This window comes from Arvicola amphibius, chromosome 6 (genome assembly GCF_903992535.2).
Source record: "Arvicola amphibius chromosome 6, mArvAmp1.2, whole genome shotgun sequence".
NCBI classification, from domain to species: Eukaryota; Metazoa; Chordata; class Mammalia; order Rodentia; family Cricetidae; genus Arvicola; species Arvicola amphibius.
Genome location: NC_052052.2, coordinates 65129065 through 65273243, shown reverse-complemented (window position 1 = coordinate 65273243; position 144179 = coordinate 65129065). Strand labels below are relative to the sequence as shown.

The 144179-nt window shown below is 39.5% G+C and overlaps 1 protein-coding gene across 2 annotated transcripts; it reads left to right on the top strand.

Annotated features, from left to right (window-relative positions):
- The first annotated feature begins 28860 nt into the window (after nt 1–28860).
- On the top strand, nt 28861–91209 carry Lurap1l (leucine rich adaptor protein 1 like). 2 transcript variants are annotated; one of them, XM_038334679.1, is made up of 3 exons: nt 28861–29815; nt 82791–83205; nt 90772–91209. In XM_038334679.1, exons 1-2 carry the CDS (start codon nt 29525–29527, stop codon nt 83163–83165), a joined length of 666 nt encoding a protein of 221 aa, XP_038190607.1. In that variant the 5' UTR covers nt 28861–29524; the 3' UTR covers nt 83166–83205; nt 90772–91209. The 2 variants fall into 2 exon arrangements, with proteins under 2 accessions (XP_038190607.1, XP_038190606.1); XM_038334678.1 differs by lacking the exon at nt 90772–91209 and having other exon boundaries at nt 82791–83529.
- The last annotated feature ends 52970 nt before the right edge of the window (nt 91210–144179 follow it).

Here is a 144179-nt window from a genome sequence, read left to right as displayed (position 1 = left end):
TTTTGACTGAGGTCAGGTGACTTCACTGCCATCTTAACTGAGGGCCAGATCAGGTGACCAAGTTCTGCCATATTTACTGAGTTATTCCCTGTCTGGTCCCCTGGTGCTGACTCTGTTACATGTGTGTTTTGTGCATTGGCATGCCTTTGGTAGGGCCCACCAAAAGCATCCACTTCACCCAATTCCTGTTCAGTGTGTGTGTGTGTGTGTGTGTGTGTGTGTGTGTGTGTGTATGTGTGTGTGCGCGCGCACGCGCATACATGTAACTTATGTACACCTATGTTTACTGTTAAATGTTATAATTGTCTGTTCATTGTATCTCTTTTCAGACTACAAACCAATAAGTCTCATGTTTTAAATTGGTATGTATTTTTAAGCCTCTTACAAAAAATACTGTATATGTAATCCAATCCTATTTTAAAATATATTAAGCTATTCTCGACTATTATCAGTTCTGCCATTAACCTTCTATTGCAAGCAGTTTTTTCTTCTTTCTGTCTTTTTTTTTCTCGAGACAGGGTTTCTCTGTAGCTTTTGGAGTTCTGTCTTTTACAAGTGCAAATCTTACCTGATAAATTGAGAGTCAGTACAGTGAAGCTTGGACACAACTCTCCAGGCAGATTCTATAAGTTATCTATACCCGATTAACAGTCCTCAACTGCTCAAAGATTTGGAAAATAAATTTTATTCTTCTCAAAAATCTCTGATGCTTTTTGACAGCTGAGAGGTTTTGTCATTTAAAAGGACAGCCTCATCAAACAAATTTCATTAATATATTCTCTCTCACACCGCCTTTCATAGTCTTAAAGGTACTTTATACTATGAAAAAATATCTGTCACCATCATTCTGGTGCTGTTTAAAACTTATGTTTTCAAACACCAAAAAAATTCTTGTGAGTTCCAAGCAGCTGAATTAAAGGATCCACCTTAAACAGGTTAGATACACCTTTCTCAATTCCCTGGTCCTAATTTTTTTCCCCTAAACTTAACTTTGTCCTCTGTTCTGCCAATACCTTAAACAGGTGTAAGAGACACCAGATATCCCCATACCACAAACACCAGACAAGAGCAAAGAAACCAGCTACCTCAAGATGTGACCAGCACCCAGCTTTCTCAGGTTTCCACCAAGATGTCACCCACAAATAATCAGTAAGCAGTCTTGAGAATCTGCCATCCCAGTTCCTGTTGTGCCTAACCTCCAGCTTTTTTATTATAAAAACGAGATGGGAATGTAATGGTCTGTCCTGTCCCTTTAAGAGACAAGCCTCTCCCGCTTCTTCCCCGGTCTGCTGAGGCAAACAGATCTTCCTTCCACTTCTAGCCTGAGCTGGCGCTCTCTCTCTCTCTCTCTCTCTCTCTCTCTCTCTCTCTCTCTCTCTCTCTCTCTCTCTCTCTCTCTCTCTCTCTCTCTCTCTCTCTCTGAGGTAGCTTCTCCTCTCCCTCCACTGCCATTTCTCTTTCTCTCTCTCAGTCTTTCTGCCTCTCTCTGCTCTTTCCCCTTCTCCCCTTCCCCCTTTCCCTTTCCCCTCCATAACCACTGTATAAACTATACCCAAACCCTCTCTCTGCATGGCTTGTCTATCCATTTCTGTCTCTCACCCGCTGCAGCAACTCATGGGACCAGCTGACCCTCCAAGGTCTCTTACCTGCCGCCTCCCACCTGCCTGGGACCCACGGAGGCCTCGGGTCCTGGGATCCAGCTGTGGCCCACAGGGTCTGCCACCCGCAGCTAAGCTAAACCACCTGAAGTGGCCAGCTGCTGTACCTCAGGGAACTGCAGCATTTAACATTACAATGTGGATGTTGGAAATTCACCCTGGGACCATGGGAAAGCATCTAGTAGTGTCTGGCTGAGCCCACTGCGCTATCTCCCTTTCTGGGCCCTTTTTATTTTATTTTATTCTTAGGAGTTTCAAAGAAATATATAGTGAAACATATGGTATCTCCCCTTCCCATCCTCCCCAACATGACCCCTCCTAACTGCATGTCCTATTTTCTTTTGTTTTATCCCATAATATCCCAAATCTTTGGGAACAAAGGGTGTAGACTCAAATCTGGCTACTTCCTGTGGGCACTGGGTGGCATGGGGAAGGGGGGAGCCAGGTGTTCACATTTAGCGAGCGGTGTGGCTGGAAAGGCATCCCATGAACTGTCATCCCGGAGAAGGCAGGCATCTGTTCCTTGGGGGAGATGAGAAGGCAGGGGTCGTATGAGGTCCTGTCCATCGAGGCTCAAGAGACATAGGAGTTAACTGTTTGAGGAGTACTCTGTCCTCTGGGGAGAGCCGGGCAGGTTTAGGGGCATTAACGTCCACTGGTGTGGTGGCAGGAAAACAACTGTCAGCTTTCAACTGTAGATAAAATCTCAGTAGGCTATGGTGCCTGGTGAGCTCATCCTCCATCTCTGTCAGTGTTGTGTCTGGGTGGATCCTCTTTCAAAAAATCCTTTCATTTCTAAGTGTCTCATTCTAACTACAAATACCAAAACAAAAACAACCCAACCAGCAAAAAACTATTCAAGTTAGTCCAAAAATGAAATGTTTTTATTTTTATTACTTAATTTATTTTTAACATATCTGTCATAATTGTGTAGTAGTGCTTCGAACTTTTCATGGATATAAGGTCTCTTGTTAAACAGAGCAACAAAAATATCACATAAGAGCATTTTATTCTTATGATCTTCTATGAAAAAGAAATACAAATATCTCCTAGAAATTAAGAAATAATATTAAGATTTTCAAATCATAGTAGCAACCACATACTCTTTAAAAAGAGACTGTATGAAAATAAAGTGGAATTGGTTCAGTGTGAAGGTAAGTTTCAATTTATACAAAAGACTTTTGGTGTTTCAAACATAGATCCTGAGAAAATAAACTGGAGGATCCAACAAGGAAAGCCTGCATTTGTTCATCTAGAGAAGACACTGAAACACAGAGAGCAGCTTATCTGTTGTGGCCAGGCAAATCTTCTAGACACGTGATAGTTTATATCTGAACAACTCCCAAACCAGAAAGAGAGTTAGAAGCTGGGGGAAGAGCATTCCAGAGAGGGTGGGTCATGTAAAACTCGCCAGGTATGTGGTCTTTTCAGAGACACACAGGTGGAGTGGAACATCTGGAGAGACAAAGTAGCCTGTCCAGCAGTCTTAGAATTTATACAGTGGAAAGTATAGCAAAGCACGGGGCGGGGGTAATGAAAGATTTCAAACAAACTACACAGTACAGATGTATTTTGAGAAAAATTACCTAGCTTTTATATAGGGAAGAGTGGGAATGAGGAAAGTGAATATGGCAAAGACGCTTGGGGAGTAACCCACGGCAAAGATGATAACTTTAGGGAAAGACAGCAACATTAAAAGGAAAAGAGGATTGTGTTCTGGAACATTCAGAATTAATCAGACTTGATGATGGCTGAAGGCCTAAAGAAATTGGGTAATCGGAAATTACCCTCCGTTTTCAGGATTGTTCAACTGGGTGGTTGACAGTGTTCCCAAGATACATGACACTGTGTATGAGGAAACAAGAGGGAATGGAGAAATACAGTAATTATACTTTTAAATTTCCTAATCAGTCATCTGTGCAAATATTATTGGGGTCATAAACAGAACAATGTATAGATAATACTAGCAGCTAAAGGGAGAATTTAGCTGACTGGTTTTGTTCCAAAGCATTTGGAAAGTTTTTTTTTGTTTTGTTTTGTTTTGTTTTGTTTTGTTTTGTTTTGTTTTTTTGGTTTTTTTTTGTTTGTTTGTTTGTTTTAGCTTGAACATGTCAGTCATTTAATAGAGGTGTGTTCCCACAGTTAGAACCTTCAGCATTAACTGTCTGCCCCTAATGACCTGATTGTGGTCCTACTCACAACTCCCATTCCCAGTAGGGACTTGTGCTTTGCTAATTATCAGCCCTAAACCCTGAAGCAGTGTACTAGAGTAGGGAGTGTCAGAAGAAGACCCTTATTAACTAGTTATGACAACATCTATCTACCCTGTGACTTCATTTGGTTCTAATGGAAGGGAGGGTAAATGGGTGGATGTCACTTTAGGGCTGTCTGCCTAAAAAACAAATGAGTCTAAACATTTGTTTTACATGTAAAGGATGTACAAGAAAACTATCAAAAATGAATTTGTCTACATGTTAATTATGTAAAATTTCAACATAGAGCAAAATTGAAAAAAGCCAGCATATTTTCTGTCTCTCCCATCTAAATTCACTAATTAACATTACTGCAAAAGTGGTTTGTGCCAATTCATTTAGCCACTCTTCCATCCATGAATTTAGGTCAGTGTTTAGTGCGTTTCAAAGTAACTATGAATAACAGCACAGTGCCTACCAGATACTTTGGGGTGCTTAAAGTTAAGTGGAACTCATTATTTTTTCTGATTTCTGGTAAAGTTATATACAGAAAATGTGTGTGCCTCTGTGTAAGCAAAGCCTTATCAAAAATAAATCCCAGCTACACTCCCAAAATAGTCTCACATTCTCTTCAACTCAACCTCTACCTTTCCACAGGAAAAGACTCACCCGCATCTTTTAATTCTCAAATTTCATCCACATGAATTCAGATATTAAGCTTAACTTTTTGCTTAACTTTTTAATTTGTTGTTTTCTGTGTTTATCAAGCAACATGAGTCTTCCATTTCCCCCTAAAATTTGTAAATACTTTTAGCAGTTGAGTTATAGGTAAATGAATGCACTTTGGAATTTGGAATAAGGCAATGGTCAAGGGCCCTTTAATTTTCATTTTCAATATGAATGTCCAGAATTCCAGCACCATTTGTTGAAATATTTCCCTTCGCCAGCCTCATTCCCAAGGAGTTGTCGTTTACCTGGGGTGACCCTACTTGAATACGCTCTAGTTTTGCTTAGCTGCCCGCATGTTTTCAAGAAGAATATAAAATGAATTTTACATTTTGTCCCTGCTGTAACACCTGCCTCATCTTCTGCAACGCAAGCCACAGCAGAGCAGTTCAGTCTGGCCCAGGCCACCCTTCCCCTCGCCCAGACAAAGGTTGTTTATGTACAGGGCAGAGGAGCTGCTCTTCCCACTCTGATGATTCAGAGATGCGGGCAATGATTGTGCCTGGTTCTCACAGCACTCTCAGAGCCACTTTTGTGGCTCAGTTCCCCGCCAGGCAAACTGCCTCACCAGTTCTGAGAAAAGTGTTTCCAGAGAAATCTGTTTCGTCTACTCTTCTCACTTGCACACGCTATCATGCTTCCCCGTGAAGCCTATATCCTAAAGTCTGAGGGGTTCTATTGTTATCGAATGAAGCTTTTCTTCTGCCCCCACCAGTGGTAGGTGCCCCCTTGCAGGCACACCCACGGCATTTTGCGTATTGCTTATTCTTATTTCTTACCTTACTCATTCTATGCTCCTCTTTCCTTCCTACCTGTGTCTTTGGTGAGATCAAACTGTTCATCTTTCTTTACACTCTGGCTGGCATATTAAAACAATTTCCACAGTGAATTTGCTGGATGAAAGAATTGTAATTTTCTGGGGAAGATTTTTTTTTAATTTTTACGGTTTCTAAAATTTTATTTGTTAGCATTGGGTTAGATGCATCTAACTGGGGTTAGATGCATGTCACCGTGTACATGTGGAATTCAGGGGACAATTCTGTGTAGTTGTTTCTCTTCACTGTTGTGTAGGTTCTGGGGACCGAACTCAGATTGCCAGGTTTGTACAGTGGCAAGCACTTTCACCCAGTCTATCTTGGGCAATCCGTATTGCTGGACCATGAGATAGTTAAATTTTGTATCTCTTCCATCATCTCTATACCTATATGTATACTTACACTTAAGAGAACTCACTTCTTGGTGTCTTGGCTTGAGCAGCTTAGTCATATTCTGAATATCACAGAATAGAGAAAAGCAATTCTTTTGAAGGAATAATAAACATTGGTAATTTCACCTTGTGCTTACTCTAATTATATACAGAAGTCTAATTTTTATATATAGAAATCAGAATAATGATTGCAATACAGCATTTAAAGAATATACTCTTGAGAAGCAAATTGATTAAGCCTAACCTATAGTTTTCCAAACAGCCTATTTGAGATTCTGAGAGATAGCCCACCGAGCAGATAGGCTCCTAATTCTGTATTTCTTAGCTGTTTTGAGGTGTCAGGGAGGACAGGCTGGGTTATTTTTGCAGGAATAGACACTAAAAATCACAATGATAACAATCAGACCAAGGGATTAATCTTGAGTCTACCAAGACATTTCATGCTACTAACACTATCAAATAGGTTGGTACAGAAGATAAACACACCCACTCACTAAGGAAAAGAAGGAAAAGGAAAAAACAGCAAAGAGAGTCATATTCTGATCCAGAAACTTCTTCCCTGAAATGTCACATCATAGACCTACGCATATTTGTTTTATGCTTTTAATAAATTTTAATTTATTCTTTGACTATTGCATATACACATATAACATATTTTTATCACATTCTCTCTCTCTCTTACACACACACACACACACACACACACACACACACACAGAGTGTATCCCTCTATGATCCCCACTCCATCTGGAGTCCTTCTTCTTTGGCTCATACTTTCATGAACTTATCTGAAATAGCTGAGTTTCATTAGGGTTGCTTACATGTGTATGGGTGAGGGCTTACTTACTCAAGATTGACAGCTTACTAGTGGCTATACCCTTGAAGAAACAACTCCCGAGTGTCCAGCAGCCATTAATTGTCAATAGTTGCTCAGTTAGGGGTGAGATCTCATGTGTGCCTCCATCGTTTATGCTGGAATGTTCAAGGTCCTCATAATGTACAGGTGACAGCAGTTGCTTTGGGTTCCTAAGTATATGGCTACGGCATATTCAGAAGATAATGTTTCCCAGCACAACTGGCCTTCCTCTGGCCCTTTCTTGTCCACTGTCTCCTGAGATATTCCCTGAGCTTCGGATAAAAAAGGGTGTTGTGGTGATAAAGTTGTCCACAATTGGGCTGATTTCTAGTTATATTATGTTATTATGTGAGGAGGTATCTCATATGAATCAACTCTTGTACATTTGTTATAGGATTTTATTTCCAGTTTAGGATCTAGTTTTCTTGCTGAGCATTCATTAGGCGCCAGAATGAGCTTCTTTCACTAGGGAATGGAGTGTCCTATGGATGTTATTGAAGTTTCTTGGCTGGATATGGTGATGTCTGTTTCTTTCATGTTCTCGCTTTCTCTGCATTATCCTTTTTGCTTTTCTTTCTGATTTGATTCAGTCTCGTTAATCCCATGGATGCAAAGAGAAAGACCACAAACCCAAATCATTGCCATATTAACTAAAACAAGCTTTAGTCACAAGCATGGCTGTCGCCCCTAAGGCAAAGTTTGAGAGCTCAGCCCTGGATGTGGGGAAGATAAAGCATTTATAGCTGAGGAGTAGGGGTTTCCCAATGGAGGATCTGGCTCTTGAATAAGTGGTACTACAGAAGCAGAGTGTAAGCATAACAAGCTAGTGACAACAGTCTCCTGAAACAAAGGCCTGGTTCCAAGGTGGTCACAGCAAGATGGTCCTATAATCCTCTTGAAATAAAACCATGGTTACCATTTTCTGTAACAAGCAGTACGGAGCGATTTGTGGTTAAGGTTACAGGTAGGGTATAGCCCAATCCATAAGAAACAGATTTAACCATAAATAGAAATGAATCTAATTTATCTTTTCTATAAGATGTCTTTCAAGCATAAGATGGAGACAGACTGGTTTATCAGTCTCTCTCTATAAACCTTGCTATCCTGGAGCTTGCTCTGTAGACCATTCTGGCCTCACACCCACAGAGATCCACCTGCCTCTGCCTTCCGAGCGCTGGGATTAAAGGCACGTAGCACCACCTGACTCTCTCAGTGTCATCTTGCTTTATCAATTACTAAGAGGCAAATATTGGAGACTTCACAGATGTAATTGTAGATTTACCTATTTTTTAAGCTCTAGCAGTTATTTTTTATTTATTTTGAATTTCTGTTGTTAAATTATATACATGTTTCCAGGTCCTCTTGGTGAATTTACCTATTCATTATTATGTGAGTCTCCTCTCTCCCCACCTCGGACAATGTTCCTTGATCTAAGTCCTGCTGTGATGTGAATGATTCTCTTCCAGCATCCCTTTGTTTCTCATTTGAATTATACATCTTCCTTTGTACTTTCCTTTTAATTTATATAATCTTCTTAACTCCTACAGTGAAAGTTGATTTGCTATTTTATGAATTTGGTCAGGTTCTCTCACATTATACTCACATTGTCTACCTACAGTCTCAATATCTAATAGCTTCCATTGCTAAATGCCTTTGGAGTGCTAACATTGACTCTGTGTTATGGTTCTGTCATCAAAGACTCTGCTCTGTGCTCTTGACCATCAGATCCAAACCTGGAGTTAAAGGTTCATGCACATACTGATATCATTGGTAACCTAGTCATCATCAGAGAGGTTTCCTCCAGAAGTTGCTAGGAGCATATGCAGAGACCTACGGCCAAACATTAAGTGGAGCATGGGAACCATGCAGAAGAGGGAGAGGAAGAATGATAGGAGTCAAATGGATCAAGGACACTAGGAGAACTTGGCCCACAGTATCAACTAAGCAGGTCTCATAGGGGCTCACAGAAACTGAAGGGCAATCACAGAGCCTACATGGTTCTGCAGTAGGACGTCTGTATACACACGGGTGTTGTTTAACTTGGATTTTTTGTGGGATCCTTTTCCTGCTACTGTGTTGCATCATCCAGTCTAGGTATGAGGGCTTGTGCCTAGTTTTATTGCATTTTGCTAGGCCATGTCTGCTTGTTATCCCTGGGAGGCCTGGTATGTTTAAGGGGAAATGGAGGCAAGGTGTGTGTGGGGAAACTAAGAAGAGGGCAAGAAGGGGGGGAGGGAATAAAAAATAAAATAAAATAAAATAAAATAAAAGGTTCATGCACATTTTGGAGAATCACTTTCCCATGCTGCTCCTATTAGTTTCATCCAGGGTTTCCAGTTCTCAATCCTCCTTCTGATCTTGAGCTAGAGAGACATGGTCTTAGCTTGAATTGGACACTTCTTCTCAGTGACTTAGCCATTAAGATTAAAACAGAGAACGGAGCCATGGAGCATCTCTCCACTATGTCTCCTTCACTGCTCATGAAGTGCACAAGTGTTGATTGCGCCCCATCAAAACAGGCACCGACACCGACACCGACATAGAATTGGATGAATTGTGTTTCCCTGATCTTGTGAGGACCTGGACAGAGGAATCCCTTTCTTTGAGCAAGTGTGTGTTTGGAGCTGACAGCATCATCACCTTGCCTGAATCTAATGCTTCAAAACAGCAGAATAGGTACAGTCTTAGAAAGAACCGTGGAAAGAATTGAAGGAAACTACAAATGAAAAGGAAGCAGAAAACACAAGAGTGTTTCACAGAAAACACAAGAGTTTTTCACAGTCTTCCTGCCCCAGGGGCTGATTTAGTTATATTTTATACAATACAGAGAAAAGTTATTTTCAAATTACATTTATTTGTGTACTTAATGTATGTATGGTTCTTTCCTTTATGTCCACTCTTGTGTATATGTTAAGAGTATGTGTGCAAATACACACACTCCTACCTATATCAAAGCTCTGTGTGGACATTAGAGAGTAACTTACAGGTTATTTCCTGGAAGTCTGGGTAATCAAGCTGAGACTTCTGGCTTGGCAGCAACCACCTTTCACAGTGAGCTACCTTGCCAGGTCAAGGGAAATATTTATTTGGAGTTCTCACTGTTTTTACCTAGGGTACAGATGTATATTTAGGCTTCATTGTAGTCTAATCAGGAACTCAGCATGGGATCATCTGTGTTCTTATTTCCTCTTTTTAAAATGCTGTTATTATTAATTTCTGTTTATTTTTGAGAAAAGGTCTCACTGTGTAGCTCTGGCTGTCCTGGAACTTGATGGGTAGACCAGGTTAGCCTTGAACTGAATAGGAATTCTCCTACTTCTGCTTCCAAAGTTCTGGGATTAAGACATGTCTAACTTTTATTTATTTATTTATTTTTCCTTTCTTAATGCATCTACTGCTATCTCTAGTTGCTCAGAAAATTATTTCACCAATTAATGTGAATCTGGGTTCTATTCAGAGGGATTTGGTTCTATTCAGGTTAGGAATGCTCACTAAACCTTTATCCTGACACACAAAATACAACTTTCTAAGTAATTTACGTATACAATCGTGTTGCCTCTTATAAATTGTGCCTTCTGCCTTACGCAGCATTAATCCTTCATATAAGCTGTTCGGGTTATGTACTTCCAACATAACTCTTTTATTTTCATAAAATGCCTCTCAAATTTTATTTAAGGAGTACCATTCCTGCTCAGAATCCACTTTTTTTATTAGCTTTTAAAATACACACATAAAGGAGTACCATTCCTGCTCAGAATCCACTTTTTTTATTAGCTTTTAAAATACACACATGTCGATGGGGAGATGGGAAAGCTAAGTTCATAGCAAGATTCTGATTGCTTGCCGGGCAGTGGTGGCGCACGCCTTTAATCCCAGCACTCGGGAGGCAGAGGCAGGCGGATCTCTGTGAGTTCAAGACCAGCCTGGTCTACAAGAGCTAGTTCCAGGATAGGCTTCAAAGCTACAGAGAAACCCTGTCTCAAAAAAAAAAAAAAAAAAAACCAAAAAAAAAAAGATTCTGATTGCTTGGTATACTGTGAAGACTATATTTATATAGCTAGAATTAGATTTTCCTGAGTTTTAATGGCAGTTACTGTCAGCTTGCATTCCTAACACAGCTGAAGAGGCCCAGACTGACTCAGTTACACATTTGTAGGCCCTAAGAAAGCAGAGAACTATTGGTCTACACACAGCGTGAATGGATGTTCAGGAAGATTACCCTCTTCATCAGAGATAAAGTATAATTAATGAGGGTAAATGGGTCATCGAAAGCTCAATTCATCTTATCCAGAGTATTGATACACTCAGTGAGTATAAACAAATTTAAATTGATTCAAAATGCAGAGGAAATTACTCCATGAACTCCAGAGCATTTTGGGGAAAGTGTTAAATGCCCCCTTTACAGACTGAAATTCAAATGATCTTTGATATATAGAAAAATTTTATTAGCTTTTCTTCAAGATATCCCATGTATCCCAGCAGACTTCAAACACTAGCAACCAAGGATGATGCTGAGCTGCCGATCCCTCCTGTCTGTTCCTCCTGAAAACTGGGATCACAGGGGTGTTATGTTGTGCCTACTTTTTCCAAGAACATCTTCCTTCTGTGTTTAGAAGACTATCTAAGCCCTTGACACTCCCTGGTGAAATGGATAAACTAGACTTTCTATACTTTACTTGGCTTTCTTCCCCCCCCCACCCTCCCCCCCCCCCACCCCCCCCCAGAGACAGGGTTTCTCTTATAGCCCTGGCTCTCCTGGAACTAGCTCTGTAGATCAGGCTGGTGTGGAACTCACAAAGATCTCCCTGCCTCTGCTTCTGCTGGGATTAAAAGTGTGTGCCACCATGGCCTGGCTTACTTGGCTTTCTCCACTTTCAAGTGCAGAATCTTTTTCTTTAAACTTGTTCCCTGCCGGGCGGTGGTGGCCCACACCTTTAATCCCAGCACTCCGGAGGCAGAGGCAGGCGGATCTCTGTGAGTTCGAGACCAGCCTAGTCTACAAGAGCTAGTTCCAGGACAGGCTCCAAAGCCACAGAGAAACCCTGTCTCGAAAAACCAAAAAAAAAAAAAAAAAAAAAAACTTGTTCCCTGACAAACCAGAACATTGGTTCTCAAACTTCCAAATGCTGTGACCCTTTAATACAGTGCCTCATGTTGTGGGGACCACCTACCATAAAATGATTTCATTTCCATTTTATAACTATAACTTTGCCAGTGTTGTGAGTTGTAATGTAAGTATCTGATATGCAGGAATCTGATATGCAACCCCCCTTTCTGATATGCAACCCCCAAAGGGGTCAGGACGCACACGTTGAGAACCACTGTGGTAGAGGGATTCCTGATGAGCTTCAAAGGTGATTTGTTGTTGAGGCAAGTTTTTCTACCCACCCACCCAAGCGTCTGATCCTGCAGTTCTGGACCTTGACCAGTTTTCAGTGTGTTTCATTTCCTTTGTGTAAGCTCTAACCCTGTCTTTCAGCTTCAAGCTGGTCCATACCCTCAGCTTCCTTCCTTCTCCTTTTCCCCTTTAATCCTATCAAATTAGTCCAGCATCAAAGAGCCTGGCTCTTTGCCTACACGTTAGCTCTGTGGGGGGCTGTTGGAAAACATAGCTCAACTGTTTATACTTTCAGGAGAGCATTTGCATTTTTAAATGAGCTTGCCTCGGCAGGCAGGTTAGTTCTTTATCTTAAGAACCAGTCCCACTTTTGTTTATTCCAGTATTCTAACAAAAGAGCCTAGGGACCAGTATGAGGCAGAGGCCCCTGAAAAGTAAAAGGTACACCTCCTGCTAAGAAGGTGATCTGAACGGGATGGAGATCCCTGGAAGTGTGGAGGACACTGTGTATAATATTGTAAGGGAAATACTTCTAAAATTAGAGAAGTGGGTAACAGAGAAATAATCATGTTTCCTTAAAATGCATCTTCAGTTTGTTCCTGAATCTGAGTAGGTTAAAAATGTCACTGCTGGACAGCAGAAATCACAGCGATATGACAAGGGACTTTAAGGGTTTAGAAAGAGGTCTTTTTTTTGTCCTGAGCTACAGTGTCAGCCCAGTCCCACAACCAAACATTGCAGTTGAGTATAGATGTGCAGCATTGCACTTTTTTTTTTTTTTTTGGAACTGTAGAAATGCATTCCGCAACAACAGTTTATGCAAAACGAACGTTACAGAGATTTTATGAAAAAAAATAGATTCTGTGGTTATGCAAATTTAAGAAATGCATATGATGTAAAAGGAGAGGGACTTTGGAGGGCAAAGAAGCCTTGTGGTGGGTGGAGAGCCCACGGAGGGTGAGGGACAGACATGCCATGCAGGCAGAGCTTACGTGGGAGTTTTATTGAATACAAGGAGTGGGGGAGGGAAGAGAAAGACAAATACAGAGAGAAAGAAGAGGCAAGGACCAGCCTGCCACTTCAGAAAAGCAGCCAGAAAAAGAGCAGTTTGTCTTTTAAAGAAATGAGTTTGTCTCTTAAAGGGAACTTTTGCACCTGCATACTGACTAAGTAGCAGCCAAGGACCCTTGGTGCATCCTGCCAGGTAAAAAGGGCCAACATAAGGCCTGAATCCTAGCACCATAAACTCTCTTCGCCAAGATTTAGGATGTCCTTAACCAATGAAAGTACTAATTTGCTCTATGGTTTAAAAAAAGTTAATTTTCTTTAGTCAAATATTTCCAAGTTGATTTCACACATGCTTTTAAAAACAGTGAGCCACTCTACCCTAGAAAATAAATGAAAATCATTTTGGTCACTCCTACCTACTTATTGGGAGAGAAGCATTCAGGAGCTTTTACAAATGCCCATACTCATCGTGGTAGTTTGAGTGAAAATGGTCTTTATAGGCACATAGAGACTGGAACTATTAGGAGACATTCTTGATATAGGTGTAGCTTTATTGGAGGAAGTGTGTCACAGGGGGTGGGCTTTGAGGTTTTGAATGCTCAACCAGGACCAATGTCACTCTCTTTTTCAGCTGCCTGCCAACTTAGATGTAGAGGTCATATTAACACTCCAGCACCATGTCTGCCATGTGCTGCCATGCTTCCCATCATGATGATAATGCACTGAACCTGTAAGTGAACCACTTAAATGAACAGTTAAATGTTTTCCTTTATAAGAGTCTCCATGGTATTTCTTCACAACAATAAAACCCAAACTAAGACACTCATGAACACATGATATCATAGAATTTCTTTCATAATGTGCACAAGTGTTAATTGAGCCCCATAAAAACAGGCACCAAAATACTTTTGGTTGAAGTGGTTTCCTGCGCTTGTGAGGACCTAGTAGATCCAACCATGAATCTCCCATGCCCTCACCAAATTAAACACTAAACATTTAATCTCCAACTTTCTTTGGTTTCAAGCATTGTTTTATTGCTTTATTGCTTTATTTCACTATCGGAAAAGGGTTGTGAGATCAGTTCCTCTCTTCGCCCCTGTGTTTCTCCTGATCTCTAAATCATTATCTCTGTCCCCATCCTGTTCCATCCTGTCCTGTCCCCCACTTCTCCCACTCCACTCTGAGTTCCAGGGTTCTTGTTTTATCTTTTCCAGAGCAGTGAAGTTAATTGAAGCTTAAGTTCTTGAGGTACTATGTGTATCTCTGAGGGGAACTATGTGGACAAACACATATCATCAGTCTTATTATTTAACTGTTAATAACTGCCAGTGCTGTAGTTCTTGGGGAACTGTAGATAGCCTATGAGAAATGTATTTGAAGTCAGATACAAATAGTTTGCTTCGAAATGACCTTGGACAAGCTGATTTACATTTCTAGGATGTACGTCTGTCTTCCTCATTTGCTGAGTAGGAGAATGACAGTTTGAAGCCACTGAAATAAGAAGCGCAAAAGTTCTACAGCTTAGCAAGTAGCCAAAGCAGTTATAAACACAGACAGAATAGCTTCATGGCTGAAACAGCAATGAAATCTGTTATTGCAAATGCCTCTTGTGCTCACCCATACAGGCAACAAGGCTAGGGCATGATTTATTTCAGCAACATCTTCTGTACCAAATTCAGATTGTGCTGCATAAAACATTCAATAAACGTCGACTGGGCCTTCTTCTTGAGCACTGACCAAATTCTGGAAGCAAGCAGAGAATAGAATAGACCCCTCTGGTAGGAGGAAGAGGACACTCATTTCCACACTTTGTCACACTTCTAATAGTAACAAGCTTCTCTTTCAAAAAGCTATCCGAATGTCAACTTTCTACATCTTCCTAGTTAGGTCAGTACCCTGACCTAGGGGAAAAAACAAGTTATTTTTTGCTTTTGCTGTACTTTAGGAAAGAAATAAACATATTGCTAGTCTGAAGAGAGGAGTTGATGCAAATGACTGCCTGAAGCAAGTGTGTGCATGGGTTTCACACACCCATTTTCTTAAATGCAAGTACTGACAGCAGCCAGTGTGCGTGGGGTGTCACACACCCATTTCCTTAAATGCTGGCCAGCCTCCTTTTCTCCTGGTATCCTCTGGGTGACCTCCCAGGGGCTGACTGTCTGGTCTGAAACAATACAAGCTGCAAATAAAGCATAGTGGTAGAAACCTTCATGTTTAATCCACCCTGGCTCAACTTCCCTGTTTTGTGGCAGGGGAGATGGGACGTAATCTCTACAACAAAATATGTCCCAAGTGGCAGAAACACAATACTTAGTACACTGTCATCACTTTCTGCCAGAGCAGAGGGAGAGGGAGAGGAAGAGAGAAGGAAAGGCAGTGGGGGAGGGAGAAAGAAAGACTGATTCTGCAAAGTAGATGGTGCTTTTGTGACCGAAATCAAACAAAATACAAACAATGGCTGGATCGCTATGACAACAGAGTCCATGCCTTGGTTTCGGGGAAACTTAGGCAGCTGACTGTAATCTAAAGTGTTTGTTTTGCTACCTTATATCACGTGAGTAGCACTGAGGGCCTCAAAATGTGTGCCTTGGCCATTTAAGAGTTTACTCATCTTGTGTTTCCCACACACATGAATATCAGGCCACAGAGCATGAGTAGCGCACAGAGCTGAAGCTCTCGCAAACGTTGTCAGAGGAGTCTTGAGGCTCTTCTCCTGCCTGTGAGCCACGAAAACCTTGCGAGGACAACCCCTTTCCCTTCCTTGCTTCCTTTCCTCTGTCTGTCCACCCTTCCCTCTCTCCCTTTGTCTCATTTCCTCTAATCCATTCTTCTTGTCGTGAGAGACGGGTGCTCTGGGTAGCCTATGCTCAAACTCAGGATTCTAATTTGGCCTTCTGAAAGCTGTAATTACAGACATGCTCCAGCACCTTACCAGCTCCAGACAGTTCAACTTTCTCAAGCAAGGTACTAGCCGGAGTTAACTTAAGCATCTAATTAGTCCTATGATATCTATGTAATTAACTTTATAGTAGAGATGACAAAACTCAAATGCAGAGAGGTTAAGCAACATGTATCAAAGTCATAGGAGAACTTGAAGCATGGATGCTCTGAAATCCAATTATATTCTTCCAAGTTGAGCCTTTCGGTGACTTTCATTGTTTTTTTCATTCAAGAGCGTGGTTTAGAAAAATGATAATTAGGAAACATCATTGTCTAAGAAATATTTTATGAGGGCAAACAATAACATTAAGAATAGTACTATTGTTGGTAACCTCCACCTGTATGTACAGCATTTGAACATAAATTAATTCTCTGAACGCTTCTGAAAGCTGATAGTTGTATTTGTAAAGCAAATAATGTCTCGCATAGATAGCTCCAAGGAATTTTAATGGAAAGTGGGAAGTAAAGTGTTGTGATATCAGGTCACATTGAAACTCCTAACACCCTTTAAGAAGACTTGATTGGTTACTTATTCTATAATATGTATTAGCTTTCCCTACAGTAAAACCCCAAATTGTAAAGTTTAAAGGTGAGTTATAAAAGAACGAGTGATTCATTAGTGCTCGTTACAATATGGTTATCTGCAGTAAGTTTGGTGTGAATATGCAATCATGCAACAGTCTTCATTTGTTGAGATCAGTTCTTATAAATGGAGATTAAAACAAACAAGACTGCTGGAGAGTTATTGAAGCTCAATTTATAGACAAAAATTGCATTAAAATATAGAATTAGATTCTGGGAAACATCATTCCCCCGCTTAACCACTATTATGAGCTATATTTCTCCCCATAAGTCCTGTTTATCTGTGAGGCCTTCTCTATGTTTTCTAGCACATACGTTGGCCACTTTCTGAGCTGTATCTTTCTGAATTAGCATATATGTCAGAATATACGATCTACATTTTTAAAAACACACAATCTACTTTCTCAACTTGATTATAAGCCTTTCGATGAGGAGTCATATCCGATTCCTTCCTTCATTTCCAAGTCAGATGTTTTGCTTTGCACGTTGAAAAGTCATACTGACCCCTCTGATCCAGTTCTATGAATGCTGAATACTGTGAGAGAAATGTAGACTCAGAGCCCTTGACTGAGGCTGTTACGCAGCAGGCTGAATTCACTTGACTGAATTCTCGAAACACAGGAGTCAGATCTTCTTTATGTTTTCTTTCTCTTATTGTTATCATTCTACCATAACACATGACACCTACAGGCCACAGGGATGGGAGGAAAGGAAAGAAGAAATGGAAGTAAAGTAGGAAGAAAGGGGAAAATAGGAGAGAGGAAGAGAGAGTAGAAAAGAGGGAAAATGAGCCTTGGATGTTGAAGAATGAATTAGATATGAGTAAGAAGTGACAAATATGGGCAAGAGGAGATTATCAGCAAGGCCCTAGACCATTCTCCTAGAACAAAAAACTGACTTAGGGTTCCCTTGACTATTTTGTTGAAGAAGTAAAATACATTTCATGGTCTGAAAGTCAAGCTGCAACCAGAAAAGCAGTGTTGTATGTAGGAGTAATTTTGTATTAAGTTTAGAGGCAATGGAGACCCTTACATCTCTTTAAAGCCATACAAATAAATTTTTAAAATAAAGTAATTACAGAAGCCTGGAAATCACAGCACACACCTTTAATTTCAGTACTTGGAAGGCACAGGCAGGTGTATCTCTATAAGGGTAAGGCCAGCCTGGTCTACAAAGTAAGTTCTAAGACAGCCAGGGCTACATAGAGAGACCCTGTTTCTAAAAACAAAAAAACAACAACAAAAGGTATTTAGAGACAATATATTGTAAATTAGAATAGAAAAACACTTCATGTTTCTCAAAGAAAGAGCAGTTAGGATCCTGATGTAATCACAGGCTGATGAGCCTATGCTACAGTAGACTCTTCAGGATACAAAACATCAGTGCAATGGAGTAACTCCTGAATACAGTGGTAAGGGTGAGAGACAAAGTGAAGACAGTGAGATGCTGAGGTCACAGATCACAGAGCCAGCAATTAAAGGAGGAAGTACAGGATATAGCCTGAGAAAAGCGAGAAATTCAATTTTGCAGAAGATGGTTTTGTTTTTTTGTTTTTTTTTGTTTTTGTTTTTTTTTTTTTTTGGTTTTTCGAGACAGGGTTTCCCTGTGGTTTCTAGAGCCTATCCTGGATCTAGCTCTTGTATAAAATAATAGATAATGCAGATGATGTTATGGATTCCAGAGACCAAGAGAATAACCAAAGCCAGGTGCCTGGGAACAGCATGGAGACAGCTCCTAATAGGGTCAAAAACAGCGCCACAGCCAGCCCACAGCAATGGAGATGGTAACAAGGCTGAATTATCACCTTCATTAAGTCGCTTACATCTCTGGGTGGTTTTGTATCCTAAAATATTAATGAGACACATTTATTTCTGTTATACATCATGATATAAGGTTGAAACTAAATGATGATAATTAGAATTTGGGACATTGTTAAATCTTACGCAAGTGGAATTCAGAAATCACAGAAGGAGCTACACATATTTGCCTAACTCAGGTAGAGATGGTATATGTCTTTCAGCAGATAGACATATAGGCAAAGGAATAATACTTACTCATATCTACTTTCCAAGAAGGCTGGAGGTACGACTTGGTGTTAGAGGATGGACATTCAGCAGGACTCCTAACATGGCATGAAAATGATGGGGAAGAAGTAGAACAAAGAACACACAACACAGGACTTGTTCGTTGATAAAGAAACAAATTCTAGAATTAGTTGAGCTTTTTTCTGTCAACTAAACACTTCCACTTTCTTTTTTAACTTTTTTGTATTTAATATGCATCTATGTGAGTTTCTCTGTCACATATGCACAGGCACCCACTGAGGCCTGAGAGGGTATAAGATCCCCTAAAGTTGGAGTAACAGGCCGTTGTGAGTTATCTGACAAGGATGCTAGAACAATACTCAGGATCTCTTTAAGGGCAGCAAACACTCTCAGTCACTAGGCGTCTAGCTCTCTAGCCCAAAGTTCGATGATTCTCTGTGATTTTTTATTTGAGGTGTGGCATTGGGGGTGTGTGTGGTGGAGTGTGTGTCTCACCGTGCAATTCTAGATGGCCTGAAACTTAGTGTGTAGACTGGGTTAGCCTGGCATTCACAGAGCCCTGCCTGCCTCTGTCTCCTGAGTTCCTGGCCCTCATATTCATTACTATAAGATCATAAGATATTCTCTCTACCCACTGGACGAATGTGTTTTGCAAGATTTAATAAACACAAGAACAGAGACTCCAAGTTGGTGAAGAAGGAAGAAAAGGCTCTGGGTGACAGGACAGGTGGTATTCTCAGTCACTGCACTCAGGTGGAGGACGGGAGCTGAGCCCTGGCAATTTTGACCAACAGAAGTGCGAGAGCATTTCCTACTGCTTAAGCACACAATCTCTGGATTCAGAGAGAGGTGTTTACCTTTAGATAAAGCTTCTCCTAAATGTGCACCTGCGTGAACTTGGTCAAAGTTTACTGAGCACAGGTGTGTCTGTGACATGGTAAAGGAACCTACTTTCTTCTTAGAATTTACTTACTACTTAATTTATGTGGCCATTTGTTGTTTTTGTTCCTGCTTTACATGCAGCATGAATGTCCATGCAACATGTGCATGTCTAGTGCCCATAAATGCCAGAAAAAAGGCCTTGGGTTCCCCTAGGACTGGAGTGACAGATGGTGGGAGCCACCACGTGGGTGCTGGGAAGTGAGCTCCATTCCTCTGGAAGGGCAGCAAGTGCATTCAAATGCTGAGCCACCTCTCCAGCCCCTACTTAATTTATAATCATTATTTTAGAGGATTTACTTTCTATAGCAGCTGTGAAGGCATGATGAGATGCAGAATAATCAACTATAGTGAACTGTTAAATCTGCTTTAACCAATATGAGGACACCTCACATTTCTAGTCAAAAACTTGAAAGAGAAGAACAGAAAGAGAGATAGAGACAGACTGACAGACAGACAGAATACAGGTAGCAAGAATGGCTAAAATAAAAGGAAAGAGAGAAAGAAGTTAAAAATAAGGCTAAAAATAATGAGAATGAAGTTTAGTTGTAGGGAACTGGAATGGCATGCCCAACAACCAGGGCTCAGTCCACAACACTGAAGGAAGCAGAATGTGATGAGGGAAAATACCAAGAGAAACTTACAGAGACACGAGAGGAGAAAGTGGTACACACATACAGCTTGCAAGTTCTTCAGAGTTGCTCATTCCTCCTCATAAGAGCACAGTGAAGCATTGCCATGATGGGAGCAGAAAAGAATGCTTAAAGAAACACCACTGAGAGCAAATGGAAAAGGGAGAAAGGGCCTTGGCATTGGACATAGACAAATAAATGACAGTGGACGTAGGACTTCAAAACTCTGTTATTGCTTATTGAGTTTTGTGTTATTTGCTTGTTTCCTGAGCCAGGGTCGTACTCTTTAGCCTTTGCTGGCCTCAAACTCTGCTATTCTCCTATCTCAAGCTCCACGTGCTGACATCTACTAATTTCTTTATTCTTTGTCTTTTCCTTATATGCCTGTCTCTGGATTGAAATGCTAGTTTAAATAATGTGAAATGCTACTACCAAAAGAGGAAAGTAAATACCAATTTACATACAAACCCTTCGATCTACAAAGGTGTCCTGTCTGCAAGTTATGCTTATACAAAAGTAGCACAAAACTTGTAGGAGTAACCAACCAAGATCTGATTGGATTTCAGGCCCACTCCACAACAAGGAACCATACCCAACAGTGCTGGAGTGACCAAGAGCCTGAGACTTGATAGTCTAGGGGCATAGAGGAAAATCAAATACTACTCTTCTACTAAAGGAACATAGCAATAAAAAGGCTCCTAATGCTGAGTGCATTCTGCTATATTCATAGATCAATGACTTGCTCAACCATCACCAGAGAAGCTTTTCCTGTAACATATAGGAACACATATAAAGACGTACAGCCAGACATGCAGAGAGTGAGAGACCTTGGAACATTCATCCCTAAGCAGTATGTCCACATCAAAACTCTCCCTTTTCTGGCTCAGGGACCTCTGCAGAAGAGGAGACGGAAAGACTGTCAAAGACAAAGGGGAGCAGAGCCTAAGGAAACAAGGCCTTCTACTCACAACAGAGCCTGAGGCAGCATGCACAGAGCTTGCACAGGTCTTTACCAGATTGCGTTCTAGAGCTGAAAAGAGAAGCTACCATCTGCCCCCAGCCACGAACCCAGAATCTTTCTGCAATTGATAAACACTTGCAAAAAAGTTAGTTTTCTCTGAGAGAGTCTCAGTGAGGAAACAAACTATTCTTAAGGATAGGTTGCATGTCCAGCAAACAGATGGACAACAGAAAAGGAACTCAGTGGCATATTTGGAGGTTCCTTGTCCCATAATGCTGGGTCAGGACTTCTTCTTCTTTTTTGTTTTGTTTCTTTTTTATTTTTTTAATTCTTCTTTTTTTAATTCCACCATTTTATTTATTTATTTGTTTGTTTGTTTGTTCATTTATTTATTTATTTATTTATTGGTTTTTCGAGACAGGGTTTCCCTGTAGTTTCTAGAGCCTGTCCTGGAAATAGCTCTTGTAGACCAGGCTGGCCTCGAACTCAGAGATCCGCCTGCTTCTGCCTCCCGAGTGCTGGGATTAAAGGCATGTGCCACCACCGTCCGGCCCACCATTTTATTTTTAAAATCTTTGCCCTACAGGGTTTTTTTGCATTTATAATATAGTTGTTGGTTTTATGCTTTTATAGAATTTTTGAGTGTGCAAAAGGGTGGGTCTCTGTATCCATGTTTCTTGTGCCTTTTCTAGGCCTCTTTTCCTTCTGTTTGCTTTGTCATATACCAATGTGTTAGGTTTTGGTTTATCTTTTTATTTTATTTTCTTCATTTTATTATTATCCTTTAGACGCCTGTTTGTTTCTAATGAAAGAAAGGAAAGGATGGATCTGGATGGGAGGTGGGAAGGAACTCAAAGAAGTGGAGGAAAGGGAAGATTTAATCAGAAATATATTGTATTAAAATATATTTCCAATCAAAGAAAACATATGAAATGCAAGCCTTCTCAGCCAAATATGGTTTGATCTATAAGTACTGTTTTAACCAAAGTGGACTTACGTAAGTAGGAAAGGTGCTACAACCCAAAGCAAAGGCTTCAAATTTCACCAGGAAACCTAAGTTCTATAAAACAGAAGCTACATTCCAGTAAACTAGTAAGTCCTCCCTTCACCACTAATCCCCATTCACTCAATTCTGAGTGATGTAATGTCAGGTTATATGTCAACGGAACCATTCCTGTAATGGATCCACGACCCAAATACTTATGGAATCTGTCTGGAATTGACAGCAGGTGAAAGAAGTGAATAATTCTAAAATCTGTTTTTGTTAGCTAGAGGTCTCACAGAAGAGCACAGTCATTCCATTTAAGATGCTCATATACATCCCTGACCACGATCCAGTTTTGAGATCAAATCTAGGTTCTGGCTTCACAGATATTTCTGATCATTTATCTTCTCCATTGGCCCCTTAAGAAACAACAGCGAGTTACGAATTCAAACTGAAGATGAAACGCTTTCTGGTACTGCATGATGGCATGATGTAATTTAAACAGAATTTAGCGTGTTTTTAAAATAAACTTTGAAGAGTTTGAACTACCAAAGACAAAGGTTATTATGGAGTTAAGGGTCAGCCACCACGAAGTCAGCTGCCATAGGTGGCTGGGATCTGGAGAGATCACAGGAACCAAGGAGGAGTTGAGCAACTGCCCCTGCAGTTCTTTTTCATCTTTCTGGAATGTCAGGGTGCCTTGACTTTTTTCTTGAGAAGTTGCCATGCCCTTGGCCTTTGCTTCATCAGACAGAGAGGAGCAGTCTCCCTGGCCCGAAGGTCACAATCCCATTACCCAACATGGACTAAGTTCACAAGTTTCCATTGGGTATTTTTTCACAAGTGCTTTCACACCTCCTCATTTCCCGTGGGGCCATCAGTTGTGAGTCAAATCACTAATTTCCTACTATCCAGACCTAAGTTCTCCCAAATGATGATCTGGCCTCAAGTGCTGACCTTGTCCTTCCCAAGGATGTGAGAGTTCATAGGAAGTGGGAGGTGAGAATGGGAGCTGCCCTCCCATGTCCCTTACCTTTTACTGATGATGACTCTTATGCAAGAGCCTCAATTAGTTTTTCCTTCTTTTCTTCTTTCTGTCTCTTATATTTTTGAACTCTGGTTCAGCTGCTGTATAAAGTCGCCTAATTCATCAGAAAAAAATAACTTAAGATGTTTTTATATTTTTATTTATTAAAAGTGTATGTTGAGCTGGATGTGGTGATACAATCATTTAATTCCAGCAATTTGGAGGCAGAGGCAGGTGAATCTCTTCCCTTAAATATTTTGAACAGGACTAATGTTTATTTGGAGGTAAAGAAAACTGTAGGGGGCTACAGAGATAGCTCAGTGGTTAAGAACACTGGTTACTTTTCCAGAGGACCTGGGTTCGATTCCCAGCACCCACATGGTAGCTCTCAACTGATTGTGACTCCAGTTCCAGGGAATTCAATGCCCTCTGACCTCTGAGGGCAGCAAGCACACAAGTGATACCCAGACACACATGTAGGCAAAGTACTCTTATACAAAACAAAACAAAAAACCCAGAATCAGAGAAACAAACCAAAACCAGAAAGACAACAAAATGAAGTTGGTGGTAGAGTACAATTTAGGAGTAGTCCCAGCCTCCTTACTTGCCATGAGTAGAACACTGAGGTTTTCATCTGTTGGACTTTAAAATGTGTCTTCACAGAGGAGGGTTAATGGTATTCTTCTCTGTTTTGTTTGGAGCATTACACAGTAAAAACCTACAGGGGTTGGTCATCAGTCTCCTTCAGGTTGTAACAGCTTCCACCTAGAACCTTTCTACTTTTTCCCAAATTATCAAAACAATTTATGATTTTCTGAGTTAAAATACTTTTCTGGTACAAAAAGTTTCTTGCAGCCAGGTGTGGTGGTGCATACCTTTAATCCCAGCATTCGGGAGGCAGAGGTAGGTGGATCTCTACGAGGTCAGCCTGGACTAAAGAGCAAGTTCCAGGACAGCTAGGGCTATTACACAGAGAAACCCTGTCTCGAAAAACCAAAAAAAGGAAAAAGAAAAAAAAAAAAAAAGAAAGACAGGAAGCTTCTTGCTGATGATCCATCATATAGATATGAATATGATGGACACAATGACCAGTAGCCATTGCTTTATTATTCTGAGTACATAATTATGGTGCTTATCTTTTATATAAGATACAAATGCATGGCTTACTATGATAACAAAAATAGTCTCACTGAATCACAAACTGCTTTTAAAAGCACACACACACACACACACACACACACACACACACGAACACAGCAAGCCTCGTCAGTAGCTTTTGAAAGCTAATTTTCAGTTGTGCTGTCCAGAGTGTGAGATTACTGTGGAAGAAGATCACTGCAGTTGTAATTTGCTAACATAAGATACACTGGGATATGATGGATGGGCCTGTGAGCCAATAAGATGTCCTTAAAAGAAACAATTTCAGATACAGTCATGGAGCAAAGAACCAGCAAATATGGAAGCAGTAGTTGGAGCTGTGCTACCATGAAACACCTTGGTCACTCGTGGCTGGAGACCTTTAGCCTAAAAAACTGAAAATAAGAAATTGTTATTGTTTTAAGCTGCCCTCTCCCCCATGAAACTTCTCTATAGCAATCCAAGGAAACAAATACAAGCGATTTCACTAGCTTTGTGAACTGTCTAGCGTCCTGGGCATTCACTTCTTCTGCCACAGTATTAGAAACTTCCAAGTAGAGGTGTCTAGAAACCAGCCCATACCATTTAGAAAAAGACTGTTGTGAAATTTTCAGGAATTTCTGCAATCCCACTACTAACCATACCAGTTATTTAGAAATTACATTGTATAAGCTTTTGGCTAAATAAATGAAAACAAATACAACAAACCCTCAAATTTTGTTATTACCTCCTGATTTTTGACATTTGACTGCTCTATGTTCTCAAATGTATTTATTTTCATAAATAATTTGCTATTATTTATTTCCATCAATAGTGTAGTTCCTTCCATCTATCTGACCTGCAGAGGAGAAGCACTATACTGAACTGGGCCACTGCACATCTTTCCCCAGCTCAGGCTGACTCCTCCATGACAGATATGGATACGATGGAGGCCTTTATATCACTGTAGAGAGTGATAAATCAATTCTTTTCATATTTGCATGGAGCATATTGTAAACATTTACCAATACAAAGTCAAAGTTATCGTCCTGTAAAGCACACTGGGATGGCTACAGAGCAAAGCACCAAGATTTCTCCGGCTGCGTCCAGTTTGGAAAAGCTGAGTTAAAGCATGAAAGAGAAAATCAGGCACGAGTACAAGTAATAAAGGCAAAGTGAGATTTGACGAGGATGATAAAGAGGGGATAAGGGAGGCTTAGATGCCAGTGACCTACTTTTAGTATTATGTACTAAATCTCTTCAGGAAGTGGTTGGCTCTGATTATAAATATTAATTAGATTTCAAAGAGGGCTGTTTAAAGGCTCTGTGCTTTTTAGACAGAAACATTTCAGATACACAAAAGGTTAAGCATAGATAGGGTGGTAGACAGACGGATGGATGGTAGGCAGATGAGAATAGTTATGGCATTCACCTGTACAACTTGCTCAAGTTCACTGTGAACTAAATGATGTTAATAGGTAAACAGCTCCAAGCCATCAACAAAATCATAGGCGAATTAAATGATGTTATAAATATGGCTTTAGTAGCTATATAATTCTCCTATATGTGGGTAAGGTCATGACATCTTCCTTGTTCCACCTAGAAGGTGAACAAAAATATTTACGGATACAGCAGCTCTATTCATTTAAATCAAAGATCCAAAGAACCTGAAATAGTTACTTCCTAAAACTCTTAAAGGTAATTTGATCCTGCTGGCAACTTCATTTTCTTTTGCGCTGTGGGGAGTGGAGTCTCAGGAAAAGACTGTTCGAGTCCTTGAACTCTGTGCCAGCAGGAGCTCGGCCGACTCTCAGTCAGTGCCAGAGCAAAGGTAGTAGGCTGTTCTTGTTTGACCGCTGTGGCTGCAGCAGACTAGGGAGTGGTGCTAGTCCCACAGTCAAGTCCTGCTGAGTCTGCTTGGGCTGTGAGGCCTGGGCTCTGACCAGGAAGTGCTCTCAGTGAGGAATGTGTGAAGCATGCCTCACCTCCGTCTGGTGTGACCGTAGCATTCTTTGAGAACGTGTCATCCGAGTCCAAAAATACTCCTATTTAATTAACCTACAGGGATTTTCTAGAACAAATAAGAGGCCTCTGTTCTCTGTGAACACAATCCAACAGGAGAGGAAGTTTGTTATCTCTGTGTTTTCTGTGGATTAACATCCATTCTTAGTTTCCTTATGCATTTCAATAAAGCAGAAAGGCCAGTGGAGCTCAGACCTGAGACAGTCCCCGAACCTACTAATGTGTCGAAACTGCCCACCTTCAATGGTTGTACAGCTCGGCTTTTTAGTGCTTTAGGCTTCGGGTAAATACCTTGAGTTTTGGATAGCACTGAGGTGAGGTGGATAAGCAGTGTGTTTTGTACTTGTCTGTTTCTTCTCCTTGCCCCCCCCCCCCCTCCGCACTGTTCCTGTTGGCACTCCCAGCCCACAGCCCATCTAGCGCCCACTGCTCTGCTTATGACTAATTTCCGACATCATGGCAAGACCTACTGGCCAAATCTCTCATGCATTTTCTCATAGATACATTTCTAAAATTAACCAAAAATGTGCTCAAGACCAAATGCTAAAAAGAAATCCAATTTTCAGAAATTTAGAGAGAGTATTATCTTTTTTTTTTTTTTTTAAATATTTATTAGTTTATATTTTACGTACATTGGTGCTTTGCCATGAGTGTTGGGCCTCCTGCAACTAGAATTACAGACAGTTGTAAGCTGCCATGTGGTTGCTGGGACTTGAACCCGGGTCCTCTGGAAGAGCAATCAGTGCTCTAAACCACTGAGCCATCTCCCCAGCCCGAGAAGTATTATCTTATCAGACCAAAGTGAAGATAAATTTACCATATTCTCCTTAGGCCTAGTAAGGATTTTGATTCTAAGTTCTTCCCCAAATTAGAAAACTGGGCCTTCAAAACATTTATATTTTATTTTTTTAATATCTATCTATCTATCTATTTATTTGTTTGTTTATTTATTTTTGTTTTTCTCTGTAGCTTTGGAGTCTGTCCTGGAACTAGCTCTTGTAGACCAGGCTGGCCTCGAACTCACAGAGATCTGCCTGCCTTTGCCTCCCAAGTGCTGGGATTAAAGGTGTAGGCCACCATCTCCCAGCAACATTTATATTTTAAACAAAAATATCATAAGGGATCATACAGAACCTTTCAAAGTTTAACATAATTAACCTTTTCCTCAACAGCTGAAATTTGTTTTATATTTTGACAGAATGAAGTGTTAACAATATACAACAGACTTTGTTTTATAAGGTTCTCCTTTAGACTTTCTTAAAAAGCCAGAATAACATGTCTTTTTAAAGCTATTGTTATTGTCGGCTACTGTCTGAGTTATGCACAGGGACTGTGCTGATGATAATTTAAGGGTGGCTTTTTGAACCAAGTTCAAGTTAGATATTGAAGACATGAGGTTTGAGTTCTGAGCTGGACTTTGAGTTTATAATGAAAAGCTGTCCGTGACTCAAATGAGAGGCGTCCATAATTACATGGCACAGTACAATCCTCATGCAATGAGCTCGTGGTTTGCCAGCTTTAAGACAATAATGCAGTTTTATGGGAGAGTTGAGGCTTAATTTTGTTCTCCTTTGATTCCATAAATGGTGGTTTTGACTTTGAATTGAGCCACCTAACTTATGACTTTTTTTCTTCTGACTATTTTTTTTTCAAGAAGAAGAGTTAACACATGCAAAGTTCTGGCTTGCTGACAAGACAATTTCAGCAGCATTCTCCCTGACATGAGATATTTCATTCAGAAGGTCTATGTTTTCTCTCCTTTTACGGTTTCTTAGATGAGAAAATGATATAAACAAACTCTGAACTCATTTATCTATGTTTTTTTTTTTCTAATGCAAAAGCTGAATGGGAAGGGGGGCCAGAAGAAACAAGGACACAACTATCTAGTTGTTCCAGAAAAAAAAGTCAACTTTGAAATACTTTAACAGAAACCAAAAATTATAGTTTAATGGATTGAAAATGGTATTCTCAGCTCTCATTGACACAAATACAATGCTCAAGCAATCTTATAACCTATGGACTTTATACTAATTTACTCCGTAGAAGTATTGCAGATCAGTGGTTTACAAAGTTTTGTGTTTTCCTAAATAGATGAAAAATATAGGTAAATGCTCAAAGGAGACAACAATGATTTCACTAGTTACTCTCAGTGTTTTTCTTCCACAATTAAAGAGAAAGGATCCAGCGACTTCTCTGTTTCCTGCTGCCACCTCTAATTTTCATTTTGGCGTGCGGTAGTAGTATACTGGATATATTATATTGCTAGGGCGATTATATTTTATTGTACATTTTCATTGAGCTATTGATTGATTAACTCTTTTCGGTCTTCCTTGGGAATTATTGGGCAAGTTTTCTAATGCTAAGCTCATTGGCTGTTAGGAAGACGGGGGACGGAAAACGACATAAAATATAGCCATTTTTTTCTACCTCTAATTTTAAAAATATGTTTAACAGGTTGTAGCTGTCAGCGGGACAACTTTTAACTTAGTAACCTAATATGGGTATGCTCAGCTGAAGTAGGACTCAAAAGTCAGTTCAGGATTGGGAAGATTTTGCTGCTCTTCTTGTCTGTGATATACGGTACAAGGGTTGGCCCTGGTTTGGTCCACCTGCCAGCCGAGTTTAAAGTTTCTGAGGCTCCGAGGAACACAATGACTTGGATGAGACAGCCTAAATGGAAAGGATACTGCTGCCACAACCAGAGAGCTCTTAAACCCCAGCTAAGCTAACCATCTTTATCTTAAATGCATCCATACCGCATAGAAACACGACGAGCCCACTTCTTTCATTGACTAGAGATTTTTGTGTTTTCTGACGATCCTTGGAGACATATGGCTGGAAAATGAAACGACCCGGGAGTGTGGCCACATCGTTATTCTGTGTGGTGTAATACCAGATGGGCACTGTGAACGGCGCAGGGATGTGAATGGACAGTTTGAAATGGGAATTTTTCTCCCCTCGAGCAGGTTCCGTTGCTCTCTCCTGCCTCTTGGTATAACGTACTAGCTTTTGCCCTTCTCTGCAGTATCAATTAACTCAACTTGGAGGTGAAGTGGCCAGAGAAGAAGGAATGAAGCGATCTGACTAATCTTGCTAGCTGCGGAACGGCAGAGCCTGGAACGCGGGCCGGGTGCAGATCTGCCGACTGCGCCCGCGGCATGGAGCGCACGGGCGCCCGCGGGAACCCAGGCCCGGCCAGGAGAACCGGCTGCTGAGCTCCGGAGTCCGCCAGGCCGCCGCCTCCTTGTGCCCTCTGCCTTTACTGTCAGTGTCGCCCCTCTCAAAGAGTCATGGAAGACGGCCCGCTGCCAGACCTCAGAGACATTGAGCTGAAGCTAGGGCGCAAAGTGCCCGAGAGCCTAGCGCGCTCGCTACGCGGGGAGGAGCCGGCGCCCCGAGAAGGGGCTGCGGACCCCAGCGGGGTTGGCGGGAGCTGCAGCAGCAGCAGCAGCTGCAGCAGCTTTGCACCGTCTGTGTCGTCTTCCTCTTCATCCTCCCCTGCCTCTGGCTCTCCACGACGCGGCCACCCCAGCGCCCTGGAAAGGCTGGAGACCAAACTGCACGTCCTCAGGCAGGAGATGGTGAGTGTGATGCGTCAGCGGTGACCTGGGGACCGGGGTGCCTGAGACCCGGGAGCAGGGGAGAGGCTGGGAGGAGAGCGGGAACTCGCCTCTGGACTAGACTACAGCTAAGCTTGAACCCTGAGGACTTTGCTCGGTCACCGGGTGCTCTTGAAGCTCAGTCGGCCCCACTTTCTACTAGCGTCACTCACTGCGCACCATCGTGCAGCTGCCAGCAGATTATCTCGCACCAGCCTACCGAAGGCCCGCAATTGCTGCGCGGGTCTGGGCCTACTGTGAGCTCTTTATGCTTTGCCTCGGTTCCAAGGGTGGTTTAGTTCAATGCACTGAACGCAGAAATGCCTTCCAGTTGTCCGAGAGGGGGCGCGGCGGGGTCCTTGCAGCCCGCCTTGGTAGTTTGCTTTCCTCTGCCCTCCCCTTGCTGCAGCAGCTGCAGCTGTCCCAAGGCCACTGTGGAGTAGATTCTCCACAGCTGGTTCGGAAAACAATGGCTACTAGCCCTTGATGTGCCTATGAATGGCTTGTGTCACTGTTTGGATCCTGGAGAGCAGGTGACTAGAGCCCAGGGATTTGCTAATGATTGCCTCTTACCCTTTCCTCTAGTCCTCAATCAGCACTTGTTTTCTCTGCCATTTCTGTTAACCTCGGATTAGGATAATGGGTCAAGTAGATCTAAGACTCGTTATTCCGGATGTATTTAGACGAAGGCATTCATTCATTGGCCTTGCGAGTCTTAGCCTCTCTAGGTCTCAGTTTGTCTTTGCCGTGGTGAGCTGATTGGAGGAAATTCTTTTTAAACCTTCTGAAGAAAATGGCCACAAACCAACAGCACTTTCTGCCACCCAGCAGAGGCCCTCAGTCCCCAGGAGGTGAGAAGGGCTTCTTACACAAGCAACCTCCTGTCTGGGTTCACGTCTAAGCTTCCTTCCATTCTCACTCTCTGTGATTGGAAGATACTAGTAATAAATTCCAAGCAAAAAGACAGTCTTCAGAGGTCATGACCTATCAAAAATACTGTAGAATTTCATTCCAAAGACCCTCACTAGATCTCCAAATCTTGTCTAATTAAGGACTTCACGTCTTACGTACTCACTTGACATTTGAGAATGTTTCCAATATTGAAATATATGTATTTTCCCATGTATATATGTCTTTGCATTGCAGATTATTTTTGTTACTCTTCATATTTCACTAAATATGCCTAAATACACATATACACATTATGCATATTAATCCCTCCAAATATTTATTAAGTCGTTACCGTATCTTGGTAAACAATGAGTTCTGAAATATAAAATAGAAAAGTAAAAGAAAGTGAGATTGCTTACACTCTGAGCACTCCAAACATCCACCAAATTCAGAGTCACTCCTGCAAACGGTTACATTTAGATCTAGGCAGTGGTTCTCAACATGTGACTCGCGACCCATTTCAGGGCCACATATCATATTTATAATGGTAGCAAAATTACAGTTATGACGTGACAAAGAAATAATTTAGGTTCGGGTCATCACAGCATTAGGAAAATGACTGTATTAAGGGTCACAGCATTAGGAAAGTTGGGAACCATTGGGCATTAAAGGGTGTAAAGGTTCTTGCCCCAGCCTGATGGCCTGAGTTTGCTACCCGGGACTCACATGGAGACTCAGCTCCTGCAAGCTGCTCTCTGACCTCCACACAAGCACCATGGTGTCACGTGCACGTGTATAGAAACCCTCACAAAGTCCCTAACTGTAAAAACAATTTTTTAAATCAATGAGTTTGTCTACTAAGGGCTTTCCAATCTCTTGTGCTTCTTTGCCTTTTATTTGTAGTACTGTAGGATGAAGAAAACTGATCATTTTCAACCAAAAATATCTGGACGACATCTATTTTTCCTAGTGGGAATTTCCAAGTTGATAAAAATTCCTTTCTTTCAACTATATCTTTCTATTTAGGATGACCATGGCATATCAGTTTTTTTTAAAGATTTAATTTGTTGTGTGTATGAATGTTTGGCCTGCGTGAATGTATGCACTGCTTTCATACCTGGTGTTCTCAAAGGCCAGAGAATGGTGTTTGATATTTGATACCCCATAACTGGAGTTACAGATGATTGTGAGCCACCATACGGGTACTGGGAACTGAGCATGGATCCTCTGAAGGAACCACAGTGCTCATAACTGGAGCCATCTCTCCAGCACTCTAGTATTAATTTGTAAAAAGGCAAGTGGACAACAACAGCAAATTAATGAAACTTCTTTATATTTCCTCTGTGGTGCCTCAATGCCTGTAGACTGAGAAAAAAATTGTGTCAGGATGGATGCTTGTTGATAAACTTGGTGTTCTAACCAAGATCTCCACCGAGTAAATCTTTCAAACACTGGTTTCAGACATTTAGAAGGCAGTGAGGCTATATATCTTTGTGAAGAAGGCCATCATTCCCCTCTATCTCCATGTTATTCTTGTTGGTATTCAAATTCCTTGCTTAGGTATAATTGCAAGGTAACTGACTTGTCTTATGTAGAGTTGGCGGTTTTGTTGTGAAGATGGGATGGATAAGGCTCTGCAGTTCCTTTTGTCTCCTCCTAAAGACATTCCAGAGTCGAGTGGGTAGACAGTCAGCATGGACTTAACTGACCTTCCAGACCTATCGCCTGAGTCAACCTCCTTAGTAGTAGGCTCAGTCCGACATCTTATTTTATTATTCGTAGATTAGATGGTCTAGAATTATCTTTGTGTGTGTGTGTGTGTGTGTGTGTGTGTGTGTGTGTGTGTATGCGCGTGCGCGTGTGTGCTTGTCCTCACCATTTTGTCCTTAAAAGCATTCTAACTGTCTATGCACAATCCTTTCTAGGGAACTCCCAAAATTAGTCATTTTTTCTTTTCCTATTAGAATGGATGAGTGCCCTAAGAACACAGTGCTGCAGACACTTGCAATTAGTTTCAACACCTAAGAGATTTTTCTGTTTTTTGTTTTGTTTTGTTTTGTTTTCAAGACAGGGTTTCTCTGTGTATCTTTGGCTGTCCTGGAACTCACTCTGTAGACCAGACTGGCCTCGGACTCACAGAGATCTGCCTGCCTCTGCCTCCCGAGTGCTGGGATTAAAAGCATGCACCACCATGCCCAGCTTTAAGGTTTTATATATGTATGATTCCACCACGATCTCTGTTCTCTTCTTTAAAACTTCCCCCCTGAATGTATATGTATATGTTGTATGTATGTATGTATAATATGTGTGTATGTGTGTGTGTGTGTGTGTGTGTGTGTATACAAGTGCATGTGTAGGCTGACATATGTGTTCCTCAACTGGTCTCCACCATATTTAAGTACAGATGCAGTGCTTGCACATCTGGATAGTCTAGCTAGCCAGCTTGATTGCTGCATTACATGAATGCACCTGGTGTTTGTGGGCCCAGAAGCTGGTCCTCATGCTTGTGCATGCGACAAGCACATTTCCCATTGACTGCCTCTGAACCATCCTTTACTTCTGTCGTCTCCTCTTATGCTTCTATGGGCATCATCTTTCATTCTCATCTGTAAATGCTGTAGCCGCTGCTCTTAGAGATCACGGAGGTAGTTCGTGAAGCAGAAAGGTGAGTGAAGAGACTGAAGAGGGGTAAAAAGCTGTTTCTGGCCCAACTCCTTAAAGTTGAAGCCATTCTTAACAATACAAATAGTGCCACATGTAAGGAAAATATCGGTAAAGACATCTGCAAGCGCAATTGGATACAATAAGCCAACTGTAAGTAATTTCAGGATTTTGGGGGGGAAAGGAACAAAAATTTCAATGTGAATACTTTTCATTTTGATTTTTGAGATTAGGAGATTTGTTAATACAGGAAAGAAATGTAGCATTACACATAAAATTTATGAAACTGGAAGTAGGCGTGAGGCCTCTGATGTAAAATCTACCCAATAATCCTGTGCATGGTGCAACACTTGGGAGGCTGAAGAATGTAACGAGCTTTCTCTTTTGGCCACCAAGTCAAAATAATGTTCTACAATAGAGGCAGACAGATCTCTGTCAGGTCCAGGCCAGCCATTGGGTAGCAGTGAGGCCTTGTCATACCAAACAAAACCAAAACACCACAAAATAAACAGATGAATAAACACAATCTACACAATAGTATTTGTTCCCTACTTTTCAGTTCATTTTAGTGCGTGTCATATCATTTGTACCTAAGGCTAGACTACAACAAAGGAGGTATTCTCATCCACAGTTTGAAAAATAATTTTTCATAGACGTAGGTTGAGAAAGCAGACTAAGGCCACACAGTTAGCCAGAGACCAATATCATCACTCGGACTCATGGCACCTGACTCTATGTGCTGTGTTTTTTTACCACACTAGTCTGTATTCCAGAAATTTCTTTTAAAAAATGGTTTAGCTCTTATAAATGTATGATATCTCAAGAGGGTACCTCATAAAATGGTCGAAACCCACAGAACAAACCCTCAGGATATGTGATAGGGAATGTTGCGAGTATGGATTCATTTAATAGTCAATAATTATGTCTCTGTGTCACTCCTGCCTTTGACCTTAGGGATCTAGAACACAATGTCAACCTTAAAACTCATTCTTGGGGTCATTGAGATGGCTTGATATTTAAAGGCATTTCTCCTGAATTCAAGTTTGGAACCCACATGTGGAAGGAGCTGGCTATCTCTTACTGCTGTCTTCTGATCTATACACCACACACACACACACACATACACACACACACACACACACACACACACATTGTGGTATATGCCACCCCCATATACATAATACACATATACAGAAATAGGTTTTGCTTTTGTCTGTCTGTCTGTCTGCTTGTTTTTAAAGTAAGTTTTGAGAGACTCTCTTTGCTTCAACATTGTTTCTTTGGAGCTTTCCACAGTATATACAAAGATTCATTTTCAAGAATTTTCTTAAGATGAGGACTTCATTGGTTATTAAATATGACTACATTTTATAATCTCAAATTATCTTAAACCTTCTTCCAGTACGTATAAGTAATGCCTATCAATTATTTTCAGTGTTTAATAAGCTAGTGTATACCATACTCTTTCTTTATGAGTTATTCAAAAGATCGTCGAACTAGTTCAAACTGTCTGTACCAAAATGAGAATAAAAATCATTTTCATTGATTTACTCTGTAACAAGTTTGAAATGCAGAGGACGATGGTGGCAATCAGCAAATTGCAGGAAATATTAGTCACAAGGGATCTAATGAATACTCCTGACTTTACCTTTTTAGACCACCATTAGTTGGAAAATCGAAGTATTTTGTGGGCTAGGACATGCACTGACCAGGAGTGACAATCTGGATCCCAGTCAGGGCTGTCCAAAGTGGGGACACTGCAGTCTTCAGGTAGGGTGGTGCCATGTGAAAGCTGATGTGAGAATACCATGTCCTGATTTCCATATTTGGGGCCAGAGTTTGGAAATTTCAATATCTCTGAGTATAGAAATCTGAAAGTAGTGCCTTAAACTTTCTTACTATAACACAGTCACATACAGCAACTGATTGTCAACTTTTGTTTCAATAAAGTTTTTGGAACCATTCCACGGACTAGACCCAAATATCCATATGGGGAAAAAAATGAGGCTCAAGAATTGCCTCAGAGGTGAAGAGTACTTGCTGCTTCTGCAGAGGACCGAGTTTGGGTTCCTAGCACTCACATACATACATGCAGGCAAAGCATTCAAACACATAAAATAAAATAAATAAATCTAGAAGTATTTTTTGAAAGAAAAGTTCATAAATGGTGCTAGAACACAATTTAAAATGTTTGAAAAATCTTGAAAACAGATTTATACTCAACTTTTAAGGCTACTTTTCTTCCTGTTTTTACTATGCCCCTGCCATTTTAACTGGTTTCTTTACTTTTGTAACTTAAAAAACAAAACAAAAGGCTTTAAAATTCCACAAGAAGCAGATTTTAATTTCACTAAATTAACATCACACTTACTTTGGGCACCTGTCAGGGCAGGCAAGGAGATTTTTATCACTTAGACCCCTCTAGGTAGAAGCTGGGAAATGGAAGGCATTTTCCTTAATGAGTTTTCAAGATGGTTCAAAAGATAAAATGGGAAGATAATTTGGCCTGAAAAAGATCACAAACCAATGTGTCAGCAGGTGCCAGGTGCCACACTGGAGAGTGAGGGGGCTGGCTGTGGTGAGGCAGGAGAAGGAGCCCTGGGTGACCCTGGCAACCATACAAATTAAGGGTTTAACCTAGGGATAAAGACAGTAACTGCTCCTAGGTATCAAACCTGGCGAATAGCTAAGGTGTCAGTTTACCATATCAGAGCGGACCAGGTTCCAGGTTCTCTCTACACCCCTCAGCCCCTGTGTGTAACAGGGTATGTCTGGAATACCCATCACCCCATCCTAACCTTCTCCAGTCCAGGGACCGGGGCTGGCTTTCCCCAGTTGCCTTTTCCTGTGTAATTCAACCATTCTGTTTACATGATCTACCCTTCAACCTGCTGGGCTCTTGATCTGGCTCTCCTCTCCCCACCTCTCCTCACGTGACTCAGGGTCACATTCACTCTGGACACTCCCAGATGTCTCTGCCTCTGGCTATGCTCTCCCTTTTATCTGCAATAAACTTTTTCTTCCACCATACTTAGGAGCAGTAATGTCCTTTTATTTCTTTACTGAAGTCAGCTGCTTCTCTGTCATTTTGCCTCAGAATGTTAGCGTTCTTAATGTAATAAGTATATCCTCTGAGCTATGCTTCCTTAAGGAGTGGCACTAAGATTGGCAGCCCTAATGCCATTTTCTAGAAGCTAGTAGAAAGTAAATATATATCCATCAAATATCCACAAACTACTGTCCCATCCCATACCCAAGATTGTGCTTTGGAATTATTGACACATATATAAAGAACATTTTCTTCAATTTTAAAAAAGAAAACACCTGCAGTATGTGTATGTGTTTTGTGTGTGAGAGAAAGGGAAAGAGGGGGAGAGTGAGAGAGAGGGTGAGATGAGAGAGGGGGGCGGAGAGAGAGAGAGAGAGAGAGAGAGAGAGAGAGAGAGAGAGAGAGAGAGAGAGAGCAGAGGACAACTTGTAGGAATCTGTTTTCTACTATGTAGGTAGGTAGGTCCTGGGAATTTAACTCAGGTTACCAAAGTGGCTAAGCCATTTTGCTGGCCAAATAACCTTACTCTTCCTTCCTTTCTTTCTTCTTTCTTTCCTTTCTTCCTCTCTTCCTTCTTCCTTTTTCTTTCCTTCCTTCCTTCTTTCTCTCCTTTCCTCCCTCTCTCCCTCCCTCCCTCCCTCTCTCCTTCCTTCCTTCCTTCCTTCCTTCCTTCTTTCCTTCCTTCCTTCCTTCCTTCCTTCCTTCCTTCCTTCCTTCCTTCCTTCCTTCCTTTTTCTTTTCTTGAGACAGTGTTTTACTGTGTAACTGTGACTGGTCTCAAACTCCCAGAGTCAACTAACCATGCCTCTCAAGTGCTCAAGTTAAAGTAATACACCATCACACCTATCGTAAGAACATTTTCTGGAAGAAAAGAATTTCTTTCCACTCAGGTTGCAAAATAGAAGCATGCTGCATTGTTTTATAGATTAAACCCATAACAACCATCCTGTGCTGACAGAAAAATATACCTGCTGTCTGTCATTGAAGAGAGTCACATTTAAAAGATATTTTCCTGCATTGAGACTTGAGTTTTTAAGACATAGCTATGGAACTGGGATTAATGGAGAAAGTCTTTTGAACCCCTGAACAACTATCATTGTCAGTCAGAGGCACTGGGTCTCCTGGACCCACTGGAAGTGGAGTTACAGAGAGTTGTGAGCCATCATGTAGGTCTCTGCAAAAAGCAAAAACTGCTCATATTGGCTGAGCTGTTTCCCAGAACCTTGTTTTTTCTTTCAATTCCAGATTTTTGCTGTTCAGATAGTAGCCCTCCAGTTCAGCAGAGCCTCGGTAGATTTCAGAAGGGGATTTTAAACACAGGTAGGGGTTGGGAAGGTGGCACAATCCATAAAGTGCTTTCTGAAAAAGCCTGAGGACCCGAGTTTAGAGTTTCAGCAACAAAACTTGTAACCCCAACACTGAGGGGTAGGGCAGACAGAGGAGGATCCATACATATTGCTGACCCCATAGTCTAGTTAAGTTAGTGAGCTCCAGGCTCTGCACAGGACGCTGTTCCCCAAATAAGGAGGAAAACAATAGAGAAAATCACCCAACATTGAACATTGATCTCTGTTCTACGGGCACACATACACACACACACACACACACACACACACACACACACACACACATTGGGGGGAGAGATAAATGCATGAACACAAACTAGACAAATCTACAGCAAGTTTTGATACCAGGAGTACTAGTGTGTAGAGATATTTTTAGCCCATCAGAGTCTTACTGTGCAACCCTAGCTGGTGTGTAACTGTCTATGTAGACCAAACTAGTCTTGAACTCACAGAGATTCACCTGACTCTGCCTCAAGAAAACTGGGGTTAAAGGCATGTGCCATCATGCCTAGTTATATTCATGACTCTTAGCAGCTCAGATGCAGCTATTTTTCTAGGTTAAGCCAATAAATAATCTTCTATCATTCTTTTATTTATATATGTTAGCCATCTATCTGTCTGTCTGTCTATCTCTGTCTATCCATCTATCTGTCATCTATCTATCATCTATATACTACCATTCATGTTATTCCAAAGCATACTTAAGGGTTGTGATTATGTTGTGGCATTAGAGACTAATAGCAATATACTTTGATGCTTGTTTGCAAAGAGAAGAGAGTGCCAATGTACATTGGGAGAAATGGTCACTGATGTTTTGCTGCGGGCTGTGTGCTGAAAGTTCCTTGATGAGCTTGATGTTATAGTAACAAAACAAAGGTATTCCCTCCATAATCTATTAATTCTGGCATCAGTACCAGTGCTGCAGAAATTTATCTGAATCATAAGTTTGCAAAAATACAGTTCATATGTATGTTTATCACTGTGTATCCTTACTAAAAGCCCAACAAAACTCAGAGATAGCTCAGTCTGTTAAGTGCTTGCCAGATGAACTGAGTTCAATCCCACGAACACGCATAAAAGTGCCTGGCATGACGGTGCATGCTTGTCATCCCAGAGCTGCAAAGAAACACTCAGGGAGTTCCCTGGGACTCACTGGCTAGCCAGTCCAGCTTACGTCATCATTTCCTGGACACTGAGAAGCCCTATGTTACAGGAAGCATATGGCATTCTTTAGGATGACAGGGGTTGGTTTTCTTTCACATGCATGCATACATACAAACACATGAAACATTTATACCCTCACTCAAACATGTACATTTAAAAAGGGAGCTGAATAACCTAAATAAGTAGTGGCAAGTAAGTTATATTTGAGCATAAGATAAAAAATTTGGGCTATTATTAATATAGTAAGTATTGTTGACATTTGATCTTATTAATATTTTACATGTTTATTTATGGACTAGAGAAATTGATTATATATACATACCATGTTAGTGAAGGTTTTCTTTCTTTTTAATTTCTTTTATTTTTTAAAAAATAAAAAACTATCTTTTTTCATTTTACATACCAATCCCAGTTTACACTCCTTCCCCTCCTCCCATTCCTTCCACCTACTTCCACACCTCACCTTCCATCCACTCCTCAGAGCAGGTAAGGTACATTGTTTTGGGGAATGTCCAAGATCCTCCCTACTATATCTAGGCTAAGCAAGGTATCCATCCAAAGAGAATAGGTTCCCAAAAGGTCAGTACAAGCAGTAGGGATAAATCTAGTGCCACTACCAGGGGCCCCACAGTCTGCCTAGACATATAACTGTCACCCACATTCAGAAGGACAAGTTTGGATTCCTGTCTGGCTGGTATTGGTGAGCTCCCATTAACTCAGGTAAACTGTTTCATTGGGTGTACCCATCGTGGTCTTGACCTCTTTGCTCATATTCTCACTCCTCCCACTCTTCAACTGGACTTTGGGAACTCCACCCAGTGCTCTGCTGCGGGTCTCTTCCTCTGTTTTTATCAGTTGCTAGATGAAGGTTCTATGGTGATATGTAAGATATTCATCAATCTGACTATAAGGCAAGGCCAATTTGGGCATCCTCTCCTCTATTGCTTAGGATCTTAGCTGTGGTCATCCTTATGGATTCCTGGGAATTCTCTAGTGCCAGGTTTCTTGCTAGCCCCATAATGGCTCCCTCAATAAAAATTTTCTTTTCTTGCACTCATCTCTGTCCTTCCTTCAACTTGACTATCTTGTTCCCTCAAGATCTCTTCCTTTCCCTTCTCTCCTCCCCTTCTCCTTCCACCCTCTCATCGCTCCCTACCTCCATGCTCCCAATTTTGTCAGGTGATCTGGTCTATTTCGGATTTCCAGGTGAATCCATGTATGTTTTTCTTAGGGTTCACTTTGTTACTTAGCTTCTCTAGGGTAATGAACTATAGGCTCAATATTTTTTTACTTTACATCTAGTATCCACTCATAAGTGAGACATTACCATGTTAATTTTGGGGGGTCTGGGTTACCTCACTCAGGATGTTTTTTCCTAATTCCATCCATTTGCATGCAAACTTCAAAATAATGTCATTGTTTTTTTTTTTTTTTTTGTTTTGTTTTTTTTTTCTGCTGAGTAGTACTCTAAAGTGTAAATGTGTCACATTTTCTTTATCCATTCTTCGGTTGAGGGGCATCTAAGTCTTTTCCAGGTTCTATTACAAATAATGCTGCTATGAACATAGTTGAACAAATGTCAGTGTAGTATGACTGAACATCTTTTGGGTATATGGATCTGAGATAGGTTGATTCTCAATTTTCTAAGAAACCACCATACTTATTTTCAGAGTGGTTGTACAAGTTTGCAATCCCTCCAGCAATGAAGGAGTGTTCCCCTTATTTCATATCCTCTCCACCATAAGCTATCATTGGTGTTTTTGATCTTAGCCATTCTAACTGGTGTAAGATGGTACCTCAGAGTTGTTTTGATTTCTATTTCCCTGGTGGATAAGGATGTTGAACATTTCTTTAAGTGTTTTTTGGGCAGTTGAGATTCTTTTGTTGAGAATTCTCTATTTAGTTCTATACCCCATTTTTAAATTAGGTTATTTGAAATTTAATGTCTATTTTCTTGAGTTCTTTATATATTTTAGAGGTCAGTTTTCTGTCTGATGTGGAGTTGATGAAGATCTTTTTCCATTCAGTAGGCTGCCTTTTTGTCTTATCGACAGTGTCCTTTGCTTTACAGAAGCTTCTTCTTTTGAGGAGGTCTCATTTATTTTGCTCTTAGTGTCTATGCTACTGGGGTTATATTTAGAAAGTGGTCTCCTGTGTCCATGAATTGAAGGTTCCTTCCCACTTTCTTTTCTATTAGGTTCAGTGTGGTTAGATTTATATTGAGGTTTTTAATTCATTTGGACTTGAATTTTGTACATGGCAATAGATATGGATCTATTTTCATTCTTCTACATATTGACATCCAGTTATGCCAGCACCATTTGTTGAAGATGCTTTCTTTTTTTCCATTGTATAATTTTAGCTTCTTTGTCAAAAATCAGTTATTCCTATATGTGAAGATTAATATCTGAGTCTTCAATTCAGTTCCATTTGTAAACCTCTCTGTTTTTATGCCAATACCAAGCTGTTTTATTACTGTAACTCTATAATAAAGCTTGATGTCAGGGATGGTGATCCCTCCAGAAGGTCCTTTATTGTACAGGGTTATTTTAGTTATCCTGTGATTTTTGTTTTTCCATATGAAGTTGATTATTTTTCTTTCAAGGTCTGTGAAGAATTGTGCTGGAATTTTGATGGGGATTGCATTGAATCTATAGATTGCTTTTGGTAGGATTACCATATATATTATGTTGATCCTGCCCATCCAGGAGCATAGAAAATCTTTTCTATTTTCTGGTATCTTCCCTTCAGTTTCTTTCTTCAAAGACTTAAAGTTTTTGTCAAACAAATCTTTCAATTCTTTGGTTAGTGTTACCCCAAGATATTTTATGTTATTTGTGGCTGTTGTGAAGGGTGATTTTTTTTTCTGATTTCTTTCTCAGCTTTTTTGTCATTTGTGTATAGGAGGGTTACTGATATTTTGTCATTTGATTTTGTATCCTGCCACATCACTGAAGGTATTTATCAGCTGTAGGAGTTCCCTGATAGAGTTTTTGGGGTCGCTTATGTATACTATCATACCATTTGCAAATAACAAAGTGTGACTTCTTTCTTTTTTATTTGAATCCCCTTGATCTCCTTTTGTTCTTTTGTTGTCTTATTGCTCTAGCTAGAACTTAAGGAACTATATTGAATAGATATGGAAAGAGTGGCCAGCCTTGTCTTCTTCCTGTTTTTAGTGGAATTGTTATGAGTTTCTCTCCATTTAATTTGATGTTGGCTGTCAGCTTGCTGTGTATTGTTTTAATTATGTTTAGATACATTTTTGTATCCTGATCTCTCCAAGACCTTTATCATGGAGGGGTGTTGTATTTTGTTGAATGCTTTTTTAGCATCTAATGAGATGCTAATATTTTTTCCTTTCAGTTTATTTATATGGTGGATTACAGTGATAGATTTTCATATGTTGAACCATCCCTGGGTCTCTGGGATGAAACCAACTTGATCATAGTAGGTGGGTTTTTTTGTTTGTTTGTTTGGTTGGTTTGTTGTTTTTTTTCTGATCTGTTCTTAGAGTCAGTTTGCCAGTATTTTATTGAGTATTTTTGCATCTATGTTTATGAGTGAGATTGGTCTGTAATTCTCTTTCTTGCTTGAGTCTTTGTGTGGTTTCCATATCAGGGTAACTGTAGGCTCATAAAAAAGAGCTTGACAATGTTCCTTCTGTTTCTATTATGTGGAACACTTTGAGGAGTATAGTTATTAGCTCTTCTTTAAAGTTCTGGTGGAATTCTGTGCTGAAACCATCTGTTCCTGGGCTTTTTTTGAAGCTTTTGATGAGTGCCTCTATTTCTGTGCAGGTTATAGGTCTACTTAAATCGTTCACTTGTCTTTATTTAATTTTGCTATCTGGAACTTATTCAGAAAATTTTCCAGTGTTTTCATTTTTCAATTTCAAGGAGTGCAAGTTTTTGTAGTATGACCTAATGATTCTCTTGATTTTCTCAGTGTCTGTTTTTTTTTGTCCACCTTTTCATTTCTCATTTTGTTAACTTGGATGCTCTCTCTCTGCCTTTTGAATTGCTTGGATGAGAGTTTGTCTATCTTGTTGATTTTCTCAAGGAACCAGCTCTTTGTTTCTTTGATTCTTTGTATTATTTTCTTTGTTTCTATTTTATTGATTTCAGCCCTTAATTTGATTATTTCCTGTCATCTACTCCTCCTGGGTGAGTCTGCTTCTTTTTGTTCTAGAGCTTTCAGGTGTGTTGTTAAGCCACTAGTTGAGCTTTCTCCACTTTTCTTATGTAGGAACGTATTGCTATGAATTTTCCTCTTAGCACTGCTTTCATAGTGTTCCACAGGTTTGGGTACTGTGTCTTCATTTTCACTGAATTATAAGAAGTCTTTCATTTCTTTTTATTTTTGTTCAGTTGAGCCCTGTTCAATTTCCATGAGTTTTTAGGCTTTCTGCAATTAGTGTTGTTGTTAAATTCTAACTTTAAACCATGGTGATCCCATAAGATACAGGGGATTCACTCCAATTTTTTTTTTTATCTGTTGAGGTTTGCCTTGTAACGAGTATGTGGTCAACTTTAGAGAAGGTTCTATGAGGTGCTGAGAAGAAGGTATATTCTTTTGTGTTTTATTGGAATGTTCCGTAGATGTCTGTTAAGTCCATTTGAGTCATGACATCTGTTAATTCTCTTATTTCTGTTAAGTTTCTATCTAGTTGACCTGTCCATTGGGGAGAGAGGGTGTTGAAATAGTTGATGTTATGTAAGCTTCTTGTACCATCATAGGGATATCCTTCTTTCGGTTGGGAAAGTTTTCTTCTATGATTTTGTTGAATATATTTTCTGTACCTTTGAGCTGGAGTTCTCCTTCTTCTATCCCTAATATTCTTAGATTTTGTTCTTTTCATGGTGTTCCAGATTTCCTGGATGATTTGTGTTAAGAATTTCTTGGGTTTAATGATTTCTTTGACCAATGAATCTATTTCCTCTATAGTATCTTCAATCTCTACGATTCTCTCTTCCATCTCTTGTATTCTATTGGTTATGCTTGCCTCTGTAGTTCCCATTCCTTTACCCAGGTTTTTCATTTCCAGAATTCCCTTGGTTTGTGTTTTCTTTATTGCCTCTATTTCATTTTTCAAGTCTTGAACTGTTTGCTTCACCAGTTTGATTGTTTTTTCTTTGTTTTCTTGGGTTTATTTGAGAGATTTAATTTCTTCCAATTTTTTGTATGTCTTTTCCTCCATTTCTTTAAGGGAATTTTTCATTTCCTCTTTAAAGTTCTCCATCATCTTCATAAAGTTACATTTAAAATCATTTTATTCTGTTTCTTCTGGATAAAATGATCGTCTTCCTGTTGTATGACCCCTGGGTTCTGATGTTACCATGTAGTTGTTTAGGTTATTGAATTAATTCTTGCATTGGCAGCTAACCATCTCTTCCAATTGATGCTGGCAATGTCTTTGCCTTTTGGTTTAATCCTTGCAATGGCCTATGTCTTTTGGAACTGTTCTTGGTCTGCTCTATACTGTCATGATCTGTGTCTCGGGGAGCCACTGAGGCCTTTCTTTGCCCTCTCTCTTGGCCTGTTCTCTTGGTTCGCTCCCTTGGTCCACTCTGTGCAGTTACAGCTTGTGCTTCAGAGTTCCTCTCTTGGTCCTCTTTGTGTAGTAGGAGGCTGTGTTTCAGAGTTCTACTGAGATTGTGGGGTGGTGGTGGGGGTAGGGGTAGGAGGTTTGCAGTGGAGTGGAACTTGTAACTTTCAGCATACAATGAATAGGATGAGGATTTGGAGTAGCCTATCTGTAGGAAACTCATCTGTTAGCTGGCTAGAGAAGCAGAGAGAGGTTGGGGAGGGACCCTGTGTTTTGCCCCAGTATGGTGGGCCTATACAGTGGGGTGTTCTGCAGGGTGGCTGGCCACTTACCCCTTGGTCCTCTCTGTGTAGTAGCCGACCGTGTTTCCAGTTAAGGTTTTCTAGAGGAACAGAACCAATAGAATGATATTCCTTGTGCTAGCTTACTTTCTTTTGTATGAAAAGACACCATGATCAAAATCAACTTCGTGAGGAAAGGCATTGTTTCTTCTCACAGCTTTTAGTCCATCATGAAGATAAGTGAGGGCAGGAACTCAAGGCAGGAACCTGGAGGCGGGAACTGAATCAGAGGCCATGGAGAAGCATTACTAGCTCTATTTTATGTAATCCAGAACTGCCTACCAGGGCCTGGAACCACTCAGAGTGAGCTGGGCCCTCCCACATCAATCCTTAATCAAGAAATTGCCCTCAGACTTATAGGCCAAGCTGATGGAGAGATAACTGCTCAATTGAAATCTCCTTTTCCTCGATGAGTCCAGCTTGTGTAAAGTTGACAGCAAACAAAGAACCAGCACAGTTGAGCCCTTGCCAGCCTGGCACACAAACATATCTCTATTAAATCATAATTCTTGTTTGTTTATCCCCAGGATATGATGTCAACACCACAATATAAACCATAGCATAACTTCAAAATCCCACAATCTTTAAACAATTCAAACTTCTTCTTCTTTTTTTAAAGTTCAGTCTCTTTAAAATATTCAAAGTCTTTCAACTGCAGGCTCCTATAAAATTAAAAACAAAAAACAAAAAATTAAACACTTTTAATATTTTCTTCCTTCAAGAGGGAAGAACCAGGGACAGTCACAAACAAATGTAAGCAAAGCAAAAGTAAAAAAAAAAAAATGTAAATAAAATAGCTGTGCCCAGCATTTGGTCCATCCCACTTAGATAATAATGGAATTAGTAAATACTCTGAGTCAATTGCAAACATTCTACTCAGGGCTCATGATAGCCCAAATGCTGCTGGCTAGAGTAGTTGAGGAAAAAGCATTAAGCCCACCAAAAATGTTTAAATAAAGGCTTCTAGAAAGAAAAATAGTCCTTGTCAAGACTAGAGGATTAGAAATAATTAAGGCCAGAGAAAAGCTTCTTTTTTAGGATTATACATGACCCACAGATGAGAATTTGAACCTGTACTTTAGTCCTCTGCCACCACGATGTGACTATAAAATGGTATTGCAGAGACAGTTGTACCCCTAGGACATTAGGGGGACACAATGGCTGAGGCATACTGTATCTGGGGTGTTTAAAACAGTTAGCAACATTGTAGTGGTCGTCCCATAAGCGAGGTTCTCATCATAGGATGAGTGAACAGAAAGAGGAACACTGGATTTCTCTGTAGGATCATAATATTGTATGAGTTTTGATGCATCAATCTATTTGTATATGTGTGTCTTCATTTGAAGCTGTATTAGTTAGAAAGATCTAAAGTGGTCATCACATAATCTGGTGTTGTAACTAAAGCAGTTACTATATATTCCCTTCTGGATATTTTGGTCTGTACACAGCTGCATGAACACTGCCTTTCCCAAAGGCATCAGTCTTTGCCTTTTGAGAAGTACCACGGCACGGAATTTTCCTGCCTATAACCAGTCTTTCTAACTCAGATCCTCTACAGGAAAAATTCTAAATATGTGGCAGGCATTTAAAAATGATTTGTTTTGTAATATTTTAGTCTTTTCATAAGAGTTGTGAAAAACTGGGCTGAAACCAATGCACTGTGCTTACCACTAAATCTTCTATTTATCCATCTCATTCTCTTCCGTCTCCCGCTTTCTCCATATCACACACACACACACACACACACACACACACACACACACACACACACACACACGCACACACACACACATTCTTAAATCTCTAAAGTATGATATTGCTGTGCATCTATGATTTTCAATAACTTAGTGAGTACTTCTCAACGCAGGCATTCAGGGGCACGGTGGCGGAGTCTTTTTTTCCCCTCCTGCATATGTTGAATTCAGATTTGTCCTTAAAAGTTTTTGCGACAGAGCACTGCTAGGACCTGTCTCACAGAAGCCTACCAGAGAGCGATGTTCCATCAACGTTCAACTCCACATTGGTTGCAAACGTATCAAGTATTTACATTACTATTCATAACAGCGGCAAAATTACAGTTATGAAGTGGCAATAAAAACAGTTTTATGGTTGGGGGTCACCACAATATGAGGGACTGTACTAAAGGGTCAAGCATTAGGAATTGTTGAGAACTACTGAGTTAGAAGATACAAGTTGGTTTGACTAAAACATCAGAAAGACCTTGGAACAGCATGCCCGAAATTTCTCTTCTTGCTTGGTTTATGCCAGTTCTGTCCCAGAAAGTCATCTCTTCACTCAATCACTTGATCCATGAGAAACTTTGAAACGTTAATTGGAAGATTCTGCTCTACAAAAGGTATTCAGTAACTATAGTTTGAATAAAAGATAAAGAAAAAGCATCATTACTTTACATTTAAACAGAATTAGTATTCTGTGAGCTGTTTTTATAAGGCAAGCTACAGAGAGGGATATATACAAACCAAAGAAGGAACTTGCTTGATTATAAGCCACCGCCATATCAACCTATATGTGTCATAGTAATTCATAGGAAAGGGAACTGAAGTCTCCATTCTCCGTTGCTGTGCTTGGAGCCAGATGGAATAGTTTTCTCAGATGTCTGCATTGATTTAGGTTCCTTTATGAGTTCTGAGTATGGCGGTCAGACTGCAACATCATCTTCATTGGTACCCGTAATGAAGTGGTGGGCCGAGGGGTTGTTGACTGCCCTGTAAACTCTTACACACAGTCATTCGCTGTTAGTTAACTCTCTTAGGAGCAATAGCAAGTGCTCGCATGGCCAAGTTGGAAATAAAGATGCAGAGGTGGAGAACATTCACACTGATAAACACAGGCCAGCTTCCCCACTTCCAGAACTGGTTGTTCCAGGTGTAAGGACTTGGCCAATATAAATAGAGGAAATGCATTTCCATTTACACTCTGATTCCACAAGTCCAGCCTCACTCCTGGGAATGTGCTGCAGTTTTACCACATGAAGTGTTGGGTCATGTTTGTTTGCATTCAGTCTCGAGACAAATGGATTCCATTTGGATTTCACCCAGTTCTTACAGAGGAATGTACTGTTACTTTTTTTTTTTTTTTTTTTGAATCACTGACTTGGTTTTGTTGCAGTAAAGATAAAGCAACTTTTATTTCCAAGCCCTCTCTGCTTGTTGGATCAGATGAAAACCCACAAGCACAGCATTTAACAGCGTCAGTACGTTCCCTAGATGGGGCTCCACATCTTCACCTCAGGAAATGTTTCAGTAGAAGGCATGAAGTTAACACAGCCATATTCTTAGGTATTGCAATATTGATTCCTGTGATAAACCCCACAAGGGATACAGGTAACACTGGGGACATGGGGTTCAGGTAGTTTACCAGCGAACCAGGTAATAAGGCATGGGGTTACTATTAAACAATTTAATTTCTACGCTATTAAAAATTCTTGTCAAAGCTCAAAGGTCTCATGATTTGTAGTAAAGCTATATTTTTATAAAGAAAATTAGTTTTCTCTTTTCTGGGTTCAGGAGCTGTACACTTGTATCTTAATTCCTAAGTGGAGCCCCATTTCCCTTCCTCAGACCCTTCCAGAGTTCTAACCTCTTGTCATCTGTGGTTCCCTTTGCCTGGCTCTTCCCTCCCTTCCCATGTTATATGTAGTTAATTCTGATTTATTATCCTGAGGATCAAACAATTAATTACATTTTACTTAGTATTGGTTTTGATTTTTGATCCTTTTTAGATATCTCAATATATGACATTTTTTCATAGCTAGGGCCTAGAGAGATAGTTCAGCAGTTATGAGCACTGCCTGCTCTTCCAAAGGTCCAAAGTTCAATTCCCAGCAACCACTTCGTGACTCACAATCATGAGATCTTGTGCCTTCTTAAGGGAGAGACCTGGTCAGTTGTCCTCATCAACTTATGGTGAAACCCAATATGGACAAGTGCAACAGAACCTATGGGCTTCTCATGCATGCTTCAGCATTGCCAGGGCATAAATTTCAATTTTTCCTCATAGCTCGAACTATGTCTAATTTATTCAGCTTTAGAACTGAACAGAGTATAAGAATTCAGAATTAGGAATAGATTAACAGGAAAATAGTTAATTTGTAAGATTACTCCTCTAAGGGAGATTGGAGGATAGCAACTGATTCAGAGGTGTGACTGCTTGAGCAAACTGGAGGTAGTAAGATGTTGGGGGAGGCTGCTTGTTCGGTACGGCTGCCCAGAACCAAAATAATCACACAGAAACTGTATTAATTAAATCACTGCTTGGCCCATTAGCTTTAGCTTCTTATTGGTTAACTCTTACATATTAATTTAACCCATTTCTATTAATCTGTGGCCTTACAGCAAAGTTTCAGCATGTCCATCTCCAGTAGCAGATCCATGGTGTCCCTCCCACTCCGCCATGCATTCCGTTTAGTTTTGCCACCTACGTAAGTTCTGCCCTATCACAGGCCCAAAGCAGTTTCTTTATTCATCAATGGTAATCACAGCATACAGAAGTAAATCCCACATCAGTAAGAAGCATGAATTAATTGTGAAACCTTAATGACCAAGATAGATGGATGGCTGTGTTAAGAGTTAGTAAAGGGGCCGGAGAGATGGTTCAGCACTTAAGAGCACTGGCTGAGACCAAGGTCCTCCCAACTCCCCCCAGGTCCAGGAAGGTGATCGACCAAGCTGAGAAGGCTCCCACAGAGCCCGTCCATGCAGAAGAATCAGAGCCCAGAGCCATTGTCCTTTGCTTCTCAGTCAGCCCCCGCTGTTGGCCACATTCAGAGAGACAGGTTTGGTCGCATGATCCATCAGTCCCATTCCAACTGTATAGAGTGGGGAACCCTGATGGCTCCTTGGCCTTGAGAGGGAGGGAGGGGAGGTATAGGTGGAGGGGAGGGGAGGGAAGGGGGAGGAGGAGGGAAGGAGATGGAAATTTTTAAATATAAAAAAATAAACCATGAGAAAAAAAAATAAAAAAAAAATAAAAAAAATAATTCTAGTGTTTTACCTAGAAGCCCTAGAAGTATGAGATTGTACTTTTTGTGTGTGTTTCTGTCATAAAATTAACAGAATAAAAAAAAAAAAAAGAGCACTGGCTGTTCTTCCAGAGGTCCGTAATTCAATTCCGAGGTCCCACATTGTGGTTTACAACTATCTATAGTGAGATATGATGCCCTCTTCTGATCTGCAGGCATACATGCAGGCAGAAGACTGTATACATAATAAGTAAATAAATCTGGCCAGGTGGTAGTGATGCATGCCTTTATTCCAGCACAGGAGGCGGATCTCTGTGAGTTCGAGGCTTGCCTCGTCTACAGAGTGAGTTCCAGGACAGGATCTAAAGCTACAGAGAAACTCTGTCTCGAAACATGCCCCCACAAATAAAAAAGTTAGTGAAAATGAGATTAATAAAAAGGTGGAATAATGCTAAATGAGAGAATGGCAAACTAAGAAGTTTGAGTATGGCTGGATAGTCCAATTGGTAAGGACCAATTATAATTGCTATTTTAGGGGACTTATTCAATGCAGGTAGGGGTATTTTTGCATTGCGTGTTCATTTTCTTATGTTTCTTTTTCTCAGAGAAAAACAGTTTCCATGTGTTTTATATCTAGTATCTTTAAAAGCCATACCTTTGAACTAGCCATAACAAAACCATTGTTGATTACTCAGAAATAAAATGTGCAGTAAAGTAAAACATGACAGCATTTTTTGGAACAAGAATAGAAACAAAATATGACTATTAATATTTTATGTGATACAAATATTTCAAAATTATTTGTTGTCTTCCTACTGTAACCCCATTGTTAGAATGGTTTTGTGATTTCATAATATGATCTCAATAAATTAAAGTTGCCCGGGGTTACCATATTTAAGTGTTCCAGAGAAAAATTAAATGTTTCCATCATCCTAATGACATAGATCCATGATTCTCCACGAACAGCTGGAACAAAAAGATGACTATGCTGCCCAGACTACATTATTTTGTTAGTGGCATTTTTCCCTTTATTTGGGTGTTTTTCTTCTGCAGTTGCTTTCCTTGTAGAAGATGAGCATTTTCATTTCTAGCGTTACATTTTTGGGAGCTCAGTCCTTTGCTTCCTATTGTTCTAACAAATTTTTCCCATTCAACTGCCCTATAAAAAAGTTTCATTTTATGTGAATGAATGTTTTGCCTGCATGTATGTCTGTGCACCACTTGCATGCCTGATGGTCACAGAGGTCAAGAGTGGGCTTGGATGATCTGGAGCTGGAGTTACAAATGGCTGTGAGCCACGCTGTGGGCACTAGGAACTGAACCTACTTTTAAGCCCCAGCCATCTCTCTGGCCTCTGTACGTGTGACTGTCTTTTTTTTTTATTTTGTGACTGTCTTAAATATCATTTGTATTACCATTAAAAAAAATGGTTTTTTGTGTGTGCATTTCTATAATACTGAATATTTAACTTGTTTCTTAGATTTTAATTTTGATAAATACTTTCTAAACTTCATGTTACGCTCAAATAATTCCTAGCTCAAAGAATAAATGTCACTGTTTTTACATGATTTTCAGATTCTTTATGTTTTGTTTTGTTTTAAGATAGGGCTTCTCCATGTAACAGCCTTGGCTGTCCTGAACGTCACTCTGTAGACTAGGCTGGCCTCTGCCTCTCAAGTGCTGGGATTAAAGGTGTGCGCCCGCACAGTCCCCACAGTCACCTGACTGATTTTAAGTTCTTTATGGGGTTTTCTCTTGTCACATTGCCTCTCTTCTGTAAAAGAACACGTGCATACTGTTTTCAGAGCTCCTTCATGGGGACAGAGCAGCAAGTTAAGCCTCAGAGCGACCAGGAATAAGGCCTGAGTCTCATTCCCACTGATTCATAAGAGAATGACTTCTACCATTTAGTGATGTTATTAAGATTAGGTGAAAGGAAATTAATTGAAGTATTAGCTGTAGTTATGACACTGAAATTGCTTAAAGACTACTTGTTTTTGTCTGCACTCTTGTTTATGGTTATTGGGATATATGCCAGGCAGTATGAAAGCAACCTTGAAAAGTAAAAATTAAAACTTTCTCTGTGAGATTATAAAACAATACCAATAGGGAAACAACACACCGCTCTACTGCTTCCGCAGTGCATGGCTGGCAGAACTCCCCCTACTCCTGTCGTCAGTGGGACTGTACTGAGCGGAACTATGTCTGAGCAGAACTCAGCACATCACGGCAGGTGCCCCTTTACCCTGCTTCTCTCACAGTGGACTCTGATAACTGCGAATCAGCCCAGCTGAGCCTGCTGGTACTGAAAAAAAAAAAAAAAACCCATCACAGTCTGCTCGCTCTATCAAAGCAGAGCAGGGAAACCCGAGACAAGTTCCGCGTTCAGTTTGTAATCATCTTCCGGAAGCAGGCGAGACATTGGTCACAGAACCAGGTTGTTTGACTGATGTCAGAGGAGTCTAGATACAATACAGATTAGATTTTTCAAAGCTGTGCCCGCCAAGATCTTAATTGCCATAGAAGCAGCTCATGTTCCCGTGAGCAGTTGTATGAAAGATGAGCTTGTTGGACTTGGTCTTTTCGTTCCGGTGTTCAAATGTGAGGAAAACAGGGCAGTTCTGTTTTGATTTAGGAAATTCTATAAGGACTTTGTATAAAAGTTTTTATTTGACTGACACCCTAACAAAACAGCAACAACGTCTTCTTCTTCTTCTTCTTCTTCTTCTTCTTCTTCTTCTTCTTCTTCTTCTTCTTCTTCTTCTTCTTCTTCCTCTTCCTCTTCCTCTTCCTCTTCCTCTTCCTCTTCCTCTTCCTCTTCCTCTTCTTCTTCTTCTTCTTCTTCTTCTTCTTCTTCTTCTAATTTTATACCCAAGAGAAAGCATATAATTTGACATTATGGCTTATTATGTGATGAAGAATGCTATGTAACAAAATTCAGCCATTCAATTTCTCACAGTGTGAGTAACTTTTGTTTTCATTTTATTTACTGGGGAACCACCTCCAAGTGATGGTGGTAATTTCTCTTTTTCCAGAGCAGTAATGTAATGCTACTTCTCTGGGCAGACTTCTATCTGAAGGTGTTTCTGCAGTATCGTGGTTGAGTCAGAGTTTTACAATTAATTTTTCCTATGTCTGCATTATAATAAAGGGCATATATAAGTATAAAATTGCAAATGAAAAATTTCAGGTCACACTAGACTAGAATTGTGTACTTGGAATTAGGAGCTGAGGTCTGGACATGTCTTGATGAATATATCATGTACCATCTGCTCTAATAATTCTTGCCACCAACTGACATATTCTGCAGAGGTGTAGCAAGTTCCTGTCTACCATTCTCTGATGTTTGCTTATGAATTTTCTACCTGGATAAGACCAACACAGTGACATGAAATACCCTGTAAACTGCGGGTCCCATATTTTTGTAGGGCACATAAAAACTGTGGGAAAATTAGGAACCCATTAAGTTTGCATGGATTGTTTCTGCTCCATTCTTTTCACCTATTTTTTGTATGAATTGAGAAAAGTGAATCATGCTATTCCCAGAAGCTCTTTAAAATGTGTTGACCCATCTGTTGCCATATGTCAGACATCTGCTTTTATCATCGTCATCTGCGGGCCTTCAAAACTGGAGGCAATGAATTAACGTTGAATGGATGCTACTTTGTAGTGCTAGAACAGCTCTTTGCGAGGCATTTAATCTGGCAGCGGCAATTGTCAGAAATTAGCAATATTAGAGGCTAAGAATAGAAAGCAGAAGTGCATTTGTATTCTCAGCCACCTTTGTGGAGTCAGTAATTGTAAAGCCTTTGTTATTCCCCTTCTGCATCGTTAAAATCGGAGGAGTGATTCCTGCTTGTTATTTGTTGAATTTCCTTTAAAGCAAGCATGACATAATATAAAACAGAGTAGAGTTGTGCAAAAATGTTCTATGTCCAGTCTCTAGAGTTGTTTCTATTTGAAGAAGTTATTGTCTTTATACAATTAAGGTATCCTCAAAATATATTGGAGAAACTTAAGCACCCTTCCCAGTGTATCATCAATCCTGAGTTTGTACATGTTTCACAAAATACAGTAGTCCAACTCCACCATTAACTATGCTTTCTTTTATTTAGCATTAGTAATCTACCATTTCTAAACCTAGCTGTAGGTCATCTTTTCATTGTTTCATTGAAACACTTAGGAATGTATCAAACCAGTTCAGAACATGTAAATCTTCAGAGCAGTATAGTGTCACTGCTACCAGATGTTTAGATTTAAATGTTATAAATGAAAACTATAGTCACTTAAGTATAAGGATTAGGCATATTTTTTTCTCTCCTCCTTCCCTTTCTCCCATCTTTCCTTTTTGTTTCTTTTATCTGTCTGTTTGTCTGTCTGTCTCCTCTCTCTCTCCACCCTCCCCCCCCCCTCTCTCTCTCTCTCTCTCTCTCTTGTTTTTTGAGATTGGGTCACACAATGTAGCCTGACTGACCTGATCTCAATATGTAGACCCGGCTGGCCTCAAACTCTAGAAATTCCCCTGCATCTACCTCCAAGTGCTGGGATTAAAGGTATGTTGATGCACAGCTGATTGGATACATTTACTATACTAAAGTTAAGTTTTAAATAAGACTGTTGATCAACTGAATAACCAAATTTTTATCAGAAATAAAATTCGGTGCATTCATTTTCATGTCCAGTCTACACAGAGTCGGTCTTCAAAATAAATATAAATGTACATTCTCTCTTCCTTGAACGTGGCAAGCATTTAAAAATTTTATGCCATAGTAATCTTTATTGTTTACATTTAAGGTAACCAGGATGCTGTACTTATATAGTTAAGTCACTACATAGTCATGCATGCTAACACATCTCAAATGCTAACTTTTGAGAAATTTTTGCAGCAAGATCATCTGAAACTACTCTCTTGGCAAGTTTCTAGTGTGCCATATTGTATTATTGACTGTAGTCCTTGAGTACATTAAAATTTGTGCATTTGGGGCTGGAGAGATGGCTCAGAGGTTAAGAGCACTGCTTGCTCTTCCAAAGGTCCTGAGTTCAATTCCCAGCAACCACATGGTGGCTCACAACCATCTGTAATGGGGTCTGGTGCCCTCTTCTGGCCTGCAGGCATACACACAGACAGAATAGTGTATACATAATAAATTAAAAAAAATCTGTGCATTTATTGGTCCTACATAGCTGCAACTCAATATAGTTTGAGCAATTTCAAAAGCAACGAAGTTATCTAAACTCCATTGAGCTCAGGCTGCATTCAGTACCTCATGCACTTCCACCACCGTACCGTTATTACATGGGTTAGAGAGCTGATGTAGAGAAAGTATTAAGTAACCTGTCCAATGGACAGAAATGCAAAACCTACTAATGGAAGAATGGTATTTTAACCTGTCCTTTGAAGTAAAAACTAGGCTTGTTTGCTTGTTTTAATATGATATCAAGCTGTCTGAGGTTTGTTTTAGCTCATCTACATTTGGAAACTCATAAGGGTTTGGTAACAACAACAACAACAACAATAGCAAATCATGGAATCCAAAAGTAAAAAAAAAATCATAAACTACTAAGTTTAGATTTTGAGAAAGTGGTTCTGTACATTCGTAAAAATGTTGAAACCATGCCTTAGTAAATTATTGAAATATTTGATGTGTTAGTAATTTCCACAGTTAAATAATGTCTGTAGCTATCTCTCTTGTCAAGTTCAAACAGAAATTAAAATCTCTTATTTTAGATAATTTCTCGGCATAAAGTTAATTGTAACTTCTACTCATAAAACAATAGAAAAATTTTAGTGCTTTCACAGTTGATAAAGATCATAATTCTTGTATTTAGTACTAAACTATTTTTCTAGTGAGTTGCTTAAGTCAAAAATGTGTCTCTTAATTATAATTATAATTATTATATAGCTGTCCCCATTCATCCAAAACCTTGAACGACTCTGTGAGCTCTAACAGCTGTGCTCCTGGAGGAAGCCTCACTTCAGGCTATGACTTCATATTGAGGATTATACCAGTATGGACTGGTGAATTAGCTGTTCCTAAGTTTACAGAGCACTCTGTGCCCCTGTGGCTTCTAGAGGAGCACCAAAGAAAACGTGTTCCTAAACTCACCTTTGATCATTTTAAAAAATTTGTCTGTGTCTGTCTCATTAGGCTGGTATAAGGATGCTACTTAAAGAGGAAATCTTTTTTTAAGGATTTATTCTTTCATTTATTTTATGTATGTGAGGGCTCTGTATTCATGTACAGCAACAAAAAGGAATCTGCTCCCATTTTAAATGGTTGTGAGCCACCATATAGTTGTTGGGAATTGAACTCAAGACCTCTGGAAGAACTGTCAAGTGCTTTTAATGGCTGAACCACCTGTCCAGCCTCAAGGAAATTTTCTTTTTACCTTTTTGTTTGAAATTAGATCTTGCTGAAGGGTTCAGGCAGTCCTAAAGTCAGCATCTCTGGCCTCAGCCTAATAACTAGGTGGGATGAGAGACACACACAGTCATGTTCAACAAACTACAGTTTTCAAAATTTCAATTAAAACAAAAATGTATGTGAAATTGAGATTGGGAATGGTGAGCTTCACTGCTTTGAAGTCATATCACACAATATCCTTTGTGTTTTTTGGTTTCTTTCTTTTAAAGACATAAACTGGAGAAACTTAAGAATACCCACCCCCTACCCACACACACAAAGGAACGATCCAAGAGGAAGAACGTATTTCCTATGAGAGTTTAGGGACAGCAAAGTTGAGTGCGTGGTAGGAAATGGAGATCAGAATAAGAATTTGGTGTCAGTGGGCTAGGCCCTTCAGTGTCAGCCCCCAAAAGCGCTTTGCCCTGGTTTTCAGTCCCCAACTGAGAAATGGGATGCTGCCTGCTAATTCTGTGGGAGAAATAGGAAGCCGCCTGCTGCTTCTTCTCATGTGCAAATTAAACCTCTTTTTATTCCCATCTCAGTCCCTCCAGAGTGGACCTGTCACTTTGAACTCAAAAGAAAGAGGTAATTACAGGCAGTTTGGAAAACAGCAAACAGCGCTTGAAGAGACCTGATTAAATTGGGTCCTTGTCAATTTAAGCAGAAGTCGTTAAATCCCTGACTTACACGACCAAATCAGTTTTCTCTAATGTCCTTTGCTATTGTTATTGGTGCATTTTTGCCGACGAGAATGAATAGGTTTGAGATGCTCATAAAGCCCTGCACAGCGAAACACGCTTTCCGAGGGAGTTCACTCAGCAGCCAGCAGCACAGCAAAGTCAAATCTCTGATCATGAGCAACATAGGAAAATGTGAGGAGCTTTTCCATGTAAATAAGCTGTCGGCACCACCCCACCTCCGGCTTTCCCACTTCCACTTAGCACACTGTACATTTTAGCTCTTCCAGATGGATTGTCGGCTTTAAGCACAAAAGGATCTTTGGATTTCTGGGCAAGTGGTTATTTTCTTTAGGCTCAACTCAAATGATGCCCCCACCATATGAGTTCTTTCCTCAGTGACAGTGTGTCTCCTGTTCTCTGCACATACTGCCTTCCTCTCTCACTTATTTCTTTAGTATAGGTTGCTGTCTGTGTCCCGCTGTGGGATCAGTGGATGGGCTGAATACATGCCGCACATTCACTTTTTCACATCTCTGTGCATGACCATCCTCAGAAAATCATTATCTATGTATAAATTTTCTTTCAATAGTTTCTTCAAGAATCAATGGCAGTTCATTCTGATGTCTTATGGAGCAAGGGGAGAATCCTTCCCTTTTCTTCACAAACTCTACAGTGGCCATGTACTTCTAACAAGTGCTTTTCTGAAAGTCAAGGAACTTTAGGGGTAGAGGTAATATTAAGAATGATCTTCAGTATTCTTATCTATCAAAGAGGACATCGAAAACATGCAAAGAGTGACTAGGTGATTTAAGTCATGAGTATGCTACTAGAGGCAACAAAAACTTGATTTTAAGGTTATGCTCTCTCGGCAAGGCCTTCAACTACACTGTCAATGGATGTTGGATTGCAAAGCATCCTAGCAGTAAATACATAGCAAAGCACATATCAATTCCTCTTTAAATCTATTTACAGGTTATTTATGCTGGAACTGTATCTGTCTAGATATCCACATGACATATTATATCAAATTCAAAATTGAAATAAACCTTTAAACAAGTCATATGTGTTTTAAAAATGCATGTAGGCTTGTAAGAGGAAAAAAGAGTATAGATAGTTATAAGAAGAAGTAAATGGTTTTAAAATATAAAACAAAATCTTTAAAAAGACAGTAAAAGTAATATAAAAGAGTACAGACAGTCTTCGATTAAAGGAGTAAAAAAAAATAAGCCATGTAAAAATGGAATACACACAGAAAGTCTGGATTATGTATATTACTGTGTTTTCTTTGAATTTTTTGACTGCAGAGAGACAATTGATTCTGGGGGATGCTAAGTTAAACCAACTTACCAAAGTTAACCCAAAGGTATCTTGACTTCAAAATTTGAGTCTAAAAATATGTAATTATAATTCTTATTTGATAATTGTATATATAATTTTACTATGTTAAAGTTAAAATCTTCCTTTTTCTTTAAACATAAAAGGGGAGATGATCTGGAGAGATGGCTCAGTGGTTAAGAGCACTGACTGCTCTTCCAAGAGGTCCTGAGTTCAATTCCCAGCAACCACATGGTGGCTCACAGCCATCTATAATGAGACCTGGTGCCCCCTTCTGGCTTGCGGGCACACATGGAAGGAATGCTGTACACATAATAATTAAATAAATATTTAAAGAAAGGGGGAGATAATGTGGGATTACCCTCTGTATGATGTGAATGTTTTATTACCATCGGTTAATAAAGAAGCTGCTTTGGTCTATGGCAGTGCAGAATAAAGCCAGGTAGAAAATCCACACATAGATATATAGAGAGAATAGGTAGAGTCAAAGAGATGCCATGTAATTGCTGAAGAAGACAGATGCCAGAACCTTACCTGTAGGCCATAGCCTTGTGGTGATATATAGGTTAATAGAAATGGCTTAATTCAAGATCTAAGAGCTAGCTTGAAATATGCCTGAGTCATTGGCCAAGCAGTGTTTCAATTAAAATAGTTTCTGTGTGATTATTCAAGCCTGGGTAGCTAGGAACGAATGAGCAGATTTAGTCTATAAAAAAAGTGGGTTGCTTTTATTTCTGTTCTCTCTGCATATATAGAGAGAATAGGTAGAGTCGGAGAGACTCCATGTAGCTGCCCTAGGAGACATAGGCAGGAACCTTATTGGTAGGCCATTGCCTCAATGTGATATAGAGTAATAGAAATGGGTTAATTCAAAATGTAAGAGCTTATTAAAAATATGCCTGAGCCATTGGCCAAGCAGTGCTTGAGTTAATGTAGTTTCTGTGTGGTTGTTCTGGTCTAGGTTGCTGGGAACAAATGAGCAGCTTCAGTCTGCATTTTTTCCTCATGGAATTCACCTTGTTCCTAACCAAAAGATGTATTTACTTAGCTATCCTGAAGTATTCAATTCAGTGTATCACTGTGCTGGGTAATTGGAATGGCTTTTTATATCAAACAAAAGGTGAGGAATAGATAAATTAATTAACAATGACTGAAGAGCAGGAGACACTAACTTGACAGTCACTTGCTGGGATACTGCCCCGATTCCTTGGTCTCTGCTCCCTCAGCATCATCTGTACTGTGCTGAAGCCACCTGTGTTTGTGTCAGTTCCCATAAGATTCCTCACAGTGCTTATCAGCGGATACCATATAAGAACGTGTTTCTTCAAAAGAGGCCCAGGACAGGAAACACAGACATAAAACAAGTCTTTGCTGAGGACATCTACAGTGCAGTGAGGGCAGCCATTGGGATGGAAAGGGTGGATGAAGAAAACAACATTTGAAGGGCCAGACTTCCAGTGATCTAGAAGAAAGCTCGCAGAAAAGTTCTCCAGGAAGTGTCTTGCCTTTTTCAAATTTATTTATTTATTTGTTTGTTTGTTTGTTTGTTTGTTTCTTCTACTTTCTTGTTGCTGGGATTTGGGCAACCCGGTACCTACATCTAGCTCTCTTGTTATTACAAATACTTCTGTTGGATCACAGTATGATTTTTCTTTGGCTGATGTCTACTTGTCTTCATGGAGGGCCCTGCACCCAGAGCTCTTGCAGAGAATACAAGAAAAGTTTGGCTATGAAAGACTTTTTCAATTCTAGTCCCTCCTCAATTTGGGTTTATATTTAGAAAGGAAAATTGGAAGGATTCTTGGAGTAGACTTAGTTATTTTACTAAAACACTGTTGTGTGTACTTGAAAACAATAAAATAGCTGTAATTTGAAGTTAGGTAGGATACTTGAAAAAAAAGATATGTTTACTTTTTAATTTTATGTGCCTGAGTGTTCTGCCTGTATGTATGTAAATGCAATACATATGTGCCTGGCACTCATGAGGATCAGTAGAAAACAGCCTTAGATGCCCTGGGTCTTGAGTTATATAGATGGTTGTGAATTGCCTTGTAGGTGCTAGGAATAGAACTCAGGACCTCTGGAAAAGCAGCATTGTTCTTAATCACTGAGGTTTCTCTCCTGCCTACTCATATTCTTCCATAAATGTTTATTTTTATTATATCATCAAGATCATAATCGTGTGTGTGTGTGTGTGTGTGTGTGTGTGTGTGTGCATGCATCCATGCTTTTATGTGGGTTTTGAGTCAGGTGTTATGTAACAAGGGACTTTTTACAGGCTGGTTCTGCATGTCATAATGTTATTAGTCACTGGTAAAAAATTTTCTCAGTTTAGTCCACAGACACATACAGTACTTGAAACCTCAGTTTCATGGTCTTGGGCACAGGACACTAGAAAACACAGGCCACCGACTTTAAAGGGTTATTTTCCACTTTAGCAGAAAAGGATGTTTTCTTCACAGATCTTAGCAAGTTGACAAAGCAGACAAAGAGAGGAACCGGCTATAGCCACTATTGCCTCCCATATTATTTGGACAGATTTCTGTCTTCCCACAGAGACTGTGAAGTCATCCCATCATGAAACCAGATTATCAGTTTTAGGCACCCCTGAAGATGTATAGAATGTGAGACTTCCTGGCTGCAATATTCCTTAACTACTGTAAGTGACTGTTTACACACATTTGGTTTTTGAGGCGTACTTGACTGTGTAATTAAAACCTGCCATTATCTAGTTGTGAAATGGACCTGATGTGATCACAGTGTTAAATAAAACACGGGCCTGCGTAGATTGGAAACAACAAAGCAAGCAAACCAGAAACAAACAAGAAAGAAAGAAAGAAAGAAAGAAAGAGAGAAAAGAAAGAAAGAAAGGAAGAAAGGAAGGAAGGAAGAGAGAAAGAAAGAAAGAAAGAAAGAAAGAAAGAAAGAAAGAAAGAAAGAAAGAAAGAAAGAAGAGAAACTAAGTTCAGGGAATGTAAAGTTGAAAAACCAATAGTTAGAGTTCATTCAAAACAAAATTAGATAGATAAATGTACTGTGGCTATATATTTTCTCAGGAAAAATTTAAGAACAAATGCCTCATCTAGAGATGAAACTGTTAAACGTCCCTTAGAGCAATAAAACTTAAATTTTTGAGATAATCCTGGCAGAAGTCATTTATTTGCACATCTTTGAGACACAAATTTCCAAGTTCACTTATGACCGTGTAAGGCTGAGCCAAATTGGTAGTAAAAAGCAGATTACCTGAAAAGAAATCAACCTAGGCAATCAGGTCGATTTAATCTGTTTTAGGGAATCGTTTGAGGATATGTTGAAATTTTATGTTTAGATTCAGAAGTCTATTTCCAATAAAGTTTAAAAGTCTATGATAAAAATTACCTTATTAAGTTGGTTTTTGTCTTTTCTAATAGGCCCAGAGGATAAAAATGAAGGTAATAAGGTTTATTTCTTGAACGTGAAGTTCTTCCGTTGGGGTGATAGTCTCTGTTATCTCTGTGGATATTACCAGAGTGGCACTTGTAACTTGGTAATGTTAATGCTAAGCTTGTTAATAGCTCTTAAATAAAACAAAAGAAAACCTTTGCTGTTTTGGCTACTATTCAACCACTCCATGCCTCTCTTATCAACAACCAAAGTCTGCTAAGTTGTCTCCTGCCAGTGGGTTATGGGAGAGGCTGGCTGTGTCCGACCTGGACTGTGAAGGCCTTCCATGCAGTTGAAGAGGAAAAAGAACAGTCCATATTTGATTAAACTTCAACCTGACTCTCCTTCACTGTGATGCTGTGGACATGCAATTCTTGTGGTAGAATTGATTTTCCCTCTTCCCTTCAGAAATTAAGTGTTTCTCTAGTTTAAATTGTTTGTAAAAAAAAAAAAATGTTTCTTATCCTTATTCTCTTTGGGGTTTTTTGTTGTTGTTTGTTTTTTATGCTGTTCTGGTCTGTTTCTAGACTTCTGTGGTTTTCTGTGGCTGTTGAAGTTGAAGGAACTGGGTTTGGAGGCCTTCAAGTGTGCTCCCTGTTAGCTTTAGTCAGAGTGGGGCTGTTTGCTGTTTATGCCAGCTATGGTGTCAAGTGACTGAAATCTCCTCCTCAGGGACTCCTGTGTGACAGTCTGTTATCTCTCACTTTCCTAACTAGGATCAATGGCCTGAAGCACTTTCCGTCTTAACCCCACGTTACACACCAGTATCTGCTTTACTGATGGCAGCTGAAGGCCGAATCTTCTATAGTGAGCCTGACTTGAGGGGTTTCCCTCTCTCAACTAGATTACGCTTTAGGAAAAACCTAACTTTGTAGGTTGTCTTTGTAGAACAACCTCCTTTATGGAGAGTTTTGCTTAAGGAGAGCAGAAAGGTCTGAGAGTACACATTGCAGAGCTGCCTCTTCCTGCCAGAAACCCAGGAGTTCAGGGGAGCTCATCAGGACTCCTCGAGGTGAAACTGAAGTGTGGCTGGAGGTTTTGGCTGACTCACAGGCAGGTGCTACCAGGCCTACACCACCTCACAAATTGCCCTTTAAAAAACTGCTGTGACATTGGTCCTAGCTTGGGGTGGCCTGCTTCTGGACTTCTGGACTTCTGTTTCGGTACGCATTGATTTTCTTGACTTGTGTTCCGGGCTTCAGTTTGCCTTGTGACCTCAGTGCTAGTTATTCTAAGGATGTTGCTGACCTGCAGTTTGTCCAGCGTTTTTGTTACTTGTCAGACTGGAATCATGATGGGAACAATCAGCTTCAGAAGTGTGTGTGTGTGTGTGTGTGTGTGTGTGTGTGTGTGTGTGGTGTATGCGTGTGTGTGTGTGTGTGTGATGACATACATATTGACAAGTTTATATTGAAGGCAGCTATTTAAGTATATGGCCTAGGAAGCTTATGATAATGGCTTGATTATTTATTTATTTATTTATTCCCAGAGCTGTTTTTAAAAGGTGAGACCTGAATAAATCAATAGAACAGAAAGTCGAGGTACTGCAGAGCGTGCGAGAATATTGCAGGTGCTGTTTCTGGGCTCCCCTTCCCACCCTTGTCTCCACCCATGAGGCTTGAGTCCTGCCTGTAATCCCAAGTGAAAATATTTAGTCAGTGTTGGGCACTGTATGGAAAGCAGGACAAGACTGAGACTCGTGCTCTGTAACGGATTGCAGGTGTGGCCAAATCACTAACAACGGTTGAAAATGAGTATCACAATAAGATGCCAGTGCTTCAGTTATATTTCCTATGCAAAACCATCAGTTTACAGGTCACCCCGTTGTAAAGAAAGTGAATTAACATATACAAAAAATTCTGGCTTATAGTATACTTCTCACCAGGGAACTCTTATTCTCATCCCATGCTTCTTCCATTTTTTTTTCTCTTTCGAGGCTAACTCAAAGTGAGTTTTCAACTTAAATGAACAATTTTGAAAAGAAAAATTACAATAGAAGACGACTGTAAATATTGAAACTTCAACAATGGCACTATGCTCATCTTTTAGTTTGTTCCAAATTCTTCTTCATATCGTGTCCGAATGTTATGATGTAAGTTTAGATTTGATAATCAGTGTGATTATTTACTTTTTATTTATACTCAAGAGTATTATGTGAGTTATCTCCATTGAGGGTATCTGCTGTGTCACTAAATATCAAACATTTCTTCCTCTATCACGCCTCAGTGTAAGAAACAGCCTTCTCTGGTGAACAAAGTTTGCCCCCTGGGAAATCTAGATAGCTATTTAAATATTGACTTTGCCTTACGAGAATAGTCTTTGTTTTTACTGATAAATACTTAACTACTTACTCAGTTGTTAAACACCCACCTGTTAGATATTAGAAGAGTAACATTCCATAGACACAGTGGCCTGCCATTCTCCCAAAGTATCTACCAGCTGAAAGCCCTCCAGGCCTTTGCTGATCAAAGTGTGGCTGGATTGCCACAGTGACTATTTATCAGTGATCTGTGTTCCCCCAAATTCAGTGTCATCAAAAAGCAAACTGTTTCAGAATGTCTTTGAGTCAGGGCTCTGAGCACATTTTAACTGAATGCCCTGGCTTAGAGATTCTAGCAGATTCCCATCAAGGTACAGAGCATGGGTGAGGCCAAGGACTGCAGTTATCTCTAGGTTCAATTTTGCAAGAATGTGCTTCCAGGCTTGTTGAGGTGCCTGGGAATGGAGGGCAGGGCTTTGCCCTTTCTGGCTATTGCCTAGAGCTCAGTAATTTATCATGTGGATCTCAGATTGACACTAAAACAACAATCCACATACAGAACTTGGCCATTTCCATAAACAACCTCTTATATTTGTGACAGTGTCTTGCTGAGGAACCCAGATGGCACCATCATCTCGCCTCAGGCTCCCAGATGCCTGCATTATGGGCATGCACTGTCATACCTACCTCATCATTAATAATTTCATTATATTCTACATTTATCGCAGCTCTGTTTAGTAGTAAAGATAAAGGTACCTCTTTCTTTCTCTTTCTTTCCTCCTCCTCCTCCTCCTCCTCTTTCTTCTTCTTCTTCTTCTTCTTCTTCTTCTTCTTCTTCTTCTTCTTCTTCTTCTTCTTCTTGTTCTTCTTCTTCTTCTTCTCCCCTTCCTCCCCCTTCTCCTTCCTCCTCTCCTCTTCTCCTTCTTCTCCTCCTTCTTCTCTTCCTCCTCCTCCTTCTTCTCCAAGACAGGGGCATTCTGTTTTTAAATCATATATCTGGAGATAAAATTCCTAAGGTATAAAATCAAAGTCCCTAAATGTTCTTACCGCAAAATACGCTAGATTAATAAAGCCTTCTTATTTATCTTCCCAGTGATTCTAAAACCAACACCTATTGGGATGCAAAAGCTGCTTATTAAGCTTTTGTGAGCTTTGGGAACTTCTTGTCAGACTCACTATTAGCACACTAGGTATGGATTTATGCCTACAGATCAGTGTTGTACAAAGGTAGCAAGCACTCAACCACTTATTGATGATCTTACTCCTACTTCAGTTATAGTCTTGAGGCAAGTGTCTTCTGTACATGAGAGGGAGGCTATACCCATGGAATTTCAATGATATGATTACCTAAATTAGACCTAAAAAATGAAAAGATCAGTTGACATGCCAGCGTGGATAGGAAATTCACTAGGCCTCACCCCCTAGATGAGCAACATTAGTGGATGTTGAGAGACAAAGAACAAGTCTTCCCCAGGGATGAGCCTCCTAATGTTATCCAGTCCCAAGTGGTCAGTCCTTAACAGATTATATATGGCAACACTAACACTAAATGGACTCAAGAGTTGTATTTATAAATTTATATGTATACATGGTACATATGAATATATAATAGTATATATAACATATATACACTAATAATTAAAGAATAAGAATCCATGAATTTGAAAAGGTGAGGGTAGGGACACTCGAGTGTAGACGGAGCGACGGGCTGCGTCCCGCCACCCCACTAGCTTTACCCAAAATAATTACATGGAAACTGTATTTTTTTAAACACTGCTTGGCCCATTAGCTTCAGCCTCTTACTCACATCTTGACTAACCCATATCTAATAATCTATGTAACACAACGAGTGGTGTCTTACCAGGAAAGATTCAGCCTGCATCCATCTTGGAGAGGAGAGTCATGGCGACTGCATATGGCGACTGCCTGAAGCGTCTCCCCAACTCTGCTTCCTTTCTCCCACAATTCTGTTCTGTCTACTCCGCCTACCTAATTTTCTGTCCTCTTAAAGGGCCAAGGCAGTTTTTTTTTATTAATTAACCAATGAAAGTCCTCCATCACTTGAGCAATTGTAGGCAAAAAGTAGAAATGATGCAAATATGAAATTCCCCAAAATAAAAAATATAATTTTTCTGTTTGTATCTAAGAGATAAAAATACTCTATATGAGGTGTTCTAAGTACCTATCAAATGCATTTGCTGACATTACATTGCTAACTAGAAATTAGCCATGATAGGAGAATGCATAACAAAAACTAGAAAACACTATAAATAAATCTTTGCATTTTAATTAATTGATTCTAGACTTTAAAAGGTCAGGGATGATTTTTAATACTGAAGGCTAAACTTTAAAATGTCCTTGTTGGGTTTGAGAGATGGCCCAATGGTTAAGAACACTGGCTGTTCTTCTAGAGGACTTTCTTCAATTCCCAGCACCCTCATGGCAGCTTACAACCTACCCTCTGTAACTCTGTAGGCATGAAGCACACAAGCTGTAATAGATGTATATGCAGACAAAAAAATCTGGACATACAAAATGCAAAATAAATACATTTTCAAATGTCCCTGTTACTTTACTTACAGAGAAAAGGGACATAAAATTTTGGTTGTATATTCAAAAGCAGTTATACAGTTCACCAAAGAAATAGCTGACATCATGGATAAAACAGTAACATCACCACTGTAAGGCTAACACAGGTTTCAGTGTTAATGAATACTCTTTGTACTCTACTAGAAAGTTAAACCATAGGTAACTCAACTTTAAGGATAAATAATTACCGAGAATCAGTCAGGCATCAGCAGTTTTATCTTTGTAAGTTGCCACACATCCAAGAGTTCATCAAGAACAAATAAGGCATTATTTGAGGAGCAATTGGTTATCAGATGTTTATAGCAAAAGCTACCTTGTATGTTACTGCAAATGTATCTATCACACATTTTCCATATTAACTCAATTTATAATCAGTTTATTTATATGGTAGAGTTTGGCTCTTAAATGCAAGAAGTCCATGTCTCCAAAGGCTTGATTCCTGACTTGGTCACAGAAGTGGAAGGTGGTAAAATATTTACGATGTACAGCTTTTTAGAAGGAAATTGTTGCTGGGCATTGTGTCTTAATACTGGATTCCCAGCCTGTTTCTCTGTTTCTCATCCATGGGAAGTTAAATAGGCCTCCTTCCCATGCACTCTCTCTATGAGGTACTATTCTGCCACATGCCCAAAGTGTGTTGTGTGAAGACATGAGCCAAATAAATCTTTACACCTTATAAATTGATTATCTCAGTTATTTCAACACAGTGGTGGGATGTTTCAGTCGTTGCTCCATTGCTGTGATGAAACATCATGACCAAAAGCAACCTGGGGAGGAAAGGGTTTATTTGCCTTCTCCTTTCATATCATAGTCCATCAGTGAAGGAAGTCAGGACAGGAACTCAAACAGAGCAGGAAACTGGAGGCAGGGACTGATCCAGAGGCCATGGAGGGGTGCTGCTTACTAGCTTGCTCCCTGTGTGCTGTAAAACCATTATTATACTCCAATCTGGGCTAAAGTGGGACTTTATTATTATAATCAACCACACCTGTGACTTAACCAGTCTGTTTTCTTATATAACCCAGGACCATCAGCCCACAGGATTTTCTGGAGGTGTTCTCTCAGTTGAGGTTCCCTCCTTTCTGAAAACTCTAGCTTGTATCAAGTTGGCATGAACTAGCCAACAATACAGCAGTAAATAAGTGTGTATGTGTGTATGGGTTGTGGTTGGTAGTTGAACACTTGGCATTATACCACCCTGCATCCTCTTAGAAAAGAGACCTGGTCACAACCGGACACACACTTTTAATCCCAGCACTCGAGAGGTAGAGGCAGATGGATCTCTGTGAGTTCGAGGCCAGCCTGGTCTACGAAAGCTAGTTCTAAGACAGGCTGCAAAGCTACACAGAAATCCTGCCTTGAAAAACCAACCAACCTACCAAACAAACAAAAAGAAACCTGGTCACTACAGTCACAGAGAAGTAAACCCTGTGACCTAAACCTTATTTGGAAATGGTACTTTAAGGAAAAGATGGCTATGGAGAATAATTCATGTTAGTGGAAAACCTTCTGGTCTATGTTCTGTGTGGACCAGCTTCTCTGCTGTGAATGGGAGACATGTTTAACTCACTCTAAAGAAATTTTGGCTCAGGTAATTTTCAGTCTGTTGCATTAACCTCAGATGTGCTTCAGACAATTGAAAAAGTTGACTTTCAGTCTACTAGACTATGAAAAAGGTATCAGTTTGAGCACAACCTGATGAGATAAGAAAGAAAAGCTGTGCACCTCTCTTTAGCAAGGGGAAGTCTCACCGGAAGGAGCTGAGAAGTACTCATAAGTTGCCCTTGTCCTGGAACTGGTTTCAGGTTTAGAGAAGTCACACATGCCTCGTTCAAATAATCAAACTCACCTGTCTATGTCATCAAAAGTGTCGTCAGTCAGCTGGACTGATGGCAGTGTTTCCTCAGTAATGTGGTCACTGGGGATATTGCTCAGCTATCAGGTTTGGGAACAGAGCAAACTGTTGTAGTTACAGTTCAGTTCTACCAGAGAGCAATGTAAATGAAGGCTGTCAAAGCTGACAAAGGGTGTCAGAGTTAAAAATTAAGCCCTCCCCTTTTCAGTTAGAAACAAATTTTGCTCTAAATTTTGAACCAAATGAGAAAGGTGGGTATGGTCACAGGCATTTCTCCTGAATGTGAAGGGAAACTTTACACAGTATCTTCCCAGACTGCAGAGAGACAGCAGTGTCCTCATGGGTTTGCTGAGAAAGGCAGATAGAAGAATGTGCTGTGTAATACAGCTATCGATGAAGCTTTCAGGGGATCCACCCATGAGTAGGCAGGGAGTCTCTTGTGATTGGTGAATTCATAGAAGGAGCAGAATTAGGCGCCAGAAGGTCACACAATGGAGACGTGCATTTTCTGGATAGTTTACGTCAATATGAGACAACCTAGAGTAATTTGAGATGAAAGAACCACAATCAAAAAATGACTCTACCAGATTGATGGAGGTGGGCCCAGGCCATTGTGGGGGGTGTCCCCTGGGCAGATGGTCCTAGGGTGTGTAAGAAGGAACAGTCCTTGAGAACTTAGCCGGGAAGCACTCCTCCGTGGCACCTGCTTCACTATCTGCCTCCAGATTCCTGCCCTGACTTTCCTTGTGAATAGACTGCGAGTGGAAGCAGAAGGTGAAAACATAACTTTCCTCACCGTGTTACTTTGGTCGTGGCATTTTATCACAGTAATAGAAGTCCTAAGAAAATGCGTAAGCTAGGCCAAGCTGCTTTCAAGTAATATTCCAGGTACCTTTCCAATATCCCTCCAATTCATGCTTAAAATTTAAATATCTGTAAAATAAGTATGATAAAAAAAAGTTGGAAATAAATAGAACTCTAACAGAGTGTTGTCGAGAATCATATATTGTAGCGGCGGTCGGAGGAATTTGGGAATAACCAAAAATAGTCCTTTTAAAATAAATCAGTTTTAATAAAGGGAGAAAATGGAATACACTTACAGGGCCAAGGTTCCAGGGAAGAGGTGCTAACCAAGAGGAAAAAGAAGGGGCCCGGCCTACCCCAAACCCTGTTCTTTTAAAGGTATCCTCCGCCCCTGGGGCGGCCACGCCCCTCATACAAGGGAGTGGTCAGCCGCCCCAACAATATACTTTCTCCAACTGTAATTGGGAGGGATAAAGAAAGAAAGAGATGTTCATTGCTCCTTCTGGCTGGAAACTAGGCTTAGAGTATGGCATTAAAGCCCATCTATCCTCTTTCCCTTGTCCCATAGACTTCATGATGGACTTGCAGTGAACTTTCCTTTTCCTAATTCATATCATAGCTTTGGCTCTTTCAGGACTCGTATCATGGTATGAGTAGGAATGTGTAACTAGGAGATGGCCTGCTTTGTTTACTGAACTTGGTATTAGTAAACGAAAGGGTGAAAAGATAGGGGACCTTATGGGAGGTATCGTACCTAGTCTTCAAGCATGACAAAGCAATCTGAGACATTCCCATTTGGAAGACTCATTCAGCAGGTCAAGATTCTCTTTGAAAGGAAAGAAGGGCACAAGAGACTTAGCCAGTAAAAAAATTCGGCTGTGTAATTATAACTCGAGTTCAGTTCCTGGATCTCTTTGTGGGAGGGGAGAACTGACTCCAGCAGGTTACCCTCTGATTTCCACATGCATGCACACACACATGCTGTGACACACACGCATGCTGTGACACACACGCATGCTGTGACACACACAAACTATGACACACACATGTGCTGTGACACACATGCTGTGACACGCATGCTGTGACACACATGCTGTGACACACATGCTGACACACACATGCTGTGACACACACATGCTGTGACACATGCATTCTGTGACATACGCATGCTGTGACACACATGCTGTGACACACACATGCTGTGACACATATGCTGTGACACACACGCTGACACACACATGCTGTGACACATACATGCTGTGACACATGCATTCTGTGACATGCGCATGTTGTGACACACATGCTGTGACACACACATGCTGTGACACAGACACATGCTGTGACACACATGCTATGACACACACATGCTGTGACACACACATGCTGTGACACATGCATTCTGTGACATGCGCATGTTGTGACACACATGCTGTGACACACACAAGCTGTGACACACACATGCTGTGACACACATGCTGTGACACACACATGCTGTGACATACACGCATGCTCTGACAGACACATGCCTTTATTTATATGTATTCCTCAGACATTTGCACTCACAAAGTAATAATAAGTAAAAAAAATAAAACATGTTTGCCTGGGAACATAAATATGATTTTTATTAAATTCAAATGGTGAGAATTCAAATAATTATTTTCATAAAATTTCTGGCCTGGTGGTGGTGGCACATGCCTTTAATCCCAGCACTTGGGAGGCAGAGGCAGGCGGATCTCTGAGTTCGAGGCCAGCCTGGTCTACAAGAGCTAGTTCCAGGAGAGGCTCTAGAAACTACAGGGAAACCTTGTCTCAAAAAAAAAAAAAAAACAAAAACAAAAAAAAAATTCTGATAAGCTAATTACAATTCATGTTGAATTAGAATTTCAGTTTTAACCAAAAGTTTTTTTTGCTAACATTTTGTGCTGGAGCTTTTGAGCCAGAATTCACTGTCTTCTTACGGCCCATATGATTTCCTCATAGCAAAAATGATTTAGTTATCACACAGCCTCAAGGAAGACAAAGAATATGGAAGGAGAGCATGGCAGTTTAGGATCAGTAATGCTTTCTTTCTTTCTTTCTTTTTTTTTTTTTTTTTTTGGTTTTTCAAGACAGGGTTTCTCTGCAGCTTTTTTAGAGCCTGTCCTGGACCTAGCTCTTGTAGACCAGGCTGGCCTCGAACTCACAGAGATCCGCCTGCCTCTGCCTCCCGAGTGCTGGGATTAAAGGCGTGCGCCACCACCGCCCGGCCCAGTAATGCTTTCTTATAAAGTAATATGTGAAATGAAACCTCGGTGGGGAATGGAGACAAGCGTCTCAGTGATCAGGATTCTTCTTTTTTCACAGGACTTTCTTTGCTGTGCATACCAAGTCCTGTGCTTCGTAGGGAACGGAATAGAAATTCATGGTTTTCCTTTGTTTTGGGGAATCTGAAGTCCCACACACCAAGCTTGTTTGACCACAGATCACAGGTAGATCATGTCAAGGGCAGATGTGTACAATGTGTCGCATTCCTCATACATCACCATCTTGAAGATCAGTTCACTAACTTTGAGAGAATATTCCTTTTGTTTATGCATATGGGTGTTTTTCTTGCATGTGTGCCCGTGCACCACTCGCAGGCCTAGTGCCCTCAGATCCCCTGGAACTGGAGTTAGAGTGGTCAAAAACACCCTGTGGATGTTGGAAATTGAAATCCAGTCCTCTGAAAGAGCAGCCTAGTTCTCTCAGTTACTGAACCATCTCTCCAGCCTCCTCAGTTCTTTGGTTAATTGAAAATGTAACTTCCTTGGATTCCATCATGCTAATTCATGACTGGTTCCTTTCTCATGAGAAGGACCAAATGGGACCAATGAAATACTCTGTAGAACGTCAGCACATACACTACAGCCAAGCCCAGTGACCCGACTTTGATCCCTGACACCCACACTTGTGGAGAGAGAGAACAGACTCTAGAATGACGTAAACTCATGTCTTAGACACTTGTACACCCCCACCCTCTACACGGATAAATACATAAATAAATGAACATAATTTTTAAAAAAGGATTGTTCAGAAGAGAATAGATCTTGACATTTTTGTTCTTAGGAATAGTTGCTCTTTGTAGATTCTTCATTTCAAATTTCGTACCAACCCAGTCCACCACTTGTTAGAAATGACATGACATTTTCAGCATTTTCCCCAGAGGCCAAAAACTTACTTGGCACCAACCTGAAGGTTAGAAGTCACAGGGTGAAGGCAAAGCACAGAGCAGGAACTGTAAAGATCAGGATAGGGCGTGGGGAGTGAGGAGGGAAAGGGGTCGATACTGGCATGGCTTTGAGTCAGTCAGCGCAGACACTTTTCCTGGGGAGGAGAAACGTGGTTTGTTTGGTCTCTTTGTTCAGCTCCTTTCACTGGGTATTTGCAGAACACCTGTGCTGTGCTAGAACAAGTTATCGGCCCTGAGCAAACAGAATCATGTGTGCACTGTGACTCACAGCTTGAAGTCCGCTTCCCTTTGAGATGCTATCTTACACTCTGTAAATTTAAGCTTGGGAGAATCTATGCTCAGTGCCAGAGTGCTGAGAATGAATAGAAATAGGAGTATATGCTTCCGAGTGCGTCAGTCCTGGGGTGTTTTTTCCTGATGATTTTCCTTCCTTTCAAGCCTTATTACCACCAACCCAGACAGAGCTCCAGGCTGCTGACCAAGGGTCCAATCTGGAGCATAACTAGTGTTCAGTCATTGGACAGAGCTTGACTGAATAGGTACTATGTACCAGGCACTGTTCTAGGCCTTAGCAAGTGGGGATGATTAGGCAGACAAAGTCCTCTGTACTCTGAAACTCCTTCATGCACAATTAATAAGCTAATTGATTCTAACAAGTCATAAATATGCAGGAAATGATAGTCATGAAATTCAATCTGTAACTGGACTGGAGGACTGGGCATGATTAATCAGGAATGGGCTTTCCGGTAACATTGAAGCTCAGAGCTTGATGAGGGCCAACTCTCAGTATGCTTAGAATAAAGTCAAGGGGCTCTCAAGACTGCAGCTGAGAGACCCACAGGTTCCTGCCACTGTGGCAAAGCTACACTGTTCTTGGTGCAGTCATCACAAGGACTGAAATGAATTACCGCCTAGAAAGGCGGGGCAACCACTGGAGACAGGAGTAACATTGTGATTCAGTTTTTGTGGATTGCTCATACTCCCGGGGCTCATCAATACCATAACCACACCTTAGTTCTGGGAGAAGGCCCTGTGTAACAGACAAGAGCTCCTGGAAGGGACCAGCAGCAGCCAACCACAGAAACCAGCACACCCAGCAATCTGGCAGACACTGTTTACTGCCCTAGAGCACACGGAGTTACATGCTCTTATATTTATAATCATTATCTGCATCAACAGGCTTCAACCACGTTACTTTCCTAACCCACCCCATAGAATGACTCAATAGCATTTGAATGTTTTGCACATAGAAGCAAAAGACTTCCTCACTTAAATCATTTTATGTTAAGAAACTTTTGTTTCTTCATAGCCTATTTTCTTTTTATTCTTATTGCTTGATAAAATTGAAAAATACCACTCTACAAGACCAGAATTGCTGACAAAAATATATTCTTAGTATATATTAACCCTTGAGTTATGTAGTTTCTGGAAGTGCGAATTTATTAGTATTTTAAGATATTTCAAAGATCTAAAAGCACTTTTTAAAAGTACTTAGGAACGATTTTACAGTAGAGGAGAATGGTAAGAATGGCTTCTCCAAGGGACTTGTTACTTCATTGAGAAGACCAATGTCTACACATTTATTTGTGATATCTATCACCAATCAGTCATAGAATAAAACTGCACAAAATTCAGCAATGTTGAGAGATAGAAACGCAAAGCACCATAGAGGCCTTGTGGATCAGCAGAAGCGACTAGAGTCAGTAACTGGGAACAGTCCAGCTGAAAGATGGAGGAGACTTTGAGAAGTGAAGAGTGGTGATGGACCTAGTCAGACCTGGACCCAGTTGGGTGTTTTCCGGGGATAAAGCACACATATGGGAACAGACACCTATTGTCCTTCTGGGGAGTGGTTGGGAAATGGTCATGCTAATCTTGCTCCATGCCTCTAATAGGCATGCGAAATGTCTTCAACTTCAGAGGCTTACTGATGAATTCTGTAGGAGTTTTTCTGTGCTCACCAGTGGATTGTGTGCATTGTTGATGATTTGTAAATATTTGCATTATTTGTACTTTGAACTATGTCTGGCTTTTAAGGTATGTGGGTAAATTTGGACACAGGACTCTCAGAATGCCTCCTTCTTGGTCTCAGTCATTACAAAGTCATTGAAACACCATAAAATAATAAGCAACTTGAGGCCTAATGAGTTCATATCCTTCTGTTTGGGAATATCATCGAGACCAATTTTTACCTGTTACTTTCTGTATGGATTTATCCTTTGTGCCTTTAACTGAGAACATGCAGAAGTTGCTTTAATATTTGAGTGAATTTAAGGTATTTTAGAAGTGCACTTTGTATTTCCTATATTTACACTTATATTTCATTACGTTTTGAAAATTCTACTCTAGAGTGGAACTTTTTTCTATCTTCTCTCTGTCTCTCTTCTTTCTGTGTCTCTGCCTCTTTGGGTTGAACCCAGAGCACTTAATTAGGCAAGGGCTCTGTTCGCACAGCACTGTCCCCAGCTGTTATCTGGTGGAGATTTTACCTCTTCCTGTTTGTTCACACATTCACTCAATCCAAAGTTCACCTTCAGTTATGAATTAACTCTCCAGCAGAAAGTCCTTTTGGATGAAAGCAAATTTCTGATGACAATAGGCTTCTTTTTCTTTGTGGTTTGAGTCACTCAAGAATGAATGGTTTTGATAAGTCTAGAGACCTCCATATTTGAATTAGTTCTATCTCTGAAAGAGAATTGGCATGATCAGCTTTTTGGCTTGCCATTCCAAGTGGAAGAATGGGAATCCATTTTCAAATTGTATTGGCTGTGAGTAGGCCCTCTTGTGGCCAGAGAGGTCCCTGTCTCCCAGTTTGGTTCTCCTCAGAAGCAAATGCATTAATGATCCAGCATTCTTTGTGGAGAGGCATTCGGAAGGATTGCCAGTCTCTACTGTATTCTTAACTTCTTTTTCCTGCAGGTTTCATTTCTTTTTAAAAGAAAACGAAAGTGATATTTCCTGCAGTATATGGTAACTAGGTTTTTCTAATGAATGTTGATATTTTATAATATTGTTTGGCATGTTATCATTTAATAAGCAGAGGTTTCTATAAAACTTGTGAGGATTCTTTCATTTTTCCACTTTTTTGTCAGCCCAGTACCATATAAATATAGATAAGTTATTAGTTTATCCAAAAGAAGAATGCATTTTTTATTTTTTTTTATTTTTTTTTCCTCATGGTTTATTTTTTTTAATATTTAAAAATTTCCATCTCCTTCCCTCCTCCTCTCCCCTCCCTCCCTTCCTTCTCCCCCTTCCCTCCCCTCCCCTCCACGCATACCTCCCCTCCCTCCCTCTCAAGGCCAAGGAGCCATCAGGGTTCCCCACTCTATGCTAAGACCAAGGTCCTCCCAACTCCCCCCAGGTCCAGGACGGTGATCGACCAAGCTGAGAAGGCTCCCACAGAGCCCGTCCATGCAGAAGAATCAGAGCCCAGAGCCATTGTCCTTTGCTTCTCAGTCAGCCCCCGCTGTTGGCCACATTCAGAGAGACGGGTTTGGTCGCATGATCCATCAGTCCCATTCCAACTGGAGTTGGTGATCTCCCAATAGTTCTGTCCCACCGTCACCATGAGTGAACGCACCCCTCTCGTTCCTGACTTTCTCCCTCATGTTCTTGCTCCTTCTGCTCCTCATCAGGACCTTGGGAGCTCAGTCCAGTGCGCCAATGTGGGGCTCAGTCACCTTCCCCATCTGTCGCCAGATGGAGGTTCCCTCACGGTCCTGACTTTCTTTCTCATGTTCTCTCTCCTTCTGCTCCTCATCAGGACCTTGGGAGCTCAGTCCGGTGCTCCAATGTGGGGCTCTGTCATTTTCTTCATCTATCGTCAGGTGGAGGTTCTATGGTGATATGCAAGAAATTCATCAGTATGGCTATAGGAACTGGCCTTTTCAGGCTCCCTCTCCTCAGCTGCCCAAGGAACTAACTGGGGGCGTCTCCCTGGAAACCTGGGAACCCCTCTAGGGTCAAGTCTCTTGACAACCCTCAGGTAGCTCCTTAAATTAAGATATATGCTTCCCTGCTCCCATATCCACCCTTCCTATATCCCAAGCACCCCATTCCTCCGAGCTCCCCCCGTTCTCCCCTTCACACTTTTCTCTCCCCATCTTCCCTTGGCCCAGTCTTGCCCAACCCTCAAGTTCCCAATTTTGCCTGGCGATCGTGTCTACCTCCAATATCCAGGAGGATTACTATATCTTTTTTTGGGAGTTCACCTTCTTATTATCTTCTCAAGGATCCCAAATTTATAGGCTCGATGTCCTTTAATTATGGCTAGAAACCGACTATGAGTGAGTACATCCCATGTTCATCTTTATGGGTCTGGGTTACCTCACTCAGAATAGTGTTTTCTATTTCCATCCATTTGCCTGCAAAATTCAAGATGTCATTGTTTTTTACCGCTGAGTAGTATTCTAGCATGTATATATTCCACAGTTTCTTCATCCATTCTTCCACTGAAGGGCATCTAGGTTGTTTCCAGGATCTGGCTATTACAAATAATGCTGCTATGAAGATAGATGAGCATATGCTTTTGTTGTATGATTGGGCATCTCTTGGGTAGATTCCCAAGAGTGGAATTGCTGGGTCCTGGGGTAGGTTGATCCCGAATTTCCTGAGAAACCGCCAAACTGCTTTCCAAAGTGGTTGCACAAGTTTGCATTCCCACCAGCAATGGATGAGTGTACCCCTTACCCCACAACCTCTCCAGCAAAGGTTATTATTGGTGTTTTGGATTTTAGCCAATCTGACAGGTGTAAGATGATATCTCAAAGTTGTTTTGATTTGCATTTCCCTGATAGCTAGGGAGGTTGAGCATGACCTTAAGTGTCTTTTGGCCATTCGAACTTCTTCTGTTGAGAATTCTCTGTTCAATTCAGCACCCCATTTTTTAATTGGGTTAATTGGCATTTTGCCGTCTAGTCTCTTGAGTTCCTTATATATTTTAGAGATCAGACCTTTGTCAGTTGCAGGGTTGGTGAAGATCTTTTCCCAGTCAGTAGGCTGCCTTTGTGTCTTAGTGACAATGTCCTTTGCTTTACAGAAGCTGCTCAACTTCAGGAGGTCCCATTTATTCAATGTTGCCCTTAATGTCTGTGCAGCTGGGGTTATGCGTAGGAAACGGTTCCCTGTGCCCATTTGTTGTAGAGTACTTCCCACTTTCTCCTCTATCAAGCTCAATGTGTTCAAATTAATATTGAGGTCTTTAATCCATTTGGACTTGAGTTTTGTGCATGGTGATAGATATGGATCTACTTTCATTCTTCTACAGGTTGACATCCAGTTATGCCAGCACCATTTGTTGAAGATGCCCTCTTTCTTCCATTGTGTACTTTTGGCTCCTTTATCAAAATCAGGTGTTCATAGGTTTGTGGTTTAAGATCCGGGTCTTCTATACGATTCCATTGGTCAACTTCTCTGTTTTTATGCCAATACCAAGCTGTTTTCAATACTGTAGCTTTGTAATAGAGTTTGAAGTCAGGGATGGTAATGCCTCCAGAAGAACCTTTATTGTATAAGATTTTTTTGGCTATCCTGGGTTTCTTGTTTTTCCATATAAAGTTGATTATTGTCCTCTCAATCTCTGTGAAGAATTTTAATGGGACCTTGATTGGGATTGCATTGAATCTATAGATTGCTTTTGGAAGAATTGCCATTTTTACTATGTTGATCCTCCCAATCCACGAGCAGGGGAGATCCTTCCATTTTCTGGTATCCTCTTCAATTTCTTTCTTCAAAGACTTAAAGTTCTTGTCAAATAAATCCTTCACTTCCTTGGTTAGAGATACTCCCAGATATCTTATGCTATTTGTGGCTATTGTGAAAGGTGATACTTCTCTGATTTCCCTCTCTGCTTCCTTATCCTTTGTGTATAAAAGGGCGACTGATTTTTTGGAGTTGATCTTGTAACCTGCCACGTTACTGAAGGAGTTTATCAGCTGTAGGAGTTCTTTGGTGGAGTTTTTGGGGTCGCTTATGTAAACTATCATATCATCTGCAAATAATGAAAGTTTAACTTCTTCCTTTCCAAATTGAATCCCCTTGATTCCCTTATGTTGTCTTATTGCTATTGCTAGAACTTCAAGCACTATATTGAAGAGATAAGGAGAGAGTGGACAGCCTTGTCGTGTTCCTGAATTTAGTGGGATAGCCTTGAGTTTCTCTCCGTTTAATTTGATGTTAGCTGTCGGCTTGCTGTAAATAGCTTTTATTATATTTAGGAATGACCCTTGTATCCCTAATCTCTCCAAGACCTTTATCATAAAAGGGTGCTGAATTTTGTCAAATGCTTTTTCAGCATCTAATGAGATGACCATATGGTTTTTTTCCTTCAGTTTATTTATATGATGGATTACATTGATAGATTTTCGTATGTTGAACCAGCCCTGCATCTCTGGGATGAAGCCTACTTGATCGTAATGGATAATTTTTCTAATGTGTTCTTGGATTCGGTTTGCCAGTATTTTATTGAGAATTTTTGCATCAATGTTCATGAGTGAGATTGGCCTGTAATTCTCTTTCTTGGTTGAGTCTTTGTGTGGTTTAGGTATCAGGGTAACTGTAGCTTCATAGAAGGAATTTGGCAGTGACTCTTGCGTTTCTATATTATGAAATACCTTAAGGAGTATAGGTATTAGGTCTTCTTGGAAGTTCTGGTAGAATTCCGCATTGAAACCATCTGGTCCTGGGCTCTTTTTGGTAGGGAGGTTTCTGATAACAGTTTCTAATTCTTCGCGACTTACAGGACGATTTAGAGCATTTACCTGGTCCTGGTTTAACTTTGGTATATGGTATTTATCTAAAAAACTGTCCATTTCTTTTACATTTTCCAATTTTGTGGCATACAGGCTTTTGTAGTAAGATCTAATGATTCTCTGAATTTCCTCTGTGTCTTTGGTTATGTCCCCCTTTTCATTTCTGATCTTATTAATTTGCATGTTCTCCCTCTGCCGTTTGATTAGTTTGGCTAAGGGTTTGTCAATCTTGTTGATTTTCTCCAAGAACCAGCTTCTTGTTTCATTGATTCTTTGGATTGTTTTCTGTGTTTCTATTTTGTTGATTTCTGCCCTCAATTTGATTATTTCCAGTCTTCTACTTCTCCTAGGTGAGTCTGCTTCTTTTTTTTCCAGAGCTTTCAGGTGTGCTGTTAAGTCACCAATGAGCGCTTTCTCCGTTTTCTTTAAGTGGGCACTTAGTGCTATGAACTTTCCTCTTAGCACTGCTTTCATTGTGTCCCATAGGTTTGAGTATGTTGTGTCTTTGTTTTCATTAAATTCAAGAAAGACTTTAATTTCTTTCTTTATTTCTTCCTTGACCCAGGTGTGGGTCAGTAGTTGACTGTTCAGTTTCCATGAGTTTGTGGGCTTTCTGGGGGTAGCATTGTTGTTGAATTCTAATTTTAATCCATGGTGATCCGATAAGACACAGGTCGTTACTAATATTTTTTTGTAACTGTGGAAGTTTGCTTTGTTACCAAGTATATGGTCAATTTTCGAAAAGGTTCCATGAGCCGCAGAGAAGAAGGTATATTCTTTCCTATTTGGGTGGAATGTTCTATAGATGTCTGTTAAGTCCATTTGGTTCATTACCTCCATTAAGTCTTTCAATTCTCTGTTAGGTTTCTGTCTGATTGACCTGTCCATTGGTGAGAGAGGAGTGTTGAAGTCTCCAACTATTAGTGTGTGTGGTTTGATGGCTGCCTTGAGTTCTAGAAGTGTTTCTTTTACATAAGTGGGAGCTTTTATATTAGGGGCATAGATATTCAGGATTGAGACTTCATTCTGATGGATTTTTCCTGTTATGAGTATAAAGTGTCCCTTTCCATCTCTTCTGATTGATTTTAGTTTGAAGTCAACTTTGTTGGAAATTAGTATGGCCACACCCGCTTGTTTCTTAGGGCCATTTGCTTGATAAACCTTTTCCCAACCCTTTACTCTGAGTAGGTGTCTGTCTTTGTGGTTGAGGTGTGTTTCTTGTAAACAGCAAAATGTTGGATTCTGTTTTCGTATCCAGTCTCTTAGCCTGTGCCTTTTTATAGGTGAATTGAGTCCATTAATATTAAGTGATATTAATGACCAGTGGTTGTTAACTTCAGTCATTTTTAGTAGTAGAGTTTGTGTGTTTCCCTTCTTCTAGTTGTGCTGGTGAAGGGTCGCTAGATGCCTGAGTTATTGTCGGCGTTGTTGGACTCCTTGGTTTGTGATTTTCCTTCTATTACTTTCTGCAAGGCTGGATTTGTGGCTGCGTATTGTTTAAATCTGTTTTTGTCCTGGAATATCTTGTTTTCTCCATCAATGGTGAATGCAAGCTTTGCTGGGTATAATAGTCTAGGCTTGCATCCATGTTCCCTTAGTGTCTGTAGCACATCTATCCAAGCTCTTCTGGCTTTCATGGTTTCCATTGAGAAATCAGGTGTAATTCTGATAGGTTTCCCTTTATATGTTACTTGACCTTTTTCCTTTGCAGCTCTTAATATCTGTTCTTTATTCTGTATGTTTTGTGTTTTGATTATTATATGGCGTGGGGATGCTTTCTTTTGATCCAGTCTATTTGGTGTTCTGTAGGCTTCTTGTACCTTCATAGGAACATCCTTCTTTAGGTTGGGGAAGTTTTCTTCTATAATTTTGTTGAATATGTTTTCTGGGCCTTTGAGTTGTAATTCTTCTCCTTCTTCTACCCCAATTATTCTTAGGTTTGGTCTTTTCATGGTGTCCCAGATTTCCTGAATGTTTTGTGTTAAGAATTTGTTAGATTTGTTTAATTCTTTAATCTGTGAGTTTATTTCCTCTATAGTATCTTCAGAGTCCGAGATTCTTTCTTCCATCTCTTGTATTCGGTTGGAAATACTTGTCTCTGAAGTTTCTGTTCGTTTACTCAGAGTTTCCATTTCCAGTCGTCCCTCAGATTGTGTTTTCTTCAGTACCTCCATTTCATTTATCAGGTCTTGTACTGTTTCCCTTACCTGTTTGATTGCTTTTTCTTGTTTTTCTTGTTTTTCTTGGGTATCTTTGAGCGATTTATTTATTTCGTCTACCTTTTTGTTTCTCATCTCCATTTCTTTATGGCAGTTTTTTACCTCCTGTTTAAGGTCCTCTATTATTTTCATAAAGTACTGTTTAAGGTCGGTTTCTTCTATATCTTCTGGAGTAGGATGTTCAATTCTTGTTGTTTCGGGATGTCTGGCTTGTGGTGATGTCATGTTGCCTCTCATGTTGTTGGAGGAGCTCCTGCATTGGCGCCTGCCCATCTCTTCCTTCAAAAGGAGCCCAGAGGCGTTTGGTGTCCTAGACCAATCTTTGCTGTGACTGAAACTGGTTGGATCTCCCCAGTGCCAGAGGAGGACCTATTCCTTGCGTCACAATCTGAAGAAGCCCGCACTCCCTTGCAGGAATCCTCAGACCTGCCTGGAGGCCAGAGTCTGACCCCTTTGGGTGGATGGCCTTAGAACAGGAGCAGGACACCTGAGAACACTAAGGAAAACTTGGGAGACACAGGGACCGGGGAACCGACACAATTCTGCAGAGGGAAGTGGGGGTAGGGGGGTCTGTGCTCTCTTCCAGGGCAGGTTGCCCCAGGGTCCGCATTCACTCACCAGTTCAGATGGAATGTCAGGGCACAGGATCAGGGATTCCAGGCAGCCCAGGGTCGCAGCCCAGACAAAAGGGCCAAGGTGGGGGCAGGGCGGGATGGAATACCACACAGCGAACCTGGCAGCACAATCTAAAGGAGCCCGCACCCCTCCGCAGGAATCCTCAGACCTGCCTGGAGGCCAGAGTCTGACCCCTTTGGGTGGATGGCCTTAGAACAGGAGCAGGACACCTGAGAACACTAAGGAAAACTTGGGAGACACAGGGACCGGAGAACCGACACAAGCCTGCAGAGGGAAGTGGGGGTAGGGGGGTCTGTCAAGAATGCATTTTTTAAATGAACAAACTTGCCATTTGAGAGGTGTATTCAAGAAGTTTGATTGGGGGGGGCTGGAGAGATGGCTCAGTGGTTAAGAGCATTGCCTGCTCTTCCAAAGGTCCTGAGTTCAATTCCCGGCAACCACATGGTGGCTCACAACCATCTGTAATGAGGTCTGGTGCCCTCTTCTGACCTTTAGACATACACACAGACAGAATATTGTATACATAATAAATAAATAAGTATTTTAAAAAAAGAAGTTTGATTGGGGTTGGAAATTCGGTGGAGCTTTTATTTGCTGATGGGTAAGCTGATGCGTATTGTGGGAAGTGAGTTCTTGATTCTGACTCCCACCAGAAGACAACAGTTCACAAGGAAAGTGAAAGAAGAGTATTTTTTAAAATTCTATGAATTTAAAATTGTAGATTTCACTACTTAGGATAAGCGAATTTGAGATTTTCCCAGAACATAAAATAACTAGCATGTGTTTCTTCTCTTCCTCTCTGCCGTAGGTCAACCTCAGAGCCACCGATGTGAGGCTCATGCGCCAGCTGCTCCTCATCAATGAGAGCATCGAGTCCATCAAGTGGATGATTGAGGAAAAGGCCACCATCACCAGCAGAGGCAGCAGTCTCAGTGGCAGCCTGTGCAGCCTGCTGGAGAGTCAGGGCACCTCCTTACACGGCAGCTACAACAGCCTCCATGATGGCAGTGATGGGCTGGATGGCATCTCTGTAGGGAGCTACTTGGACACTCTGGCAGATGATGTACCAGGGCATCAGACCCCTTCAGACTTGGATCAGTTCAGTGACAGTTCCATCATAGAGGACTCACAGGCTCTGCACAAGCATCCCAAGTTGGATTCTGAGTACTACTGCTTTGGCTAATGACCCAGTTTTTTGCATGGGACTGGTGTGCAATTAACTTGTATGTATCCTTCTTCTCTGCTGCTATATTTTTGGTGTGATTTATTTTAATAAGGCAACCTTTTTAAAGAAGCTTATTTTTAAACTGCTTAATGATATTTCTGTTGCTCCTAATATTTCTCATCTAGACTGATTTATTTTTCTCTGTTACATCTTTATTTTTATTTATTATAATAAGCTTTCTCCCCTCGTATAGTAGCACAGACAAGTAGAGGGGAAGGGATAAGCAATAATTGTTTTCGCTTTTGTTTTCAGAGCAAGGGGTCAGGGGTTATAAGAAAAACTTTGCTAAATTTTACAATAAACCAAAGTCTGATAACTTCAATTTGCTGCTTGTGTCCTTCAGTGATTTGATATTTTTATGTGTCTGAAAATATGAAGATATTTTACTGTTTATATAATAAGTTGAGCAAAATATTTGGCTAAAGAAAACATTAATTCAAAGCCAGGACATGTTAGTGCATAATGAGCAAGGCTGTCAGTCACATGCATCAACGTGATTGACATTTGGAAGATCCTAACTGCGTAGACTTGGGTCAGTCTACTCTGGTGTTAACATTGTAGACTGTTTTATAATCAATGAGTTTATCTCAAATCTCTAGTTTACTTCAATTACAGTATGTATTACTCTACTAGATTTCAAAGAAGCATGGACAGTAGTTTCCAAGGTGAGTATAGGCACAGATCCTTAGATTTCACTGAGTGGCTTAAAAGAGAGAGAGATGGGAAGACAGAAGGAGAAGTGAGTCTGATCTTAGGCAGGACCATGCTTGTTGGTGGACACACAGTGAAGAGCACCATCTCAGCAGCATACATGGTGGGACTGGGCAGCCAGATGGAAAAACCCTCCCCAGGACGAGGATGCAGCCTTATGGGGCGGAAATGACTACCATATGTATATTAAGGTCCATCTCAAAGTTCCCTCCCTTCAGAAGTTGCCTTGCCTGGTTAAAAGGAAGCTGGTAAGTGTAGTATTTCAACAGTAAACTGTTAAAAATGCCCTAAATTTAAAGATAGTTAGAGCTTTGTCTATATTTTCTTGTATATATTTTGCCATGCTAGTAGAAAGTATAAACATGTACAGTCAGATAGACAGACAGCCCAGAGCAGGGTAAACATGGGGAAGTGAATCCATGAGAGCCTGAGATAAAGGGGATGGCAAATATTTATTGGGAAACACTCATGAACAACAAGGTAGAGAGTTGCCGCGGTCCCCTGCTCTGTGGGTGCTAGGAGCTGTGATCAGATCTCTGACCATCACTCAAGAGAGAGAGAGTGAGCCCCTTCTTTTAAAAGTGATCACACCCACAGACAGAAGACCACTCCTTTAAGTCCAGTACCCACAAAAGCTGTTGACTAAATAAATTCCCACAGCACAACAGAAATATTATCCTATACTATTAAGACCAACATGACCTGGGTATATTTTCATTTGTGCAATAAGTCAAAACACTTTTTTCTTCCTTTTGACATTTATTTTATTTTACTTTATATGTATGGATTTGATGTGGATTTGTGCACATGGATACCTGTGCGCGTGATGGTCAGCTATGTCAAGCCTTCTGGAATTATAGGCATCTGTGGACCACCCAACATGAGTGCTGGGACTCAAACTCTGGTCTACTGAAGGAGCAGCCCAAGCTCATAAGAGCTAAGACATCTCTGCATCTCCACTTAATTTTGATGTGGTGTTATTATTCCCATACTTATTATTCATTTACACGTTGTAATTCCTATATATTTTTCTTAATGATTTCTAGTGAGACAACTTTATTAAGATTTCAAAGTATCTTAAGGAATAATACATGTCTGCGCACTAAACATTTGACAACATAAATCAAAAAGACCTTGCACTGCAACCAAAGAATGTCTCTATTTAAGAAATATTTTCTCTGTGTATATAAATTTATTGTTTGTCTCTAAGACATATCATTCAATTTCCAATTATAGTCTGTCATGTCTGAATATTTTGCACTGTAAAATTTTCACCTAAAATTCTTATAGCATCACAGCCATCTCAGGATGTGAGGACTACCGCCAATTTGTGTTTAAGGAAACTGAAGTACATATAACGTAAGCTATGTGTGTGTAGGGGGGGATGTCAGATCCCCCCAGTGTCCAGCTTTGGCCTTGAATTGAGCTGAGCTCTCTGTTGTTCCTAAAGACTACACTCATTAACAATGGCCTTTTTTTCTCTCTTTGTTGAGAGAGCAAGTATAGATCAGTCTACAGTTATAAAAAATGTAACCAACTGTTCTCATTCAATCAGTGTCTCCAGGTTATCCAGTGTGAACTTTCTTGAAATCATATATCCAGAGAAGGCAGTCAGAAATAGTTGGCCACTTGCCGATTCTTCCTCATCTAGTCCCCTTTTTCTTTTATTTTCACTTTAGTAAAGGGTTTTTGATAGACTTTTTTCTTTAGTTTTAGTCTGGAATCATAGCAAAATTTTTTAGCATAGATTATCAGATTAAAAGTCAAGAGCACACATTGTGGCTCAACAGAGGAAACATTCTTCCAAAACAAGACTGATGAATTTCAAGTGGAAGGCAAAGAACTATGTAAGCATGTGTCTACAGCATAGAGAAGAGGTGATCCTTCACAAGAATAAAGTTGGCTTGTAGCAATAGAAGAGTCACAAGCGCAAATTCAAACACCTGTAAGTCCCACCATTTGCCTAGAACAAGCCATGCACCAGCAAGTTCTCGGTACAACTTCAGACTGTGAACTCAGGCTGGTAAATTTCTTTTATACCTTTCTTATCAAACCAACTTCACCGACTATTTGTCCCATACTCCCTTTGATTATCCCTTCTTCAGCAAGGAAATGAGAAAAAATCTTAAGATTTTTTTCAATGTGAGAGAAACATATGGAATGGTTTTTATTTGGATGTTGTATTATAAGGAACCTAGTAGAAACAGTGATAAAATAGTTTAGATCATTTTGTACCTCATTACCAATGAGTTTCAATATTTTATAACCTTGTATTTATTCCATTTGTTTTCTTTTGAGATAACTTTTTCTCTGTGTAGCCCTGGCTTATCTTGGAATTTGCTGTAGTCTAGGCTGGCCTTGAACTTGGAGACCCACCTGCCTCTGCAACCTAAGAGCTGGTATTAAAGCTGTGCACTACGTACCCGACTTCCTTTTTTTTTTTTTTTTTTTTTTTTTTTAAAAAAAAAAGCTGGGGCTGGAGAGATGGCTCAGAGGTTAAGAGCACTGCTTGCTCTTCCAAAGGTCCTGAGTTCAATTCCCAGCAACCACATGGTGGCTCACAACCACCTGTAATGGGGTCTGGTGCCCTCTTCTGGCCTGCAGGCACATACACAGACAGAATATTGTATACATAATAAATAAATAAACATTTAAAAAAAAAAGCTAACACATATTGTATGCTTTAGATATTAGAATCACTTAAATAACAACAGTGTTTTCACTAGGAGGGATGTGTGCTTAAACAAGACTAGTAATGATCATTGGTCTCATAAAAATGAATGCATAGAAGTGCCTCGTTTTCAACAAAGAATTTCCTATTACCAATCTCTGATCTTGAGCCTGATATTTGGTCTTTGTTAGACCGTAGGGAAGTGGGCTAAAAATTAAATCAACAACATTTCCCAAACTATTCTGCCTACACTGATTTTTGTCATAGAAATTGGAATGTGCCTGGGTTACCTTAATCTATTTTATGAATGTGTTAGTCCTTTAATAGAAGTAAAATAATTGAATAAAAGCAATTCAGGCAAGCCAATGCTAATATGTTTTTGGCACTATTTTCCACTACATGGGGTTAGAGTTTAGAGTTCTAAATAGTCGTCTTCAGTGCTCAGAGATGCAGCACAGATGCCTTGCAGGTGGCTGGATTATAAGGCATCTGTATCACCACAAATAACTTCACTTAAAGCATTTGCTTCCACAACTCTATGAATATAGTCATATCCATGAGAACAAATGGCAGTTTGGAGATACTGAACCTATTAACATATCAGCAGTAGTCGACACATTTGATTACTCTTTTGAAAGTCTATCTTTGCATGGATCCAGAATGCCACTTTCCCATTTTTCCATGTTGCCTGCTTCTTCAGACTCCATTGCTGCTACCCCCGCCCCCCCTTTTTTAACTTATCTCCAAACCTCAGTGTGCCAGGCTCCATTCTCTTCAAAAAGATCACTCTGGAAGTTTTATTCAATACCTCAGTTTTGCATGACCTCTATATGCTGAGATTTCTAAACATATACCATATTCCACAGTCTCTTTTTAGAACCCCACTCTCCCATGTCCATCTGCCCACATAAGTTTTATCCTTAATTTCTGATATGTAACTCATTTGGAACATATCCACAACCTCTCACAATTTCCCCAGGTTAAGTAAGTGGTACTTTCTTATTGTCAAATTCCCAAACAAAATTCTCAGCCCAAATCCTTCTAGTCAATCTTAGTTACTCTCTTTACTCACACAGGATCTAAATTGTATGAGTTCCATCTTCCCCTTGTGTCTAATCCAGATCCTTACTATTGACTATAAAATACCATGCAGTCAGCCATGCCACTTCTCTGCCCCCTGACCTCATCTTCTACCATAGAGCTTATCTTTCATGACAAAACCTCAAAGGCATCAGTTTTATTCTATAAAGAGTTTCAAATATACATTCCAACCTCAGAATCGTTGTACTTCTTAATTCTTTCTGAAGAGATTTTTGTGGGCATCTTCTTCTACTTCTAGAGTTCTCTGTGGTCTCTGGTCAAATAGCCCTTTTCATAAAAGAGCCTCTTCTGTAGTAGTCTGAACACTTTGCCTTTCTTACCCATAGTCATTACCAGCACACAATTTGTGTGTGCATTTTTGTTTTTCTAAACCAAAGCTAGGGATTATGAGGACACAAATGATTTTTTTAAATCCACTCTCATATTTTTCACCACCTACATGAGTATCTTTTATATAGTAGATACCCAGTAAATATTTTAACTGAAGTACTTTTACATGTAATGGAGGAACCACACAGTAAGTGTGCTATATTGGAGTGATGCAAAGGTACTGAAGATGTGATACTTCCATCAATGAGAACACCTGTCTAGTACGTTTCTCTGTAATGAAGAAAAATATCCTTACTCCTACCCCTAAAAACGTTTGTGTCTTAAACTTTGAAGCCTCTGAATTGGTGACCTTGCATGCCTAAGGAACTTTGAAGATGCTATGAAGTTGAAGATCTTGAGAAGATGGACAATGGTCTTGGTTGATATAAGTGGTGCTTTTTAAGAATGAGAGTAGATGAATAAGAGATTCTAAGTATTTTAAAATATTATACTGCTAGCTGGGAGTCCATAGGGGCCATGAAGCAAAGAATGTAAAACAAAGAAGAGTTTGTTTCTCTGCAGTGCAGATTTTATTGACTGATACATCAGCCTTACAGTATCTCTGTGTAATTCCACTGATCACTGTTTGATGTTCAGTAAATCATTCCCATTAAATACTAACCAAACATTTCAATATTCTCACCTATCATTGTGAATTATTTGGTGTAGCGTTATTAGCCGAAAGTCTAGTTGAGCCAAACCAGAGCCAGCATTGGAATCGCATCTATCTGTATTTGACCATGAATTAAATTCCAAACATTTTTTACTAAAGTTGGCATTTCTTCAACTCCTTATATGTGCTGAATTTATTTATTCCGTATGGGAGGAACTTTGTCAGAGGTTGTGACATTTCATGATTTACCCACGAGGAGCCTGCACTACTAGAGCAATACATGTATTCTTCATTTTAGGTTGTTCTCAGAGTATAATTTATGACAATTAATTTTACAACAACCAAATTCACATATAAATCAACTAGACTTCTGGCACTGAGCTCTGCACTTTCACCCTGGTGCAGAGGAGGGTCTGAGGACTTGGAAGATTCTCCTTTCCTTCACCCATGGTGCATTTCAGGTTGTTCTCTCTTGGTTTTTCTTTAAATCGCTTTCACTGTGATTTTTATTGAACATTATATAAAAATATTAGGATATATTGTTTTTAAGTATTCCCTGAAAGTTGTTTGCATTGCAAAAAAGATAGAGGAGATGATGATGTATATTCTACTTACACTCTCAAAATCCTTTTAAAAAATTCTGAAACTGTTGTGTTAAGTCAGAGCAGGTTGCTTAAGGACATGGAATAATATCCTTTTGAAAATCAAGAAGGATGAAACATTTAAGAGCAGCTATTACCATGTAATGGACACAAGCTCAATTGTCTTTATAGAATATTCTTCAGAAAATTATCTGATCCACCCTTACCGAACAGTATGACTGGTTGGAAGAATAATATAAAGCAAATAAATGAAATTCACTTAAAATTCAAATAATGAAACATAAAAAAGAAAATATTTAAGGGATTAAGTAGCAGAATAACTTGCAACTAAGGGTGGTATAAAACACAAAGACTGATTTGAAATTCTCTATGTCTACTTATACTAGATTTTGAATGTGAGGGAAAGGAACTTTACTTCTTTGTATGTCAGTTTTCTTGTCTGTAAAATGAGTGTAATGAAACCCGATACAGAATTGTTGAACTACTAATAATGTACTCAGTACAACCCTTCACACACACAAAGATGTAATAAATGATGCCACTGTCACTTAGAATATATAAGCACAGGGGGATTTGACATCTAAGAAGTCATGTCTGCTTGATCATCATATTGCATACACCCTAATAATATATAGTATAGATAACTCAATCCAGCAATAATTTAACTAAGTTCTCACTTAACATCCTCTGCAGATACCACAGAGGTAAGTTATACTTGTAGCTATCCATGACCATGGGACAAAGTTATGGCCAACAAACTGTGGGCAGACATGAAACAGGCTTCTGGAAAACCTCTTGCTGTCTTGGAGCTGTTTATATAAACTATTCTTGAACTCGATATTTCGTGGTTTTCACAACCTAACTTGCTGTGGAAGTTGTAAAATCCTAAAAGACAGTGCCAGTAGTGAATTTAAAAACCTAAATACAGTTTTTATTCTGTCCCCGAGATTACTATAAAACAGTTAGTTTAACTGGGTTTATAATTTTTTAAGTAATAAATCTTCCAAGGAAGGCACTAAATTTAGATTCTGTTTCCTTGAATTTGTTTTCTAGAAACCAACAGATGTACAGAGAAAATTATTGAGAAATTACTACTTTCTAAAATATTGTCAATTTGTTGCATCAAATTTTAATTTATGGTAAAAAAAATGGGTCCACATTAACATGTCAGCTTCCTCAGATCTCTTACAGATGTGGCAAGAGATAAATGATAATGGCTTATTTTTATATTTCTATAGATTGAAATGAAGTCAACAACATGTAAATAGAGTTCTTTTTCCTATTAGTTTTATAAAATGAATGTGTAAGAAAATTATAAGCAAAGAAATAAGGACATTATTTATAGTCATATTTAGTGTTTATCACAGGGATCATTCTGTTCTTTCAGCATTCAGCAAATGACAAGGATGACCCAGTTAAGATCCCTAGCAAGAGTGAAGAGTGTGCCTTAGTCATTTTCTGTAATCAGATTTGTTTCTACCCTATTTGTCATCACAGAGCCTTTATCCAGTAACTGATGGAAGCAGATGCTGAGATCCAGAGCCAAGAACTGGGCCCAGGACCAGGAGTTCTGCTGAAGAAAAGAAGGAGGGTTTATAAACCAGAGGGGTCAAGGTTAAGACGGGGAACTCACAGAGACAGCTGACCTGAGCTCATGGAAGCTCATGGACCCTGGACCACCAGTTCGGGATCCTTCATGGGACTGACCTAGGTCCTCTGCATGTGTTTGACAGTTGTGTAGCTTGAGCTGTTTCTAAGGCTCCTATCAGGGAGATCAGTACTGGTCCGTGACACTTAGCTGGCTTCTAAGAACCTATTCCCCATGCTGGATTCACTCACCCAGCCTTGATGCAGGGGGAGAACCTGACTGGGCCCCAACTTGATGTGCCATGTTTTGTTCATGCCCATTGGAGGCCTGCCCCTTTCTTAGCAGAGATGGAGGAGGAGTGGATGGGGAGCTTGGAGGGAACAGGAGGAGAGGAGGGAGGGGGAAATGTGGTCAGTAAGAATAAATAAAAAATAGTAATAAAATAAAAAATCCACCAGATGAGTTAACAAAAATCTAATTTGTTATCTAATAAAAAATGGTCAATTCCAGTCATATACACACAAACAACACTAAATAAACTCAGCAAATTATATATATATATATATACATCTATGCATTTGTATATAACATTGATAATTAAAATATGTTATTCTTTGAGAGGTAGTGAGGAAGGTTACATGGAAAGGGTTTGAGAGTGAATAAGGAAGGGAGGAAGCAATGTAATTATATTCTAAATTAAACTTTCTTAAACAAAAATTAATTTGTCCAGCAAAAGTTAGAAAACTTTACTCGATAACTGATTTTCAAAACACATGTCTGGTAAAACAAGAGATCTGAAGGAACATACCAATAAAACACACAGAAATACAAACACCTTAAAACAATAGAGAAACTAGTTATTTGACCAAGAGCATAGAGAATATGTTAGGAATTTGAATAAAGTGCATTGTACACTGTGCTAGTAAGTGTTTGTCAAAGTGGCAAACAAACTGAGTTACCTGGGAAAAGGGTAACTCAACTGAGGAACTGCCTTTTTTCAACTGACCAGTAGGCAAGACTGTAACGTTATATCTTTTTTTATTATGGTTATTAAAAATAAAGTTCATTTCATGCAATATATTTTGATTATGATTTCCCTCTTTTGTCTCCTCCCAGATCTTCCATATCTTTCTACCCTTCCAGCTCTATACCTTCTTTCTTTCTCTCTTAAGAAAACAAAAAGGCAAATACAAAGACAAGAATAGATTAAGTGAAACAAAACTAAAACAAAGAGCACAAGAAACACACACACACAAAGTCATAAAAATACAAATCAGAAATCATAATACATAAGACAGAATATCTCTATAAGTACCTTTGAATTTGTTTTCTGTTGACCATCTGCTGCTGGGAATGGGGGTCTGTCTTTAGGTGCGAGTTTTTTTTTTTTTTTGGTGTGTGTATTTTTATATACTTGTCAAAAGGAAACTTGAGGAAACAGTTTCTTTTTTTAGCATTTGTCAATTGGAAACAGATTCTAGGTTGGGCTTGGAATCTCATGTCAACTTCACCCCCTCAATGCTAGAAACAAATGTGGTTTGGACCTGTGCAGTCCCCATGAATCTGCGTAGTGTTTCTTGATTAATAATTGCTGAGGAAAGATCCCATTATCAACAGTGCAGACCATTGGGAGCAGAGCAGAACAAATCACTGAGAGCAAGCAACTAGCAGCATTTTTTTCATGGCCTCTGCCTCCACGTTTCTCCTTGAGTTCCTACTTTGAGTTCTCTTCATGTTGGACAGTGATTGGAACAAGTAAGACAAACACATTCTTTCCTTTCCAAGTGACTCTCAGCCATGTTATTTTATAACAGCAATGGAAAGCAAACTAAGATATATACCTCCAACACACAGCACAAACCCAAATAACCCAAAGTTCGTATCAAACAAATTCTGAATACAGTCATCACACCATGTTTGCAATCCCAGGACTTTAGTGGCTCAAGAGGGAGCATCATGGATTCTATACATGGCCAAAAAAAATTTGTAAAAATCAAAGAAGTTCAGAAAATGGCAACATAGGTTATTAAAAATTAAGTAAATAGAATATCATTGGAAAGAATATTGTTAGTATGCCCATTACTAAATGAACATAGAATGCAAAAAGTTTAAAACAAAACATCTCAACATAACAATGGTATTAAATGAATAATAACTACAAAAAAATCTATTTTTTTCTTAAATTCCCCAAACCTTCTAAAACATATAGTATGCATAAATTAGTAGGGTTGAAGTAAATATATGTTATCCTCTGTAAGTTACAAACTTCTAAATTTAAAATTTTGCAAAACAAAAACTCCTGGAAGTTTTTATCATATTAAACTACAAAGCCAGAAATCACCAAAGTATTTACTGAGAGAATGCAATTTAACTATGTGCTGAGGAATAAATCATAACCATATAACCATGAATATTAATAATTATGAAGTTTGCATAATCTGATACAAATATATTTGATCAAATATAAAATAACTATTTATAGTTTACGTTGAATGATTGCATGTGTATGAACTGTAAGAAAAAGACTTGTCATTTCTAATTAAGTCTATGCTTGCGTGTCGTTGTTATGGATATGTGCAATGAGTGCTGATGGATATGGAAGCCAGGGATGTCAGAACCACTGGGAGCTAGAGTTATAGGTAGTTAGGAATGACTGCATAATGTAGGGGTTGGGAACCAAACTCAGGTCCCCTCCAAGAGCATTGTGCACATTTAACCATGTAACCATCTCTACAGCCCAGAATTTTAAACTATGTGCAGAATGAGATGCTTTGCTCATTTGTTATGAAATACTGTATACATACTTCGAATTAAAGTTAACTTTAGGGCTGGCAAGATGGTTCATGGGGGAAAGGTGCTTGAGGGCAAGCCTAGAAATCTCGGGTCATTCCCCAGGCTCCAGAGTGGGAAGATAGAAGTGACTTTCAAAAGTTGTCTGACCTCAACACAATGCCCTGTGGCACATGCATACCCATGCTTTCTCTCTCTCTCTCTCTCTCTTTCTCTCACCCTCTCTCGCTCTCTCACTTTATACACACAATAATAAAAATAAGTAATTTTTAAAAAGACAATTTGAAAATAAATTGCCAAGTTTCCTTCCAATTATGCTTAGCACTTTGTCCATACACTTATTAGAGAATCAATTTTTAGGGCTTTCATGATTTCTAAATATTATATATCATTTTAACTTTGATAGTTTAATTACAAATTAATTTCTATTATTATCTTTTATTTTCTTTCCTATTTGGTAGTATTGAGTATCTGCTCTTCCTCATTCACCCTTCAATATTCTATGAATAGACTCCCTTTTGTTAATTTAATTTTTAATTTGTATCTGTGTAGTTTGCATACATGTGTATCTGTATGTTTGCATTTGTGTGTGTGTATGTAAGTGTGAGTGCATGTGTATATATGTGTATGCATACATGTGGGAGTCAGAGACTGTCTTCAGGGATTTTCCTATACCCCTCCCCACCTTATTCATTGAGGCAAGGGCTCTCAGTTTCTAAAATTCTCTTTTAAATGTAAAGACTTTAAGGCTTAGTGCTATTTATTGGTTTTTTGATCTTTGCTTGAAACATAAAAATTCATAACTTGATTAATTCATAGTAATTTTTATTTAAGATACTTAAATTTTTATTTTTGCACACCATTTTAAAAGATTAAATTTTAGATAGTTTATTATTGGAAATGTCCAACTCCTCCTACGTGAAAGTTGAGATTCACATACTCTAATAAAAAATTCTTTGTACCCATTATTTATACTGGAATTAAAGCAGTTCTGCTTATGAACTGAGACTCATAAGCAAGCCTGGCTTGTTGTTTATTTGTTTGTGTGCTTGTCTGATTTTTCATGAAAACAATGGACAAAACAGCTTTCAAGACTATGGAAGAGGAAACTAGATAGCATTACAAACTCTAGGCCCTCTGCAAGGCATCTCCTTCTTCCCTCATGATGTGGCTTGTAGCCCTGCACAGAAAGCAGCTCTGTCTGAAAGTTCTGGCAATTATTTGGTATTGTTGGATTACAATGACTAATCCAAAAGGATTTTTAGTGAACTATTCCACAAAAATACATGATAAAAGATGTAGATAAGAAATGTGGATATGGTTCTTATCTGCTCTTGAGACTTAGTTCCTGAGCTTTGGTTTTAGGCTCTGGACTTGACATTGAAGAACATATGGATTCTATGCCTAGTGCCAGAAAAATTGCTCACTAATAAGTTATTTCCTAGGAGACCTTTCAACATTCTTTAGTTAGTTTTCAATTAAATTTTCTGTAGTGTATTTTATCACTTGAGTTTGGAGTCAGATTTTTACTTTTCAATCTTGCAAGATGTGTCTGCAATCTGACCATTACATATGTGGGGTGATGCTTGATTTCAGAAGGAAACTCTGAATTAAATGTGTCTCATCCCACTATTGTGAGACTGTCCATTCATACCTGTTCATGGATGGATGTTTCTGTCTGCTAGCTTAACAGAAAAATTATTAATATTTGCCATCTCGAGATCCTAAGAATGAAATTTTATCTGACTTAAATGCTAACAAAAGAAAGGAAAATCTTGGTTTAATGCAAAGATTCCAGTAGAATCTTGAAATTGTGAAGAAAAGAATACATTTATACACAAATAAAACAGGCTATCAAAACTATATTCATGTGCTTTATGAATTAGTGTTTCATTATTTTAAAAATTCTGGTTAATCATTGAGTTTGCAAAATTACTGTATTCCTATTTTGATAAGAATAGTGACATGGGGTTGGAGAAATGGCTTAGAGGTCAATGTGCCTTTTGCCGAGTGTGATCACCTTATTTCAATTCCTGGTATATACGTGGTAGGAGATAACAAAGTTTTCCAGGTTGTCTTATGACCTCCACACATGATCTCTGGCATGATTTTTTTCCACAAACAACACATATATATATGAAACAAATAAATAAGATACTTTTGCCAAAGAACAGTGACAGAGGATGTGAAAAATGAATAGTTTTATGATGATATGCCTCATCTTTGCAAGCAGTCATTCAGCTAAAATCATATTGAAGATATTACTTTAGCTGCAGTGCATGCATTGTTGGAGTTAAAAAGAAAAAGGTTAACTCTTGTTTCAAACAGTTTGCTACCTTGTAAGCTACCATACTGACTAAAATGACTTTGGGGAAAATGACAATGGGAGTCTTGAAAGGAATCTAGGTATTCACTTTTCTCTCAGGTTTGTAACACTGCGTATTTTTAATCAAGGCCAGATTAAATGATGATTATTTCACTAAGTCATTAATGGACTACAAGAGTCACTGAGCCCCAAGACTTTGACTAGCTTGGAAATTAGGATAGGAGCTTCAGGAGAGAAAATGTGAGAAAGTTTGAGGGTTGGGCAAAAGACTAAGAGTCAAAATTTAGAAAAGAGTCAAAATTGGCTGTAATATAGAAGTCTAGAGTGAGATCCTGAAAGGAAGTTGTTATAAAAGAAAATGATGAATGTCTGGTAATGAAAAACAACTCCAACTCAGACATGGGATGTTTCACTGGGTCACACATTTGCATGGCCTCCCCTGTGACCATGAAAGTTGGATTTCACTTATTCTTTTGGCTGCATTTGTGTGTCTGTCTTCCAAGATCCATCGAAATATGACCTTAGGGTTAAGTGTAGCTGACTGGCCCAAACAGTTCACAACATTGGTATGGACGATACCTTCAATGTCATGGGAAAAGATGAAGAACTCATTCTGTAAATGAATGACTAGGACATGGGAACAGCCTCGTGAGTGTAGTCTTGGAAAAGAGCCTGTGCTGGGGAAGTTTTATTTTCAAAGTGTGATGGTAAGATAAAGTAGACTGTTAACCTCACCTAAGTTTTACTTCCTACAAAAGTCGGAACCCTGTGTTCTCATCAAGCATCTTTATCCAACGACTTCTGCAAAAAGCATATGTGTGCTAGAAAGACACTTCAAAGCAAATGAAAACCATATCAGAACATTGTGTAGGACAAAAGGCTAAATTTTCTGGTTGAAAGAAGGAAATTGCACAGACTCCTATTGCATAGATTAGACCACGAGGTGAGTGACTAGATCCCCAGCTGGACAACCCACTCTCTAGGTCCTAGGCTCCAGGGCAAAACTCCAGGCCCCTCGCCACCCACCTCAGTTGCATTAGTCGCCCAGCAGGCAAGCCTCCTGCAGGCAGGCTGCTCTAACACTTCCTCATCAGACCTTGTAATCTACAAGTTCCACACTACCCCCAAACCCACCCATCCCTGGAGATCTCAGCGACTCTGAAGTACAGACAGCAATTGCACAGGGCAGACCAAGATCAGCTCCCTAAGACACAGACAGCAACAGCAACAATCAGTCCAAGTGAGAATACCTGAGACACAGACACCAACTACAAGAATTGGACCAGAAGGCAAAGACACTGCCTGAACCAACTGAAGGAAGAGATGGGTAGGCTCCAATGCAAGAATACATTCAACAGCCTAAAAAGTGTTTTGGTAATACCAGAACCCAGGGGTCCTACAACAGGAAGAACTGAACATCCTATCCCAGGATAAACAGAAAAATAACCTTAAATATAACTTCATGAAGATAATAGAGAACCTTGAAGAGAAAATGAAAAATTCTCTTAAAGAAATGGAGGAAAAGACAAACAAAAAATGGAAGAAATCAATAAATCTCTTAAAGAAATCCAAGGAAAAAAATCAGACAGATGAAGAAAACATTTTAAATATATCAGGACTTAAAAATTGAAATAGAGACAATAAAGAAAACACAAACCAAGGGAATTCTGGAAATGAAATATCTGGGTGAACAGGCAGGAACTAGAGATGCAAGTATAACCAATGGAAAACAAGAGGTGAAGGAGAATCTTAGGCATTGAAGATGTGATAAAGAAAATAGATTCATCAGTCAAAGAAAATGTTAAATCCAACAAATTTTAACACAAAACTTCCAGGAAATCTGGAACACCATGAAAAGACCAAACCTAAGAATAATGAGCAGCAGAAGAAGAAAAACTCAAGCTCAAAGGCACAGAAAATATATTCAACAAAATCATAGAAGAAAACTTTTCCAACCTAAAGAAGGATATGTACAAGAAGTTACAGAACACCAAATAGACTGGACCAAAAAAAAGTACCTTCACCATATAATAATCAAAATGCAAAACATGCAGAATAAAGAAAGCTATTAAGAGCTGCAAAGGGAAAAAGCCAAGTAACATACAAAGCCAGACCTATTGGGGTTACACCCGACTTTTTAATGGAAGCACCGAAAACAAGAAGGTCCAGGACAGATGTGCTGCAGACACTGAGGCACCACAAGAGCAAGCTAAGACTACACTATGCAACAAAGCTTTTAATCACCATAGATGGAGAAAATGAGATATACCATGACAAAACCAGATTTAAACAATATCTACCCCAAATTCAGCCTAACAGAAAGTACTAGCAGAAAAACTCGAACCCAATGAAGTTAGCTGCACCCACTAAACACAGGCAACAGATAAACACACATGAGCAAACCCCAAAGAAGGGAAAAACACAAACACCATCACAGAAAAACAACAGGAATTAACAATAGTTGGTCATTAACCAATGGACTCATTTCACTTATAAAAAGACACAGGCTAAGAGAATGGGTACAAAAACAGGATTCATTCTGCTGCTGCATACAAGAACCACACTTCCTCCTCAAAGACAGACATTATCTCAGAGTAAAGGATTAGGAAAAGATTTTTCAATCAAATGGACCTAAGAAACAAGCTGATGTAGCTATCCTAATATCTAATAAAATAGACTTCAAAATAAAATCAATCAAAGGAGATGGAGAAAGACCCTTCATACTCATCACACAATAATTCCATCAAAATGAAATCTCTATTCTGAACTAAACATCCGTGCCCCCAAATACATTCAGATATGTGAAAAAATTACTAAAGCTTAAATTGTACATCAAAGCTCACACACTAATAGTAGAAAACTTCAACACCCCACTCTCACCAATGTACTTGTCTGCCAGACAGAAATTTAACAGAAAAATAAGAGAAATAAAAAAATGTCATGACTCAAATGGACTTAACAGACATCTATAGAACATTTCACCCAAACACAAAAGAATATACCTACTTCTCATGACCTCACAGAATCTTCTCTAAAATTAACCACTTATTTGGTTACAAAAAAATCTCAACAGATAAAAAAAATGGAATAACCCCCTGTATCTTATTGTATTACCATGGCTTAAAGTTAGAATTCAACAACAATACTAATTACAGAAAGCCTACAAACTCATGGATAATTGAACAGTCTCAATTGAATCACCCCTGTGTCAACAAAAATATAAAGAAAGACATTAAAGACTTCCTAGAATTCAATGAAAATAAAGGCACAATGTACCCACCCAAACCCATGGGGCACTATGAAAGCAATGCTAAGAGGAAAGTTCATAGCACTAAGCGCCTACATAAAAAAACTGGAGAAATCTCAGACTAGCGACTTAACAGCACACCTGAAGTCACTAGAACAAAAAGAAACAAACTCACCCAAGAGGAGTAGACAACAGGAAATAATCAATTTGAGGGATGAAATCAATAAAATAGAAACAAACAAACAAAAAACAGTATGAAGAATCATTTGTTTCATTAACAAAGAGATGGTCCTTTGAGAAATATCAGGAAGGGAAACAAACCCTTATCCAAACTTACCAGAAGGCAGAGAAAGAACATCCACATTAACAAAATCAGAAATGAAAAGGGGGACATAACAACAGATCCTGAGAAAATCCACAGCATTTTTGTGTCATACTTCAAAAACCTGAGCTCTACAAAATAGGAAAATGTAAAAGAAATGGACAATTTCTGGATAGGTACCCATACCAAAATTAAATCAAGACCAGATAAACAATTTAAATAGACCTGTAAACCCTAAGGAAATAGAAGCAGTTATCAAAAGTCTCCCAACTGAGAAAAAGCCCAGGAACAGATGATTTCAGCACAGAATTCTACCAGAACTTCAAAGAAGAACTAATATCTATACTCAAATTGTTCCACACAATAAAAACAGAAGGAGCATTACCAAACTTTTTTATGAGGCTACAGTTATCATTATACCAAAACAACACAAAGGCACTACTAAGAAAGAGAATCTCTGTTATGAACATTGATGTAAAAATACTCAATAAAATACTGGCAAATTGAATACAAGAACATATCAAAAAAGTTATCTACCATGATTAAGTGCGCTTCATCCCAGAGATTCAGGGATGGTTCAACTTATAGAAATCTATCAATGTAAACAAAAAAAATAGATCAACATCTCCTTAGATGCTGACAAAGAATTTGACAAAATCCAACACCCCTTTATGATAAAGGCCATGGAGAGATCAGGGATATACAAAATAATATCTAAACATAATAAAAGCAATATATAGCAAGACAACAGCCAACATCAAATTAAATGGAGAGAAAATCAAAGAGATTCCACTAAAATCAGGAAATAGACAAGGCTGTCTGCTCTCTCCATATCTTTTTAGCATAGTATTTGTAGTTCTAGCTACAGCAATAAGAACACAAAAGGAGGTCAAACGGATGCAAATTGGAAAGGAAGAATTCAAACTTTCGCTATTTGTAGATGATATGACAGTGTATATAAGTGATCTCAAAACTCTACCAGGGAGCTCCTACAGCTGATAAACATCTTCAGTAATGTGGTAGGATACAAGACCAACTGAAAAAAAAATGGTAGCTCTCCTATAGACAAATGATAAAGGAGCTGGGAAAGAAATCAAAGAAACATCACTCTTGACAATAGCTACAAATAGCATAAAATATCTTGGCGTAACACTAACCAAAAAAGTTAAAGTCCTGTGTAAAAAGAACTTTAAGTCTTTGAAGAAAGAAATTGAAGACAGCAGAAAATAAAACAATCTCCCATGCTTCATATGGAAAAACAAACAAACAAAAAACCCAAGATAGCCAAAACAATTCTGTACTATAAAGACCTTCTGGAGGCATCACCATCCCTGACTTCAAGTTCTATTATAGAGCTACAGTAATGAAAACATCTTGGTATTGGCATAAAAACATATAGGTAGACCAATGGAATTGAATCAAAGATCCTCACATTAATCCACACACCAATGAACACCTGATTTTTGAAAAATAAGGTAAAATTATACAGTAGAAAAAAAGAAAGCACCTTCACAAATGGTGCTGGCATAACTGAATATCAACATGTAGAAGAATGCAAACAGAACCATATCTAACTCCATGCACAAAACTAAAGTCCAAATAAATCAAAGACCTTAATATAAATCCAGCAACACTGAACCTCATAGAAGAGAAACTGAGAAGTAGCATTGAATGCAAGGGCACAGGACACTACTTCCTAAGTATACCACCAGTATCACAGACATTGAGAACAACACCTCCTGAAATTGAGAAGTTCCTGTAAGGCAAAGGACACAGTTAATAAGTCAAAATGGTAGCCTATTGAATGGTCAAAGATCTTCACGCACATTGGACAGAGGTCTGATCTCTAAAATATATAAGGAATTCAATAAACTAGACATCAAAATACCAAATAAGCCAACTCACAAGAGAAGAATCTCAAATGACCGAAAGATACTTAAAGAACTGTTCAACATCCATAGCCATCCGGGACAAGCAAATCAAAATGACTCTGAGATACCATCTTACACCAGTCAGAATGACTAAGATCAAAAACACCTATGATACCTCATGCTCGATAGAATGCAGATTAAGGAAAACACCCCTCTATTGCTGGTGAGAATGCAAACTTGTATACCCACTTTGGAAATCAGTATGGCAGTTTCTCAGAAAATTGGAAATCAACCTACCTCAAGACCCAGCAATACCACTCTTGGGCATATACCCAAAGGATGCAAATTCATACCACAAGGACATTCACTCAACTATGTTTATAACAGCACTATTCATAATAACCAGAACCTGGAAACAACCTGCATGCCCCTCAACTGAAGAATGGATAAAGAAAATGTGGTACATTTACACAATGGATTATTACTCAATGGTAAAAAAAATGACATCTTGAAATTTGCAGGCAAATGGATGGAACTAGAAAAAATCCACCCTGGTTGAGGTTACCCAGACCCAGAATGAAAAACCTGTATGTACTCACTCATAAGTGGATATTAGATGTAAAGCAAAGGATAACCAACCTACAATCTACAACCCCAGAGAAGTTAGGTGTTGGGGCAGCCGACCACTCCCTTGTTTGAGGGGCGTAGCCGCCCCAGGGGCAGAGGAAGGTGATCAACCAAGCTGAGAAGGCTCCCACAGAGCCCGTCCATGCAGAAAATCAAAGCCCAGTGCCATTGTCCTTGGCTTCTCAGTCAGCCCCCACCTTCGGCCACATTCAGAGAGTCCGGTTTGGTCTCATGTTCCATCAGTCCCATTCCAACTGGAGTTGGTGATCTCCCATTAGTTCTGTCCCACCGTCTCCATGGGTGAATGCACCCCTCACTGTCCTGACTTTCTTTCTCATGTTCTCCCTCCTTCTGCTCCTCATCAGGACCTTGGGCGCTCAGTCCAGTGCTCCAATGTGAGGCTCTGTCATTTTCTTCATCTATTGCCAGGTGGAGGTTCTATGGTGATATGCAAGAAATTCATCAGTATGGCTATAGGAACTGGCCTTTTCGGGCTCCCTCTCCTCCGGGTTTGGGTTAGGCTCTCTCTCTTTTCCCTTTTCCTCTTGGTTCACGTAAGTCTATCCCATTTTTCTCCCTTTATTAAAATTGATTTATTTGAAAAGGACTATTTTTGGTTATTTCAAATCTCCGCTGCATCATCTGGCACCCAACGTGGGGCCCGAACCCACGACCCTGAGATTAAGAGTCTCATGCTCTACCGACCATCAAAGTTAATAAAGGTTCGGTTTGAAGAGAAGCCCCTTGAAAAAGAAAAATAACAATTCATGCACAAGGATGGTGAACATACTGATAAGAGAACTATAGTTTGGGGGCAGGGTTCTTTTCTTATCTCCAATGGAAAACGCTTACCTTCTAAGGATCTGAGGGACCCTGGATATCTTGAATACTGATGGATGGAAACCAGTTGCAACCCACCAAGGATCAGCATTAACATTGGGTAAATCCGTGAGTATGAAAAACAATTTTTTGAATGTGTGTCAATATGCATTTCTTTATAAATATTTAGAGCTGTTTTTTTTTGGAGTTGGACTCTGGCCCAGTCCCTCTCCAATTCCAAGCTTGTTTATAAAAGATTTCTCCTAGGTCCTGATGAGGAGCAAAAGGAGGAAGATCATGAGCAAGGAAGTCAGGACCGTGAGGGGTGCATTCACCCATTGAGATGGTAGGACAGAACTAATGGGAGACCACCAAGTCCAGTTGGAATGGGACTGATGGAACATCCAACCAAACCGGACTCTCTGAATGTGGCTGATGGTGGGGGAGGATTGAGAAACCAAGGACAACGGCGATGGGCTTGGACTCTACAGCATGGACAAGCTCACTGTGAGCCTTGTCAGTTTGGTTGCTCACCTTCCTGGACTTGGGGGGGAGTTGGGAGGACCTTGGACTTAACATGGTGAAGGGAACCCTGATGGCTCTTTGGCCTGGAGAGTGAGGGAGTGGGGGTGTGGGTGGAGTGGAGGGGAGGGAAGGGGGAGGAGGAGGGGAGGAGATGGAAATCTTTAATAAAAAAATGAGGGAAAAAATATTTTACCGAGTTTCTATCTCAGGTCAGGAGTCATGTTATGAGACAGAATAATAATAATAATAATGTTAATAATGATACGAATATATTTGCCTTCTTTGCCTTCCCTCATATCTGTGTCTGTCTTTAATGCACCTTTCATAGAATATATACATGTATATGTCTGTATATGTCTCTGTAGATAATGCTTATCCTTCCCGTAACAAACAACAAATTTTTTCTTCAGTAATCTTTGCGGTTTCCAGGATGAAGACGGGGCTCCACAACATCAACTCCAACTGGTTATTATGAAGTCATGTTTTTGTAGCACAAAAATTTGGCCTGTTTTTTGGTACCAATTGCACAGAACACTTTTGAATAGTGCACATTTTTGACAACATTCTGACCAGATCTCCTTAAAATATTCAGAGGCTAGACACATTCTTCCTAGATGAAATGTTACCCTGGGTATTTTACCATCATTTGCTTTCACAGGACCCCCTGAGAAGAAAAGTCGCCCCTATGTCAGCTGGAAGCAATCTTAGATGACGAGGCCCCCTCTCCCAACAAAGTTTACCCTCAGGTTTAAGGACACTAATTGGTGGCTGGTATAGGGGTTGAGGGGTTGAGGGAGGCTTTATATGGACTCAGGGGTATAAACTACGTACATATATATATATATATATATATATATATATATATATATATATATATATGTATGTAAAAAAAGGAGGGATTAACTGGTCTGAAGGAATAATTGATTTTTGTGAGTTATTGTTTTTTGAAAACTATATTGGTTCTGATTCTTGTATATTGATATATTGAACATTGTATGAGAGTATGATCCTACCTCTGTTTGAAACAATTGTTATATTGAGATATATACCATATTGCAATGTACATCTTTACCTCTGATATTATTTATGTAATGACATTGTTTACCATATTGCAATGTACATCTCTACCTCTGATATTATTTATGTAATGACATTGTTTACCATATTGCAATGTACATTCCTACCTCTGATATTATGTAATGACCCTGATTACATTTAGAAATCATTGTCTTCATTTATTGCACTGTTGTCTATTCTATTAGTCATACAGTTAAATAAGTGTTGAGAATTATATGTTTGTCATATTTATATTTTGGATAATCAGGTTTTCTAGACACATAGAGATTATATTTAGTATAGATAGTATAATCTTCAACCTCTTTGAAGAGCTGTAGAACATGGCCTTTAATCTAACCTAGAGTTTTGTACTTACGAGACACAATCACTCCTGGCAACAATGCTCTACTCCCGAGAGAATGTTGAGCACCAAAGACACTCCACTGGGAGTTTGTCTTCTTGGCAGAACTGGCCTTTGGGCAAAGAAAAGCCCATACCTCCACTATTGACTAAGATACAAAATATCCATAAGTGGATAAAACAGAATTGTCTTATCTTGCCAAGACAGGATAGGATAGTTCTACTAAAGATTCCTTGCCATTGAAAAATGGTATGTCAGGTTGTGTCAGGCCTCAGCCAAAGTTGGTTGCCTCAACATTGCTTTTGTGTGGTTGCCCAGGCAGTCAGTTGTCTCTGTCATCTGTTGCACATTTTGGAAGTTTCTCGTTTGTGCTTCCCCGGTTGCTTTAGTAATATTACTTCCCTTCTCAGATCTTGATGGGGTTGAAGATTAGATAATTGTAGCTACCTTCTACATTATTTAGACTTCCTGAAGTAGAATGTTTAGTAAAATTTCTGTTATATTGTTTGCTTCTTGTAATTTTATATGACCTGCTCCCATTGTATACAGTTGTATTTGGTTTTTGTATCTGTCTTATTTAGACAAAAGGGGAGATGTTGGGACGGCCGACCACTCCCTTGTTTGAGGGGCGTGGCCGCCCCAGGGGTGGAGGATACCTTTAAAATTACCGGGTTTGTGGTAGGCTCTCTCTCTCTTTTCCCTTTTCCTCTTGGTTCACGTAAGTCTATCCCATTTTTCTCCCTTTATTAAAATTGATTTATTCGAAAAGGACTATTTTTGGTTATTTCAAATCTCCTCCGCATCAGTTAGGTAACAAGGAGAATAAACAGATCTCATGAGTAAATTGGGAGCATTGGATTTTGTGGAGAAGGGAGGGCAGGAGGGGAGTAGGAGGGGAAAAGGAGAGCGGAGAAGAGAACATAAGGGAGCAGGATGGTCGATGGGGAGAGAGGACACAGCGGGAAAGCAAGGAAAGAGATATCATGATTGAGGGAGCCATTGTGGGGTTAGCAAGAAACCTTACACTAGGGAAACTTCTAGAAATCCACAAGGATGACCTCACATAAGACACTACGCAATAGTGGAGAGGGTATCTGAACTGGCCTTCCCCTGCATTCAGATCGATGATTACCTTAATTGTCATCATAGAACCTTCACTCAGCAACTGATGGAAGCAGATATAGAAATCCATAGTGAAGCACTGGGCTGAGCTCCCAAAGTCTAGTCAAAGTGAGGGAGGAGCAATAATATGAACAAAAAAATATCAAGACCATGATAGGGATGCCCACAGAAACAGCTAATCTGAGCTAGTGGGTGCTCACTGACTCCAGACTGACAGCCAGGGAACCTGCATAGGACAAAATTAGGCCCTCTGAATATCGGTGACAGCTGTATGATTGGGTCAGTTTGTGGGAACACTGGCAGTGGGACCAGGATTTATCCCTACTGCTTGAACTGGTTTTTTGGAGCCCATTCTCTTAAGAGGGACACCTTGCTCAACCTAGATATAGTGGGGAGGGCCTTGGTCCTGCCTCAAAGTGATATGCTAGACTTTGTCAACTCCCCATGGGAAGCCTTAACCTCTTTGAGTAGTGGATAGGGTTGGGTGGGGGGAAGGTAGCGGTAGCGGGAGGAGGGGGTAGGAACTGAGATTGGTAAGTAAAATTAGAAAAGGTTTCTTTTAAAAATATAAATAAATAAATATAAAAAAAGAGAGGAGCAGGGTGATTTAAAACACCACAGACAAATGTGATACAGAAGTGTTTTTGAGAGTCTAAGCATCTCAAGCTGGTCTTGACCTTCTGAATCTCCTGCCCCTGTCTCTCCAGGTGCTGGGATTTATGTGGTGTTGAAGACTGAACCCAGGATTTCATGCTCTTTAGGCTAGCACTCTGCCCATGAGTTACAGACCCAGCAATAGAAATATGGGGTGAGACACCTGTAAGAAACAATCTGGAGAAACAGAAACTTTTCTTGAGACAACTAGGAAAATTTTATTAGGTCTCATATATGATGAGTACCAAAATAATTAAATGAAAACTCTTGGATTCACAGAGGACAGAGACTCTTAAGGGTAAGGGATTTACTAGAAGAGTTATTAACACCCCCAAAACACAGCATGGTGGGGATTTCAGAGCCAATGAGCTAAATAACATGGAAAGTGCTCTCATGATGACAAGGCAGAATCAAGGTCCCTTCTTACAGGTCTCAGAGGAAGGAGAGATTTCATGCCACAGAGTAGATGAGTAGTCCTCAGTACTGCATGCAGTCAGACTGCCTCTGATTGCCTAGTATCAGAGGGACTTGAGGGGTTCTTGGATTTGGAAATATGTGATCCTGAGCAAGAGGAGGAAGTTGGGACAAGGGCATATTTAGTTCAAGTGTGTCCATTGTCAGAGTGGACAGTGTGCTACCAATAGCCTGTGTCTACAAACCTCCTTGGGGAAAGTAAGATTTAAGGCACTTGTCAGTCTCTTAGAGTCTGGGCATCTTGTAAGTTTTAGCCAGTTATTTGGCAGAGTGTCTATATCTTGCTTAGTAGCAGAGATCCCAGCATCAACTGAGCAGAAGCTGGCGTGGGCTTTAATCTATCATCCCCTAGATTCTTGGTACCAGTTCTAGGCCTGGGTAGTTGCAGAGTTGGTCAGCCCAGTAACTTTACCTTGTCGCCAGGGTTAACTCTCCAGCCTTGCCCTGGCTAAGTCACCCTATGCAGCAAGGAGCAAAGGGCAGGGCCAAGTATCCTGCTTTAATGCCCTCAGGGCTGGTTCACCTACATCAACGCCATCAGGGTGAGCTCAACTGTGTTCCCCAGATGAGGAGCCACTTTCCCAAGTGCTGAACTTGGTAAAGGGCTGTTATAGCTCTCCTGCAGTTCTCCCACCTACCACAGGCTGTGAGGGGTTGTAGGGGTATCTCCCACCTCCACCACCATATAGCAGAGAAGGGGCAGGGCCAGATATCCCATGCTCACGTCCATGGGGCCTGTTCACTTGCACAATAGCCTCATCTCAACTGTACTGCCCTGGTAAGGCACAGGACTCATTCTTCTGGGTGCTGCAACTGGTGAGGGGCTGGGCCAGTTACCCTGCCTGCTGCTGGTGGCAAGGGATGGGGGAGGGTAGCATCTTTTCTTTGCCCATGCCACTATATGGTGTATGAGAGGGGTACAACCTGTTCTCTTATTCTCATTCCCTCAGGATCAGCTTGCCCATGCCACTGTGAACTAAGTCAACTCTATTGTGTTTTCCAGGTGAGGTATAGAATCCTCTCACCTGATTGCTTCAGTCAGTGAGGGGCAGGACCAGTTCTTCATAGTGTTGCAGTCAGTGAGCAGCAGGTTCAAATCTGTACAGTTTTTCTATCCTTCATGGTATCAGGAGCTTTGAACATCAACACAGACTTCAGCTGTATCTCAGCCATGAACACAGACAGCTCAGGCCAAGATATCACCCTAGTCCTTGGTGGTGATCAAGCCCCCCTCACTGGCCCATTCCTCTCCACTGTCACCTCTTCAGATATGCCTCTGTCCACAGGACATGAACCATTCTGTCTGTCTCTGTCTTTCCTATAACACACCATACATTTGCTTACCATAATAGGCCTGCCTGCCTGGAGGTACAAGGCACCAGGTAGGTCAGTGTTTTCTCCTTCGAGTGCCCCAGGCCTGCATGTGGGTCTTTTTGTTGTTCTCAGTCCATAATGGTGTTGGGCAGGGCGATGCTTCCTTCCTCCTCCTCAGGGCCTGGGTCAGACATCCTTGGGCATGCATGCAGATCTCCTTGTCCTGCTCAGTCCTTCATACCATTTTTACTTTCTTGGCACCTGCTTCTGTTGCTCCTTACACATTTCTGCCTTTTCCCAAGACCAATCCTTTATTTTTCCCTTGGAATAACCTCAGTTGATCAGCTATGTGACCATCCTTCACCCCAAGGCCCCTGTAATAGCCTCAGTGAGAGCCGGAGTGTGAAGGAAACAGACAGCGAAGGAAGAGGAGAATGGGTTCCATTGCCACTACCCTGGGGATTCATCATCATGCTGAGTGCAGAACTTCGAGTATGGCTGCATTAAGTTTATGTTTATGACCATAGAACACTCACCTATTGCTCTATAAGAAAGAAGAATAAACCCACTGCCTCCCCAGAGTAAATTTTGGTGCAATTGTAGCTGGATTTGCTTTTAGCACGTTAGGAGGGGTATAGCTGTTTTTTATGTCTCCACCAGAAAAGTGATTTTACCAACACATTGACATGTGTCCATTTCCTACATCCTAACAAGGAACACTGTTCAACAGACAATGGAAAAGCAATTCATACAGCAACTTGAGTACACTAAAAAGTCTGCAGAACCCAAAACATTCCTAAATAGAAACAGAGAGTGAAATTTATGTCCACATGTAAATTAGCAAAATCTGTAGATAATTCAACAGTTATTGTCTATGGTCCATGTTTTTATTTTAAGCAAATAAAAAAACTAAAACAAGTTGCACCTGTCTATCAGTAGTGAGCACTATAATAAATTGCCAACTTTCAGCAGTATTGCCCATTTTAAGATAAAATATATTTTATCTTATATTGTGATATACGATATATTGTGAGCATGATCTTCCTTAGTGCTGGGCTTGCTGTAGCAACAGTATGTGAAAACATCCCACACACCAATCCATAAACAGATATTCTGCAAATGGATACAGGGGAGAAAGGTGATTAATTATGCTTGTTCTAACCTTTCTTTGAAACAAACAATATACAGCTTAAAAACATAAAAGCATCTTGTTTACATCTAAAATTAAATTGATTTAAAAATTCACTGAATGTATTATCAGAGAGAAGTGATAGAAGTAAGAGAATGACTAGACAGGACAGTATCGCTGCTGCAAACACCCCTCCCTGCACTTTCTCTAGCTGTAAGACACAGGTCAGTTTTAAGTCCTGTGTGTTCTGCCAAGAAATTAAGTGCAAATCTATTGAGTGGCTAGATTATTGAAATGATTCTAATTAGGTATTAGAAATCAAATGACACGTGCTACATTTATTTCATTTAATTATCTTGTTCTGCTTTGAAAAATTTGTCTTAAATTACATCCAACCCAGTAGGCTTCTTGATGGTATTTTGAAACAAATATGCTTCTTCCACTTGACTCCATCTTGTATTCTTCTATCACTAATAGATTATTCTCTTCGTTCAGGTCACATTAGCTTCCTTTCCTCATCGCTCTTTACCCACTAGTTGTCCCTTTTCTGTTCACATGTCCTACACTCTCCACCCCTGTGTATAAGTAGATAGATAGATTAGATAGATGATAGATAGATAGATAGATAGATAGATGATACATAGATAGATGATAGATAGATGATAGATAGATGATAGATAGATAGATAGATAGATAGATAGATAGATAGATAGATGATAGATAGATGATAGATGATCCATATATAATACAAAATAAGAAGTATTTGATTTTTTCTGCATCTTTGTTACCTTACTTAATATAAGATTTTAATAATTTAATTATCTTCAGGGGGATAAAATTCCATTGTGTATACTTGCCACATTTTCATTATCCATTCATCTGTTGATGGACAGCTAGGCAACTTCCATTCCCCTCCTATTATGAACAGAACAGGAGTAGACATGAATACACAAGTATCTCTGTGCAAGGAGATAGGCTCATTTAGCTATATACTGACAAGTTGCATAACTAGGTTATATGATCTTTCTATTTTTATTTTTTTGAGAAAATTCCTACTGATTTCTACAATGTCTATACCAGTTCACTCTCAGCACCAGTGAATAAAGGCTTCTTTTTCTTCATATGTCAATTTATTCTTTCTCATGACTATGCATATTATATATCATTGCCTCATTCTAAAAAGGAGAAAGAAGTGGACTTAGTGGGTTATTAAAAACAAACATGAAGTTGAGGGGGAGATGGGAGATGAGTGACTATTGATTACTAATTGCTTAGTTCTAAGTGAGTCATCTTTATCAGTCATTGCCAAGGCTTAGAGAGCACGGGAGTAGAGAACAAAAAACTTAGAGCCAGAGGATATGAATGAGTGTTGTAAAATGCTGTCTTCGGGACATGACATGACCATTTCACCCAAGAACTCAGAAATGTTGTAGTTACGTACATAAAACTTTGATAGGACCAAGTCATTCATTGTGACTTCACTGCCAGCTGAGGAGCTGGTGGCAGTTAACAACTGCTGGGACTCATTTTTCTTCAGAAGTGTTGGCACGTTGTCCAGGCTCCAATAAATAACTGCACATCCATGTTTGTGAAAATAACTCTAACTAAATATGATGATTAATAACAAGAAAGGACACGGACATGAGAGTAGGGATTGGGGAACAAGTTAAATTTTGGGAGGAGAAAGGGATGAGTAAGATGGGGAAGGAGGTGAGAATGAGTGGAATCAATATACGTGCGTGTACAATTGTCCAAGAATAAAAATATTTTAAGTGAACAAGAGCATATTCCTGTTTTTTAAACAAGCAATGTAAAATTTAAGCTGACACTAAATGTTGTTCTTGTTCTTCCTCTCAAAATACTCAACCTCTTTGCTATAACAAGGAAAAGTCAGCAACAGACAGGAATAGAAAGTGGGGCATGCTTTAATTGGTCAGCGCAAGCAAGATAAATGGACGCTTCTTGTGTGACTCATGCATTTGGTCAGGACTGTTGAACTCACTTTGCCATACTAGGAGAGGACTTGGTACTTGTTTGCTTTGACAAGGCTCACCCCTGAACGATTGATGGGGCTTGCAGTGTTTTATTTTGGAGAACAAGCAGTCATAATTAATTCAGTTTTATTTTCAGTTTTTTCTAACCTTAGCCTTCCAATCACTTAGGAAAGTACCTAAGAAATTCAGTCATAGTTAATATGCTTAAAAACATTATAGTAGGAAAAAGACTTGGATAAAACATTATCACTTTGATGAAAGGAAAAAAAATAGAGCCCATAAATATTAATTTCAAAATTTAAACGTTTATTCTTTCTCATTTCTTTTTTTTTTTTTTGGCGGTTTGCTTTTATTGCTTTGAAAGTATAAAATAGTGTAGAGAACCACCTCAGAGTTGATAGAGATACAATAAGATCGATAATAGTTAACATTGGTCTACAAACCCCTCTCAAATAACAGAAATAAAGGGCATATATTTTATGCTGTGGCTTAAGAGGTATAATTATTTTCTGATATCAAATGAAGTACTAGACTCAAAAGCAAAACACTGAATAGTGAAGGCGGGGAGCCTTAACGTGGTATTAATTACTCTTCTCATCGCTGCAAGAAAATGCTTGACGGCAGCAACCTAAGAAGTAAAGTTTTATTCTGACCTAACTCACAGTTTGATGGTGCAGCTCACTCTCTCTCTCTCTCTCTCTGTGTGTGTGTGTGTGTGTTTGTGTGTGTGTGTGTGTGTGTGTGTGTGTGTGTATATCAGCAGGAGCATGAAGTAACTGGTCACATTGTACTCGCAGTCAGGAAGTACAGAGAGGTGGTCTTTCTCATTTCTTTGTGTAATAGTTTTGCATGCTGAGTGTGTGTGTGTGTGTGTGTGTGTGTGTGTGTATGCACACCAAAATTCTTCTTTGGGAACATTCCTGAAGTGAAGTTTGTTTAACTGTGTAACAAAATTGCTACAATTGTTTATTCTCCTGAATTTCTTTCTTATCAAGACAATTTAAGTTATTTGATAACTGCTATTAATAGTAAAAAGCTTTACCTTCCATTAAAAAGTTAATTGCTTTAAAAGCTTGCTATATAACATGACACATTTTAAGTCCAAACATTGCCTAGAATTAGGCAACAACTAGAAACCAAGGCAAAAAGAAAAGGTCTATGGTGTTCCTGAATTGTGTGAGAACACATGAGAAATGGTTGTGAAATGAAGACTTAATCCTTAAGTCAACTGGTATATTGACTTCCTTTCCAAAATCATTTGCCAAAACAGTAGTAACTATGGATATATGTAATGTATATGTACAGTATCTAACCTCTTGACAGAGGTTGCAGTTACAGAGGTGTTTTTTCCCCTTTATGTTCACTGCAATTTAAACTCTAACTTAAGGCTTATAGACAATAAACACAAAAAGAAACTTGACGGAAAGAATATTATTGAGTGACTTTTCCTGAGGAAATATCAGCAAATATCTAAACATCTTTGCAAGGCACCAAAAAAAGACATAAGAAAGAATTTTAATAAAATCTAGCTTAGTGTACTGATGAGTTAGAGTTTCCCACAGAAGCAACAGTGAGGAGTTACACACTATAGGATCACACAATGTAGGTTCATCACGCCGAAAATCTCACCCCTACAGGGGTGAGAACTGATCATCGCAGCTCTCTGTGCAGTTGACAGGCAGCTCTGTGGTTTGGAGTCTCCTCTCACTCACACTCCTTACTTCTATAACCTTTGTCAGAGCCCATTTGCAGACTATGAGATTCAGGAATTTCCTACGAGTAATGTGTTGTTTTCTTCCTGAACTGTGCCAATTTGTTTACTTCCTTTGCTTTAAAAAGTTTATATTTATTTACTTAGTATGTATGTGTGTGTATATGTGTGCAAGCATGCACAAGCATATATATGTCTTCTAAGACAATTGAAGAAGTTAGTTTTCTCCTTCTACTATATAGGCTCCAGGGATCAAACTTGGGTTTCCAGACTTTGTGGCAAGCACCTTTACTTGTGGAACCCCTAGTTCTATTTCCTGAGTGTTAATGGAAACTCTCAGGAACAGATGCTTGTTTGAAGGAAAGCTCTACACAAGAAACATCAAAAGGTGCAAGACAGTGTGATCAACCTAAAGGGAAACAATATAGTTAGTCATTTTAGTTAGGGGTTCTATTGCTGTGAAGAGACACCATGACCACGGCAACTCCTATAAAGGAAAGCAATTAACAGGCTTATTTGCCTGGCTTATAGGTTCAGAGGTTTATACATATTCTTCATGGTGGAAAGATGGCAGTGTGCAGGCAGACATGGTGCTGGAGAACGAGCTGAGAGTTTTACATTGGAATCTGCAGTTATCAGGAAAAAAGAATAACATCGTGCCTGGGTTGAGCATTTGAAAACCCGGAGCCCTCTTCCAGTGACACACTTCCTCCACAAGGTCACACCTACTTAAACCAGGCCACATCTCATAATAGTGCCACTCCTTGGTGACCAAGCATTCAAGTCTATAAACCTATGGCAGCCAGTCTTATTCAAAACACTACAATAGGTTTGGATGAATTGATGAGGAGCCGAAGGACAATAAGCTGAAGACTACAGATACAAGAAGACTTATTGCAGAGCAACCTGGTTTTAAGAACAGAGGCTCATTTATATTGTATAACTGATTCACTGATCGGGGTTATGCCTTTGTATCCACTTTTCCTATATCTCCCTGCAAACTCAATACTGTTTAAATATCTTGATTGCTGGGGCACAGAGTAGGGAATCTAAAAAGGTCCTAGCCACCTCTGTTTCCTAGGAGGACATTAATGTGCACCTCACAGTGGCATGAGCTTTAGTCTTTTAGAGTGAGTTGCTTTTTGCTTTTGCTTTCCACTGCCTACTCTTCTTTGATTAGCTGGTATTTCAAAGAAAACTCTAATTGATTTTTTTTAGTTTCAGCTGTCACATGATTCAGGTCCTTTTTATCTATGCACCATCTAGCACTGCTGGAACTGTTAGAGAGGTTGCTGTCTACAATCCATTTGCTCATGTTCCCGGGATTCCTTCTCCTCCATATCTGCCTCCCACTGGAGTCTTCTCTTCCTCCATGGGATTGGCTAGAATAAGTGTACTAGATTTCTTCATGTGTTTAAAACTCCATCTATAATTCTCAGAATAGGACTTTTTACAACAAATAACCCGAGGAATGAAAATCAACAGTTACATGTGTTAAAGGAACTGATATCATATCACTTTGGTATTCTAATATTAAAAATGGCAAAATTATTATTTCTGGAAGTCACAGAGAAAATTAAAAGTTACAGAGTTTTAAAAATCTTTTTAGATTTATTTGTCTTACTATTTTATGTCTTTTGCCTGCATGTACGAATGTGCAGACTTATGTGCCAAGTGCCTATAGAAGTCAGAAAAGGGTGCCAGGTCCCCTGGGACTGGAGTTACAGACAGTTGTGAGCCTCCAGGAGAGTACTAAGAACCAAACCCAGTGCTCTTAAGAGCTGATCCAACTCTCTAGCCCAATAAATAATTGCCTTGACTACCAACTACAGAGTACTTTAGACGAAAAGGTCTATGATCCTTTTCAAGAAGTGAAAGCATAGTGGTCCAAGTTGGTATTACAAGCTGTCTTTGTAATGGACTTTTACAGCATGACTACTTGATACGAAACGGAGGAGATTCAAGGGTCACTCCTAATGTCCCTGCGCCATTGTATTCATAAGCGGGACTTTATTTCCCCTTAAATGATGAAGGTTCCTCTGTTTGGAGTTTGTCTTGAATACTATTTTCCCAGTGCAGGAACTGTAAAAGAGGGTGGTGCAAAGCATTAAAATAGCTTTGAGTATACATCTTCCCCTTGAGACTACGATTTATAGCGATACATCTGTTTTCATAGACAGTGATTGGAACAACATTGCATTGCTGAGGGTTTTTCTATGTAAATATTTGTTCTAACCAAACTCATCCTGGGTAACTCCCACGAAGTTGCTCTCAAAGCTGCTGAGAAACGGCTTTATTTATTTATTTATTTTTCTTTCTTTGTAAATTATCTTCTGTTCTCTATGTCCTCGGCTATTGTGTGAGACAGGGTATCAGCCCAAAGATTCGCCAATTTTCTGTTCTTGTGCTGTATCTTAAACTGCATTGTTCTACCTCCGGCCACACACTATCCAAAAACTATTAATCAACGTCCTGTCTTATAATAGGAACATAAAAGATTATCTACCTGTATTTACTGATGTGTTGCTCTTAGCCATGACCTTTTGCCTGCAAGTTGTGAGTTATTATTCAAACTAGCTTACAGTGACAGAAACGCTTCTTCTCTTTTTAAAATTCAAATCAAATGTTTCTCTGAGAAGGACAGAAAAGTGAACAGAAAACTTCCTGGGTCTCCCACCGCTTGCTCTCTGTGTATCTTTCAGCAAGGACTGGTTTTTAATCTATCTCAGACAGTAGTTCTTGATTTTCTTAATACTGTGACCCTTTGATATAGTTCCTAATGCGGTGACCCCCAAACATAAAATTATTTTATTACTACTTCATAACTATGATTTTGCTACTGTTATGAACTGGAATGCAAATCTCTGGGTTTTCTGATGGCCTTAGGTGACCTCTGTGAAATGTTTGTTTGACCCTCAAAGGGATCATGACTCAAAGGATGAGAACCACTTATCTAAAAGAACCTCTTTGGTCCAAGCTCTAAATATCACATAGTTCAACTGGGGTTTTTTTTTTCCAATCTCTGTTCTCATCTAATGAGATCCAGTCACATCTTGGGTATGTGGGATATTTCTGTACTGTGTAAATATGTATTGCTCTGATAGTGTAATAAAAAGCTGAATGGCCAATAGCTAGGCAGGAGGTATAGGCAGGGCTTCCAGGTAGACTGAGAACTCAGGTAAGAAGGGCAGAATCACCAGCCAGATGCAGAAGAAACAGGATAGGTAGAAGGGAGATGTGGTAACAAGCCATGTGGAAGAATATAGATTAAAATGTGTGAAATAATTTAAGTAATAAGGCTAGATAGGAAGAAGTTGAAGCTAAGGCAAAGTTTTTATAAATAATAATAAGTTTCTAGGTTGTTATTTGTGAGCTGGTGGCCAAAGGAAAAATCAAACTACACTCTGGTTCCTAGTCTGGTCACTACTAGAGTGCTGGACACACAGTGGTGACAGACAGACACTTCTCTACAAAGCGGCTCACTGAGGCCAATGTACTGGCTCCTTGTCTGCTGCTGTGATAAAATTTCTTCCAGAAGCAACTTAAGGAAGGAAGGATTTATTCTGGTCCACATTTGCATGCATAGTCTATCAGAAATACCAGACAGCTGGGCGTGCTGCATCAGCAGTCAGGAAGGAGAGAGAGAGAGAGAGAGAGAGAGAGAGAGAGAGAGAGAGAGAGAGAGAGAGAGAGAGAGAGAGAGAGAGAGAGAGAGAGAGAGCTGATACTCAGCTTGCTTTTTCCTTTTATTCTGTCCAGAACCCCAGCTTGTGGAAGGGTGCTTCTCACAGTTAGAGTGGTGTAGAAATTTCCTCATTGACAGGCCCAGATATGTGTCTCCAACGTTGCTCTAGATCCTATAATTTTGATAATCAGAATTAATCATAATGCAATTTCATAAACTGTGTCTTATGGCAAGGTGTCTCTTCAGAAACTAAAGCTTTCTGGTCTTCTGAATACATATCTCTACTCTTGTCATAGCCTCTCTCTCCAACTTGATCTGAGGTCTAGACCTGAGAAAAGGTATTGGGACCTACACGGTATTTTATAATAATTCCTTTTAAAGAAAGCAGACACTTACTGACCTGGGTTATGACTCCCTGATCAGGAAACATGGCAAGTGTCCAAGCTGCCACTGCACCTCCCACTCACAGCCTCCTTAAACATGGAGACAGTTTGAAACAAATAATAAGATTGCATAGTACAAAGAAGAAGCTGTGTAAATATCACACAGAATAATGTGACATACATTCTCCTTATTAACAATCTATTTCCCTTTTAGGCAAAGTTATTTCACAAACCTGGGGTGATATAGGACTTTTATCAGACTCTAGCAAACTGGGCATATTGGCAGGTACCATTTTTTTGTAAATAAATACAGAGACTTTCAGAAGCACTTTCTCACACAGCAGCCTGGAAAGAACACACAATTCCATTAGCGGTAGATTAACTGATATGGAACTTCAGGGGATTTCCTTATGGTCCCACGAGGACAAAAAAGCAGGGACTAGAGAGATGACTCCCTGGCTAAGAGCATTGGCTGTTCTCCTAAATAACCCAGGATCCATTCCCAGAATCCAGCATATACATGGCGCTCATAACCACCTGTAACTCTGGTACCAGGGCATCTGATGTCCTCTTCTGGCCTACGTGGGACCTTCCTGCACATGATGCACAGACATACTTGCAAGCAAAATACCCACAGACATTGGAAAAATAGACAAGCATTCGGATACTTTGTTCACTGCTTTTGTGTACATTTGACACAAGCTAGAGTCATCAGAGAAGAGGGCTCCTCAATAGAAAAGATGCTTCTATAAGACTGGTCTTTAGGCAAGCCTGTGAAGCATTTCCTTAGTTCATTAATGGGGGAGTTCTTAGATAATTTTGGGTGATGCCACCCTGGACTGGTGGTTCAGGTTCAATAAGAAAGAAGAAAGCAGGCTGATCAAACCATGGGAGCAAGCCAGTAAGCAGCACCCTCAGGTCTGCTGCTTTAGTTCCTGCCCCCAGATTCCCACTGTTTGAATTCCTGCACTGACTTCCTTCAATTATGGACTGTGATGTGGAAGCGTAAGACAAGCAAACCATTTCCTCTTCAACTTCCTTTTGGTCTTGGTGTTTTATCATAGTAATAGCCATCCTAAGACATGTACTGTGATAGTTAATCTTGGCTGTCAACTTGACTTCATCTGGAATCTACTAAAACCCAAACATCTGGGCATGCATTGGAAAGATTTTATTGACAGGATCATTTAAAGTGAGAAGACATACATTAAGTCTGGGCCACGTCTTCTGTGGCAACCTATATAAAAGGACATGGAAGAAGAAAGATTTTGGCTTTTGCTGCTTGCCCTCATTCTTGATGGCAAGTTCATCTATCCTGCTACTAAGGCATTCCTTCCCTGCTATTAGAACCTGCTTCTTTGAAATTCCAATGGAAACAGAAGAGTCCCTGAGATATCCAGCCTCATGGACTGAACAACTATTGAATTCTTGGATGGCTTGTTGGTAGACAACCATTGTTGGACTAACTGGAGCTCAGCCTACAAGCCATTCTAATAAATACCACCCACACGCATACACACACACACACACATAAACACACACACACAGACACACAGACACACATACACAGAGAGAGAACAAGAAAGTGAGACATATATATATATATATATATATATATATATATTCATTGTATCAGTTCTGTTCCTCCAAAGAACCCTGACGAATATAGGTACTAAAGGAAAACCAAAACCAAGACATACATAGAACCCAATGAAAACTAAGAAAGACACTTCAGCAAGATGTACATTACAGAAAATGGAAAAAGTACTCTCTTAACCTAATTTTCACTGATTTTATAAAAATATATAATTCAGTGCAAATGAGTAAAGGAAGATGAAATCAAGTTATCAAAAGTACTGTTACTGCAAAAGCACAGTTATGGATGTATTACATCAATACAATGTAACAGAAAATATATTTATGAACGTATTGCATCAATACAATGTAACAGAAAATATAGTTATGGACGGATTACATCAAGACAATGTAACAGAAAATATAGTTATGGATGGATTACATCAATACCATGTACAAAGTAATAGAAAATATAGTTATGGACATATTACATCAATACAATGTAACAGCAAATAGAATTTTCTAGGATTAAAATTTTTACATCATAGTGTTACTGATAAATTTAATAATTTACTACAGTTGTAAAATTATGAGGTTGCTTTTACAACTCATTTACTGTAAAAATATTTGGAAGATTGTAATTGATAACAGAAAGACAATATAGAAAGTCAGAAATATATACTTGAACACAAGTCCCTGAGTTCAGTCCCCAAAACTATGGATAGAAGAACCTATCACTAATAGAAAAGACAGATTTCAACACTATAGCAATTTTAAAGAGAAAAAGGAGAGAGAGAGACAGAGACAGAGAATGCAGACAGTGTAACCTTATATTGTTGCTTTGAGAAGTGATGCAACCAATATCAATTTGATGAATTCTCTTTTTACTCTGTCCCATTTTATAAGACTTTGTGGTTTTAATCACTCTAGAGAAATAAATGCAATTCGAGACCAATGTGAATTCCTAAACATGCAAACAGTAATTCCAATGAGACCCTTATCCGAATTTCGGGAAAGAGATTGTAGCTATGTACTTTAAAACTATCTAGTAAGAAAACATATGCAATGCTTTGGTTATTAAAACCTGCATGTACATTAGGCCAAAGAGAAACAAGGTGCTAAATCACCAGATAAGCAGGCTCTACATATGCATTTTTTGGCAGCCATACAAACTCAAACAGGATTCAGATTAAAATTCATAAGTGTATCACATCCTAAATCTATTACTTATATCCTTAGGGTTTAAGATGGTAGAGTCTGAGCTTACAAGACTTTCAGCTTTAGATGGAGGCCAGCTTTAGAATATTTTAATGTCTGGAATGAGAAAGTTAATTCACTCTTCCTCAGAAAGCTAACTGTAGGGAAACTGTCTCAGCTCTTCCCTGGCACAGAAATCTCATTCTTGGTAAAACGAGAGGCTGGAACAAAAACACTATTTTTCTTTTATGTGGTGTTATTACTGCTGGGAAGGGGCATTAGATACAATCTTCTCTAACTCTGAAAAATATTCTGCCACAAGACTACAATATCATTCTATCTGACCTGAAATTTTTTTAAAACTAGACTTTCCTAATTCTAGACAATAGTCCTATTATAGTTGCAAATAATGTGCCAACTTTCTCATAGGTAAATTATTTTGTTCACGAGCAAATGTTTTAAGCAGACTCACTCAACTGGGTATCTCACCCAGTTGTTTCTGCATGGATTTGGGAGGTCATTGTGAGTTGTGAGCTATGGCAAATGTTGGTGCCTCCACATGTCTCATATGTCATATTCTAATAGTTAACCATTAGAGCTCATCAAGTATTTAAAGAATTAGTGGACTTCAGATGAACATGGTCTGGAAAGGGAAGAATCCCTTCATTGCTATCATATTTGTTCGTGATACCATTTAGAAAAGTAAAATTAAATTTGAATTGGTCTGTATTCTTATATTTCAGTCACAGACCAACAGCACCAGAAAAAGCATATATCTAGACTCCTGATGCCAAGTCTCTGAGAGTAAAGCCTAGGTTGAATAAGAAGGAATTATTGGTTGATAAGGCATTTGAAACTGAGCTTGAGTAGTATGAAAATAAATTTGCAATGGAGGGGGAAATAGCATAACAAATGGAAAATGTTTCAATAAATTAGAGCATCAAATTGGTTCATTAAGTTAGTAGTGATCTACTTCTTTGCCTTGATAAGATGCAAGTGATAAATATACTATATATGACTATGGTGAATGAGTCCAGAATTAAGTTCAATTAATCTTGAAACACTGGTCCTTTTGATGAAGCTTTACTATGTCTGCTATCTATGGCCTTCATAGTATGTGATTATAGCTTGAATCCCCTTAGTTTACTTTCTTAGTTTACTTTCTATTACTGTGATGAAGACCATGAAAAGCATCTTGGAGAAAAAAAGATTTATTTCAGATTATAACTTTCAGTTCATCATGAAGCAAGGTTGGTGTAGGAACTCAGGGAAGCCTAGAGCCAGGAACTAAAACAGAGGCTATGAAGGAAGCTGCTTATTGCCTTGCTGGCCATGATTTTCTTAGCTTATTTTTTTTTATTCAACCCAAGACCATGTGTCCGAGAGTGGCACCAACCCCAATGGGCTCCGCCTTCCTACATCAATCCTTAATCAAGAAAAATGTCCCATAGACTTGCCTATAATCCATTCTGATGGAGAAATTTTCTCAGCTGAGGTTCCCACTTCCCAGATGATCGTCGCTTGTGCTAAATTGACAGAAGTGCAGACTAACAAAAACAAAGCCACCTCGTCAGCACACCTCATACCAGGAAGAGAACAACAAAATAAAATATAAGATGAAAATCATCATATCGAAGTTGGACAGAACACGCTAATAGGAAAGCAAAAGTGCCCCAAAAGAAGGCACAGGAATCAGAGACCCACTCATTTATAAACTCAGGAGTCCCATCAAAGTACTAAGCTGAAAATGATAACATAGATGCAGAGGGATTATACAGGCTTGTGGGGGCCCTGTGTTGTGGCTTCAGTCTCTGTGAGTCACATCAGCTCTGTTCAGTTGTTTCAGACTGCCTTACTCCCCTGGTGTCCACAGCCCTATGCCTCCACAGCTCCTTCTACCTCCACTTCCACTTTCATGACCTCTAAAGTGAAGGATTTGCTGGAGGCATCTTATTTAGAGCTGTGTGTTCCAAGATTCACCCCCACCGTGTGTGTGTGTTTGTGTGTGGTGTAATATCTGCCTGTAGGTCTCTGTACTTGTTCCCTTCTGCTGCAGAAAGAAGGATCTCTGATGATGGCTGAAGAAGACACCAATCTCTGAGTACAGTAGACTATCAATAAGAGTAATTTTACTTTTGTTCATTATTATTGCTGTTTTATAATTTTATTTTTTATTTGTGTTTTGTTGACAGAGTTTCTCTGGGTAGCCCTGGATATCCTGGTACTTACTCTGTAGACAACGTTGTCCTTGAAACCATAGATATCCACCTGCCTCTGTCTTCTGTGTGCTGGGTTTAAAGACATGTACCACAACTCCTGACATTATTATTATTATTATTTAGACCAGTAGTATTGATTTTACCCTAGGTTTCTGGGCTATCTAAACTTGGGATTTGGTCACAAAAGTAGTGCCAGGTATGGGTCCCATCTCATGGAGTGGGCCTTAAGTCAAATAAGACATAGGTCTGTCTGTGGCTTACTCCTACTAGGTTTGTCCTATCATTGCCCTAGCATATTTTGTAGGCAGGACAGATCGTAGGTTAAAGGTTTCGTGCTTGGGTTGGTGTTTACTTTTCTCTCTCAGTAGCCTGCAGAGCACCTTTCTGTATTATAGACACTAGAACATGGGAGTGAAGTTTCTATGTAGGCATCAGTTAGACCTCTCCATGTTCTATGAGTTGTGTGGGTACTCTCTACAACAATGGAGCCTTGGTGCCAGTGTGTGGCAAGCAAACTATTGTCTTGGCAGCAACCTGGATTGTTTGAGAATTTCCTTAGAAACTTTTTGGCCAGCAATTCAATTAGATGAAGTGCAGTCCTGGTACTGGAAGCTTCATTTGATGACAAGAGATGGCCATTTGGGGTTCCATCTTCTTCATTATTTGGAGACTTCATTTGAATCACCTTCATATATTATAGGAAGTTTCTATTATACTAAATTTCCATAAAACCTCCAAAATGTCTTTCAATTCTAGACAATATTCCCCTTATCCCCCCATCCCACCTCCACTCCCACTTGCCACCTGATCATTTTGTTCTCATCCTACACAATGCCTCCCCTCTCTTTCCCAGTCTATCCATAAAATCTATTCTATTTTCCCCTCCCAGGAAGATTCATGTGCCCCCTCACCCCCAGTCAGTTACTCTATGTCTAAACTCTCTGGCTCTATGGATTGTAGCTTGGTTATTTATTTATTGGTTATTTATTTATTTATTTATTAGCTAATATCTAGATATAAGTGAATAGAAATCATATCAGTCTTTCTGGGTCTGGGTTACCTCACTCAGAATTTTTATTCTAATTCTATCCATTTGCCTACAAATTTCATGATGTCACTTTTTTAACAGCTGAATTATCCATTCTTCTATTGAGGAACACCTAGATTGTTTACAGTTTCTGGTTATAAATACAGCAGCAATGAACATCATTGAGCTAGTGTACCTAGATGCATTTTGTATTATACTCTAACCGTAAACCTATGGTGTTAGCAGTAGAATGGTGTCATCTTTTGAATGAAAAATATCCTTCATAGGCTTGTGTATTTGAATATTTGTTTTCTAGTTGGTGATGCACTTTGGAGAATTTTATGAAACCTTAAAGAGGGGAAAGATTTCTTGAGGGAGCACTTTACTGGGGTAGACTTTGACTATTTATAGCCTCACCCTTCTTCCTGCTCGTTCTCTCTGATTTCTGTATACAGGCGACATGTGATATCCCATTTTTTTCTCATTTTTTTATTAAAGATTTCCATCTCCTCCCCCTCCCCTCCCCTCCCTTCCACCCATACCCCACTCCACCCTTCTCCAAGACAAAGAGCCATCAGGGTTCCCTTTACTATGTTAAGTCCAAGGTCCTCCCAGCTCCCCCCAAGTCCAGGAAGGTGAGCAACCAAACTGACAAGGTTCACAGTGAGCCCGTCCATGCTGTAGAGCTCATGCTCATCGCCGTTGTCCTTGGTTTCTCAGTCCTCCTCCACCGTCAGCCACATTCAGAGAGTCCGGTTTGGTCGGATGTTCCATCAGTCCCATTCCAACTGGACTTGGTGGTCTCCCGTTAGATCTGTCCCACCGTCTCAATGGGTAAAAAGCACTCCTCACGGTCCTGACCTCCTTGCTCATGATCTCCCTCCTTTTGCTATCCCATTTTTATACTTTTGCTAAGATGCCTACCCCTATCATTATGGACATTTAGACTTCTAGGACTGTAGATCAAAATAAGTTGTTTCTTAATTTTCTTTTGGTCATGACAGTTTATCACAGGGAGAGAAAAGTAACAACTACATGCTGAAATCAATTTGTCTGGAGACTCAAAAGCCTATGAGCTTTGAATGTTGATTGTAGTGAAAATAGAATCTGTAGTAGGCTGGACTGTAGTATGCTGTGTCTGTGGTCCAAAAATGCTAGTGGCATCCATTTAAACAAGTATGCTCTATGGATTTTTATAAGCCTCAATAATATTGTATTCTTAGGGTATAACAGCAAGACTTAGTCATGGACAAACCATTCGTGTTTGATAAACCAGGATACTTGGTCCCTTACATAGCCCAAGTGTGCAATGATGTTTTATTAAATGACTATTTAACTAGATCTGTCCATCATAAACAAAGCTGAGTGATAATGCAAGACAAAAGAGCAGTATTCTGTTTCAAAAAAGCAAATTATATTTGAGCTGCTGTGTATAAGCAATTCTAGGAAGCATGAGTAACAGCATCTGCATCCCCCTTTTTAGGCTGTTATCCCTACTCTAACTCACACCTATGACCATATGAGTTTTTATTAGTGGTGTTTTCATGTTTCAATTATCAGGTAGAAAATAAGTGAACTTGCTTCACAGATGGATTGGTGTGGTAAATTTCTCATCAATATGTATCACTATCACTGTATTGAACTAGAGAAAGCCCTAAGAAACACTGGTAGGATACAGAAGTAATAGGCTACCCACTGTACATGAAAGGAGATATTTCAATGCCCACCTACACAAGGACTTTCAAGTAGTGGCAGTACTTGGTGCAGTTGGCAAACAGACATAAAGGAAGGATATCACTAAATTATAGTCCCAGGATATCTGATTGTAGATATTAGAAGTGCTTCAGGTCCTCTCCCACACTAATTCTTGTGCCAGCTGCCAACTGGTACTGGCTGTAGGAGTTCTAATCAACTTTATGTGGGGACAACCTGATAATTTCATGTTCAATCACTTTCTATCTGAAGCTTTGATATTGATGCCGAGATCTGAGATACAATCAGACCCCATGAACTCCTTGGGACCTAAGCATGCACAACGCAGAAGTATAGGCAAATTATACTCTGTGGTGTACTGTCTAGGAGGAACAGAACCAATGTTTACATGTTACTCTGGATAAAATGTTCTAATACACAGTATATAAAATTTCTCACATGATGTTGCCCCAGGCCAAGTAGTCAATGCACTCTGTCAGCCAGTTTGATCTCAAGTCTTTGTATAAGCTTGACCCTTTCTTTCTTCCTTCTCTTTTCCCAAATTTCCTACTCTGATCCCTGGATAGAAGTTCAAAATAAAAACTTAGTAACTATTTTTTTTGCTTTATGTTTTCATTTTTGTTTGAGAATTTATTATGTGAATATGATATATTTTGATCAAATCCACCCCTCATATTTCCTTCCCAAACATCTACTTTTGTAAACCTATGGCAATGTACACAGGAAAACTATCCTATTATAGTTATGTCACTAAAACAGGATTCAAAATTATATCAAAATGATCCTAGCTTTATGAAATTGATAGGTAAAATTATTAATGTAATATAACATAAACTTTTAATAAGTATTCACACTAGGGAGTGGGATTACAAAAGAGTCCTGTTTTTTTATATTCTATTGTATAGGCGATGTCACTCATTCATTTCCAACCACCCAGACCCAAAACAATCACACAGAAACTATATTAATTAAAAACACTGTTTGGCCTATTAGGTTAGGGTTCTAATCAACTAACTCTTACATCTTAAATTAACCCATTTCCATTATTTTATATTTTACCATGAGACTCCTCTTTACTGGCATGTTTTGGTGTGTCTGTCACCTTTGGCAGCTACGTGTTGTCTCCCTGACTCTGCCTACTTTCTCCCAGCATTCAGTTTAGTTTTCCCACCTAATTCAATTCTGTCCTGCCCACAGACCAAAATAGCTTTTTATTAATCAAAGATAATAAAGTATACTCATAGCATACAGAAGGGAATCCCTCTTAAAACTCTTAATATGTATATTTATATGTTCTAAATCTGAAACAATTTTACAGTAAAATCAATGGTTAAGTTTCCAATAATAAGGGGATTTAAAGACTGAGTCATGGTCAGGTTCAAAGTAAGCCAAATGTCATGGGACTAAAGTATGCAAAACAACACAAAACAAAAAATACAAGGTCATGTGATGAGATATCAAGGGGATAAGGATAGGGGATTCAAGAGGATATAGCTTGTTTATAATAGTTTATTGTGACAGCTGAGAACTAGGGTATATGAGGTCAACCACCTAGGTAAAAATCTACCAATAACATTTTCTAATTAAAATTATGTAGCAACCATGAATATAAATAAGTGCTTATGTAGACCATGGGACAGAATACTTGAAATGTGAGAAAATTCAGAATTCTTAGTCTCTTAGTCAAGGAACAGAGCTATTTTAACTAAAGTAAATTAGATTTAGGGAAACTAGATAAAATTTATTACAAAAGTTTGTCACAACCCTACATCTGGCAACAGAATTGAAATTTAACAATATATTCATAAAGATCAAGAAAATAAAGACTTAAGAACATAAGACCCCAAAGATCAATGATATAAATAAAATTGCTTTTTCTAAGAATAAAAAGAAGAGCTTTTCCTGTTGCTCAGAGCAGAGAGTGGGACGCAAGTAGTGGAGAGAAGGCAAAAATAAGTAAAGAGGAAAAGGGATGAATGAAAGGAATACAATGTGAGTTTCTGAGCCTCTAAACCCATGGCAATAGAACCTCAGAAATTCACCTGGGATCTTTACAGCAAAGAAGAGACAGGAAATTCTGGGACCTACTCTGGTTTTGCAAAATGGAGATGGTCCTTCACAAAGTATAAAAACAGAAGTAGAGCAGTTTCTTGCAGAGATAAATGGTTTGTACACACACAGGAGGTAGGGGCAGGCAGCCAGTATGTCCAGATCCTTCAAGGTTGGTCACAAGATGCATGGCAGGAAGTGGAGTGTAAGTAAGCATAGGGATCAGAGTGAAGAAACTCAGCCTGAGTAAATGGTCATGAGATATTGAAGGAAGCCACAGTCAAGTCGCCATACACATTAATGGAAATGAGTTAAATCAAGATGTGAGAGTTAGACAATAAGAGGCTAGATATAATGGGCCATGCAGTAATTTAATTAATACAATTTCTGTGTGGTTATTTCGGGGGTTAAGCTAGTAGGGTGGCAGAATGCAGCCTCTCCTTCTACTGTACAGCAAAATGATGGATCCTGTTTTTTGTATCCATTCTCTTAGCCTGTATCTTTTTAAGAGGAATTGAGTCCACTGATATTAAGTGCTATTAATGACCAGTGGTTTGTTAACTTCTGTTATTTTTCAGTAGTAGTGGTTGTGTGTTTCCCTTCTTTGAGTTATGCTAGTGGGGAGTTACCAGATGTCTGTGTTATTGTGGGTGTAGTTAGCGTCCTTGGGTTGAGGTTTTCCTTCTAGTACTTTATGTAATGTTGGGTTTGTGGATATGTGATGTGGGAGAGTCTTCTGTTTGTGTTGATTTCATTTGTTAATAAAGAAACTGCCTTGGCCCATTTAATAGGCCAGCCCTTAGGTGGGTGGAGTAGACAGAACAGGAAGAAGGAAGTGAGGTAGATGCCTCAGGCAATCGCCATGCCTCTCCTCAGTGGGACAGTCACCATGAAGCCAGCCACCAGGTCACACATGCTGAATCTTTCCCGGTAAGGCACCACTTTGTGGTGTTACACAGATTATTCGATATGGGTTAGTCAAGATGTGAGTAAGAGGCTGAAACTAATAGGCCAAGCAGTGTTTAAATGAATACAGTTTGTGTGTTGTTATTTCAGGGCATAAGCTAGCCAGGTGGCCGGGAGCCAGGCAGGACAAAAAGTAGGCCTGCCCGCAGCTCATCACTACAGGTATATATTGTTTAAATCTGTTTTTGTCATTGCATATCCTGTTTTCTCCATCAATGGTGAATGAAAGCTTTGCTGGGTATAGTAGTCTGTGCTTGCATCCATGGTCTCTTACTGTCTTCAGCACGTCTATCCAGGACATTCTAGCTTTCATGGTTTCCATAGAGAAATCAGGTGTAATTCTGATAGTTTACCTTTATATGTTACTTGACCTTTTTCCTTTTCAGCTCTCAATATTCTTTCTTTATTCTGTATGTTTTGTGTTTTGATTACATATGGTGAGGGGATTTTTTTTGATTCAGTCTATTTGGTGTTCTGTAAACTTCTTGTACATTCATAGTGATATCCTTCTTTAGGTTGGGAAAGTTTTCTTCTATGATTTTGTTGAATTTATTTTCTGTGCCTTTGATCTAAAGTTCTTCTCCTTCTTCTATCCCTATTATTCTTAGGTTTGGCGTTTTCATAGTATCCCAGATTTCCTGGATGTTTTGTGTTAAGAATTTGTTGGATTTACTGTTGTCTTTGACCATTGAGACTATTTTCTCTATAGTATCTTCATTGCCTGAGATTCTTTCTCCTATCTCTTGTATTCTGTTGGTTATACTTGTCTCTGTAGTTCCTGTTTGTTTATCCAGATTTTCCATATCCAGAATTCCCTTTGTTTGTTTTCTTTATTACTCTATTTCAGTCTTCAAGTCTTGAACTGTTTTCTTTACCTGTTTGATTGCTTTTTCTTGGTTTTCTTGGTTTTCTTTGAGGGATGTATTTATTTCTTCCAGCTTTTTGTTTGTCTTCTCTTCCATTTCTTTAAGGGAGTTTTTCACTTCCTCGTTAAAGGTCTCCATCATTTTCATAAAGTTTTGTTTAAAGTCGTTTTATTCTACTTCTTCTAGGTTATGATGATCAAGTCTTCCTGTTGTGTGTCCACTGGGTGCTGGTGTTACCATGTTGCCTTTTAGGATGTTGGAGGAATTCTTGCATTGGTGCCTACCCATCTCTTCCTTCAAATGAGGCTGGCAGTGTCTTGGCATCTTGGTCCAATCCTTGCTGTGGCTCTCTTAGGTCCAGGCAGTATTGGAGCAGGCTGTGTAGCAGGGTTCCAGGGAGCTCGCAGGTAACAGACAGGTTGGGGGTGGCGTGGGTTGAGGGATAGCAGGAAAACTTTCTGCTGGTGGCTAGAAAAGCAGAGGGAGCTGGGGAGGGGCCCCTGGTTTTTCTCCCACATGGGTGTCCTAGAGAGTGGGGTGTCTGTTGGGCCACAGGGCTGCTGCTGACTATTAGGTCTACTCAGTATTGGAGCAGGCTGTGTATCAGGGTTCTACAGAACTCACAGGGAACAGGTGGAGTTGGGGGCAGATGGGTTGAGGTATAGCAGGAAAACTCCCTGCTGGTGGCTCTTGCGTTCATTCAGTATTGGAGCAGGCTGTGTAGCAGGGTTACAAAGAGCTCGCAGGGAACAGGCCCCATTTTTCTTTTAGAAGATAGTAGTTGTAATTCCATGAGATTGTAACCTTTCTGTTTTTTCTGATACCTAGCTTTAGTGGTGTTCTGATAGGATGCTGGGAGTTATTTCAATTGTTCGTATATATATATATATATATATATATATATATATATATATATATATATATACTTGCTTTGTGTCTGAAAAGATGGTAAGAGCAACAATGCAACCACATGAAATCAAGGGGATACAAATTGGAAAGGAAGAAGTCAAAGTACTATTATTTGAAGATGATATGATAGTATACATAAGTAACCCTAGAAATTCTACTAGGGAACTCCAACAACTGACAAACACTTTCAGCAAAGTGGCTGGATATAAAATTAACTCAGAGAAATCAGTATCCCTCCTATATACAAATGATTATTGTACTGAGAAAGAAATCAGGGAAACAACACCATTCACAACAGCTTCAAATTATAGACTAGACCTTGGAGTAGCTCTAACAAAGCAACTGAAAAATTTTATGATAAAAACTTCCATGTCTTTGAAGAAAGAAATAGAAGAAGATATCAGAAGATGGAAATATCACCCATGCTCATGGACTGGTGGGATTAACATAGTAAAATTGGTCATCTTACAAAAAAACAATCTATATATTCAATGCAATTCCTATCAAAATCACAACTCAGTACTTTACAGACTTTGAAAGGATAATTCTCAGCTTCATATGGGAAAACAAATAACCCAGGATAGCTAAAACAAACCTACATAATAAAATAACATCTGGAGATATCACCATCCTTTATCTCAAGATATATTATAGAACCATAGTAATAAAAACGTCACCGCATCCAGGAGGTGATAGCTTATGCCTTTAACCCCAGCACATGGAAAGCAGAGGCTGTCAGATCTCTGTGAGTTTAAGGCCAACATGGTCTACAGAGCAAGGTCTAGGACTGGCTCTAAAGCAACACAGAGAAACCCTGTCTCTAAAGCCGGGCGGTGGTGGCGCACGCCTTTAATCCCAGCACTCGGGAGGCAGAGGCAGGCGGATCTCTGTGAGTTCGAGGCCAGCCTGGTCTACAAGAGCTAGTTCCAGGACAGGCTCTAAAAAAGCTTCAGAGAAACCCTGTCTCGAAAAACCAAAAAAAAAAAAAAAGAAAAGAAACCCTGTCTCTAAAAACAAAACAAACAAACAAACCAAACCAAACCAAAAATGTCTTTGCATAAAAATTGACACATTGATCAATTGAATATGATTGAAGTTCCAGACATAAATCTAAACACCTATGAATATCTAAATTTTGATTAAAAAAAACTGAAATAAACACTGGAAAAAAAGAAAGCATCTTTAACAAATGGTGTTGGTCAAACTGGATGTCTATATGTAGAAGAATGCAAATAGGTCCATATTTACCACCCTGCACAGAACTCAAGCCCTGGTTTGTTAAAGACCTCAACATAAAATCAGACACACTGAACCTAACAGAAGAGAAAGTGGGGAATAGCCTTGAAAACATTGGCACAAGAGACAATTTCCATAGCAGAGTATTGGCAGCATAGCCTTTAAGATTGACAATTAATAAGTGGGACCTTAAAAAGCCAAAAGGCTCCTGTTAGGCAGAGGACACTTTCAACTGGACAAAATGGCAGCCTATAAAACGGGAAAAGATTTGCTAACTCCATATACCATAGAGGGCTAATATCCAAGATATATAAAAACAAAATAATTCAGTTAAAAATGGGGTACAGATTTAAACAGAGATTATTCAGTAGATGAATCTCAAAATGCTTAAAAATATTCAACATCTTTATTCATCAGGAAAATACAAATCAAAAGTACTTTGAGATATACTGTCAATTAAAAAAGCAAATGTTTCCTGTGCCTGTGAACTGGCTGCCGAGAAGAAGGGGATTCAGGATATGGATGGCAAATAGATGTATCATTATACCCCATAGTGCTGGTGAATTAGGATGGTAAAATTTCAACTTGAAGTGAATCTATTTATACATGATTTCCTTGAAATAGTATTTTACTACAGCATTTTCTTCACCTCAGTCACTCTTTTAGACTGAACATTTAGTGATGAGAAAGGCAGATTTTGGTGCCAGGCTTGGGAAAATTGCTACCTCCAGAGTCTGCACACAAAAATAACCATACTATTTAAATGCTATTTTTAAGAAAATATGAGTTGTTAACATTTATTTATTGGAAGTCCAACCTGATGTAGGTATGTATGGGGGAGGGGGACTTGAAGGCCTCCTATGGAGGTAGTATTTAAATTGATTTTTTTGAAAGAATTGGGATCAGCCATTAACTGAGCAAAGGGACTGAAGGAAATGCTTCAGGCAGGTAGCTAGACGTTGAAGAGTTTGGGAAAATCATGTAGGGGTAAAGTCCTCAGAGCACAGCATTTTACTTTTCTTTTGTTTCCTCATATAATGCTAGCAACTAGTAGAGTGCAAGTCACATAGCAGATGCGCAGCAAGCGCTTATTTGATCAGGGATGGCTACATTATAGGATCATTCTAAAGTATGGAACCAAAGGAATCAGGATGGGAGGGAAGCTTCAGCAAGCAGATAGAAGCAAGTGACCAGCTGATTTGAAAAGGCAGTCAAGGAAATGAAGGTGTTGATAACCAAGTTGTGAAAATCATTTACCCACTTCTGTTGAAAATGTCAGTTCACAGAGCTCAGCAAGCAGTTTATTACAGGCCACTTGGTAAGGGGGTCTGAAGATGAAAACCTGTAGGCTGAGGCTTCTTTTCTGGCCAGTTCCCACAGTCATTAAATCCTGAAGAAATCACACAGAGGTCTACATTAATTATAAACTGATTGGCCTATTAGCTCAGGCTTCTTATTAACTCATATAACTTATAATAGCCCATAATTCTTGTCTATGTTAGCCACATGTCTCAGTACCTTATTCAGCAAGGCAGTCACATCTTGCTTCTTCTGAGGCTGGGTCACACTGCAGACTAGGACTTCCTTCCTCCCAGAATTCTCCTGTTCTCATTGACCCACCTCTGCTTCCTGTCGGTTGTCCTGCCTATATTTCCTTCCTTGCTACTGGCCAGTCAGCATTTATTTAAAATAAAACTGACAGAATACAGATCACTGTCCCACAAAAACTATGTCACTTTTATGTGCATTACAAAACTCTAAGTGACAGATTAACCTTTGAGAAATGATGTTACTCTTGGCAATTCCATACACCTTGGGGTAAACCTTCACACACATTGCTGATGAGTGGGAAAGACTTGGGTAACAGTGTTTCTCCTTTGTTCAGTCTGGCAGTGTGACCACTGACCAAGGCAGAGAGCTAATATTGCATAATTCTTGAATCACTTTGCTGAATTGTTTGACTTGGCCAGAAATTAAAAAGCCTAGCAAAAACTCACTGTGGTGAGTGATTGAGGACTCGCCCCCTCTTCTCTTCTATGACGGCATTGTCTCTGCTAAACAGTTACCACACCCAGAGTCAATTTTCTGAGTGAATTAAGTCCTTGCAATAGAAAAAAAAGGAAAATTGAAACCTTGCTTAAATTATTGTTTGTTCGTTCAGACTTTATAATCATCTAAATGAGAATTTGCTGCTTTAACCATCTAATCTTGTTGTCGCTAAGTGAACATGGTATAATTTAAAATATTTATTTTGTTAGCTAGTATTCTTTACCTTTCACATAAAATAAATTGCAAATACCAGTATACAATGTCATTACTGTCATCCCTAAAAAAAAAAGGTTAAAAACCAATAGCTTTTAACTCTTTGCTTGAAAATGTCTAGTTCACACAGTAACAGCTGACCAGAAGGTCCTGAAAGCAAGAAGTGTATTGAATCTGTTGTAGCCCATCTTCCTCTGTTTCACTGGACCTGGTACACATTCAGCTGCTCTCAACACTATATTTTCTTTTAAAAGAATTTAAAATTTTCTATTCATTATTTTGTTAGATACTAGGTTGACACATTCCTATTTCAAAATCAATATATATGCTATATGCAACATTATATATATATGTGGTATGGAATCAGTATTCAGGAAATAGTCAATATTAATTTCTCATTTAATCTTGTTATGACTAATAACACCTAACAAGGAAAGTGCCATTGTCATCTTGCACTGTAAGTGAAGACCTTGGTGAACTGAAGCTTGAAGTCATTTGCTTGCTGGAAGCTACCTGCTTTGTTAGATTTGTTCAGTGTCCTCCCATGCAACCATCTTTCATTTTACATGCTTTCTTAATATTCCTGGAATAGATTTTGTACCTAGTTAAAGAAAGTAAATTCTGCAACACCAGAGACCTAAGCTTAGTTCAAACATGTGTCCTAGTGTAGAGTCTATGTGGGCAGAATATTGAATCTTTCAGTGGAGAGGGAAAGGAGACCAACAAAGCCAAGAATACAGGTCATAGAGATTGCTTTAGAGTTAAGAAAGAGTTGACATTTATAAGTGTAGCCTGCTTCATAGTACAGTGACTTGCAGGGTCTGTTTTCACAGCACCCTTTCGAGGAGCTAACCGGAGGTTCTGTATTGACACTGGAAAATCAGACAAAGGTAAGCAAGTCAAAAGTGCTGCCTGTGCTCAAAGAACTAACAGGCTGAGAGCAACATACACCCAAGATAAACAGTTAAAATACACATCAAGCATGTTAACTACTGTGAAGAAAGCAAACAGAATTCTGAGGCAGTTATTTGGTTACATATTTTTCTTTTCACATTTTTTTGTTTTGTTTTTGTCATTTTAGATAAGGTCTGACTCTTGACTCAGGCAGGCCTAGAAACTCCATGTCGTTCAGGATGGATTCACAGAGATTCCTTTGTTCCCCTTCCAAACATTCTGATCACAAGTATCAACCTTTGTACCCAGTTTGCTTTCATTATTTATTGATGATGATTCAACATAGTCTTTGTAGCCTATTTTCCTATGAACTTTTAATCTATAACTAATATTAGCAAATTGCAAAAAGTACTTTATGATTAAATTGGTATTATTCTCAAAGTCAAGGATATTTTTTGTTGCAGTTTTTATGGGATTTTCGTTTCATTATGTTTCATTTTAATTTAACTTATTTCCTTAACTGCATGGATGGATTGTCTTCATGTATGTCTGCAGATCACACGACTAATGTCCTCAGAGGTCCTATGGCAGAAATTATAGATGGTTGTTAGTTTCTATGTCGGTGCTGGAAATTGAACTGAAGTCCTCTGGAAGAGCTGCTAATGTTTTAGCTCATGAGCCATCTCTACAGCCTTTTATTATTTAGTTACCTTTTAAGCAATTAAGAGGCCAGTGTTGTAGTTCAGTAGTGTATATATAGTAAGAGCAAAGTCCCTGGGTTAAGTGCCCAGCCAGAAATTAAAAGTAAAAAACGTCATTAATCTAATCTATAATAACTAATTAGGAAGCAAAAGCCATATGGTTGCAATAGAATCAGAAAAAATATATAAAATATAACATTCTTCCATGACAAAAATTCAATAATATTTTAATGAGCCTTCTAATAAAAAATATTCACAGAAATATGTAGGCCAGAAGTTCTCAACTTCAATTTCTGTTCAAATCACTACCAAGCTTACAAAAACAGAGATTTCTAGGGCCACTTATTCCTTTAGAGTTTCTTCTTCAGCAGATCTGGCAAAACCAACCAAACCCAAAACCACTATGTGGAAACCTATTACTTTGTGATCTAAATATATTTTTAAAAATCGGCTTGAACAGAAGTACCTGCGTGGATGGATAGTGCTATTAAAGCCATAGGTTTTTATGTTAAAACAAATAAACAAAAAGAAAACCATGGGATCAGATGTGGAATGATGGCCCATCAGTCCTTGGAAGCTCCCAAAACAATACTAGATATCTCCATTGCTCATGGTTGACTATAAGAACAAGAAGTTAAGATCCTAAGATTTGGACATAGACAAGTTAAGGTTGAAACTGAGTTGGAAGCTTCCTACTGGCTAATTTTCATAGTAAAGTTCTCAACAGGCCACTGAACAAGGAAAATCATCAGTATTTTTATCCAGGTGTGACCCTATGTGCTATAGTACTGACCAGTCAGACAAGACACACATATGGGCACAACCGTGGTATGACACTATTAGAGGATAACCCACCATTTCTTATTGGATGTGAGTCTTACATAGTGGGAGAGAATGCATGCCTGGTTGCTTTGGATAATGTTCATTGTTAATAAAAACCAATTGGCCAATATCAAGGTAAAAAAGAGATTGGGCGAGACAGCCTGATACAGTGAATGATGAAAGGAAGAAGGATGGAGACAGGAGAGTCAGGGGAGATGCCAGCCAGTGATGGAGGAGTGTCTATGTGTTACTTTCATTATTAATAAAGAAAACTGCCTTGGCCCTTTAAGAGAACAGAAAATTAGGTAGGCGGAGTAGACAGAACAGAATGCTGGGTAGCAGGAGTTGGGGAGATGCTTCAGGCAGTCGCTATATGCAGCCGCCATGCTTCTCTCCAAGATGGACGCAGGTTAAGATCTCTCCTGGTAAGGCACCCCTCGTGGTGCTATATAAATTACTAAATATGGGTTAAAGCAAGATATGAGAATTAGCCAATAAGAGGCTGAAACTATGGGCCAGGTAGTGTTTTAAAAAAATACAGTTTCCGTGTAATTATTTCGGGTGTAAAGCTAGCCGGCAGCCGGGTGGCGGGAGGCAGCCCCGCCGCTTCCATTCTACAAGCCAGCAATTGAGCAAGCAGAATATGTGAAAAATGAGGTAACAAGTCATGAACCACATGGCAAAGCATAAATAGAAATATTGGTTAATTTAAGTGCAAGAGTTAGTAACAAACCTGAACTATTCTGTGAGCATTTATAATTCATATTCAGCTTCTGAGTCATTTATTTGGGACTGGGTGGTTTGTATAGGAAAGTCTGATTACATTTGATATTCTAAATTTATTTAATAGACTATAGCCTGAGGTTACAAACCCTATGAAGGAATGTACTTCTGGTATGTTTTTTGTTCTTGTTGAATGGACATGTAGTCAAACTGCCTCCTTAATATTTACATTTATACATAGTCTTAGTTCAGTTTTCATTGCTGAGATAAAACACTGTTGAACGGACACAAGCCAGTCCAAGTATGGCTAACACAGTTCTGGCAGGCCTTTTCTTATCCCATAATTCCTATGCCTTTCTAACAATCATTAGATTACATTCCTAAAGCTACTCCCCAAGGTCCATTCCCTTATGTGGCCACTTCCTCCCACTGAGGTTGACTACTGAGGTCCAGCTACCAAAGTATTAATAGTAGCAAGAAAAGGCTCCCTTTTGGCCACCTTAATTAACATGTACAATCAAAATTAATCAACTCATCCTCTTTCTCCTGTCTTTATCTCTTATTCCCTATTCACTTTTTTCTCTAGGGTAAATAAATCTCCTTTGTGCTGAGAACTTGATCTTGGGGTCTCTTAGGCTGATACCGGTTTCTTTAACCTTGAGCAAACGCAGTTCAAGCAGTGAAGGAAAGCATTTATTTTTAATCTTACAATTTGCAGTCCACCCATGAAGGAACTCAAAGCAGGAATCTGGAGGAGGCAGGAAATGAAGACCATGGAGGAATGTTTCTTGCTGTCTTTCTCCTCGTGGCTTGCTTGGCACGCTGTCTTATGTAACCCACGACTAACTTCCCAGGGGTGGTACAACCCACTGTGGTCTCAGCCCTCCAATATCAATCAATAATCAGGAAAATGCCCCCACAGAATGCATATAGTCAAGTCTAATGGAGGCGTTTTTTAAAAACTGAAGTTCTCTCTTCCCAGATGAATGAATTGTTTCAAATTTACAAAAATATTAACCAGTATAATAGACTCCTTGTTAGCTTGACATACAATCATTTCACTATTAAACCATAACCCTTTTCTAGAGTGCATGTTAATATCAATATCACAATATAAAACACATTTCAACTTTTAAAAATCCCATAATATTTAAAAACTTCAACACTTTAAAAGTTAAGGTTCTCTCTAAAACTCAAAAGTCTCTTAACTGTGGGCTTTTGATCACCAACTCCAGTTGGAATGGGACTGATGGATCATGCAACCAAACCCGTCTCTCTGAATGTGGCCAACAGCGGGGGCTGACTGAGAAGCAAAGGACAATGGCACTGGGCTCTGATTCTTCTGCATGGACGGGCTCTGTGGGAGCCTTCTCAGCTTGGTTGATCACCTTCCTGGACCTGGGGGGAGTTGGGAGGACCTTGGTCTTAGCATAGAGTAGGGAACCCTGATGGCTCCTTGGCCTTGAGAGGGAGGGAGGGGAGGTATGGGTGGAGCGGAGGGGAGGGAAGGGGGAGAAGGAGGGGAGGGAAGGGGGAAGAGGAGGGGAGGGAGGGGGGAGGAGGAGGGAAGGAGATGGAAATTTTTAAATATAAAAAAATAAACCATGAGAAAGAAAGAAAAAAAAAGAGAAAAAAGCGTTGGATAGAAATATCCTAAATAAGGGAAACAAAATTAACTAAATAAAGAAATAAATCCTAGATGAAATCAGAAAAAATATGAAAAATATACCTATAGAATGACAAAAATGAGATTATGGCTGCTACTATGAGTATTTATGTTTCTCAAACTAGACCTTATTAGTTCCTTAAATAACACATATCCTCCGACTTGTTATATTTTGCTAGTATGATTCATCAGTTGTTTTCTAGAACAAATGTTAGAACCACCCACGAGTCCTGATTAAAGAAGTACAGTTGTGGGGTAAAGATATATATATATATATATATATATATATATATATATATATATATATATAAAATAAAAGTTAATGCATTATATTAAGCACAATCACACAATCTTAAAAAGAAAAAAATACAGCAATATAAAACAAGTAAGTAAACAAACCCCACTGTCTTTCACTATACAGAATCTAGTCAATAGCATACATATATATGGAACCAATGTATATATGGTAGAGTATAACATGATTTTGGAAAAGGGCACAAGAAAGACTAAATATAAAGAGACCAGGACCGAGTTCAGGTAGTGGACGTGAGTTATGAAGAGGTCCTGAAGCTAGTTGTTTTATAATTCTATTTCTACCATGGATGTTTTATTTTGTTTTGATGGCAGATGAGAGAATAAGCCACATTCAGCACTGAAAGTGTAAAATTTAACAGAAAGTTCCAAAGCTTCCATTCTGAATGCCTGTTCTAACAGTATGGGAGTTCTTTGAGTTGTATAGACTTGGGGTCTGGTTAATGTTTGTATTTGCTAAGATTTTTATAGTACATTTTATAAAATAAAAAAGTAAGTTCTGTACTTCTTATTGTGAGAGGGAAGAACTAGGGCACAGTACCAATCCAAACAAACCAAAACAAAACTTCCACGGTGCAAATTTAATTCTGTAGCTTAATATGTAACATCTGGGATTCACTTCTGGGTCCCAAAATCCTTGGGTAGCTCCACCTCTTGGGCTCTGCCATTCTCAGTACACTAATCTCATCTCCTATGTTATGATCTTTATTTAATTACCCTGGTTCTTCAGCTCTAGCTTCCAGAAGCACAGATTTTCAATTGGTAATATCATATAAAGGGCCCCCACAGAATCCTTAAAGGCCTTTCAAACTTCCCTCTGACACTTCACAATCCAGACCTCCACTGTCTGCAATGCCCTCAACCTTCTTTTCCTCTAAGTTCCTACATCTCCTTAAGCTCTAAACTCTCAGTTTCCATCCCTAAATTTCAAATGTCATCATATAAACATGGTCAAGTTTATAATAGTCATACCACCAGGACCCTGGTACGAGTTTTGCCTTAGTTTGCTTTATATTGCTGTAATAATGCACCATGACTAAAATCAACTTGGGGAGGAAAGAGGTTCATTTCATTTCATATCTCGCAGTCCATCATGAATGGAGGTCAGGACAGGAATTGATGCACTGATAATGGAGAAACACTGGTTTGGTTCCCATGCTTTGCTCACCATTCTGTAGTGATATTTCATTTGTATTTTAATAAATAAGGCTTTCCTGAAAACCAGAGAGTAAAACAGCCACCCTGGTGAGCCTTACAGACCAGGCAGTGGTGACACACTCCTTTAATCCCAGAATCCCAGCAGCCACACTAGTTTGCCATAGAAACTGGGTGGTGGTGGTGGTGCACGCCTTTAATCCCAGTACTGGAGAGGAATATAAAATGGGAGGAGAGAGTTCTCAGGCTCAGTCTCATTCTGAGGATTCCTGGAGGCAGGATTGCCATTTTGGACTGAGGTAGAAGTAAGAGCCAGTGGCTGGCTCTTTTGGTTTTCTGACTTTCAGGTTGGACCCCTATGTCTGTCTCTGGGTTTTTATTAATTGTGCTTCACCTTTCCTTCTTGTATAAGGAGTATTTGCCCAGGGGTGGTATAATTTACAGGGAGTTGAGCCCTCCCACAGCAATCAACAATCAAGAAAATACCCCAAAGACTGACCCACAGTCCATTATGATGAAAACATTTTTCTCAATTGAAGTTCCTTCACCCCAGATGACCCTGTTTGTGTTGAGTTGATATAAACAAACAAACAAACAAAACCCAGACCCAAAGATCTAACCAGCACCACACAGACCAGGGCTGTTCCAGCCTTGACCAGAGCAGCATATATCTAAAGCAGATGATTGTTTCACTAATGCAGAGAATGGTGAATGGTAAAAATGCTGAGAATAAGTGACATCCCAATATTCAGCCATATATGGGACACTGATGTCACCCCATGCGGGGCTCAGGGAACATTATAGAAGAGGGAGCAGAAATATTATAAAGCAGCAAGGACAGGGAGGAGCACAGTGGAATGAGGTCTTATGGGCCCGACACTACCCTAACAGTCATAAGCTCACAGCAGCTGCAACACAAAAACAAATGAACAAAGAAACAATCAAACAACCAGGAAAGCAGCAGTGGGACTGGTTGGGAATAAACTGGTCAGGACAAATGAAGAAGGATAAGAAAAGGTAATCGAAGCCGGGTGGTGGTGGCACGTGTCTTTAATCCCAGCACTCGGGAGGCAGAGGGAGGAGGATCTCTGTGAGTTCAGACCAGACTGGCCTACAAAGTGAGTTCTAGGACAGTCAGGGCTGTTAACACAGAGAAATCCTGTTTTGAAAAAAGAAAAAGATAAAAGAAAGGGTAGTGGAGGTGAATATGACCACGGTACCTTTGAATAGATGTATAAAGCTCCCCCAAATTGAAAATCATAAAGAGCTAAAACTTTACTAAATGAATATTTAGGAGCATGCTGGGACTACTTCTGTAGCTGTACTTTGAGAACTTCTATCCAGACTCCTACCTGTGAAGTGATGGAAGTATTTAATTTCAAGTTGGGAACATGATCAGAACTGCCACTTACACATGGTCACTCTAGAATCTATGAAGCAAAAGATAAGTTTTTAGAAACGTTTGAAATCGTGTTGAGAAGAGTAGTAATTTGATGCAATACTTTGAGTTCCAATCAGTAAGAAAATAGATACATTGTTGAAAACTCATACGACAAACACTATGATACTATCTTTAATAATACGAGATGATTTTGAGTCAAAAATGTTGAATTATAAAATGAGGCCAAGTGTGGCTGCTTTGTGAACCCATAAGGTAATGGTTTCTGGAAACTGAGCCCCCATGTGGTTGCTGGGAATTGAACTCAGAATCTCTGGAAGAACAGGCAGTGCTCTTCACCACTGAGCCATCGCAGGGGCTGGAGAAATAAGGTAATGCAATACAAGTTAATTCCAGCATTTGATGAAGGAAAAATATCGCAAGCAGAGCCAAGGATGCCTCAAGACCTTCAAAATGCCAGTGTATGGTGGCAGACAGAAGCAGAAGCTGTCTGCTCACAGGATAGCCCAGTATAGCTCCTTAAACTTTGGCTACTATAATGCCACCATAAATGTGAGCTTTAGAGACTAGAGGCAGGAACAATTCATTCCTGTACTATTCTTTATGAACAATAATGGGTCAGATGCTTTGAAGAAAATCTCACTTCTTTGAAAAGTTTCTTCAGGAATATTCAATGAAGCAGAACTCTTTCATAACAAGAAATGTTGGCAAGTTGCTCTGATAAAAATGTTACCACATTGTGATAAACTTCTGGTAGCTGTGTTAATCACATTGCAGGAAAATGTCATTCCTTTAAAGAAATACTAGCTATCAACAGGCTGAATCACTGTTAGTTATTCTAAGTCACTGGTATGACTGAAACCCAGTACCTGGTTTGAAATAACCAGCAGCAGATAAGTCAGCTCGAGCCACAATGATGTGGCTGTCCTCTGTAAGAGACACAGTTAATATGAAAACACTCAATAGCACCTGCTTAGCATGTTTGCCTCCACGCACGACTTCCAGGTTCTTTGTAAGTTTGCCAAGTATTTTCAAATGAGTCCCCTGGGAAAATGACCTATCAGTAATTTTTTGGGCATTTTCTCAGGCTGATAGGAGAGCAGTCCTTTGATCACAGTGACGGAGCCTGCACTTCCGAGTTTCTGAGTACAGAGGAACCTTATGCTTGTGCAACTAAGCAGAGCTGTGTGCCAGCACTGGGTGTTTTGCTGGCTTACTAAAACTAAAAGTCGAATCTGTGACCAGCAGGATGGGAGAAGCATCTTGCTGCTTTCAAACCGCATTTAGGCCTTTTTCAGTTGCATCTTTTGATTTGCCAGTAATGTGCCCTTTTCCATAACATACCAACTACATCCTCTTCCCGTCTCATCGAACCCCTCCTCACTCTCCACCACAGGTTTATATGAAAGTGTAGATCATTCAAATGGGAATATCGTCTTCCTTTCGTTAAAAGTAAACTGATAGCATGAAAAGTACTGAAATCAAAAAACATCTTTCCTTGTCCTGTGTCAGGAGGAGGGAGAACAAATGGTACCAAAAAGGATGATGTCCAGTGATGGTGGAGAAGAGAAGAAGGGGGTTCACATCAGGAAATATTGGGAGGAAAAGCTGCTTGCTCTTGAGTAGTGTTAGGTTTCTTGTTGCACAGAGGGCCTAAGTTCCGCTAATTAAGATGAAAGCAAAACCCGGATGCCTATGACACTCTTTTTCCTCCTAGGCTGAAAAGCAAATCTGTCATGTTAACTGTTGCTTTCCGTTCATTGGGTCTAATTTCCAGATTGAATTACTGGGTATTTTTGGTGTCTTTACATTGAAAATAAATCAACTATAATTTTTTAAAATTGTTAAGTTGTGTGACTCTTGTATATCATAACAGTATTGAAAGCTGGTGTCTCTACCTGTGAAATGTGGGTATTTTTATTTTAGAGAATAATTCCAAAGATTTTCTTTAAGGAAAAGAGCTGGTATCTGAGTGAGAAATCTGAACTTTGCAGGAGGTAGGGAGCTAAGAGAAATGTGAGATGTGGAATTCTGCTGGATTCATGTGAGCAAGGACTTTTACAAATTCATCTTCTTTCTTCGAAATAACAGCAGGCAGATAAACTCAGTACAAAACTTCAGCGGTTCTAAGGGAAAAAATGTATTAAGTACAGGATGTAATTCTAGTGGCATCTGCCCCTAGAAATTACTTCAAAGTAAAGACTCAACCACGTTCTTGAGGAATTTAAGTAAGTTACTCAATTTCATCCTTGATTCTACAGTTGATTACATTGGAACATAATGTTTCCCTACCAAGACTTCATAACAGTGCTGCCCCTCCTATCATGTTTAGCAGACATTTGACCTGAAGCATACAAAGAAGCTTCCACAGACTCTTTTGTGCCCTCCCTCCTCAGCAGAATGCTTGGTGAATGGTTTTGCTCCACACAGACATCAAGAGTGTACAGTTTGTTTTACTATCTTAAGCTATGTAATGTTCAACTAATGAATTACAAACATCAAATCAGATTAGGATTTCAAATAAATTAATCACTGGCAGGTGGGAGATGCCATTGCTAGCTTCCTGACAGGTGAACTTTCACTATCAGAGGCTTGTGGGAAGTGGTCTTATGAATACCACCAATATTCTTTGAGGCACCAAATAATCTCCAGATTATAATAGAAATTTCCATATGGATTACATTGTATATAACTATAAATAACTCACAGTGCATATCATGTTTAGTTTCTTATATATTTTATGATTTTTGATGTTAAGGGGAATAAAACCAGAATGAAATACAATTTTTTAAATGACAGGAAATAATTTGGGCATAATTTATCAAAAACATTATAACTACTACATCTCCTTTTGCCTTATGAAATCTACCTTTCACACAGAAGTGTTTACAAAAGTATGTACAGAATGAACGTACAGCCAATGTCTTGGCTAAACCTTGTAAAAGTCACAGTTGCACTTCCAAGAGAACCACCTTCCTTGTAGGCACAGGCAACCATAGCCGGACCCTTATGGTTGTCATTTCTGTTTCATTTTTAGTTTTTAAAATTAGAAATAAATATTTTTTCATACAATATATTCTGACTAGAGTTTTCCCTGCCTCATATCTAACCAGATTCACCTCACCTCTCTACCCTGCCAACACTTCACCTTCTTTCTCGCTCTCTTTAGAAAACAAACATATGAATAACTAAACAAACAAACCAGAATAAAACAAA

Coding starts and splice junctions, on each gene's coding strand:
- Lurap1l (XM_038334679.1), top strand. CDS start 29,525: ATGGAAGACGGCCCGCTGCCAGACCTCAGAGACATTGAGCTGAAGCTA. Junction 29,816..82,790: donor ACGTCCTCAGGCAGGAGATG/GTGAGTGTGATG, acceptor TCTCTGCCGTAG/GTCAACCTCAGAGCCACCGA.